The sequence below is a fragment of the Polypterus senegalus genome, chromosome 11 (assembly GCF_016835505.1).
Source record: "Polypterus senegalus isolate Bchr_013 chromosome 11, ASM1683550v1, whole genome shotgun sequence".
NCBI lineage: Eukaryota > Metazoa > Chordata > Cladistia > Polypteriformes > Polypteridae > Polypterus > Polypterus senegalus.
In genome coordinates this window covers 61,383,114-61,527,292 of record NC_053164.1, presented here as the reverse complement: position 1 = coordinate 61,527,292, position 144,179 = coordinate 61,383,114, and the positions used below count along the sequence as shown (strand labels likewise).

At 39.6% G+C, this 144,179-nt stretch overlaps 3 protein-coding genes and 1 long non-coding RNA gene across 7 annotated transcripts in view; 1 reads left to right on the top strand and 3 right to left on the bottom strand.

The window, feature by feature from the left end:
• The window catches only part of lypc (ly6 domain containing, pigment cell), an 18,940-nt gene extending 11,481 nt beyond the window's left edge, over positions 1-7,459 (bottom strand). Inside the window, exon 1 of the mRNA XM_039770159.1 lies at positions 7,333-7,459. Coding sequence (XP_039626093.1) covers positions 7,333-7,381 — 49 coding nt within the window. The 5' untranslated portion in view covers positions 7,382-7,459. The remainder of the gene's footprint in view (positions 1-7,332) is intronic.
• A 17,809-nt stretch (positions 7,460-25,268) lies between these two features.
• ddah2 (dimethylarginine dimethylaminohydrolase 2) lies at positions 25,269-92,104 on the top strand. 4 transcript variants are annotated; one of them, XM_039768784.1, is made up of 8 exons: positions 25,269-25,492; positions 43,027-43,118; positions 44,767-45,443; positions 72,772-72,871; positions 77,013-77,086; positions 80,900-81,019; positions 89,937-90,080; positions 90,405-92,104. In XM_039768784.1, exons 3-8 carry the CDS (start codon positions 45,147-45,149, stop codon positions 90,519-90,521), a joined length of 852 nt encoding a protein of 283 aa, XP_039624718.1. In that variant the 5' UTR covers positions 25,269-25,492; positions 43,027-43,118; positions 44,767-45,146; the 3' UTR covers positions 90,522-92,104. The 4 variants fall into 4 exon arrangements, with proteins under 4 accessions (XP_039624718.1, XP_039624716.1, XP_039624717.1 ...); XM_039768783.1 differs by lacking the exon at positions 25,269-25,492 and adding an exon at positions 28,766-28,985; XM_039768782.1 differs by lacking the exon at positions 43,027-43,118.
• LOC120539063 lies at positions 38,443-49,214 on the bottom strand. Its single transcript, XR_005635549.1, has 2 exons — positions 48,796-49,214; positions 38,443-38,637 (listed from the first exon to the last, which is right to left on the bottom strand). It is a non-coding gene; the product is annotated as an uncharacterized LOC120539063 (long non-coding RNA).
• A 19,866-nt stretch (positions 92,105-111,970) lies between the features above and the next one.
• LOC120539061 (TNF receptor-associated factor 3-like) lies at positions 111,971-117,523 on the bottom strand. The gene is made up of 7 exons (XM_039768779.1): positions 117,153-117,523; positions 115,162-115,216; positions 114,846-114,950; positions 113,881-114,054; positions 113,584-113,658; positions 113,216-113,290; positions 111,971-113,090 (listed from the first exon to the last, which is right to left on the bottom strand). Exons 1-7 carry the CDS (start codon positions 117,299-117,301, stop codon positions 112,224-112,226), a joined length of 1,500 nt encoding a protein of 499 aa, XP_039624713.1. The 5' UTR covers positions 117,302-117,523; the 3' UTR covers positions 111,971-112,223.
• Positions 117,524-144,179: the final 26,656 nt, after the last annotated feature.

Genomic DNA, 144,179 nt, shown 5'->3' with positions numbered 1-144,179 from the left:
TAGATCACCAGAAAAATCTACATTAAGTTTGAAAATAGACTTGTTCTTCTAGTAGACTTAATTAGACCAGTACACAATTGAAAATGATGACAAATTAAGACATTCGGACCAATTTTAATCTAAAACGTCATAAAAGAACTTGATTCAATAACTCACAAAAGATGTTTCTGTTTATAAAAGTCGGCTTATTGCATTAAAATCACAAGGCATTTGATATCCTAAATTAAAGACCATCAGTGTATCTCATGGCTAAATCTCATACCAGTAAAGACAGAGCCAAAATATATATTCATGTATATATTCTTTAAGAAGCCAAGTTGTCCTTTTAAAGTTTAGCACTGCTGCCTCACAACTCCTGGGTTCAATCCCCACCTCTATTATGGTATGTAGGGTGTTTGAACCTTCTTCCTCTGCCCCTGTAGGTTTCCTCCCACATTATAAAGACATTCATGCCAGGCTGGCCGGTAACCTTAGATTAGCCCTGTGTGCAAAAGTGAGCCTTATAATGGACTGACATGCCATCCAGGGCTTGTGTGCGATGCTAATAGGATAGGCTCCAACTGTCATAGTGACTTTGACATGATCATATAAAAATATTCTCATCAGATGGCCTTTTGCCTCTTTGGGTATCTCCGATTAATAGCACTGCTGCCTCATGTTTTAAGGAAACCTGAGTTCAATTTCTTGATCAGTCATTATTCTCTGGCCAGCTGACAGTATCACACCTACTAGTACTGTCCCTGTAGAGGTTACAGGATCTGTCCTTCTTCCAGGTTTATTGGTTTACTCCCATATCAAAATTGCTGTATGTGTTGCTATCTGCTGCCTTTGTATTTGCTCCTGTGGTAGAAATCGACATCTTAAAGAAAGAAACGTATCCTCAAACAGGACAAATCTGATAAAACCTTTTAGTCAGTACTCAGGCAGGAGAAAAGCTTGTCCAACTGTGTCATTTATTACATGTGCAGCACCAAGCTGAGGAGATAACATCTCTCACAGAAGTCCGCTACAGGCAAGATGAGAAAGGTCCCAAAAACAACAGTTTTATAAACTATTGAATTTGCATGAATTGTCAATCAATGCATACATTTTATGCTCTGAATGGTTAAAAGACATGAGTTGTTTAGCACAGAGCACAACCAGACTAAATAAAAGCCTTTCTCCATTATATTCCTTGCTCTTCAGTATCTCTTAATTTAGATGTTACCCTTGAAATTTCAGTGTATGTGACAAGTGTCCAGTTTTATTGTTTCTAGGATATCTTCTGATTTCTTAATCAGATTTCTTAATTGTTATTACATCAACCTGCTCCTGGTACATTCTTGTCTCTGTTGTTCACTTGACCTTTATCTGGTTTCCTAATTAGACTGAACAGGTTTCTGACATTTATTAGTCCTCTTATACTTCTAAGATGGATGTTATATTTTAATATGGAAAGCATATCAAAACACTCTATCCTAAATGACTATGTGACCCCTAAGTCTAATTCTTGTTTCACACTCCATATTAGACTCTGTATGTGAATGTATCTTGTAATAAACTGTGAGTTTTTCTCTGTGTTAGCCTGGTGGATCTGGGTGTGCATGTTTCCTGCCACCACAGCCACTGTTCTGCCAGGATAGACTCCAGCACCCTGTGGTCGTGATGTGGATTAAGTAGGCTTAACTGGGCAGTAAATGCTTTATTTATGTAAAATACATCTTACTCAGATATTGAAATTATTTATTCATCCCTCCATATTTGTCAATATCATTTTTTTCAGGTTTGTAAACTCTACAGCAGGGGCTGCAGGTTTTTACTTTAACTAAATTTTTTATTAGAATCCATTTATTTACTACTAAAGCAGTATTATTTTTTTGGTTAACTTGTTTGTTACAATTCAAAACCTTTAATTACCCATTTCACTTTTAAACTGCTGCATTAAGGTTTTAATTCAGTGGTGAGCAACATTAGTCCTGGAAGGCTGCAGTGGCTGCAGGTTTTTGTTTCAGCTCAACTGCTTAATGAAAAGTCATTTACAGTTTTGCTGATGAAGCCCTTATTCTTCAAGTGACATTTTTCTGCTTCATTTTAGTTGTGTCACTTGTTAAGATTTTGAACCCTTAATTGCTTATTTTAGTCTTAAACAGCCACATTCAATGTCATTTTTAAGTAATTATTCCTTATTGGAATTAATAAGCAGAAGTGAAGAAGACCTGCAGTTCTCCATCTAGCTCATGGGTGTCAAACTTCAGGCCTGGAGGGCCACAGCGGGTGCAGGTTTTCTTTCTAACCCTTTTCCTAATCAGTGTCCAGTTTTCACAGCTAATTAACTTCTTTTCCCTCTATTTTAATAGCCCTGTTTTTAATGATTAAGTCTTCTGAATTGATTCTTTTCTTTATTAAATTACAGCTTAACAGAAATGAGACATGAAATGAGCCAACAGATGACCAGCTAAATTAGGGCTTCAAACTCCAACCAGTTCTTTAATGAGGAGCTGATTCTTGCTGCTTAATTAAACGCGTTATTCAATTTCATGGCTTGTTGCTGCTCTCATTCTGCCACAGAAGACATTTCGAAAACTGTTGATATTCTGTTTTTTTCTAAGAACTCCTAAAATGTTTTGGTAACCTGATGATCAACCTTACTGAGATCTTCATCTTTATTTTCAGATATTGTTTGATGGGTACAGGTGAGCTGGTCATGTCCTGCTTGTTTTATGTCTCATTACTGTCCGGCTGCTAAATAAGGAAAAAACAACTAAGGGGCCTGAGTCAAGCTAATTAAAGAAGTTAATTGGCATCAAAAACTGGTCACTAATTAAGAAGATGGTTAGAATTAAAACCTGCGGCCCTCCAGGACTGGAGTTCGACACCCCTGATCTAGCTTGTTTCCATTTCCACCTGTGTCTATTAAAAGGAAACCGAAAAGAGAAACATAAAGGACAGAACTTTATTTATCTATTTTAGGCTTCAATCATTTGGATGATAACCTCAGACAGGAAAAAAAATCTAATCTAATAAGAATGACTTGGCATTAGAGAGTTAAAACACTAACAAGGCATGAAATTAAAACATATCTGTTATTAGTAAGAATTGGTTTCTAATCTGTAACACTTTGGCCCTCCAGGACAGATGTTGCTCCCCACTGTTTTAATTGTTGCCTGTTTCCTAAACCAGCCGTCAGCTAATAATGAGATGCAAACGACAAAGGATCCACAAGCTCTTCGACCTACGTACTTCCATTTAAACCTTTGTACATGCAGTATCTGTGTTAATGCAATCTTTAGAAATGAGAGAGGAGGGGAAGACCAAGAGGTACAAATCTGTCCTGGACGACAAAACATATAGATAACGTTCTTAGAAAACATAAAATCAACAATGTCATAAAGATTTGTCTTGGAAGAATGAAAGCACTTAAAAGCCAAATAATTAAATATCCAGTCTCATGACCTGCTAAGCCTGGTTGAAATGAAAACTTGCACCCACTGTGAACCTCCAGGACCAGAATTGAGTACCCCTGCTCTAGAGGATCACCATATTGCTTGTCAATGAGTTTTTATTTTCAAAAAGGATTTCTCACTACTTTGTAAAGTGACATGAAAGTTGTTATTCACAAAACACAAACACCTAAGAATTAAGCTGATTCTTTCATGCATGTTCTTCTGTCCATAATGCACTTCAAATAAAGTTTTTCACACCATGTAACAGACTGGCAGCCCATCTAGGGTATTGTTCCTGTCTTGTACCCTTATGCTTGCTTGGATAGACTTTTGTTTCTCCGCAAAGTGGGCTTAGAAAATGGTACAGTATGGTAGGTCTTTCTTCACTAACTCCAGCTTAAGATAATGACAGTGGTGCTAGTGTCTTTAAATTGTATAACCAGCATTATAACTTGATGTTATTTGTTCCATATTCATCCACAAATAATATGAAAATAATCAGATTGGAGTTTTGCTCTTTCCTTTGAGCCATCTCCCATCATAACCTATCGTCTATGGGGGAGGAGTGAAAGCTTTAGATTCATCAAATGTTTCTCAGATCTGGAAATTTAGGGTCCCCTGATACTGAAAACATTGATATCTTCATGTGTCTGTCTGTCTGTGTGTGTCTGTGGGTCACAGTTTCTTGATGATGGTCTAGAGCAAAAATGGCTGGACGGACCAAACTTAAACCTGTAATGAGAAGACGATATGCTGCTTAGGTTTTGAGCCAAATTGTTCAAGAGAAAGAGGCAGTCTGGAGCAGGGATCTCAAACTCCAGTCCTGGAGGCCTGTAGGGTTTCATCCTTTTCTTAATTAGTGACATTTTTTTTTCTTCTAATTAACTTCTTTTAAATTAATTTTAATTGACTTGCTCTCGAAGACTCAGATCCAATAATTGTTTCTTTGTCCTTAATTAGCAGCCAAACAATAATGAGATACAAAATGTACCAAAACATGACCAGCAAACTGTGACCATCATACAATATCTGAAAATAAAAATGGTGGAGGTCACAGGAATGTTGATTTGCTCAGGTCCTCAAAACATTTTAACAGTGCTCTTAGAAAAGTAAAGAAAAAATCAGCTATTTTGAAAATGCATGCTACAGCACAATGAGAGCAGCGAAAAGCCATGGATTTAAAGGAAAAGAATTAATTAACAATAAGACCCGGCGTCCAATTAAGCATTTGGTTGGAGTGAAATTGGTTGGAGTTTGAGGCCCTGACTTAGTTGGTCTTCTGTTGGCTTACTCACTTCACATTTCATTACTGTTTAAGGAAAGAAATGAAGCAATTCAGAGGAACGATGAAGAAATTCCAGGGAACAAATCTTAAAAACCAAGTGAATTAAAATGAATTCAAAACAAGTTAATTAGCAGCAAAAACGGGTCACTAATTAAGAAAAGGGTACAAAACATCCACGTATCAAAAGAGCGACCCTACTAAGGCCAAACGCAGAATGTGGCATGACTCTACCTAACTTTCAATTTTACTACTGAGCAGCAAACATACAAGCTATAAAAACCTGGACATGAACACAAATACATGTATACAGGCTTGGTCTGCAATAGAAATAAAATCCTGCAGTTCCTCTTTATATTCCTTTCTCTGCGCCCCAATAAATGCAAATTATCGCCAATAGACTAATAACCCAATTGTGCTTCACTCACTCAGAATATGAAACCAGTGTAGGAAGCATTTTAAGATAGAGAATCTTTTATCGGAGACACCTCTGCACGAGAACCACGTTTTTCAACCCTTGCAAACATATGCAGCTTTTAACGTCTGGAAAACATTGGTGAATAATTAATCACTTAAAGACCTGTACATAGACAACGTCTTTAAATTCTACGAACAATTACATTCTAAATTTAACTTTCCAGCAACACATTTCTTTCACTACCTTCAAATTAGAAACCTTGTTAAACAGAACCTGCCTGATTTTCCTCACCTCCCACCTACCTCTATGCTGGAAAAAATATTGCTCAGTTTCAAGGACTTAGACAGCATTTCTGCAATTTATAAAAAATATTTTACAGTCCCTCCCTTTCAAAGATCCAAGAGGTCAATGGGAAAAGGATCTCTCCCTCAACACATCAGAAAAGGAGTGGAAGGTAGCAATGCAGAAAATTCACTCGAGCTCCATATGCACAAAGCATACAATTATACAACTCAAAATTATATATCGAGCACATCTGTCTCGCTTAAAAATTTCCAAAATGTTTCCAGGGCAGGATCCAACCTGCGAACACTGCGGTCAAGTTCCAGCCTCACTGGGTCACATGTTTTGGGCCTGCAGCAAATTAACATCATTCTGGACCAAAATCGTTAAATACCTTTCAGACAGTGTTGGTGTCACAATCTCTCCTAATCCACTAACAGCTGTGTTTGGTGAACTTCCAGATGGGCTTAAAGTGGAGAAGGACAAACAAACCGCAATTGCTTTTACTACAATATTGTCACGTAGACTTATCTTGCTCAACTGGAAGAATCCTAACTCTCCCATTTTAATTCAGCGGGTAACTGATGTTTTATATTATTTGAAACTGGAAAAAATCAAATTCTTACTTAGAGGATCTGTGCAGAAAATTTTCAAAACCTGGCAGGATCTATTCAATAACATTTTAGATTAAGCTTTTAAAGCAATGAGGAAGAAGATTTTCTCCCTATTCTTTTTCTTTCTTTCTTTCTTTCTTTTTCTTCTCCATTCATATACAGTATATTCACTTATTAATTTATCTATTTACTTATTTTTACTAGGTTTAAGTTTTATTCTGCTGCCCATGCTCTCTGAATCAGGGGTGGAGGTTGATTTGTTTTCAATTCTATTCATGTAAAATTGATCTATTTGTATGGAATGTTGTGTGATTTCAATAAAATCAATAAAATTAAAAAGAAAAAAAAAAGGTTACAATGAAAACCTGTCCCTGTGTCTGCGTGGGTTTCCTCCCACAGTCCAAAGACATGTAGGTTAGGTGCATTGGCGATTCTAAATTGTCCCTAGTGTGTGCTTGGTGTGTGGGTGCGTGTGTGTATGTGCGCGCCCTGCGGTTGGCTGGCGCCCTGCCCAGGGTTTGTTTCCTGCCTTGCGCCTTGTGTTGGCTAGGATTGGCTCCAGCAGACCCCCATGACCCTGTACTTAGGATATAGCGGGTTGGATAATGGATGGATGGATGAAAACCTGCATTCACTACGGCCTTCCAGGACTGGAGTTTGAGATCCCTGCTCTAGAGGAACCCTCATATTCTGTAATGCTGCAATTAGTTATGAACTCTTCTCATTAACTGCTATCATAATCACCTATTTTATGATCAGAAAGATCAGCATCAGAGTGGTAAATAATTACTGAGATGTTATAGAATAGTCCGGGCAACTTGGTTCCTAGGGTGCAAAGACTACTGACACTCACGTCCGAATTTTCTCATTTAATGCAGTAATAAGGTTATTGAAGAATACCCTGACCTGATTCTTATGTTGAAACTAAATATACAATTATCTAGAGTATAATGACAAGAAAAACAGAACAATCCTTTGCGGATAATCTGGTAAACCTTTTTAAGTAAATGCATTTTTTCAGAAAAGACAAATCAAACACCAAAACCAATCACAGCACTTTATAGTCTTACATTCCATTATTATCTTTTTCTGTATTTGCATCTTAACACCTTACCTATCCTGGTATCAAAGACATAATGCAGAAATTGCTTTCTAGTGTTTCTAATATATAATACTGAAATCCAACATCATTTTTATTATTAATACACAATAGTAAGTTGCACATCAAAGCCTAGTCTTTAGTCTTCACAACAGGCTGCCATTTCCCTTCATGAAGGCAAGATATGACATACATGAAGAAGTGAAGAAACCTACCTGAAATTGCAAAGAGGCTGACCAATACTAGAGTCCAAATTCCTGGCATGAAGACTCAGATGGTCTGCTGGTTTGCTTTCCTGCCTGCCTTCTTTATAACAGATAAGCAATACAGACCAACTGTCAGATGAGCTGCGTTACACTGAACCCTTAAATAGAGTATAGGCACACACACACACACACACACACATTCATAATGTGTAATTTTATTAGATGCGCTACACAAGTTGTATCGAGTACAGCAGGCTGCTAACTTTGAGGAGGATGTTGCCAATTAAATGAGATGAGAGCATTCAGAACTAAATCGAGGTTAAACTCCACATGCTACAGCTTATAAATTTGACTTTTTGCTTCTCAACAACAGTATGACACTCATTAACCCATTTAATCCGTTTTAGGATTTATGGTGACCACAGCCTATCCAAGCAGAGTGAGACACAAGGCGTGGACCAGCCCTGACAGGGTGCCAGTCTATCACAGGACAATCTCATGTGCAGAGTCACACAAGTCAAATATGAAACCTAACATAAATGTCTTTAGAAATGTGGGAGAAAAGCCCATACAGACACAGGGAGAACATGCAAACCTCATGCACACAATGTTCGAGAATTCAAACCCAGGGTACTGAATCAAAAAGGCAGCAACAGAATGTCATTCTCTTTTTTTTTTTTTACTTTTTACCTGTTATGTGACCAGAATTAGCTAGGATTTCTTCTTCCACTGTAAGCTTTTTTTTTAGTATTTTTATAGTTCTGTTTTCTGTAATTACTTGTGCACCAGATGACCCTCACTATAGTGTTCTATAGGTATCTGTCTAGAATCATTCTACCTTAATGGTTAAGTATTTCCATTTGTTTCCAATCCATTAAATGGAAAGCAGCTATGCATTTCCATTAAGAAGTTCATCAAAACCTAACATGGAGTATCTGTCAGTACTGCTGCCTAACAGTTCTGGCAGACTAGGTTCAAATGCTGGTCTGGGCTCTGGCTGTTTTGATTTTCTCCTCTTCAGTTTGTCTCCCACATCACATACATGTTTGGAGCAGGGTGTTTCATATTAGGGCAGCACGGTGGCGCAGTGGGTAGCGCTGCAGCCTCGCAGGTAGGAAACCCGGGTTTGCTTTCTGGGTTCTCCCTGTGTGGAGTTTGCATGTTCTCCCCGTGTCTGCATAGGTTTCCTCTGGGTACTCCTGTTTCCTCCCACAGTCCAAAGACATGCAGGTGAGGTGGATTGGCGATCCTAAATTGTGTTTGGTGTGTGTGTGCACCATACGGTGGGCTGGCACCCTGCCCAGGGTTTGTTTCCTGCCTTGCACCCTGTGTTGGCTGGGATTAGCTCCAGCAGACCCCCGTGACCCTGTAGTTAGGACATAGCAGGTTGAATAATGGATGGATGGATGATTTATATTAGATTTAGACTGAGTGAGCCGTTAGTGTCCTCTGTGGTGAACTGGCTGATTCCTACTTTATGTTCAGTACTGCCATAATTGTAACCCAGAATAGTCTTCTATTTCTGTAGCCCATCTGCTTCCAGCTGACCACAACCCTTCTTTAGATTGAAGGCCATGTCACATTCCATGACTTTTGCAGTGATTTTCAGTCACAGACTTCACTTACATATTGTAATCTTAGAGAATCTGAGACCATTGTGGCACGCTTCCATGACTTTTGGCTGTGTAATCTGACATACCCAGTAACTCAGTCCAACTAGTCCACAACTCATCCCAACAAATTTAACAGGTTTGTCTTTGTCTTCAGTTGCAAGGAGAGGCTCTGGGTGCGTGAGAGCTGACAATCAATGAGCGCCCACTCGGCAGTACAATGTACATAATGTAGCTATGAGGAATAAGGAAGGAAGGAAAAAGTGGTTGTTTTGGACCTTCCAAACAGAAGACTGGCTCATCTGTCTGATGTCTCATTTTTTATGTGCCATAACAGAATGAGCCAAGATTGTGGCTAAACTCACTGTACTTGTGAAACCTTCACATGGAACACCAGCTCTGTCAGTCAGAAAAAAGAGTGAGATCACAATACTTTGGAGATGTGAGACTTTGCTGGAAGATTTTTACGCAATCTTCTAATTTAACATACCTTGCGATTTCTAGTCATGTTATATGACACTACGTGCGCTACCCATCTAAGACTGGTTAAATAATCTAAATAATCAGTATAGACTACAGTGTTAATGTTTGTGATGCGCCATATATTGGAATGACAGAGACATAACAACTGGACAGACACCCAGACAGAGACAAGGACATTTAACCTTTTATTAAGGTGGATGGATACTCAAGCGAGATCTGCAACAGCAGTTGTCACGTTTGATATCCCCTTCAACGAGAAATCATGTAATGTGACATTGGCTTAAGCAGGTTTGGAAAAGGGATTGATGGATTTGCATTTATTGCTGCTTTTAAACCAATGTATTTTCCTTAACTCCTTCTTTGGTGGAGCATGTGGTATATCTCGTCTATTCATTTGGTTAGATAATTGTACAGTTTACAAATATCCTGCATTTTTTCAGTTTCTATGAGGTGTGTTTTTGAAGAAGTTCTAAATTAAATGGTTCAGTCTTTTCACTTTGTAGGATATTATCATTTAATGGTGCAGTGGTGAGTATTGCTGTCTTGCAGCTTTAGAGTGCTGGGTTTGAATCCCAACCTGTGCGGAGTTTGTATAGTCTTGTGGTGTTTGTATGGTTTTCTCTGGATACTCTGGTGAATTAGTGACTCTGAACTGATCCTGTGTTTAAATGTGGTCTGCAGCCACATTTTGTGTCCATTTTTGCTGCCATAGACTCTGCCTCCCTGGTTGTGTCGTGAAGATGAATAGGAGTGGTGAGCTTTTTTTGGGAAGAATGGCTTATCTTTTTTTGCCCAGCAGCTTTTTCCAATCATAACCACATTACTGGTGACAGAAGAAAAAATCTAAATTTGATCACTTAGTCATGCCAAAGGAACCTTTGACAAGTCAAGACTACTTGCTTGTTTGTTTGTTCAGATCAATACAGATGAATGGCAGCTTACAACTCCCTGCAGTGATAATTGTTGAGCTAAATGTATGGGATTATATGATCAATAATTACTTCCTGACAAAACTCGTCATAACAGGCCTAAAATAGAGCAGCACCATCTCATAAGTGAATACTGCATCTCCGGTGAACTGTGAACAAACACCTGTTTCAGTCCTCCATTAAGAGACACCATGAGTAACTAGCACTGATCTTGTGCTGTGAAGCTTACAAAAACATGTGTTGTAGCCAAATGTTTTCAGTAAATGAGCAGAAACAAGCTGAATTAGCTTGATAAGACCATAAATTAAGGCACAGAGTATCTGAATGACATAAATGTCCATGGTGATGCTGCATGCCACCTCAATAAACTTATTATTCTGTCACTGAAAGCAATCTTTAACAAAAAATCTTAAGCACTTATGTGTGCGTGTAACAGAAACTAGGTTGGGGAAACAGTTTTAAAGCTGAGGAGTGACTCAAACAGAAGTAAATGTTTATGGAATGCCTAATTTGAACACTCATGACATTCAGGGTGAAAAACAGAATGAAACTTGAGAGTCCTGATGAGGTAAATGCAACTAAAGTCAGAAGGCCCTTCTCCTGTCACTGATCAGCTTGTCACTGAGATGGCAGAGAGGTCCCCATACTGTACATCGTCTCAGTCTGCCGATTTTGAGAGTTCTATGTATAATACTAGGGGGCTCTGCCCACAGCTCGCTTTGCTCGCCAACCCCCATGCGGGCGCTACGCACTAGCCACTTCACGGCTCTTCCACTCGCATATGGGGATGCAGACGTACAATTTAAACAAATTGTTATTTTCATGGGAATTGTTACATACGAATAATAGAACTAACTATTTTACATTACCGCAAGTAATTAACCATAATAAAAAACAGTGAAATGTAATAAAGTGAAAGAAAATTTTGTTTCATGTTGTGTTTGAAGGTATTCGTTGCGTTACATGTTTTCTTTCTGTTTGGCTTTGAAATTAACACGCAGATACTTTTTAAACTTACACTTTTTCTGTAACACTTCAGTAAAAGCAATATTTGGAATTAACTTTTCATCTAATATCTCTTTGAATTTTGATTCCATGTTTGGAGTTACTTCGTGACAATGCAACGTATAATTGCCCGTGAGTGAATATCGTTTCTTTCTCTCTAATTAATAAACAAACTTTTTTGAATGTTTGTTCCTGTGATTTGTTAATTGTCATAGCAAAAGCAATGCTAACAGGAAACTGTAAATGCTTTAATACGAATGGCATATCAAGATCTCCTTTGGTGTCTAATGTTTTCTGCGGAAGGTGTACTACATTACCTGTCTTGTCGCCTGTTAAAGTTTTACATGTCAGAATTGCTTGACCAATTTTGAATACAACTAATCTTGTTCTATTGCATAGCCCATCACTATACATAAATTGCGCACTAACATTATGATACACTGCGGTGGGCTGGCACCCTGTCCGGGGTTTGTTCCTGCCTTGTGCCCTGTGCTGGCTGGGATTGGCTCCAGCAGATCCCCGCGACCCTGTGTTAGGATATTGCGGGTTGGAAAATGACTGACCGACATTATGATACATCCTTCTTTCAACTGTAATTCAGTCGGTGGACCAGATGGTGTTAACAGTTGTAGATATTTTTCTTGATATTGTAAGTTGATGTTTTCGTCTTCCGCACAATCACCACCCACTGTTTCTGCATAATCTATTGATACTCATTTAACCAATTTGCTGTGTAACTGATCGACAATTTTCACCTTAATTTGTTTGACTTCATCATTTCTCGGTGCTAGGATTGCCGGTGTACTAATCTCTTTTGAGCTGAGAGCACAGGAACTGTGTCTGACAAAAGCATTAACACGAATGAGAGATGAGAGGACCGTGTGCGTGGGCTGTTAACTGTAAATGGTTGAGACAAGGGCGGGATTTGAAAAAATCTCTTGCCAATAGTCTTGTCTCATCTGAAGATTTTCCTTTATAATAGAGAGATATACTGTACATTTACCTAAACCCTCTTCATAGTGTTCTTACATACTTAGCCTTTTTTTTACTTAGAATACATTCATAATCTTCCTTAGAGTCTATTTGGCCTTGATTTTTTGTTTATATCTTTACTTACATAACAAACACCTGCTTAATCTAATTCAGGGTCATTATGGGCTGGAACCTATCATGCTCAATTTCAAAATTATTGCCACTTATGCAGAGTACTTGCACATATAACAAACATGCAACGCATTGTCACTCACTAGTGCCATGATCAGTAAGTCAAACATGAAGATTAGCTTAGACCCCTGAACTTTTACTTTGCCAAAGAGCATATTAAAAAGTTAACACAGGTGTCTAAAAAAATTCTAATTTTAAAGGTGCATTTAAACAATATATAGTGGATTCAAAAAGTAGTCAGACCACTTGTCATTTTTCGTATTTTGTTATGGTGTAGCCATGTGCTAAAATTATTAAAATTAATTTTATCCCTTATCAACCAACACTCAATAGCCCTGAGTATCAAAACAAAACCAGGAGTATATCATTTTTTGCATATTTATTAAAAATGAAAAACTGAAATATCACATAAATGCAAACATTCAAACCCTTTACTCGGTACTTAGTTGAAGCACCTTTGGCAGCCCAACCTGGAGACTTCTTAGGTATGATATGACAAACTTTGCATACCTGTATTTGGACCTTTTCTGCCATTCTTTTGTGCAGATCTTCTCAAGCTCAGTCAGGGTGTATGGAGACCATTGGTGGACTGCAATTTTAGGTCTCTGTAGAGATGTTTGATTGGGTTCAAGTCTGGGCTCTGGGTGCGCCACTCAAGAACATTCACAGAGTTGACTCTAAGCTAACTCTGTTGTCTTTGCTTTAAACTTAGGGTAATTTTCCTGCTGAAAGGTGAGCCTTCAGCTCAGTCAGAGAGCCAGTGTGCTCTGGAGTAGGCTTTCATTAACGATATCTCTGTACTTTGCTCTATTCAGCTTTACCTCAGCCCTGTCTAGTCACTCAGTCCCTGCTGCCAATAAATAACAACACAACATGAAGCTGTCCCCACCATGTTTCACCTTTGGCATTGGTATGGAATGGTATTGTGCAGGTGATGATCTGTGCCTAGTTTCCTCCAGACATGATACTAATCAGAGAATCTTGTCTCTCACAGTCTGAGAGTACTTTAGGTGCCTTTATGCAAACTCTGAACAGGCTTCCATATACCTTCTACTGAGGAGAGGATTCTGCCTGGCCATTCTGTCATAAAGCCCAGATAGGGTTGATGAAGCTTCTTCCATCTCCACACAGGTTGGCCAGAATGACCATGGGGTTCATAGTAACTTGTTTAATCATGGCCCCTTTCCCACAGTTTGTTCAGTTTAACCAGGTGAACAGTTCCAGGATTAATCATGGTTGTCCTAAACTTCTTCTTTTGTAGCATTCCAGTGATCTGTGTCATGCCAAAATCCTGTCTCTAAACTCTATGGGCAATTTTGTCAAATGTTGGACCCTCCATAGACAGATGTGTGCCTTTCCTAATCATGTCCAATCAATTGAATTGAGTACAGGTAGACAAACAAGGTGTAAAAGCATTTCAATGATGATCAATAGGATGAGATACTGATGAAGTATGTTTCAAGTGTTACAGCAAAGGGTCTGAATACTTGCGTCAATGTAATATTTCAATTTTTGATTTTTAATAAATTCACAAAACAATTCCCAAACAAGTTTTCCCTTCAGCATTCTGGCATAATAAGTGTTGCTTGAAGTTGAAAAAAAAAATAGTTTCAATGATTTTAGCACAAGGCTACAATATAACAAAGTGTAAAAAAACTGAATGGGTATGAATACTTTCTGAATGCACTGTATAATACATTTTAAATTTGTTTTAAATTGTTGTAAGACTGGTAACTTCTGCATTGAGACTGGTAACATAAGGCACACATCGGGAAACAAGCCTTAATAGTGTGACAATCCATTACAGCAAACGCATGCACACACACACACGCATACACACACAAAGATTAGATTAGATTAGATACATTTTGCTAATCCCATAGGGAAATACATCAGCAGAAACATGAAAAAAATAAGAATACAGAATCACATGACAAATAATAAAGCCAATCAATCAATCAATAAATAAAAAATAAACATATATTGTGCAGATATTTCAATATGAACTTAACAAGTACATCAGGATGAAGTATTGAATTGCCTGATAACAGTGGGCAGAACAAAACCTCAGAAGTGCTTCTTGGCACACAGTGGGGGAATTAGCCTGTGGCTACAAATGCTCCAAGACTCACCCCCTGGACGGGACGGAGGAAATTTTCCATGATGACATTCAACTTTGACACAATTCTCTTTTTCACAACAGCTTCCACTGTGTCCAAGGTTCACTCTGAGATGAAGCAGGCTTTCATGATAATTTTCTTCAGGCATTGTGCGTTTTTTGAGGTCAAGTTGGTTGCACAGGAGACTGCAGCATAGAACACCACATTTGCTACTATGGACTGATGAAACATTTCCAGCAGCTTGCTGCATACATCAAAAGACCTGAGTCTTATCAAAAAGTATAGTCTGTTGTGGCCTTTCTTGTGTAGCACCATTGTGTTGTCAGATTACTCCAGTTTCTTGCTTATGTGAACCCCCAGGTACTTGTAGCTCTGCAACACTTCCATGTCCTCCCTGTGAATGGTGACTGATCTCAGAAGCTTTCTGGCATGCTGGAAGTCTTCCACCAGCTCTCTTGTCTTGCTGATGTTGAGTTGCAGGTTGTTGTCCCTGCACCTCAAGATAGAGTCCTCCATAACCTTCCTGGATTCTGACTTGTCTCCATTAGTGTATGATGGACAAGTTCTCTGAAAATTTCTATAGATGGTAAGTGCTGGTATTGTGTCTGTTGTGTGGAGGGTAAACAGGAAGAAAGACTGGACAGTTCCCTGAGGTACTCTAGTAATACACATCACCATTTCTGGCACATAGTCCCTAAGCCTCACAACCTGCTATCTGCTGGTTAGGTAGTCCATGATCCAGGAGATTGTGGGGGCATCAAGATTCAAAGCTACAGCGCTAAATTAGAATTGTCTTTGAAGATGAAAAATGGGCTACAAAGAGAAAAACCTACACATACAGAACATGAGCAGAACTTCTCAACACATGCAGTGATTGGAAACACAAGTCAAACCCAGGATGCTGAATCTGTGAGGTGGCAGCTTTGCTGGCTGCACCACCACTAGTGCATAGATGATTCATTTCAATTTTAGATATGATATTATGTTTTTATTCTGTTCAGAATGCTCACATTTATTAGTGTGAGCGGCTACAAAGTTAAATGGATTCTGTGGTAAAAGTTTATGTAACTACTCAGTAATTTAGTTAACTCTGTTCTCCAGTTTAGGCAAAGCCAATAATTAATTACACTTTTGGGAGGGCTCTGACTTTCCCATACCTTTCTCTGTGGTTCAGGATTCAAGCATATTCCCCTGACACTTATTCCAAAAAAGAGAATGATCGTAGAAATAGGAAAACTAATTGTGTTTAAATGTGAAAGACCAAATAACAAGCTGGCTGTTCTATATGTGTGTGCAGATGGTTTAGTTTCCCAGATTTACCAAATTGTTTACAATTCATAGCTGATTTCACAAAGGTTTAAAATAGCATGGGGTAAGATCTTGAGTTCAGGTGTCTTGCCCGCATCTGTGATATGTCACAGGCAAATAACTTCCTTTAATTCTTCTTCTTGTAGAACACAATTTCAGGGCAGTAAGGGAGTAAATATTATAGCAAGAGAAAGAATCTCCCGATTTTTACCTTTAATGTTTGCACTGAATAAGTCAGAGTTTTGCTTAACACAGTTTTTACAGTTTAATAACCTTAAATAATCCAATGCAAGCACTGCAATTAACAATACCTAAGTTTCTGAAACAATATTTGATGTTTTGTGGACAGAAGCTATTGCCTTTGATCCTGGTCTCAGTATAGACTTTGTGGACAGTGTACTCATATTTCAACACAAAGGCTTGTTTTTGGCTTTTTTTCCTTCACATAAAATATGTATTCAAGATGGTGTGGAGAGTCTGATTCCTCAGCTTGCCTTATTTATTGTGTTCTTCGCCTTCTTTGGAAAAACAGGCCTCGTCCTACAGCACCCAGTTAATTTCAGATATACAGTAATTGTCCTGCAGATTATTAATCTTTTGAATTTTCTCTCATTCTCTTTTTCGGTTGCATCTCCGAAAAGAGCCAAAACCTGACAACGAGAATGAAGTGTGCACACATATATGTTGGCGTGCACCAATTTTTAAAGGAAACTGACAATTTTTGCTGATTGGATTAAAGTCCATCTAGGAGCTTTGTTCAGAGCTCATAAGTATGTGCTTAGTTCTACCCATCAGATTTGACTAGAGGTCAGTGGTGATGTTGGCAGTGTTTAAGGGGTGGCCAGGAGGCCGGTGTCCCCCAACAGATGCACTATATTAGTAAAATAAGTTTGCTTCCTAATTTTTTTAAAGCCATAACTTTTGTAAACATTATTATTATTTAATTAGCAGACAGTCTTAATGTAAGGAGATTTAGACAGTAAGTTGTAATGTGTGCAAGAATGTTAAGAAGATGCAAGCACCAAAAATAACAGAACAAATCAATATCATTTTAATAATCAAGGAATATGTGGCATGGTGAGGCTGTGTTAGCACTACTGACTTGCAGTTTGCATATGGGCCAGAATGAATTAACTTTGGTTTCTTCCTAAAGACATGCAGGTTAAGTGAACTGGTGATGCTAAATTGGCCCAAGTGTGTGTTTATCTTGCGATGGGCAGGCACCCATTGTTGGCTGGGATGCCTTTAGCTGCCCTGTGAACCTGCTCTGGATAAGCAGGTTTAGAACATGGATGGAGGTATGAATGAATACTATAATCCATTCTGTTGAAAGCAACTCTATCTTTCATGCCGCCTGTCCTTAGAACAGACAGAGACTCATTGTGAACAATTTAAATTATGGATAAGTTTACTGTTTCAGATTTAGCTCGATAGAGGTCCATTCAACTTATATATTTTGTATTGAATTTTTTTCTCTGTTACACATTCAATAGACTTTTCTGTTGGCAAAAGAGATCTTCAGTAGTCGACATGAGTCACCAATTAAAATGGTACATCTTCTCTCCGCATTGCAATGCCTGGGCAAACATGCACAGTTGTCACATGTTACACACACCCATGTCCATGTCAATGGTTAAGAGCACATGCTGATACAGCACATTTCCACATCCACCACATGACAAACCACATCAGGATCCCAGATTGGGGCCCGAGTTTAGCCATGCAATGGGTGACACTTCAGCACCACACTAGTTCAGATGGAGTGGAACAGTGTGAGGTTTTTTGTGGTGGCTGGAGTGCCAATTCTGCCACCAACCCTCAAGTTTTCCCTGCAGGTTGGAGGGCCTACTTGCAGGGCTGAATGCAGGTTAACATCATACCCTGGACGGAGCAATTGCAGGTTAAGGATCTTGCTTAAGGGCCCAACGAAGTAGAGTCACTTTTGGCATTTACGGGATTCCACTCTGACAAAATATTTAAAAAACAAAAATGTGATATTGCTTTTTGATTACGCATATAAATAGTTGAAAAAAGCCCCAACTATTAACCAGTTAACTAAGTCTCAGAACCCATTGGAACTCATTTTGCTACAACTACAATAAGTAGACAAACAAACTTAAACAAGGCAAAATTTTCTGCTATTTAAATATCTTTAATGGTATTTGTGTACTTTTAAATAATTTGGACATTTTAAATGTGTTAATGTAAGTGAGACTACATATTGTAACTTTACATTACAAACAATTTACCATATTTGACATGGGATATGTTGTTAATATGTAGTAGTACGGTTGTAACTCTAAACAAAATTATTTTTTATGGCTTATCTTGGCCCCTCAACCCTAATTCTCAAATTATAAACAACAACAAAACAGACACATAAGAGAAAGTCCATGCTTTGCCAAGTTACGTTCAGATGAGGGAACACTTCACTTAATTTAAATATAAAATACATTTCACCACTCCTCTCTCTCAACTTCCCATGTGCCATTTTCTTCCAGAGACCCCTAAATTGCTTTGTGCTGATGCTCCTTAAGCTTTTTCTCTGCTCAACAGGGGATTTTTTTTTACCTTTCAGCAAATGAAAATGGGAATATGCCGAGCCTTCACATTAGCTTCAGGGTTTCCAAAACCAGGCAACTCTCCCCTCACAGCTGCCCTTGGGACATGACGCAGGACATGCTACAAAATATCCCATTAGCGTGCAAATTGACATGAAATTGTGGGTAAAAGGTAAAAAATCTGAGATGAGAGCATTGTGCTCTGCTCAGAGGATCACATGTATTTGTCTAAAGGCTAATTATATTAGGTCTTAATGGAAGTCATTGATTTTGCTCCTAATAGATAGCATGTGATTAATTCCTGTGACTATAAGGCAGAAGAGAAAAGAACTCAGACCAACCAAATATACTAGTATGGAGAACATTGAGGATGCCTGTTAAAAATATAATATTAGATTTAAGCACCATAACAGAATCTATTAAATGTGGAAAACAATGTTAGTACTGTACCTTGTTCATCCATCCTTTTTCTTAACCTGATTATCTAAGTTTGTGGTTATGGGGAGCCTGAGTGCAAGGCTGAAACTAGCTGTGGTTGGGATGGGTAGTGCTTTGTCTTTACTTTAACTCATGTAACTTGTCCTTGAGAGTGACAGCAAATTGTGTTGAATGAAGCTAGGTCACGGTCACATCCCTCAATTTCTGTTTTAAATCATCTCAATCACAAGAGTACAGCTGTCCTTGGCTAATGTAGGTACAGCTTGAGACAATTTATCATATCCCTGCTATCCCACAGCAGACTGTTTATTCCCCGCGGTGGTCTTATCTTCTGTCTTCTGCTATTGTTTGTGTCTGTTTTTGGCTCCAGTTACCTGCCTATTAAGACAGTTTAACAGAGCTAGCTGTGATTTTACCGATAAACACTTTAGCTCAAAATCGTCATTTGATTTGCTCTCCAGAATACTACTGTGGATTTCCTTAAAAATGGCATTGTACATAAGGTATTTGTCTCTGTCACATGCAAACTGCTTCAGGAATCTAAGCTGTAAGCCTGCCATTCCTGTGAGAACTCACTTTATTAAATAATCACAACATGAAAGTTAAACTTCCTTTATCAAAAACTGACTTTGAAAAGCCTGTCTAGATTTAATATTATGTAACAGTCAGTTTTGAAGTGTTTTGCAGAGAATACACACTTAAACTAAAAAAGTTCAATCTAATTTTATTAAGGCAAAAGGACAAACTGAAAGGAACATGTAATTACAAGATGATTAAGAAGCAGGCCAACCATTTTAATGGTACATTACATACAACAAGTTCATCCTGAAATTTACAAGCATTTAAAAATGTTAAAGATACGCAAAGTGGATAAATAAGCAGCTAAGGAAAATATTGCAAAAAAGAAACAGCAGATGTTTAATTTATATAAGACAAATAACTCAGACATTATACATAAGCCATGAAAGAAACCTTTAAAACATATATTTGAAATGCCACACAGTAGTTGGGTGGCACCGTGGCACACTGATGCCTTTGCCGTAAAGAGAGCTGGGATTGTGCCTCAGGTCTTATCGCTGCGTGGAGTTTGTATGTTCTCCCCGTGTCTGCATAGGTTTCCTTCAGCTGCCCTGGTTTCCTCCCACTGGGCTAAAAGACATGCAGGTTAGGTGAACTGGCAATGTTAAATTGGGGCCCTAGTGTGTGTTGGGTGTGTCTGTTTGCCCTGTCACGCACTGATGCCCTGTCTGGGGTTTGTTTGTGTCTTGTGCCCCATTCTAGCTAGGATAGGCTGCAGCACCTCTCCTCACCCTGGTCTAATTACTACCAGTAAGGGTAGAAAATAAAATGACAAAATAGTTATCAATATTGGAGAAAATTCTAGTGTAGGCCCAGTGAGGTTCTTTCCATTTTTTAAGAGTAACAGAACATTAATGTGAAATGAAATGTAAGGAAAAGAAACAGCAAATGGTCTCACTTCATACTTTCTTAACATATAAAGAAGTTAATAACTTACTAGTAGCTGTTTAGGAGGTGCTCAGAAATTTGGAGATAACAAAAAGAGAAATGCTACCAGGATTCAAAAGACTAAAATCGAATAAAGCACTAGGGCTACATAACATTTATCTGTGAGTGCTTACAAAATGATCAATTACATATTGAAAGCATTAATGTTTATTTGTTAGAAGTTTCAGAACCCTGGACAAAATCCACAAAGACGGAAAGTGAGCAAACATGGTCCAATTATTTACAAAAAAGGAGATCAGGCTCACTGAAAAACTGTAGGCCAACAAGCTGAGCATGTTTCATGGGTAAATTAATAGAAGTAATTATCAGACAAAAGATCAAGCAGCATATCAAGTACAGGTGTATTAGTGAAGAGTCGAGATGGATTTGTGTTTCACTTTTATGCTTGAATTACTGTATATATGAAAGCAACATAAGCATACAAGCAGTGGGGCGCATAAGATATATCTTGGTTTTTCAAAAAGATTTTGATAAGGAACCACATGAGAGCCTAGTGATCAAACTCAAAGAAGAGGGAATTAATTTATATAAATGAGCACAATAAAACTATATATACCAAGTTATGTCACTAAACTGGGTTGACTGGCAGATATCATAGAATCAGTAAAAGCATTATAGAAGGACATGGATTAAATTCACACTTTGGAAGATATGTGGAAGATAAAGTTTAGCGTAAATAAATGTAAAGTAAAACATGTAGGCAGTGAAAATGTGAGATATGATTACACAACAAGGCATCTGAAACTTCAAAGTTCACCTTATCAGAAAGCTGTAGTGGACTGTCCTCAACCAGACAGAACACAGATGTGACTAAGAAGGCTAATGGAATGATTTGTTCCTTATACGATGCTTGGGATATCATGTGCAGTTTTGTTCTACATCTTACAAAGAAGATTTAACAACACCAGAGAAAGTCCATAGAAGACAGTAAGCTGATTGCAAGTCTGAGAGGGATGAATTAAGAGGAACAATTTCCGGACACAAATCTTCTCCATAAAGAAAACAGAAATTAGCAGGAAACACTGCAGAAGTGTTCAACATTATGAAGAGAACTGATATGAGGGATGCTAACTGTTACTTTAAAATGATCTTGACATCTAAAACACAGGGCACAGATGAAAAGTGGTTAAGGATAAAGTTCATGCTAACCTTACAAGGTTTTTCACTACACAGAGAACTGCATACACATTAAGTTAGTTATTAACCAGTGTAATAGGCAGATGTATTTTGTGGATCGTCAAATTTTGACTCAATTATATTTTTCAAAAGTTAGGTTATGTTAGATTACCACATTTAATTTGTGATGAGGATTGAACCCTCCTGCACAGCGCAGAGATTCAGCAACAAGATAGTATCAGAGCAGAGGCGAGTGTGACGCAGTGGATTTGCCTAAACATCTTCTTTCACCATCTTTGTTGCTGTGTTTCCGGCATTTGCCAGATTTACATTTCAGCACGTATTATCTTCACATGAAGGGAATCTACCTGTGCAAACTAACCTACAGCTTGTTTTGTTTGATACTGTATGTTTTACATTTTCTGTAAGGAGTGTTTTCTTCACACTGACTTTATTTGTGACTCTGAAGATAAAACACAAGTTAAACTGACCATGAACAATTTTTTAATAGGAAGGTGTTCGCCAATAGGTAACCCAGGAGTGCAGCTGCTTTAATTTATAGAAAGTACATACGGCATTTAAAAACTTAATGAAAGGGCTTTTGGAGTGAACTTAGTTTCTTTAAAATTACCATTTTGAAACCTAATTTTTGGAATTGTGATCAACTGCTATATGTACCATTATACTTTTAATTTTATTAAACATGACTACCCTACCAGTATATCAATTATTAACTAATAAGGCAACCCCAGGAAATGTGTTTAATGTTCAAGTGCAAAAGCACTTCACTTACTCAAACTATGTAAGTTGGAATACATCCAGACAGGCTTGTACTCCCTCATGGACCTGAATGAAATAAATGAAAAATTAAAAAAGACATGTTATTGCTTTTTAAAGCCAGCTAAGACTATATCTATCTATCTATCTATCTATCTATCTATCTATCTATCTATCTATCTATCTATCTATCTATCTATCTATCTATCTATCTATCTATCTATCTATCTAACAGTGCCTTTCATAGCTATCTACTGCAAAATAAAACCAAAGAAACATGAAAAGGACTAGGGTCTGTGATGGGAAAGCCCCATTTCATTTACAGGATTTGCTGAAAATGCTTGTAGAGTGACTAGACTGTCAAAATTTACTATTGTACAATGGTTGTAGAAAGATGTTGCTTCTTGTCAAAGATAGTGAATTACTGGGCACTGACCACATATACTGGTAGAGAGAATATTTGTGGAAATATGTGTGGAAAGAGCAACCCCATATATTACACTTCTGGGATTTGTCAGTGTGCCTATTCTGGTTTCCTTTAATTTAATAACCACTAACACTGGAGCATCTATCTATCTATCTATCTATCTATCTATCTATCTATCTATCTATCTATCTATCTATCTATCTATCTATCTATCTATCTATCTATCTATCTATCTTGCTCTTCTCATCTACTGTATGCTGGTAGCCCATGCAGGACAGCAATAACATGTAAAAAGCTTACCACTATCTAGCAGCACCCACCTTCTTACACTGGTAACTACTCAAAGCACTTTACATAAGGAATGGGGAGTAACTTCAATCACCACCAATGTGTAACATCCACGTGGATGAATGCAACAGCAGCCATTCTTACATCAGTATGCTCACCACACATTAGCCATTAGGTTGTGAAGGGGTGAGATAGTTAGCCAGTTAGAGACATTAGATGATTTGGGGCCAGAATGACCCCCTGTGGTGGACAGTTTAGCCAGGACATTGGGGTATACCCACCTCCTTTTGAAAGATGTCCAGGGATCTTTAAAGACCTCAGACAGTCAGGACTTCACTTTTACTTCTCATCAGTTGGATGGCACCATTTTTTTCAGCACAGTGTGTCCATCACTGCACTAAGGAATTGGGATCTATACACAGACCACAGGCTAAGCACCCACTGATGACCTCATCAACACCTCTTCCAATAGCAACCCAACCTTTCCTGGTTGGTCTCCCACCTAAGTGCTGGCTGGACCTGAACATCCTCTGCTTCAAGTAGATTACCTGTTCTGGTGCAGGTGGTTTGGTTGAGAAAATTAATAGAGGGATGGTTACATATAGAAAATAAAACATTAACCTGAAAGAAATGATGCTTGGAGAAATTAACTCAGCATTAAGATAAAAGTTTATTAAGAAAGCATCAGTTTAAGAAGTGGCTGAGCTGCAAGATCTAGCAGAGGATGCCAAGTGAGGCCGGCAGGTGGCTTTTGTTTTCTTCATTCTCCTTTTGTGACTCTCGCCTGGTTGTAATATAAGCCCATTCTTTTGTGCTCTTTGATCTGAAGATGTCTGTTCAGGATACTGAGCAACAACAAAGAGTAGCACCTTAACAGTTAAAAAATGAAAGGCAGACAGAAGGGCTATTTATTCCTTTGTTTCTTTATTTGTCAGGAAAGCTGTGTGACATTGACCGGGTCGCATAGTGATCCAGGGTGGAATGTGTAGTCCTCAAATCAAACATCCATGTGTCAAACAGAGGTACGTAGGAAGAGAGCCCATGAAAGTATGTCAGTGTGTGCTGGACGTCTCTGTGTATTTATAGGTGTAATTTGAAATCATACAAGCTGACATGAAGTCAGAATGAAAAAACTGACATCCAAGCAGCATAAGTGATACCTCTACATTCTTGTAGGCAAATTACTTCTGACAGTGGATTGTGCCTGGTAGTAGGCTGTCAGGCATTGTAGGTCTGAGATAGGGACTATTATCTTGCTTTGTTGTTTATGGAAATAACTAGCATGCTTTTTACTCTGTGAAAAACTGGCCAGGATAAAAAGGGGGGCAAGGGGGAGAGGGGGGAGAAGAACAGATGGTCATAACCTAATCCTCTGGCTTTGAAAAATAACGTTCATTTTATCTTTCCGGCATTTCTTGGCAATATAACATGGAGTCCTGGAATGACCCATAGTTTGCTCCAATTGAAGCTGTCAGCCTACAAAACAAGTGGTGGAAATAAAGACGCATTAGATCTGTCGCTAGGCTTGATACCATGAGGATTTTCCCCCATTGCATTTTCCATATAGATTATTCAGGCTTAACAATGGCTGGAGTTGCATTCAAGGCGTTTTTTTTTTTGGGAGTTTGAAATGCTGATGGCTTTTGCATTGATTGTTCACTTTGGCTTTTAAAGATTGGCTTTGCTCAACGACATCTCTTAGCATTATCATTGTGCATAAATGCTGGTCATAATACAGTAATCCTTCATGATTGAAACTATGTATAATGGCTTCCTATAAGTCATGCATGAGTTACTTACTGCTACATAACACAAAGTCTTTGTTAAAGTCTTGTTACTTAGCAGTTACGGACTAATAGATACAGTATACTGTTATATAATGTTGCCATTGGCGTTTTGGAAATTTTAGTGAGACTCAAAAAGTGTTTTAAGTTACAGCAGCTGTTACAACATAATAGATGTATCTTGTTAGCCCCATGTTACAATTCTAGATGGTTAAAGATTTAAAAAACAATATAACTGGCAAACATATTAAGACAATTTCTCTCTGAATATGAATATTTAGTAAGCCTAATTCTACGTTTTCGTTCCTCATTAAATATTAATCAGGCACGGCGGTTAGAAGACATTTCCAACAAATTGTAATTTACCTCTATCAACACCAGGGGGCGCCTCTGTGATTCTTTTTTGGTGAAGCGTCAGAGATTTACTTTGTTTGAAGAAGAGCGCTTCATGCTTTCAAAGAGCCCAAAAGGGCAGACAAATAAAGGACAAAGAGGAAAAAAAATCATAACGCGGCGAAAAATTACAACTCACTCCAGCTTATCAAACTTCAAGGAAGATTTACAAAAGTCGCGCGAAATAAAAAGAAAAGCAGAGAGAGAGAGGGAAAAATAGTGGAGCCTGTCTGCGAAAGGTAAGACGCACAAAAGAAGAAAAGAACGGGGAGGCGACGTTGAGAGGCTGATGTGAGCCTGGCTGGGCGAGGTTTCCTGTCCATCGGTTTTAAACACTGACACCAAATGCAGGTTACGCTGTATGCATTCATACATTTTAGATATTTTGAGGTATTTACGTTGAGAACTTCCTAAACCAGGTAAATAGTAACAATGATGATGAGGAGGAGGAAGATGCATGATCGTATCCTTTATCTGATTCCGCTTTCCTCAAGTTCAGGGTCGCTATTCCTTTTTAAACAAGAGCCCTTGTCACCTTACCATTACAGGGTATTTTTAAATTATTATGATTGCAAAAAATGTTAATGAGAAAACAAACAATTTTACGTGCAGTGGAACTAACGGTTGCTCATTTTTAAAGACTGCAAATAAAAAAATATTATATACCTTTAACATATGGGCAAGAACTGTGGAATGTGTCAAAAGTTATTCTTTCTGAGCATTTCAAGTATTATCCTTCAGCTGCATTTTGAAATACGATACGCTCGTGTATTCGGCCGTCCTTCAGCTGTCAGATGTGCTTATTCAGTTCAGATACGGGGCCAAAGTGGCAGCATAAAGTTTTGATCAATAATTTATTTTGCTATGGTTGCTACAGTTGGTAGTCATAATATAACATAACATTTGCAAAGCCGCCTAATCTAATTGATAGTCGCTGGCCGAAACCTATCTCAGCAGCACAGGGCACAAGGCAGGCAACAGGCCGGGACAGACAGTCATATCACAGGACTCTCTTAGGCAAGGGATCAGCGCCGACAGTCGTATGGTTGATGGTTCGCAGCCCGTAAATGCCATAAATGATTCCACTCTATTGGGCTCTTGAGCAAAGCCCTAAACCTGCAGTTGCTCTGTCCTGGGTATGACGTTAACCTGCATCCCTCCCTGGTCCTCAGACGTGCATTGGAAAACTCGGGGTTTGGTGGAATGATTGGCACTCCACCCATCGTAAAAAAAAAAAAAACAAACTCACATTGTGCGACTCCTTTCTAATTAGTGTGGTGCTTAGGTGTTACCCGTTACACGGCTGCTTTCCGTTCTTAATTTGGGATCCTGAGATGGTTTGATGTGTGGTGGATATTAGTGCATGTTCTCAACTTCTCTCTCTCTTTCGTACTAGAGTATTGTACCGTGTTAGCCATTATGAATGTGGAGAAAAGCCAAGCAAAATGACACCTTTTATTGGCTAACTAAAAAGATTACAATATGCAAGCTTTCGATCTTGCCTGAAGAAGGGGCCTGAGTTTCCTCGAAAGCTTGCATATTGTAATCTTTTTAGTTAGCCAATAAAAGGTGTCATTTTGCTTGGCTTTTCTGTCTCTTTCTTTCTAATACTCACAAAATCAGGTCTTTCTGGTTAATATCGACTAGGAAAATACGTGCGGTTGGGCTCTTGAAGGCACTGCAAATGAAGAAAATGCAGCTCGATTTAGTGGACTTTATTCTTCACATTCAAAATGCCCAGAGCGTCGGTGGAACGTCAGACATTTTGTCATGTTAAAGTATGTATACCAACGCACACACACTTTGCAGTCTTTTTTGAAATCACTAATTAAACGAACCAGTGGGTTTTTGGGGAAGATGGTGTACAGAATAGACTGCAATTTCTTGCAGAAGCATTACGATCGAGCGCGGGACTGAACTCTAAAACGACTCCAGCGTAATAGATTGGCCAAGCTTAATTTTGGGTTACGATTTAAACACGATCGATATCGCGTCCCTATCTTAACGGAATAAACAAATCCACCCCTCATGTGAATCTGGCCTGCTGATAGCAGAATGTATGTGACGTATGCAGCCTTATCAATTGTTTAATTTTTAAATCTTAATGTCGCCTAATGGAGTTTGCACGCCGGTTCGATTTCATCTTGCTTGGACTTTGAGTTATTTATTCCTGTAATCAATGTGCTAGAATTTAAACTGGCGACCACCCCAGTTAAGACAAGCTCTGTCCAAAGGTTACGTTAATATGTAACCTCGACCCCTCCTACTGCCACAGCCACAGGAACGATCTAACCCAATTTTTATTTGTGTGCTTTGTTTTGTAAACCCATCAACCCAGTTCTGAAAGTTCCGTTTTCCATTAATTGGATGCGGAGTTCCACAGCCCATCCTGGCAGAGCCATCGAGTGTCCCGTAGCGGTGCTGGACTTGGCACAACCCCACCGCAAGCCACACCTGCACTCACTCACTTACTCACTCACTCGCAATTCTTAGTTTTCACAAATTACGATGAACACAGAGGCACAAGCAACACGTTGTTCTAGCAATAAAAAGTGTCGTAGAAAATAAGTTAACTATTATCTAACAGTTTGAAAGGATGAAAACAAAACCATAATGCTTTTAACCCTCTTGGGAAACAGTTTTGTTTTTCTGCAAAGAATCATCTGTTTGCTTAGTGAGATGACGAAACAATCTGAAGTTAACGGTTCAGGCATCCTAAAAAGAGGCGGAAGGGAGGCACAGAGGGGACATGACAACGTCTGTTTTTTTTGTAAATAAGACGAATAAATAAGTGTCGGCGATCTGGTGGTAGATTTTACGCAGATCTTGTGCAGTCGGTGTAATTACAGGTCCCTGTCACGGTTTGATCCCAGAACCGAGCTGCACAGATTGTGACGTCATTTGCAGACGCCTCTTTACGAGAACGCCCTGCCAGTTGCCCAGTGACGTTCGCGCATCTGTCGTCTACAATTCGGATGGAAAAATAAAGTACGCATTGCGAAAGCTCCCTGGCTCCGGATGTGAGATGTGTGGCGATTTGCAGTCCTCAGTTCATTCATAAACGCAGCCTGTTTAGTAAAGCGTGGAGTTGCCTAAGATACGATTTCCGTGTCTAAATGTTGATAGATTAATCAATCCAGTATTCTTAAACTGTCGTATGAATTATCATGTTTAAACTCGAATAAGATAAACACGCCTTTGTGCCCAGTGCCACGCCTTTCTTTGGTACTGATTTCTTTCAGTTTGCTGCTTCTTCATTAATTAAAGTTTCCACGGCGATTTTAATGAATGGGAGTAAATGAGAGTCAAAAGTCAGGCCGGCTGTGTTGCGATCGGTTTTAATGTAGAGAGCGGGGATGCAAAATACTTGGGCTTTTGAGTTGCGAAATACAACAATCAATAAGTTTATTTTTTGGGGCTCAGTACAGACAGAGGAGGAGACGTGAAGAGGGTGTGCGTTTAGAAAAGTGCAGCGGGGAGAGGGAGAGCGAGAGAGGTTGGACGGGGAGTGCATGTGTGTGTGTGGAGGGGGAGTGTTGGTGGCTACTGGGTGGAGAAAAGAGGGAACACGAGGGAGAAAAGAGAACTGGGAGAGGTTGACTGGAGAACAGAAGGAGAGAAAAGAAAGGAAATACAGTGTGCCAGAAGCGGGGGCACGGCCGGATAGGCTCTAAGAAGTAAGAGACAAGAAAAAGAAAGGTGGCAGGCGAAAGGATCTCTCTTCGTAGCAAGGTAACAAAGGTTTTTCATTGTCTTCTTTAACCCATGGATGCACGAAGGCGCTGGTGCCTGCGGTGCACAAGCTCGTCTTCCTTTGCGCTCACCGTGTACTTTGCTGATCTCGGTCAGCGGACTGTGGTGTATGTGGGCGTTTCTCCTAGTAAAAGAACACAAAACCGATCTTATTAACCTCGGAAACACAAGACCTCGGTCTCATTCGTAACGTTGTCTTCATGCTTGCCATTCTTCTCGGGATCGATATTTCTCATTAATATACGTTTGGTGTTAGTGCTGGTAGTTGAGGGGCGGAGGTTAAAAATAAAATCTATCTATCTATCTATCTATCTATCTATCTATCTATCTATCTATCTATCTATCTATCTATCTATCTATCTATCTATCTATCTATCTATCCGTTACTTTCTGACCTTTCAGTGATCTTATTGCTCTGCTTCATCACTTTAACCAGCTGATCAAACGATCATTTAAGTAAAGACATCACCTACTTAGGCATCTCTTTCGATCTTTTTAAAATATATATTTTCTGCACTATCGTTTTGATAAAAACAGCCCGGATGATGTGTACCTGCTGTTAAACTGGGCTGTTTGCAGGCGAGTTGTTGTGGACCCTGCATATTTGTCTGTACAGAATGTTCAGCCCACCACTCCGTCTTGCTTTGACTGGGACTCTTGCGACTTCGGCTTTTTCTTTCCAGGCGGGATCTCCGCCAGAGATGAGTCCCCACCTTTAATGGAGCTCCTCATTGCATCATACGGCGGTGTGCGCAGCATATTCTGATTTTCTACAGAAGTGTGCACGCAAGGGGCTTTACCTTCTTCTTTCCTCCTCTTTTTATTTATTTGCTCTCCTTATTTAGTTCTACTGAAGAGCTCATGGTGGGAATGGCAGAGCAGCGGCTGTCTCTTTCTTGTTGCACTTTCCTTCCATTCTAAAAGGCTTTTCAGAGATTTTATTACACAACATTTCTGTTTTCAATATAAATGCATATAGTGCCACGTGATGGACTGGTGTCCAGATCAGACTTGTGCCAGTTGCCACTGTGATAGACTCTGGTCCCCTGCGACCCTGAGTGCTGTTAAGCTGGTTAGAGGATGAGATGAGATTAATGCATAATCAAGGAAAGTAATCGATGGCAGTGGTTAGCATTACCATGCGTGCCATTTCTTCTATCTGCGTTACAGGTTCATTTTCTTACTTGGGCAAGGTCCATTTTGGAATTTTTATATTTTGCTTTCCATGGGACACTTACAGGTATTTTGGTTTATTTCCTTAACCCTATGATATATGCAGGTTAAGTGACTACCTGGAGGGAATGATTAACCCTGTGATGGACTGACCCAGAGCCGTGTTAATGTATTGTCACAATGGTCACTGGCCCTGAAGCATAGGGTCCCACGATGTTTCTGATGCCTCTGTATGTTTCTGTTTTCGTGTCAAAACAGGGACCCATCACACTTATTTGCCCAGGAGCTTATGATGCTGTTAAGACAGCCCATTCATAGTCGGTCCTTTGCACCTGATGTTAGACTAATTGACAAATGAACTGGCCTTGCATAAATAAATATGAACAGACTAATGGGTTTATGTGACCTGTGATGGACTGGCATCTCACCAAGGGTTAGTTCCTGCCTTGCAACAGATATTAGATTAACAGTTAAATATAAATCAGCCAGTTATGAGTAAGTGTGTACATTAGATCCTGCTTAGGGCTTAATCTGATATCAGCTAGTTACTGTAAAATGGACCAGTTTAAATGACTATAGACTGGTGTTTTACCCATGCTTGTCTCATGCCTTGTTCCCATTGCTGCCAGGATAAACTCTAGCTCCTTCAACTCTGAAATGGAAAAGCAGGGTCAGAATTTGATAAGTGAACCCATAGTAGAATGTAATTCTGCCCCCTTACAATTACAGTACAGTTCAAGATCCTCAATCTCTAGGTGACATGGCCTTCTTTTTCCACAAAATTGACTTTGTGCATTTACCTCCTACATTTTGTGCTTTAAAATGTATAGAAAGGCTGCAGAAATTTAAAGCATACATATAAAAGTGCATTCATTTGCTTTAATGAAATGCAGAAGCAGGAAGCCTGCAGTTCTTAAGTAACCAAATCATTCAAAGAGATTGAAACCCTGATTAAGAACTTGTTTGGAATAAAAAGCAAGATGTACAAGAGTGTAGCTGTGAGTGCACTTTAATGGGTCTGTTTATGAATCTTTTATGAGTTAGTACCATGAAATTCAAAATAAGGTCTCTTAATCAAAAGTCCTGATTTATAAGATATGAACATAAAGGAGGGATAATCAAGGGGAGAAAACAAAGTAACAAACAGTATCTGGTCAGTGAGTGTACTTGTCCAAAGCCCACAGTCATTGTGGTTCAGTGGTTAAAGCTTTGGACCTCAAACCATGTGGTTGTGGGTTCAAATCTCCCAACTAATACTATGTGACCCAGAGCAAGTCACTTCATCTGTATGGGCACCAGATAAAAAAACAAAAGAAATGCAACCAGTTGTATCTCAAATATAGTAAGTCACTTTGGATAAAAGTGTCAGCCAAATGAATAAATGTAATGTAATTTTGGTAAACAATGAGCCCTTCCTCCCAAACTATCTTTCTTTTTCTCCTTCCTCTGACAGCACTACCTTCCCTGCCAGTTTGAACCCTAATCTAACTTGCCTCCCAATGCTAAGTTCTGAAGGCCTACAGCCACATTGAGGTTGTGCTGCTTCCAAGGCCAACTTGTAGGGCCAACAATGCCCTGGAAAGTCATGTGACCTTCTTCACAGAATTTCTTCAGGTGACCCCAGATTGTCTTGCATCCCAGAGCCCCCAGTGCACGTTAAAGAGCCAGACAGCCTTAGTCCTCCTGGCAATGACCATTCACCAAGATGCTGTTCCTGTTCCATAAAGGCACTCTGTGCTGCCATTGGGTAGTGTGGTGAAATCTCCTGGCTGTCATAATTAAGAATGTTCATGTGGATATTTAACTTTTGGATGTTTTCCCTTCATTAGAAATTGTTCTTATATTTTTGTTTATTTTTTTACCATTATGAGGGTAGTATCATGTGCTTCCATTTCATACTGTTTTTAACTTGTGGCTACCGTCATTTTGTATTATGTTAATAAGATGACTATTTCTTATTAGGCTAGGTGGGCTGAGCCACTTGAAGGGCATCAGGGTGCTCCTCCGTTAGAGAAAGCGATTGTATTTAAAGAGATGATATTTAGAAGAGTATGCGTGGCGTGGGACGAAGACTAGTTTGGTCGTTAGTTATTATAAAGAGAAAATCAGTTACTTGAGTATTTCACTGCAACTGTCTATTTTAAATACCAAAGAATAATAAAACGCATTAAAAAGTAAAAGTAAAAAAGTAAAAGTAGAAGGGAAAAAGTAAAACATAATAAAAAGTAAATATCCTTTTTTCATGAAAAATTTCCCACCCCCCAAAATGGCAGTGGCTGCTTTATTTCAGAGTGGCAGATGTGGCTCTTCTGCCCAACCCTCTCTGCAGCACTATGAGCAGCCCCATTTGCTTGTTGGCATGGTGTTTTAGGACACACTGCCTTGGTGGTAATTTCTTTTCTAGACTGTTACAATATTCTACTCTAACTTACATTCTACACAAAATGCTTTTTTTCTCATTTCTGTTTGCATATTCTTCAGGATATTTTTCTCTTTTACGTTTATTGGACAATTATCTTTTTCTTGATTATTATTATATGCAGCTGTTTTTTTGTCAATTTTCTTTTATTTTGAATTTCATTATCAGCTCTTGCCACTTTTTTTCTATTGTGATCTAAAATTCTATGTTCTTGAATAGATAATTTGCTTTTCTGCCTTGCCATTATAACCAACTACGTTCAAGGGTTAGTTAGCATTGAGAGTGTCAAAGGGTGGTATGGAGAGAGGATGTAGGAGTAATTATAGGGTTAGTGGTGTGGAGGGGAGTGGTCACGTCTGAATAACGCGGACACAACAGAAAACGTTTTTAATATAATAAAGAGGAACAACAGCATTGCTACTGTATTACCAGTATATTTGCTGTGTGTGATATTATGGTCTCGCCTTATTTAGGATGGCAGTTCAATGAGCTTGTTATCACAACTTTGGAATAAATCACTACTTTTGTGTTTGCTTTTTAAGAGATTTTGTTATGGCCCATTTGACTTGTTTGTTTTTTGAGCAATTCTATGTTTTTCTTGACCTCTACTATGAATTTGTGTAGAAAACATAGCAAAAGTCTGTTAAGCCTCAAAAAACACCCATAAACCAGGCAGGGCCTTCCCTAGTTTCACCCCAGACAGCCTGATACCAGTCCTCTCTACTCTGTATACCTCAAAAATGCGGAAAAGACTTTTAAAGTTTAAGAATACCTTAAATGTGTAAAATATGTCAAAATGCCTCCCAATGGTATGGAACTTGTCCAATTCAATATCTCTACAAATTAAGTTAAGTTTATTTTAAAAGATCAAAAAGAGCAACAATTACAAAAAAAGGCAAAAAGGCAAAAATTAGCCCAAAAAGTGTTTGAAAGGCAAACAAATTTCAATATGATTCCAAAGCCACGAATCACAGACAGAAGCAAACAAATCAGAAAATCAGATACACAGTACTCATAAAGAGCAGAACTCTCCAAATGACAATCAATGAACCACTGAAGGGTCTGCTACTCTCCCTTGCAATATAGAAACTGAGGGCAGTACTTCGCCTGTGAGGCTAGGGTGGCCCTGCCTCCTGGGGTTTCTCCCACAAAACACAAGGAACATAGGATAAGTAATATATAGATAGTTAATAATAATTAAATAGAATGATGGTTACAAAAACATATAAATATAATAACGACATGAAAAATAATACTTTAAAATAAAGAAAATAAAGGAAAGGAATATAAGCATAAGACTGATATAACAACTTTGATCCAGTCCCTTCTGTTTTATTTCTTCATTTCCCAGTCACATCATTCAAAAGAGGAGACATGTTGAATATTGATTAGCGCACAAAAGTAAAAATTTCACTGTACTATGTACATGTGACATTTAAGACCCTATAGCCTATAAAAAGTGCAGTTAGAAGAAAATCACAGAACTTGCCTTCCCTCATCACCCCTAACCAATGCTGGATTAAAACCAGGGTGACTTAGCGCCTTAACAGAGAGCTAATCATATTTTAAACAATGCAGTGCACAGACACCAATTTCTCACTCTTGATTTTGACACTAGACATGATTGCTTCATTGAATTCCTGTCTTTTATTTTCACCCAAAAATCCTTTCATTAAGAGGGAGGGGTACCCCTTGTTCATTTCGACTCTCAGGTACTTGATCATATCATCGGGTGGAAGAAGGGGGGTTATAAGGCACCTAGAATGCCCTGATGGTGTATAGTATCTGGCCCTGCCCATAACCCTTCTATTAAATAACTCCCCAAGAAGTAATTACCTTTGGGGTATGCTGTAAATGGCTGTGGCATGCAACCATCTAGCAGTTGCCTGCATACATACATTATCAATTCTTTTTCCTGCAGTATTTAGAGTGAAGGCTGCCAAGTTGAATTACTATACACACGGGTCTTTAATTTTATACTTTTATGAGGTATGGTGCCCCTTGTTGACTGTTTGCTTGAATTGTTCATACAGTTGGAGCCTCTCTACATGAAATAGGATTATATATGGCATTATTATTGTCACTTGTACAGTATGCATCAATTATTCTTAAAGGATGAGTATGTTGTCTTTTCATGCTAACATTTTCTTGCTGCCTTACCTGGTTGAGGGTTATGGTAGCAACACACAGAGCTGAGCTGACTTCCACATTTTCAGTATATTCTACACACCATACTGAGTCCACCTCCTATTTTCTGCCCGTCTTCTGCCCCTTTTATCTCTGGCACTGCCTTGCCAGCCTGCATGCTGTCCCTTGGTATAAACACTGTGTGCATGCTAGCTTGCATATAGTTAGTTTTTATCATGTTAATTAGAATTCCATTTCCTTCTAAAAGGAAAATGTATAATTGCACACCCACCACTAATGAAAAATTAATCTGCCAAAATGATGAAAATGTAGCCGTACTGACTTAATGTTAAACTCTCAGTACTCATCAATTGCTTAGACATCACACCACCTCTTAGTTTGCCTAGATTCATCATCAAGGTACCTGCTTTTTAGTTTATTTATCAGAAGCAACTTTCATATTACTTGCTTGGAATTGTTCCCAGAGTTGTAAATTTGGTTCACTGTAGGCTAAGTACTGTATGTGTTTGGGGGATTGAACTTTGTATTACAGTCCACTACCGTAGCCAAAGGCCATGATATTAGCAATTGATTCAGCTGTTTACTTGTCTTCTCCAAAGAGTGACTTACAAATCCCCAGCACTTGGCTCACTGCTCTCCATATGGTAGGAGTTAAACCTGAAACCTTAAAGTGCACAGCATTATCCGCTACACCCTAGTGAATACCCCCTTAAATATTTAAAGTCTGAACTATTAGAGTGTTCTCTTTCCCTTGTTGTTAATCGTTATGGACAGACACCTCCTAATAAGTATTTTTTCATTTAAAAAAATGTAGTATTCAATGTTCTGCTTTAGCTTTGCCTGAATCTGTGTTGCCTGGTTTTCATGTTAATGTATATTTGAGTCACTTCTTTTTATTTTCTTATATTAACTCAAATAGTGTTGTACTATTATGAACATTGCTAAATTAAAAGAGGTGAATTAACTGATAGTTGCTTTTTCTTTTTCTTCCCCACAGTTTTCTTCTTGACTTTCTAATTCCAAGCATTTGCGTTTTATCATTTTTATGCCTTTCATGGTTATTCTTTTATGTTATCTTAATATAACCCTTTAGCCACAATTGCACTTTGTGTGGTGAATTTGTCTGGGTCTTATGATGTTGAGCCTCTTGCAGATATTGATTGACCGGCTTTACAATCGATTCCCACTTGTCACCATCCATTTGTCTGACTTTTTTAGCCACTTGATCCTGGTAAACCACCGCACCAGTGTGGCCACAAATGCAAGTGTGTACTAAAGACATCAGATTTAGAAGAGTTGTTGACCAGTATGGAGTCCAGGGTTGATTCCTGCTTTGCTAATAATTCTACCAGGATTATCACCAGCTCACCACAATCTTGAACTGGATAATCCATCCATCCATTTTCCAACCCGCTATATCCTAACTACAGGGTCACGGGGGTCTGCTGGAGCCAATCCCAGCCAACACAGGGCACAAGGCAGGAACCAATCCCAGGCAGGGTGCCAACCCACCGCAGTGAACTGGATAATTGGGTTAGAAAATGTATGGATAAAACTGTAATTTGATCTATATTTACAAAACAATGTTACAATAGTATGAATTACTTTATCTTCTAACTTACATTTTCTAAACAATGCTTTTTTTAGCATTTCTGTTTGCATATTCTTCAGGATATTTTTCTCTTTTTCACTTATTGGACGATTCTCTTTTCCTTGACTTTTATTTTATGCAGCTCTTTTTTGTTCATTTTCTTTTCTTGAAGTTCATTATCAACTCTTGTTACTCTTTTTCCATTGCGATCTAAAATTCAACGTTCTTGAATAGATAATTAGCTTTTCTGCCTTGCCATTATAACCGACTCTATTCAAGGGCGAGTTAGCTTTGAGAGTGTCATAGGGTGGTATGGAGAGAGGATGCAGGAGTAATGATTGGGTGAGTGGAGTGGAGGGGCGTGGTCACATCTGAATAACGCAGATACAACAGAAAACATTTTTAATACAGTAAAGCGAAACAACAGCATTACTACTGTATGACCAGTATAATTGCTGTTTGTCACATTATGGTGTCGCCTTATTTAGGATGGCAGTTCAATGTTTTTGTTATCACAACTTTGCAATAAATCACTACTTTTGTGTTTGCTTTTGTAAGTGATTTTGTTGCGGCCCATTTGACTTTTGTTTTTTGAGCAGTTTTATGTTTTTCTCGACCTCTACTGTTTTACAATTCTAATGCTCCTCATAATGTGTCTGTTTTTATTTATTTTTAAGAGTGCCATCATTTTTGGCATTTTCTTCTCATAACAGTGAGACTCAATGCTTTCCTCCAAATTTTGGATTCAAATTTTGTCTTGGGTGTCACTGTCTCCAGCTGATCCTCTGGCACTTGATGGCTTGGCTCCTGCTCTGCTGTCACAGTTTTGCTCTGAAGCTGTCATCTCTGTTTAAAGATAACTGCATGGGCTGCTGTGACAGCTTGAGTCTGAATCCATTTTCTCTGTCAACATATGTCTGTTGCTCTTAACAGTTTAACTCTGCCTTTATCATATGTATTCTTGAGTGATTGATGCCTCGTTGTTTGCTACCTTTCATTAGCTAGCTAGTTGAATCTTTCCATCTTTACATTCTGGTGTTCACTTTTACGTTAAGGACATGCCTGCCTCATGGCTCTTGGATTTGAAGTGTGATCCTACACTTGGTTGTCTTGGTTCTATTTCTACGATCTCTCCTGCCACCTTTTTAATCTGAGCACTAATCTACTTAATTCACATCCTATTTCACACATACAGAATTTGCTACAATAAGAATGAATGGCATAGATGGCAGTTAGATAAACTGAAATAAAGTGGTGCTGTCAGCCCTTGGAGACACCAGTTTTGTGTTGATAAGAATTACTGATAATTGCTTTGAAATCACTTTAATTTTTTTTTCTCCCAGTGTGAGACAACCTCCACATATGATATGCCGTTTGATGCATCATGATGTCTACTTATGCATGACCGTGAGCTTCTTTTCTCAATTTTTGTACTTCTAGACCCGGAAACCCCTAATTTTTAGGCCATTTTTGGAACATATTTTGTGCTGGAAATTGCATCCTTAAGATAAACAGTAAACCAAGAGGTGACTTCAGCAAAAATAATCAGAAGGACTTGAAGTTGTGCATGCCATGTCAGTCAGCTCCAAGGGACCACCCCCTAGTGAGATATGAGGGGTCAAAAATACTCTTTTTCACAAAAATTTAAAAAAATGGGGATTGGTAATATAGGCAAGTGGAGTGTTGTTTTATGCTGTATTGAGGTTGCAGATCACAAATATGATAATATTTTTGATATTTAATTATTTACTGGTGGTCCTTACTTTTTACCCTCATGGAGCCACTTCCAGAAGGATATATAATGACAAATTTCAAACATAAGCATATGGGGTATTGTTTTAGGCTATTCTAAGTTCAGTGATTACAAATATGATTTTTTTTTTCATTTTTGATGCTTAATTGGAACATAACCCTCAATGGACCTCACTTAGAAGGTGAAGAAATGACAAATTTTGATTATAATCGAAAATATTGAGTCTTGTGTTCATCTGATCTAATAACATGTTGATAACTATGATAAATGTTGGGGTGCTAACCCTACTGTCCCAGTTTACCTCCACAACAAAATAAAATTACCCTTGATGTCATAATTACAAGCAGAAATGTTGCCCTCTGGTGTTGTAACAGTTTATTGCAGCCTATCATGACTTCTAGTAAGACTTCTTATTAAGGCTTTAAGGAAATCCGACCCTTCTTCTCTCTTGTCAACATGCGATGCCTCATTCTGAGCCGCTGAGCTTTTACGGTCCTGGGGCTGGAAGGGGTGCAGTCAGTTGTCCTCACTTGACCAATTTCCGATACTGTGGAGGCAAAGGAAGATGGCACAGTTAGCAGCAGCACACCCTCTCGGCTCAGGGTGGTATTACATACCTGGGAGGAACCTGAATGGTGACCCTCTGATGGGCATGCATTTAAACATCATGAAGTAAATCATTACATTTCTGAAGAACACCCTGAATTTTTGTGGCTTATGCTAATTCAGACATTTTTTATTGCACATTTTTTTAATTGCAGACGATAAAAACACGAGTTGACAAAAACCCCTACATTAAACACAATAAAAGCAAAATGAATACAACAAAGCAAATTCAAGATCAAAATGTGAAGACTGAAGTTTACTTGAAAAGGATTGATGAGCTCTTTTGTGCTGAATTGTCAATATTTTTTCTAATGTACTATTAAAAAAGAAAAACAAAATCACAGCATTAATTCAACAAATGCACAGAAGTATTATGGCATTTGGTTAGTTTTTGACAAAATTTCAGAAGGCAACAAGGGTATTGTTGTGTTTATATGATGGTGGGTCTTCAGTTTGGTCACCATATCAAAGCAACCATCCTTGCCTTCTGGGTACCTGGTGGTGGCAATCTGACCACAATAAGTAGGGCATATCATCAGTGCGTGACAAACAAATGATTGTGCAAGAAAACAAAACTTTCAGATAAGTGCACTGCGCTTATTGTGTGTCATGCAAGATCCTGATGAAAGTTTCTCAAATAAACTTACTTCAGATTTTAAAATGGACATTGCCTGACTGCCATGAAAATGTTTCCATATTCTCCTGTGAATTTTAACTTTATCAATTGGTTAAATTATAGCTTAATTAATTTTATCTGCATTAACTATAACCTAAAACCTTAAGGCTGCTACTTTATAATTTCATCATGAGTTGCTATGTTGCCGTCCAGAATAAAAGTAGTGTCATCAGATTTGCTGATGATACCACAGCCATTGGACTGATTGCTGGTAGAGATTAGACAGCCTACAGGAGTGAGGTGATAATGTGGTAATGTGGTGCCAGGACAACAATTTCTCCTTAAATGTTAGTAAAACAAAGGAGAGGATTGTAGAACTATGGAAAAGAACGGAGCAACACAAACATTGGTGAAGCAGAGGAGAAGAGTGGAAAAACTTAAACATTTCTCAATGTTTATATTTGTGAAGATCCTACCTGGTCCTACAACACTATTGAATTGCTAAAAAAACTCAACAGTGTTGGTATATCATTAGAAGGCTAAAGAAATTTGCCATGACTGCCAGAATCCTTAGTTGCTTTTATAGTGGTAATAATACTATTGAGAGCATTCTTATCAATGCCATCAGAGTAGTGTTTGGTAGATGATCTACACAGAACACAAGGCCCTATAGCAGGTGGTCAGAACTGTCCAAACCATTTCAGGAACATCTTCTGAAGAACATTTACCATGAGTCATTAGCAGAGCCCACAGCTGTATAAAGGACAGATCTCACCCCAAAAATAGTCAATTTCACACTCCTGCCATCAGGCAGAAATTATCTTATCCACAGGCAATTAGTCTTGTGAATGCTTCCCATCCACCATCCATTACCTCTCCCCCTCAAAATACCTGGCTTTGCTGGCACATACTATAGGTCCAGCTAGTAATGTATATGCTCTACTCATGTTTTGAATTGTGATATTGTATTATGAAAATCTTTTTTGGATTATATGTTTCAATTTGATAAAATGATATATTTGTTTACGTAATGCTCACAGTATGGATTACATCCTGGCTGAACAAGGAGCCTGAGTTGCCTTGAAAACTTGCATATTGTAATCTTTTTACTTAGCCAATAACAAGTGTAATTTTGCTTGACTTCTCACTACATTAATAAGGGCTAACATGGCACAATACCCTAGTACTACACGCACTGTATACTGTATGCTTACATTGCACTGCTGTATGTAATGTGGAAGTCCATTTTTCTTATGTATTGTTTATTGACTATCTGCACAATAATTAAATTAAAGTGGCTGGAAGAGCATACAGAGTAAGATTTTCATTGTACTGTCACGCTGTGAGTGACCGTTTACTGTGCACATGACAATATATTTTCAACTTAACTAAGCACAACATGAACAACATACAAGTGTAGTTAAGACTTTCATGCTAGACACAGACTGTGGGTTACAGAATTTCTTCTGTGTAAGCTCACTACTCTACTGTTATTTGCACAACTTGCTAAGTGAATGAACTCCTCTCAATACTACTCTGATCTCGAACGAGCATTGCACTGCTCCAGGAGCTTTTCTGTGTAACAAGTACGGCCTATAAAAAGATGCTCGATTGTGCTTTAAATTTTTTATGAGCAGAAAGGAATCACAAAGGAATTTTTACCAAATATCTAATTGCCTTCAAACCAAGAGGTCATAGAAATCATTAAGGTAATTTCTCTACAGGATTTAACAGGTAGTCGGCAGTCTGGCCAGCAATACATTTTATTCATCTGCCATTTTTTTCCCTTTTATGTAGAATTTAACCTTAGTTTTGTTTTTAAAACTATTTTTTAGGTGGAGTAACAGATAAAACCACACAGTATGGTCATTTTTGATGAACATACTGTGTACATTCAAGGAATAAAGGCTGAGGTGTGTCCATGAACTGCCAAGTTTGTGTCCAATGTAATAGGTATAAAAGAACTGCCTTTTAATCCAAAAGTTCAGTTTATATCACATTTGTTGCACATTTACTGTCTTGTGAATGTTTCTAGGTATAAATTAACTTTAAGGTTCAATTTATATAGTTTAGCTACTGAGACAACAAAACATTTGACAAATACTAAGGTCTTATTTATTGACAAGTTTTGTAATGGACACATAAGATGTAATGTTTAACTTGAAAATCTGATAACCATGACGTCTTTATATGGTAGATTTCATGCATCACAAAGAAAGATGCTTCTTGTTTGTCTCTCTTGTTACTTAGCACATAGTGTTTTATGTTTTCTCTCTCCCTGGTTATCAGATATTAGTTCTGCTTTATGGGCAACAGTCTTTTAAAGATGCCTTAGACGGTGACGGCTATGATTGCTCTGTTTCTAAAGTGGGCAGTTTTCACTCTTGTTGTTGTCAGAACAAACAACTCTGTAATTTTATTGTTAGAGACTTCTCTCATTGCATTATTTCCTTATAAATCTGCTTTACCAGGGTGAACATATGATCATAGTCATGGCAGGATCATAATTGATAATGACACACACGTGTGAAAGTTGGTTCTACTGTACTGTATATTAACTGGTAATCTGAATTTCCTTTTGATAAAGCCTACTGTTGAATAAAAATGTATGCTGTAAAGTTAACACAAAGGCTTGCCTGCATTCCAAAGATACACACTTTGGTATAATGATATGATTAGATGTGATGCCCTTTGTCAATTTATGTTACGCATGTTTCTAGATGTTAATTTAGTATTTTTTTTTCCTCCATGCTATGGTTTATGTGATTTACACTCCTGTAACCATTCAGCTAATTAAACACTTACTGAAACAAGATGTGCTCACCGTCCTTACTCTTCCTTGACTTTCATGGTGTCTTAAGATCAAGATTCTAACTTTTTATATGCGGTTGTGTTCATTTCTTATACTAATCTTTGTCACTAAATGAAAATGATTTGCCTTTGTGCTTAATACTGAGTTTGTCTTTTTATTTAATCAAGTGTTGCCTTTAGTAACAACTTTTTCAGCAGTTTCTGAGTTGTTAATGTTCTTTACGTTTATGTATTGCAAATGTGTGAACAAAAAGACAAGAATCGTCATAATGTGCTGGAGTACCACCCTGATTAACCCCACATACTAGAATTAAAGCTAATGTTGTGGAAAACACATAGCAGATAAAGAATGAGTCTTGAGCCGTCAATATAAATGACCTTCAAAACAGACGTTCTTTATTTACACCAATTGGTGGAGACCTTGTGTTTTAACGCAACATGGCAGACCAAGAAAATCAAACAAAATGGCTTCCTTTAACCAGCTAGGTTCATTTACATGTAAGGAAGTATTACAGTTCTATCAATCAGCATACAGATAAATGGTATATTCCAGAAGCACCCCTCTCTTAATAAGTATTATGTAAAGTTCTAAAATAGTTAATTATTAAGAGTCATGGTATAGATCTGGTTAATTGAAATAAGACTTCTTATCAGAGAAGAAAATAAATAAAGTTAAAATGTTATACTGTATGATCTAATTTTCTAATTTCAATGTGCTGGTACAAATGATGTCAGGATGTCCTAGTTAAACAGGCAGGCAGTTTCAAGCGTGTTTTCTTTTCCTTTACACTAACATGTAACTTACAGAACTTTTAAGATATAAACAGATAGTAAGACAGTCCTCGACTCAAATAGTTCATTTTGTGCTGTCTGGTCAGCTAATAATCATTCCTATTGGTTTAGATCTTTGTGGGCGGAGATGGAGGGCCAGAGGCGAAGTCTGGGACATTCTTCCAGGTCCTGCTGTTCCAGAGTATGAGCAGGAAAGAGAAATGGTTAGTTATTTGTTCAACCACAAGATTCTCTACTGGTGTACCCTTAAATTCATCCATGAAAGAGGCAAACCCACACAAGTGACAGCATATAAACCTACACTCCTGTTCAAATTGTACATACGCAATTTAATCAAAATCCTTCAACTTGTGCAATGCTAGGGGCCTAAACAATAATATCTGCTGAGTACTTTAGGCAGAAATCTGTGATTCCAGAAGTGGACAAAATTCAGTTAGAAAGTTTATCACTAAACAAGTTTTTATTTCTATATCATGAAGACTCCAAAAAGATCAAAAAAAGTGAAAAGCGGAAATTGTTTAAAAAAAGTTGGTGGTAGCATCTCACACACAGCAATTCTTGTGTACTAAAGCCTCACAGAGTACACATACATACTCTTAGGATTTATTGATTTTCGTTCTTGTTTTTACTGACCTTGTTTGTATTGTTTGTTTTTATTGACCTTTTATTTTTAGAACAACAATAAACACATTCCTGTTGTTGTTTTTTGAATTTGGTTTTGTTCTCACTAATTGATTTCTTTCATGCCATTATTTTGTTTTAGTGTTCTGTCATTTTGTTTTCCGTGGATGCCACCATTTTGTCGTTTGGTATTGTTGGCAATGCTGCCAGTTTGCAATCTGATCACTTTTAGGAGTGACGTCATGTGACATCATGAGGATGCTGATGTTTAAGCTGGCAGTGCACTGCTGTTCAAGTTTGTCAATAAAACTAACCCAAATTTCATGGTGCTAGTTAGAGTTTTTCTTTGGTATTTTGACTATAGCAACTTCTGGACAACAATTTTTATTTTTGTATATTATGGTTATGTTTTGGTCAGTTAGTTCTTTTTGTATTTGAATTTAGCCCATCTCAGACTCCATTTTTGTCATCTTCTAGTCCATTTCCTTTCAAAATCAATCTGGTAATCAAGCTTTTGGCTGTATAATATGTCAGCATGTGGATGTCATGGTTGTATTCCCAAATTAAAACAACAAAACCAAAAGAAAACTTGACATAAAATGTAAGGCAAAATTAAAGAAATTAAAAATCAAACTTGATGTGAAATAATGTATTTTGTGGACCCTGCAACCTCACAGTTTGGATTTTTCTGCTAGTGTCCTTTTGTGTTCTTCTCAATGCTACTCAAACTGCTGCTACTTTAAGATGGGGGTAGGTTTATATCTTGCGATGTATTTTATTATGAAATTCTAATTTTCCTTGAAGACTTGCACATTTCCAGAATGCTGTGTCTTACTATTAAGTAGTTCATGTAATCAGTGCTCACCGACAGCTGTTCAGGTAATCATATTAAGATTTAGGGAAACTGTGTACAATGGACCTTTGCTCAAATCTGATGTTCTTTTGTTCCCATCGTCTCCCTTTTATTCTTGAATTCTTTTGCTTTGCATGTTTTTTCACCTTTACACTTATTTCAAGAACTGTGGCTTGCTTTTGCCATTCACTGTTAGTTCCTGTCTTGCCATGATCAGATTTCCTAATGCATTGTCTTGTCAGCTTTCTTTGGGGTTGTTTAACTGCTTCACCAGAATGCTGCAATTGTAACCTTCATTATTTACTGTTTAACTCAGAGTTGCCAATCACACATTGAACATTTGTGGCTGAGCCGATTTTTTTATCTCTCTTTTTCAGGTCTGTTTTTGGGAAACTGTTATAAAGAATAGAAAAGACAGCAATCCAAAGAGAGGAAACAAGAGACTGGACCTTAATTTAACCAACTCAGGGATTCATTGCTGAGTCAACAATCAGATTTTTTAACAGGTTATTTAATTTGCTAGACATTTCAATAACTGCCTCAAGTGGAAATAATTATTGCACCAATTCTAAAACATCATACTCTTCTTTTTAATGCCTATGCAATTCTTTGACTGGTAACAAATTCCTCAATGCTTTAAACATTACCCTCTACACTGCAGGTTTAATGAGGATTCAGTCAACACAAGTAGTCAAATTGGAAGTAAAAAGTCAACTGTGCTCTTTTTAAGAATACTTCAAAATTGAAACATTGCAAAATGGCTACAACGTTTGCATTTGGGAAGTATACTCATGCAGTGGTGCGAGCCATCCCTGATACCTTTGGCAAAAAGGATGGTGACAAGAATGAGCAGGGAGCCGAACTTGACTTGGCCAAAGCCCAGCGCCAGTATGGCGTCTACACCGGAATCCTACGGCAGAAGCTGGGGCTACAGCTGATTGAAATACCGGCAGATAGTGGGCTACCTGATAGTTGGCGTGTGGAAGACATTGCTATAGTCCAGGGAGACACGGCGCTCATCACAAGGCCTTGGAGTGCTAGTCGACGTAAAGAGGTATGTTTTACATTGTTCAATGACCCTTTTTCACTTGTGACTGTCATGTTCTTGTGTTGTGAATATGAATTGTGAACACCCCTGAGCTTTTTCATTCTACTTGTTGAATTTTTATGTTTATTTTTTGCATTTTTATATATCATATTGTTATCCTGGTAATGCCATTTTGTGTTTTTTTTATATGGTAATGTCTGCTTTGCATCTATCATTGCATGGCTACATCCATGTTGTTTATAGCAACTATCCCATTTACTGGTCACATGAAGAAATCACATGATGTGATGTGTCAGCTGTTCTGTCTTAAATACATTTGGGGAAACGTTTTTTGTAAAGGACTAGTAGAAAGCCATAAATGAGTGGCACTCAAGGATCATAAATCAGGAAACCAACTGATCTTTCATCAGGAAAGGGGTAAAACAAGAATCAAATCAAAATTAGTGATAAACTAAAAAAGCACAAATAAAATGATCACTTTTTTGTGTGTGCATGTGTTAACTGTGTTCCGTTTCCATTTTTCTTTCGTCACTAGGGGGCTTCGTCCCCTGCTCACTTTGCTCGCCAACCCCCTATCCTGCACTATGCGCTAGCCACTTTGCGTCTCTGCCACTCGCATATGTGGATTTCACTTTCACCAAACAACAAATCTTTTAATTCTTGTGGATATGCCTCTTCAGTGAGAAGAAACACTACTTTTCCCTGATGGCCACATGAATTAGGCAATCTACAAGTCTCCGACTTAAAGTTCAAATCCGAACAATATATTCAATCTCTTTTCGCTGTTCCGTTATTTTTCTGTTTGTTTGCGCTAATGCGATCTTTACTATAATTTTTTTGAGACTTTCAAATTTTAGTAATTTCATTATCTTTAACCTGCTCTGCATGTATATCCCGCAAAGTTTTTGAACCTCTTTATGACGTTCTACTTTGTCATGTACTCTTTGTCATTTATTTCCGGTCCTGGGTGTGGTTAAATCTCTTGGCACAAAGTCTCGTCTCGTGGGACTTAAAGTATCTCTCTGAAAAAGTCATGTCTCATCCCAGGCTAAAAAGTCTCATTTTGTCACGGGATTTTTTTATATAATAGAGAGATGTAACTTTGTGCACACAGAGAATCCTGTTTTTGTGAAGGGCTGTGCTTCCGAGTGTCACATTTGTTAGAAGGCTGCAGTTTCCAACTGTGCATAAGACATACACATGTCATATTTTGCAGATGCACTGTGAACAAAAAAATAAAAATACTAAGAAATATAAAATAGTATAAATTTATAGGCAGCATCCAGAATATTTAGCCTAAATATATTTGAATACATACTTACTTTTAATTTGAGTATTTGAATCTTAATTTTTGACTAATTTGACAGATTTGTTTGTTCTATACTGAAAATTGAAAGTGAAAATTAAAAACAAATTAGAGCTTTACTTTTGCAACACCACCAAAACCACCATATGACACTGCCATAATTAGGCCTTTGCTTTTCAGCCTTTATAATTTCTCACTGGCCTCAAAAATTAAACTTCTTATTTTAGAAGTTTTAGAGGTCAAGGAATCTCATAGTCACCCTATGATGGACTGGCACCCTGTCCAGGGATTGTTACTCCTTTGCTCCCTATGCTTACTGGTATAGGCTCCAGCTTCCCCTACTCAGGATATACCGGGTTTAGAAAATGAATGAATGGAATCTTATGAACAAAATTGTTTTTGTATTTGTTAAGTTTTAAACAATATGGAAAAGAAGTAACGATCTTCCACGAAGCTATGTTGATAGGTAAAATCAGCTGTAACTGTGAGGCACGTAACATCATTGGATTAAATCTGTAGGCAGGCAGTGTGGTGTAGTGGTTAAGGCTTTGGACTGCAAACCCTGTGATTATGGGATCAAATCCAGCTACTGACACTGTGTAACTGTGAGGAAGTCACTTGACCTGCCTGTGCTCCATTTGGAAAACCAAAAGAAACGTAACCAATTGTATCATAAATGTTGTAAGTTAACTTAGAATAAGGTCTGGCCAAAAATGTAAAGGTTCTTGGTTCTGCAAAAATTTCTCTAAAGACTGTTGCATTTTTTTTAAATACTGTTTATAAATAGTTTTGCCGTACTTAATGGTTACTATTTACAACTTAACTCTGGTAATGTGTTCCTTTTTATTTTTGCTTATCAAACTTTACCATATTGTTTCGTGACTATGATTCTCCTCATCATTGTTTTCTTAACAATTAGACTTTTTTTTTGGTTCTAAAACTTGAACAGAAATTTTTGACTTAGCTACATCTCCTGATTCCAATTCCATGTCATGCAGTCAGTACAAGCACTCAACTTGAAAATTTCTGCCCTAGCCTGTTCCTTTTGGGAATTTCACTGCCTGATCACATTTCCTCAACTTAGACATTAAAAGAGATCTTTCTGAGATGTTAACTCTTTGCCTTTTTTCTCCTCTGTGTGCCGTTGCCTTACTGAAGTAATTTCTTGCTGGCCTGTCTTCTTGGCCTTGTACAGTGAGTGTTCAGTGTTATTCCTGTTTGTGGATAATTGAACTGACAGCAGCTTTTCTTTTTAGGATTTAGTAAATGTTCTTCCCTCTATTGCTTTGATCAGTAATCAGCAAGTAATGTGTGTCTAAGAGTCTTACTGGCTGTGCCCAATAGCGACTGCTCAAACTTTCATCTTATACTGTAAACAAGCAGAGACCTTAGACGGTGCTTACTGCCAAAGAATGCCTAATTTTTAATAGTACTTCCATTTGAAACTGAAGTCAAAAATGGATGACATGTTTGAAATGTTTTTCTGCATTTCCACTCAGATTAATAATTTCTTTATCAATTCAGTGTGTACCTACATTTTTTGGTTCCTGTTATGGGGGCCCCTTCACAACCACTAATGAGGTGTGGGTAACCACAGTTATTTTCTTCAGTGGGGTCGCTGCAGGACAGATCACCACATTTTTTTTTTAAATTAAACCACTACATCTCAATTTATGATTAAACATAATATGTGGTCATAGCCTGCCTTCAGTTCACAATACAATAGGCTTAAGCTAATCTAATATATTTTACCTTTATTAGTTACCTTACTTTTCTAAATATAACATTTATTTTTGAGTGAAGGTAATTAAAATATTGTGTCCTATATGAACACTTTATTGATAAAAAATTCGTGTCTCTATTGCTAGCATGATTTTTTTTACAATACGTCAATTACTAATTGTATCAACTAAAGAAGATATTTTTATTACCTTTTAATTTTTACACTAATTTAATTGAATACAGGTAAAATTGTAATTATTTATTGTAATTGTATTAAACAAGGTCTGACAATTAAGTTCGCAAACTAATCCTTGAAAAAGCGCTACATACCTCATTGCTGAATATCACTACCTTCAAAGTACTCCCTGTGGGAAGCTATGCACTGATGCCAGTGCCCAGTCCAGCCTTCAAAGCAATTTTGGGACTCTTTTTCTGGAATGGTCATCACAGCTGTCATCGTATTACGCTTGATGTCCTAAATGTCATCAAAATGTCTTCCTTTCAGTATTTCCTTTATCTTCAGGTAAAGAAAAAACTCATTGGGGGCCAGAGAAGGTGAGTAGGGAGAGTGTTCCAATACAAGTATTTGTTTACTGGCTAAAAGCTCCCTCAAAGAGAGTGCCGTGTGAGCTGGGGTTTGTCAGTTGCTCTAATGCAAGCTCTGACATTCTCGCAATGGCACACAAGAACATGCCACAACAATAATGAATGCCACTGAGTAAGACACCGCCACATGTCGACACGAACACAGCAGTCAGTGAGACACTGATACACCAAGGTTATGAAACCTTATCGAGCTGTTTGTACAGTGCTGCCAGCGTAAGCGCATTGGGGGCAAGTTCGTGGAACTAATTGTCAGACCTCATATGTTTAGTATATTTTAAAGTTTTATAAAATTATTTGTGTAAATAAAAAGTTACTGAAATGTTGTCCTTTATAATGACCACAGCAACAAAATATGCTTCCATTTTTCTCGATTATGAGATATTAAGATAAATAATTTTGATATGAATTGTAATTTCTCTCATAAACTGTTTAAATTGTTTTTTATTAAAATACTTAGAATGAAACATTCTTAATTTTAATGTTTTTACATTTGTGACCTACTTGATAATTTTATACTCTTTTAATTTTTATTTGAACTATTATTTTGTATTGCAATACACTATATGACTAATATTAATATTTTTTAAAAACCCTGTCTCATACAGTAGATAACCAAAATTTTTAAGCAATGGGAACTAAAGTTGCTTCTGGATCTCCTCTGGGATTAGGTGCCCTGCGTCTTAAGCTTCAATTAGTTTCATTGAAGAGCCTCCCCTGCATCCATTGGTAATTTTACTTCAAACAAGTGAAAAGAGAATCAATATTTGTGTCTACACATGTAGAAAAAATATCATAATTATAGTTTCAAACAGCTCTAAAAGTATCTATCCACACAAAAAAGCACCTCCACTAGAGTGGGTATTTAAAACACTTGATGATCCAGCCCTCCAAAAAAATATGAAAGAGAGATACATGTGGGTGAAGATAAAACACAAATACAGGACTAACACATGTGAAATAAAATAAAATTAAAAAAATAAATAAAATAAGAGGAAAATTGCCCAGAAGGTATGTTGACACCTTGATGTTGCGTGTGGCGTTGAGTCTGAGTCTGAGCTCAAATCAGCTCAGTTCAGTTGCTGTTGTTGCCCCCTCTGCCCTGTCATTGCACTACCTAGAGACACGGATCAGCGTGTGATTGGCACTGTCATATTTGTGAAGTTTTCTGCTGTTGTCTTTGTGAATTGTTACACATCTCTTACCAACCTCACCTCCTAATGTAATCCAAGAGCAGGCTTTATCTGATCTTGTCAAAACATAAATCTGAATGAAATCTGCTGATATAAAGCGCTGTTCAATGGCTAAGTGCATACTGCTTACACATATGAGATTATTTATTACATATTTGGCTTCTGGGACAACCCAAAAACTTGAATATCTACTCAATGTACATCTATGGTGATTTTTCTGGACAAGCTGAACCCTGTTAACCCTCTGTGTTTTGCAAATGACACATGGTCTCTTCAAATATGTCATGTGCTTCTCTTTGGTCATTACAGAGCTATTTGTTAGCACAGCCTTGAACGCTGCAGACTGACTTGCTAATGGTTCAGTTTTAAGGTTGAGGTAGTAGCACTTCTGATCATTAATTAATCAAATGCATTTGATTAGCCACAACAGGCTGCAATTACCTTAATCAATATGGAGGATGTAATTAAGCCAACTGATGAAGCACACAAAGTGTAAAATTCACTGATCCTTTGTAGCATCACTCACAATAGATTTCTGATTTGCTCCTGGAAGCAACATCAGCACAAGAAATGTTCATTGTGAGATTCATGAAATGGGCTTCCTTGACCAAGCAGCTACATACAAGGCTATGATCACTATGTGCAATGCCAAGAGTTTGGCTGGAGTCATGTAATGCACCATTGGACTATGCAGCCTTAAAAAATGTGCTCTCTGGAATGTTAAATCACACTTCACTATCCAGCAATCTGATGGATGAACCTTAGTTTTGCAGATGCCAGAAGACTACTACCTTCTGGACTGCATAGTGCCTACTGTAAAGTTTGGAGGAGGAGAGATAATGACCTGGAGCTGTTTGTTAGGGTTTGGGTTGGGCACCTTGTTTCCAGTGAAGGTTACTTTTAATGTTACAGCAGTCCAAGCCATGGTAGATAATTGTGTGCTTTTTCCCTCTTCTGTTCCAACATGACTGAACCCCTGAGCTCAAAGCCAAAACCACAAAGGCATGCAGGAACTCCAGTGGCCTGCACAGAACCTTGACCTCAACCCTATTGAAATCAATTCAGTACAATACAATGCATTTTATTTTTGTATAGGCCAAAATCACACAAGAAGTGCCACAATGAGCTTTAACAGGCCCTGCCACTTGACAGCCTCCCAGTCTTGACTCTCTAAGAAGAAAAGGAAAAACTCCCCAAAAAAAACCCTTGTAGGGAAAAAAAATGGAAGAAACCTTGGGAAAGGCAGTTCAAAGAGAGACCCCTTTCCAGGTAGGCTGGACGTGCAGTGGGTGTTAAAAAAAGGGGGTAAATATAATACAATACAAAGAAAACAGCACAATCACTCCTCAATACAATATAATAGTGCAATAGTAGTATGACAAGTACGGAGCAGAATTTAACAGTAGATGATATCTCATAGTATGATTTGGATTTGTTTAGATTCCTGGAGACCTCAGCCATCAAGCTGCCTCCCCCTATTGGCCATTCCACAGCTGAGTCAATGCTGGGCCAGCCAATCCGATGAAAGAACCCCTCTACCCAATGATGCCTGCGATTCTCCGTCAGAGATGACTTTACCTTAGGCAGGCAAAACAACTTTGTAGGTGGGCAGTGGTACCAAGTGCCACATTTGAGTATTGAGAAGAGAAACGGAATAGGTGAGGGTCAGTAACAAATTATATAGATGGACGAAACATGATTTAGACAACTTTGTAATGTGTGCTTTAAATTAAATGCCATATTCAAAGATAACTCCTAGATTATGGGCTGATTCAATAAAATTAATGGTGATTCCAACTTACATGATGACAAAATATTGTTGCAATCAAAATAATTCCCTCCAAAAATGAAAATCTCTGTTTTAACGGTGTTTAAAGACAAGTAGTTCTCATTCATCCACTCCTTTTATTCACTAACATGACTAATTAAAGACAACATCAGAGAAACTTCATTTGGTCTAAAAGAAAGGTATAACTGGGTGTCATCAACGCACGAATGAAAATTAACATTATATTTTCTAATGATGATGAAAACCTTTGGGGTGAACTGGAATGCCGAATGTAAGCCAGGTCTTCTTGTTCAACATCAGTACCTGACCTCATGAATGCTCTTTTGATTGAACGGGCACAAATTCTCACAGACATACTCTAACAAGTTGTGAAAAGCCTTTCTCAGAATAGTGGAGATTTGTATAGCTTCAGTGGTGGAGGGTGGCAACGCCATATTAATGTCCATGGTTTTGGAATGGGTTGTCAAACAAGCTCATATAGATGTGATGGTCAGGTGTCCACAAACCTTTGTCCATATAGTGGATATGAGGTCGGTGGCATGGTGCTACAGCTGCTATCACTTCTGCTTCATGCATACAGCATCCAGCGTTGTTTTCCATTTAGACGTTGCACAATTTCCCTTAGTCTGTGTTGGTTTTCCTCCCACATCTACAAAGATTATGGTGGAGCATGTCTGGGTTCATGATGGATCAGTGCATGTGCAGGATATTGTTTAAAATAGTATATCACAGACATCATTAGTATATGTATGTGTGGATTAAGGGTGTAGCTGCGGAGAATTTAATGGGGGAATGACCTACAAATGCAAGAGTACAATCAGCTCATCCATCCCTCATCAAAAGTTCATGGATTGTTGAGGAGGCACCTACGCTCACAAAAGTATAAATAGTTTGAGGAAGTCAGAATAAAGTAGGTGACGACAAAGAGACTGTGCAGATTTGAGCATTTGATCAAGTGCTGAGGAAAGGAGTGGAGGTGAGACGTTTGGGATTCCCTACAGAATAACACTCAAGGGGCAGATTGCCTCTTTTAAACTGAGGAACGGGAGCGACCATGGGCTCGTAAAGACCTTCAGATTATGAACGAGGCAGCAGGACGGTAAACTCAAGCTCTGGGTGTCCCAGCGGGTATTGACGTACATGGCTGGAATGAGAGCCAGAAGGTTGGCTGCATTTGCTGGCATCTCAACCCTGCTGAACATGCCTGTTGGATGAGTGGAGGGGAAGAGTAAGAAAGAGAGGACCGTGGGAATGAAAAGCAGAAGAAAACCCTGACATTGATTTTATTCCTGGTGTACACTATTTAATGGAACTATTTATTTATTGGTTTTATCATCGCATCACTATTTTATGGATTGTTTATTGAAAAACTGGAACTGTACTGCACTTTTCAAACTGTTTGCTTTGCTTTTAAAAAATACATTAAGCACTTATGTACCAGACTTGTTGTCTGTCCTTATTCGTCCTAGTCCATCTTGGATATGACTGTTGAAACAGAAGGAGCTCAAGGCTGTAGGCACCTGGGGCATCACAGGCATCACTAAATTGGTCCTTGTGTGAGTATATGCATGAGTGGTCCCTGCCATAAGGCACCTTATGCAGGGGTGTTTCCTGCTTTGCTCATAGAACTGTTGGGATAGCCTCTGTCCCTGATGACCCTGAACTGGATTAAGTTATGTTATGACAATGGGTGCAATGTTATCTATTTACAAAGTGAAGTCTTGTTTAAAAGAGAAAAGAAGGTACAGTACGTGCCCTTTGTGTTGCTGTCTGCTGCTCATACTGTATGTTATAGTCATGTATGGCTACTAAACAGCCCTAACCCTTTTCCTTAGCAAAGCCTTCTGGTGTTATAGTGTAGTAGCATGTGACTGATGGATTGGTTGGTCACTCCAGTTCTTAAGTGTTACTGCATTCTCTCTCTGCTCTCCCTGTTTGTCTCTTCCCTAATGTCTCTGTCACTCACCCCTACACCGTTAGGTCTGACAAAATATTTACACCAATCTCTGCCCAATGATAATTTATTGCCTTTCATGGTTGTGGAATGAAAAACACATACATCATCCTTTAGTAGTTATTATCATCTATCCCAAAAGAACTTATCTTCAATTTGCTTTTTAAAGTGTGCGTAATTTACTATTTTTAAGAATGCATATCTAGTTAGAATTTTATTCTCATTAAAATAACAAAGTCAGGGGGCCTAGCGAGTCCCAGCTCAGAGAGTAGTAATGTGATTTGGACATCCTGGCTTCCCTCCAGAACCCCTGGGTCATGGTCTGCCCCTCCCCTCCCCCTTCCTGTTGTATTCCAGGAGTAAATTGAGCGCACGGAATCAGCTGTAAATGCAAGCAGTGTGGCTCTGGAATTGTGCCAGAGAGAGAGAGAGAGCGAGAGAAGAGAAAATGAGCGATGGCAGCGTCACTGTGTTTAAGCTGTAAAAAAAGACAGTCAGTATTGCCCAGACAAAGTCTCTTTGAGCGCGTCAGCGACATGCAAATGCACAAAAGGCCCCGAAGGCAGGGCTTCTCTTTTACCACAGCGTGGGTGACATGTTGAGAAAAGGCCTGTTGATCGGCAGTCGATGGGTGTTGTCCTGGCTCGATTTGTCTTTAAAGAATACAAATAACTCCGAGCTGTGACACAGTGGAGGGAATTTTTTTTTTCCCTTTTCAAGCATGGAGTTGCCTGTTATAGAAAGTGCTTTGTATGGGCAGGAATGAAATCTCTAGAGCACATGAGCTACAAACAGTGGCGGCAGCAGTTTGTCATGAGAGGCTCCTCTCCTTCTTCTCATGTCCTTTGCCCCAGAGACAAACATCTGCTCGGATGTGAGCAGTTTACACTCCAGGCTGAATTCCTGTGACACCGAGTAGCACTTAAGTTTGCACGTGGCCGCCACCTTGACAGCTTCTTGGGTCATCTCTGCCAAAAGAAGTCAAAAACTTCCCCATGAATCATTCTTTCTGATTACTGCAATTCATTTGATCTTGAGACCCCCTGATTGTTTAATGGAGCATTAGGGGGCTTCCTAAAAAATGTGAGAGGTCATTATCTTTCACTGATTGATTTTTTGTTCTCTTTTCTTAAAGTTCAAAATGCCTCTTTTATGAAGCACCTTCCACCACCTACACCACATCATAATCATAGAAAGACATATTGTAGCAATTTTAGGCGTTTGTAATTTGAACAACTTGATCACGCAATGAGTCAGGAATGGGAGTTTCGTTTTTTGAATTGTAGTCATGCCTGAAGCCTCAGCCTGGGAAATGAATAGTTTGAAGAGGAGCCACAGGGCTTCGGATTTTAAATACTACCTCCTTGACACGTATCTCTCATGCATTCAAAAAGCACAAGAGAGTCTGTGTCTCCATTATGGATAATGCACAGCTATAATAATTAATTAATCATTAATTAATTACATTTGTTTTGCACTTTTACAGCTACTCAGACTGTTTTACATAGTCAGTGGGGAACCACTTCAAACACTACCAATATTTAGCCTCCACCTGCATTATGTGATGGCAGCCTTTCTTGTGCCAATGTGCTCACCACACATTAGCTATTAAGCACTAAAGGAGTGAGAGATAGTTAGCCAATAAAAAGACATGAATTGATTAGGAGGCCAGAATGGATGATGCTGTGGAGGGCAATTTAGCCAGGACATTAGGGAACATCCCACTCTTTTCAAAAGATGCCGAGAGATATTTTATGACCACAGAGAGTCACAACATCAATTTCACATCTCATCTGAAGGACAGCACCAATTTTTACAGCAGTGTTTCAGCCATTGCACTGGTGCATTGGGATCCATACACAGACCACAGGTTAAGTGCACCCTGCTTAAAATAAGAAGAAACTAATGGAAAAATTAAGTTTTTTATTGAATGTGGGAGTGGATGGTGTCTTAGGTCAGAGAGAAAAAGAGTGTAGAGCTGAGGGCAAAGGCTTCCTGTCATGCGGAAACGAAGCCATGGTCATGTAAGGGAGGTGAGAGGTATGAAGGGAGAGTGTTTTTAGTTGTACCAGGGATGGAAGTGGAAAAGCCACTTCACCAGACAGAAGACAGCCCTGTGGACAGCAGAACGTCTGTGTGATTGAGTCCTTTGGTTCCTAGAGACCTTGGTTTGTGCATCTCTCTCTCTCTCCTTCTCTCATATATTTGGGTGTTGTGGGTAATACTGAATTCCAAGGAGTTCAGAGCGTGAGAAAAGGTGTTTTATTTGCAGACTTAACACATAAGGAAGATGAATAACACATGGGGGATAAATATCAAAGCAAAACCGGTTAGAAGCTACTTCTGAGTCAAACCTGAGAGCGATTCCTGGAGTTTGGACAGGATTTTGGAACCCCTGGGGTCATCTTCAAAAATCTCCACCAGATATCTCTGTAGCCTTCCCTCGGTGAGCCATGGAAACCACTGATTACCTATCCATTGTAGTGAGTGGCACAGAGCTACGTGAAACACAATGGGCCTCCATTCTAATACTTTTTGTGCTGGGAGACTCCTTTTGTATTACCCAGTGTTTCCAAAGTCCTTCTGTCATAGAATTACTTTGAGATTGTCTAACTCCAAACCTTCTAAAATGAACAAGGAGCATTGTCTCTCCTTTTGCTAACAGCTTAGTAACACTGACATGAGTTGGACATTATATGGTTTGAGTTCTGTTACATATCAACCATTTGTAGTCCTGGCCTCAACTTCTTTGGAGGTGAATACTAAAAACATTTCAAAGAGACAGAAACCCATTCTTATTATTATTCTGTATGTGAAGAATTCTGGTTTTAAAAAGTATTTTCATTTTATTTTACTGTATTTGGCAATCCAATATAAAATGCAGATTATAGTATAAACATGAGTTTTAATTGTACCTGCTACTGATTTAATGTCTTTTTGCCCACTAAGTGAATATCAGGCTGATTTATTTCTACTGCTCTTTTTCTCCCAGTCACCCTCTCAATCAGAATTACTCTCACTAGGCCTTCTCTGAGATGTCCTGACTGCATCTCCTGGCAGAAATTTAGAAAGAACAAGCAGACTCACAAAAATCACATCAGCTGGAAGCTGAACAGGCAAAATATAAGATGCCCAACAGACCACCCTCTTCTTTACCACTACTCCTTATTGTAATGTGTAACTAAATATGTCTTTGTTTGTCTGTCTGGTATCCACATTTTGTACAGATTTCTCATTTATACTGGTAAAGACCACAGGCTGTGTTTCATTTAAAATTTTGACGAAACCTGGTCAAAAGGTACGCAAAGGTGCTCTACATAATAGGTTTATTCCAGCCTGGAAAGTGCTGGGTACCCCTGCTATTCTGATGTAAAGCTGTTGAGAATGCATTATCTGAATATACGGTGTGTACAAAAAAGTATTAACAGAATCATTTTTGGACATTTTTTATTAAGTCACTCTACAGCCACTCTTTATTGTATTGAACACCTTTCAACATGAAGCGCATCCCAAATCACAACACACTTTTCTGCCATAGACAAAGCTGAAGCAAAAGCTGATTAGGTGGTATACTCGGGTTGACCAAGGAGACCAACAGCAGGATTTGAATCTGCAAGCATGTGGTTGCCAGTCCGGATCCTTAGAACTCTTATCCACAGTCAAAGTGGGATAGAAGGTTGACCTTTGTTTGAGGTCTTTTCACATCACCTTAGACTCTTTATATGCTAATTAAAGGCATTTTTCAATGTAAGCACACAAAGTGTATTTTATCCAGACTCATTATTTCATTTATTCAGCTACTCAATAATTCATTCGCTTCTTTTTTGGAGCAGAAAAAGATCCACGTGAGCTTCATTGTCTCTAGTTTTGGTTGAATGTGCGCACAATCTTTTGTTGGTTAATATAATATAATATAATATAATATAATATAATATAATATAATATAATATAATATAATATAATATAATGTGGTGGGCTGTCGCCCAGCCCAGGGTTTGATTCCTACAAAAAAGCACAATTTTAGAGAGCACAGGTATATACAGCATCTCCTTCTCAATTAACATGGATAACAGTTTCATTTTCTCACTGAATTACAGCATTTTGTTTAAGAGTAAGTAATTGTATCTCACTGTAATTTGTGTTTAGCCGTGTTGAATTTCTAACACCTGGTACTTATATATAATATAATATAATATAATATAATATAATATAATATAATATAATATAATATAATATAATATAATATAATATAATATACTTTGTATATAACTGACTAAGTCACCTGACCATGGGATACGCACGACAGAGCCACGCCCGCCAACTCACAGAGCCCTGCCTACCAACTATAAGACCATGGGATACGCATGACAGAGCCCCGAACGCCAACTCTAACCCTCCTCACGCGTCATGGGATATGCACGACAGAGCCCTGCCCGCCAACTCTAGCTCTCCTTCCGCGTCCACCCTCGCTCTCAAGGCATGCGCACTGCCTGCTCATGTGCCCGCACGCAACACCTCACCATACACAGCCTCAGTCGCTTTTGTCTCTGCTACAATCCGTATGCACCTCTGAGCCACATTGACTTTTCATTGTTCTTTTCGGTTCCGGCTGCTTTTCTATATATATAATCGACCAAGTCGCCTGACCATGGGGTACGAACGACAGAGTCCCGCCCACCAACTCTAACCCTCCTCCCACGTCCACTCTCGCTCTCGAGGCATGTGCACTGCCTGCTCATGTGCCTGCCCCCAACACCTCACCAAACACATGTTTACATGCTGCATACAGCAATTCCCATCCGCAACAAACATGCTTCTTCTTAGATGGTCCTGCAGGAACAGGGAAAACTTTTGTCTTCAAAACCCTGATTCATACCATCAGAGCTAGGAAACTAGGACCATCGTCCTGCTTCCGCCTCAAAATCGTCCCACCCACACGCAGCTGACACGGCATTTAAGTATGTCAGTATGCTTACAAAATAAAACAAACTCTACATGCAGCGAAAATTTACTTCTCCAGCTAGATTCCATGCTCAGAACCATCAAACCCTTTGCTAAATCATGCAAACACATGCATGAAATCGCTCAGTCCAATCCAAAAGCATCTGTATGAATGCTTTTCGAGGAAAACCCTAGGCAGGATTTACGGCGATACAATGCCCCGACATGTCACACCAAAGATGCAGCAATTTTCGTCGGAGAAGATGGCGAACCGCCTGCCGGAAGGGACATTTGCATCTGTCCCATATGCAACTTCTGTAAACAGATTTTGACGCTCAATATGCATTGCGATCCTATGGTTTACCCACTTTTATTCCCTTACGGAGACATTGGCTGGCACAAAGATTTACAACATGTTCCCGGTAAAAGAACCGCCAAGCGAAGAAGGCTTACTCAATGCCAATTTTACACGTACAGATTAGCAATGAGGAATATATTTAGTATTTTGCCCTCCAGCGGCGTACGTCGTAGATGCGTATGTTAAAACAGAGGGCGCACGTCTCAACTATCTCAGATTAGATCAACAAGATTTGCGCGTGGAACTGTCAAAGGACTGTCAGACGCACTGCAAGCAAACACTGAAAATAACAACGTACGTTTAGGCAAAATGATCATATTACCGTCCACATTTCCAAACAATACCTTTTTCAGGTTGTTATTGATTATATTTATGTAGTCGAATTTCAGAAGCGTTCCTCATACCCACATGCTGTTTATTCTTCACAATAATTCTAACAACCAGTCTTCAGCCACAGTCAGTTGTATGTGGCTTTTTCTAGGGTTAGATCTTTCGACTTATTATCTGTCGTCACCACCTGAACACCTATTCACACCTGTGTTTTTTAAGAAGTATTTATTTCTTCTTGATTTCTGAATTCCTTTCTCACTGTTTTCCGTTCCTATTCTTACACCGCCGTATGCCACGGTGGGCTTTGCCTAGTAAAATATAATATGATATAATATATAACTAGCCATGCTACCTGTCAAAGACAGATAAAAGAGAAATTTAAAAATATTTCCCTACATGCACTTTCAGCTACTTTCTTTGATATCTGTGCATATGTAAATGTCTCTTAACTGATGCTCCTACTCTCAAGCGCGTTCCTGTAAAGCCTGCTTTTCAGACTCATTATTTTCAGTCGACTTTCTCTCATTCTGTCTTATTTACACTTGCCATGATTAAAGGTGACTCTTTGCATGCCGTGCATGCCAGTTCTCCTCCTCCTGTTTCTCACACATGCACTTGCTCTTTTGTTGCATCACCAAAGCCAAACTGGCCAATCAAACCAAAGCCAAAGTGACCAATGAGATTGCTCAGAGGGACTGAACATATAGACTTTAGTGTTTTATTATGTAATGGATGTATTCATGGATTTGCCGTCCTAGGTTTACATCCTGCACGTAGTTGTTGTCTTTGAGGGGTATGTTCTCCCTCTATCTTTCAAGTTTATATTCCCCAAAAATATGTTGATTAGCACATGCGAGTAAGAATTTCACTGTACTTTGTCCATATGACATTAATATCCCTGTAACCCCTGTAGACATGTGAGAGTGTATGGATTTGTGTATATGGGCCCAAAAATATCTTTACAATGATAAGCTCTAGCACCCTGAATTGGACTGAGTTGATTTGAGAATGTTATGTTATACCATAATATAATCTAAAACAACCAAAGTGTCAGGATTGTACACTGATTAGCGCTACTGCTTTACAGATCCATTGTCATAGGTTCTGCTCCTGTGAGTTGTTAGTGACATGGTTGTTGTCCATGTGGAGTTTGCATGTTGTCCCTGTGTCTGTGTGGGTTTCCTTCAGGTCCTCTAAATCCCCATCCAGAATCCCCAAAGATGTCTGTATTAAGTTACTTAGTGACTCTGAATGTGTTTGCAAGTGTGACTATGAGTGGGCCCTGTAATGGCTCTGCCCATGCTGGGTCCTGACTTGCTCACAGTGCTGCTGGGATAGGCTCTGGCCTGGCATGACCATAAATTCCATTAGGTGGGTTTAAGAATGCTGGGTTATAATATCATTCACCCCCTCAACAAATTACAGTAACTAATCACACATTGTTATATAGCATACTTCACAGTCAACAAATAAAATGATATGAAAATTATAAGAAAAAGTAATACAATTTTTAAAAATTATTTGTCAGATGAAAAATGAACTTACATATATATATATATGAACTCTTGGAAAAATTGTTTATTGGCCATAGAGTTGCATTGATGCCATTGGCAGATGGCCATAATACATGAGAGAAAGTAAAGACCTCAGGGTGTGAAATATAAGTGGAGGTTGGGCAGACAGCCCATGTGAGACTTTTCATGCCTCATCAGAGTGAATGGCTATCTGCATTGTTTCGTCTTGGCAGGCATTGTGGTCATGGTGAGGGGTCTAGACTTATAACTAAGGCTGTGACTTTAAATCTCACCCCAGACTCGCTGTTTAAACTGACTGTGTCCCCATACCTTCAATTAGTTGAGGCAGGTGTAAGAAGATTGTGTCACATTATGTTCATGAGAAGCATTTTGGTCTGCTGTTAGGTGCACCCCTGCGTCCTGCCCAGGAACTGGAACAAAATGGCACCAGACCGACTTATTCCAAACACTGAATATATTTTATTTTAGAGATATAGAAGGAGTAGAAAGGTATATAATGAAGGCCTAGCTGACTCATTATCCGGACCAGGGACACCAGTTTACTTTTCCTAGTGAGTTATCCCTGTCACTCCCCTTCCATCAGTGAGGTGTCATCATCTACACTCACTTCCCAGCTAACTGGAATTTTTTTTAGCTTTCCACATGTACTGATGTCTGGGGCCACATGCACCTGGCAGTTAAACTCATGTAAGGGTCAAGGTGCCATGCACATCTTTACACAGGAGTGTCCTTCTGATGATACCTCTGACTTAATAAATAAATCATCCAAGCAAACATAGCCATCCATGTAATAAAATCGCTTTTGTCATTAGAGAGTCATTTATGGTGGCTCTTCACAAATATTAGCTTGTGGCAGAAACCAACCCTGAGTGGTATGGCAGCCCAATACTAGGCATACTTACTAATAATTTGAACAATTTAGCAATATCAGTTACCCTAATGTGCGTGTTTGTGGGATGAAACTGGAATACCCAAAGATTTACCTTAAGCCTATGTCACATTAGGTGATTTTTCAGTAATTTTCAGTCATTTACATTATCTTAGTGAGTCAGAGGTAGTCGGCAGCATACTCCCATAAAGCCTGTCACGGAATGTGACAAAGGCAGCAACTGCGACCTGCTAGTCTGTGATTTTCCAAGATAATATATATATATATGACATCTAATTCTATTCTTATGGATTTCAAGTTACATTGGCAATAATATTAATAATAATAATAATCATCATCATCATCATCATTATTATTATTGTCAAACAGCACATCTAAATTGGCTAGATGTATGGGTGTGAATGTAAAATGACTAATGGTGTCCAGTCCAGGTCTGGATCCTCCCTTGACTCCCTTGATCCTGCACAATCAAGATTTATTTTGTTCTATTTAATTCTGAGATGGTGTTTGTGCTGAGGGGCACAGTAGCACAGAAACTTGTCAAATTTAACCACTCTGGTTTTGGTGTAAATCTCTGCTGCTCATTTAAAAAAATCATCCCAAGTCCCTTTACAAAACCCCAGAAAAAAACTGACACGCTTGTGACTTTTGACCTTTGCTTCAGCGACTGAGAGGAGTAACAAAGCTGCTTTCATAAACTTGCAGTTTCAAAAGTCACTCAGAACTCTCAGGAACAGCAATTCCAGAGCCATGCTGCGCTGTTGGGTGTGTACGTGCATGTGTGTGTGCGTGTGTGTGTGCGTGTGTGTGTGTGTGTGTGTGTGTGTGTGTGTGTGTGTGTGTGTGTGTGTGTGTGTGTGTGTGTGCCAAGAACGAAACAAATGAAGAGATGTGCTGACATTCAGCTCTTGGCTGGCTAGTCCTCTGTATATGCTGCGTGGATGTGAAGCACCATAGGGTGTAGAGGAGAGGCTGTGCAATCTGAGCGCGGGAGACCTGGGAAATGGTGATTGTGACAGATGGAAGATTGATTAGCAGTACAGAGAAACTGAGGCATATAAATACGGATGGACTAGCTGGTAAGCGTTAAACAAATGGCAGTTTTTAGCACAGCCATATCTAAATAAATATTTGTGCTGCCATCTCGAAGATATAACATCTTGGGATTAAATGCTGCACCAGGTTCTTTTCTGTGCAAAGTTTGCAGGTCTCTTTGTGTCTTCATGGATTTTTTTCTTGGTATGTCTATTTTTCTCCTATCTTCCCACGTTAGTTTAATTGAATATTCTAAAGTGGTTCAGGAGTGGACCCTGTGATGGACTGGTGCTATGTCCAAAGCTGATTTCTGCTTTGCATCTGATGCTTTCAGGGTCAGGGTTGGGATTAGGCAAGTTTGAGGACATTATGTTACAAATTAACCATTCATCCATTTTATTAGCTGCTTAATGTCATTTATGGGAAGCCAAGGTCCATGAATTCCTAACTGGGTGTGGGGCAGTAACCAACTCAAAATTTGGTTCTAGTCTTGAACAGTGTCCATGTGGAAGTTTAAAACAAGTCTATAAATAATCAGAATAAAATGAGGTTAAAAACAAAGGCAGGAAATTGTCCTTTATGATTCTGAGCCCTGGTGCCTTCCTTTGTAAAATTGACATCTCTCCATCTTACCGTGATTGGGCATCACAGCATGGAGAGACTTCGATCAACACATGCAGACAACCTTTTGTTCCAGCCCATGTCCCCACCACCAATTCTACGGCGTTCCACGGGGAGCCACTGAGCCCTGCTCTGCTCGCAGTACTACTGATACCTGGGTCCTCCCAGAGAGAGCAAGCTGTACTCCCACCATTACTAACTGTTGGCTCCCCCCAGCGAGAGCACACCCTGAGCACAATGGTTGTTCCTGCTACATGGTTGCTCAACAGTAGCGATCCCACAGCCTCCTCCTAAGTGCCAGTCACATGCTCCTTCCTGGGGCTCATCTTCCCATCTGCCTGCTTCCTACCGTCTTGCACCACAGAAAGCCGATGAAATAATTGAGACAGACCTCTCCATCACATGCAGGAGTGTCTTGCCCCAAAAACGGGCTCCTGATTGTTAAGCCGTGGACCTTCCATTCCACACAGATATGGGAAGGAAGCCCACACACACAAGAAAAACCTGAAACTAAGCAGCAGTAGTGACTAGTCCAGATTTAGCAACATCGTGCTGTCCAAGTTATATAATCTACACAATAAAGGTGGGGTGGAGTTGTTGTAGAATTCCAATTTAGACACCCATCATATAAAAAGACTTGCTTCCAGGATAATTGGAGACTTCAACATGATTGAGTGTGGCTGTTTCTGAAAAGCATCCAATCCAGGGATGGACCTTGCCTTTGGCTTCCAAAATGAGGACGATAAAGGAATAATAAACTAATGGATGATTAAAGACAACATGTTCACTTTGTTCCTGCTTTACTTTTGGTATCTGACTGATCTAGAGCACTGATTCTGTGATTCAGTTCTTGAAACCGTTTGTTGCTGCGGGATTTCATTATGAGCAACTTCTTCTTTTAACTGAACTACTGTGTTAACAAGGCAAGCTGTTATTTGCTGGCTTTTATGTTTTGATATCAATTAAGAAATTTCAAAACAGGTTTTGCTAATTTATTATTGAAATGCAGAAAACATTAATGCGTGTTACATGGGGATAAGGTAGTGCTTTGTTAGTTTTTAAGATTTTCATCGTCATCATCAGAACAGTTTTGACAAAAACAGACCATTCAGTGCACCGATGCGATCCCCCTGATTTCTCTAAAACAACATTGTGTTGAGTTTTTAAAGTCCCCAAAGTGCTACTGTCTCCCACTCAACATGGTAACTTACTCCAATTATCCATGGTTCTTTGTGAGAAGAAAAACTTTACTAATGTTTGTGCATAGTTTAACCTTAACAAATTTCCAATGTGTCCCCATTGCTATGATGACACCTGTTATAATTTTTTTTAATCTCCTGCCGAAGATAAAATTCATTTTGATTTATTTTTAGAACTTCTCAGATACAGTGAATTCAATAATGCAACTTATTTTGCTGTTGGCGGCTTATTTGAAAAATGAATGTGTAATTACTTAATGCCATTTTCACTGCCACTTTGGGGAGTGTTGCTTGGTCATTGCCGAGACAATCTTTCCCATGATGCACAGAGACTACGTAACAAGTTGTGACTGTATAAAGATCTCTATTTGAATCCCCAGCTCATGTCAGATTAATTTAATTAGTGATTCTGCGATTTTTATTTTTTTCTGGCTCCTGGCACTAGGAACTATCTACAATGGATCCTTGGATTGCAAGTAACTTGGTCTGCGAGTGTTTTGCAAGACGAGCTAAAATTTTAATAAATTTTGATTTGATAAAGGAGCAAGGTCTTGCAATACGAATAGTACGTATACGCTTTGTCTGCGGAGCGTCACGTAATCACAACTGACCTGATGGTTCTTCTCTCTCTCTCTCTCACTGCGGGATTGTGGGTAATTGTCTCTCATTCTTGGGCTCAGTCACCGTGCCTCACTCATATAGTCAACATCCGTACAAGCGTATACTGTTTACTATAGCATTGTGACCAAGTGTGTGTGTTGTAACGTGTGAGTCCCTGTCTTGCACCCCAAAACACAAAGCTGAGTCTCAGTACTTTAGCAACACCAGCTTTATTCAGCTTGACACAGGAACAGCACGGTTATTTATTGTAGCGGGATCTACCACTCTCCTATACACAGACACAGCAGTCAGGCAGGGTCGGGGCCAGGTTAGTGGCAAAGTAATACTATGCCCTGCATTTATAATTTTCCTTGTATCACCCATCAACGGTAGGCGCTTATGGCATGTCTGCAATCTTTTTTTTGGATTCGCTTTTGCGAACAGCTACAGCACTGGGAGCCTGCGGTTGCTCAAGTACGCTCTTCCATGTGTTGTCCCATTGGGTGGAATCCCAAAAGAGTTTAGAAACTCACTCAGACCAGCCATGATTCTTTTCAAAGGTAAAGTGCAGGTTAATTTGTTGTATGTATTTTTACTTTATATTTTGTATTAATCATTTTTATATGAATAGTTTTGGGTTGTGGAACGAATCATCTGAGTTTCCATTATTTCTTATGGGAAAATTCGCTTTGATATACGAGTGCTTTGGATTACAAGCACGTTTCCGGAGCGAATTATGCTCGCAATCCAAGGTTCCACTGTACATACTTTTGACTTTGATTGTTGATTAGTGATTTGGCTTTGCAGACTTTCCTTCTGACTTCCGATGTTGATCTTTGCCTGTTATTGACCACGTCCTTTTCTCCTGGTCATCACTTTTTACTTACTACCTTTTCAATCAGTACACCCGTGTTCTTGTTGAAGAGCTTATTTTAAAGTAAGATCACTGTGATTTTCATTCCATTTTCCATGTGTTTTATACTGTTATTAAGCTCGCTAGCTGGTCTGAGGCTGAAGTTGCTGCAGACTTTTCAGCATTCAGTGTTATTTGCCTGGGTGTTTACTCTGCTCATTGTTAATTGTCATTATTAATGTGCAAACGCCACAGAAAAATGACAAAAGAGAGATAAGTTTTTAAAGCTGTAGCAAAAATACAAATATTTCTAAATTTATCTACTGTGCCTTTTAACTTTTAGCATAAGAATATTAAACAAAATAGGTCAACTGATCAATCAATGACATCAGTTGGAGGTAAATTGATCCATTGATTGTGAAACTAGTTGGAGTAAAGGCCAGCAGCCACAGAGGTCTCCAAAGCTGAACTTGAGAAGCTTTGATATAAAGAGTCCAAAGCTTGACTAGAAGTGATTAATGGTTAGCTACACTTTTATTTGTTCTTTAATTATGATGTAGAGAGGAAAGTTTTAGGACTTTCCCTTTGCTGGATCTGTCTTACTGCTGCCCAGTGCTGTTAATCCACACATTAAGACATTTAGAGATGTGCATAGCGAACTTTACAGTGTGGCAGAAAGTTAGACCATTGGTGTCAAACTGTGTAACCCTAATGTATTCTTTCTAACAGTGTGGTCTGACAATGAGCCAACGCTCTCACAGCTTCTTTCCATTCTTCAGAGTCAAGCTAAATGTATTCAATTCTTTCTCCCTTTCTTAGCTCCCTGTTGTCAAGGAAACAAGAAGTTGATTGACAGGAAGAGGGAGAGGGGTGATGTGCAGCTTACCAAATAAAAAATAGTAGAAACAGCTGGAGCATCATTCTCATTGGTTAGTCAACCTTAACCCATAATCCCCTGGTGGATTAAAGCCAGAGAAAAGGGAAGGGGGAGGGACTTGCAGGCTGAAAGCCGACAGCAGCTGGTGAAGTCTCTGTAGGCCTGGCCAGCACCTCCTGCTGCTGCAAAGCATAGATTATACGAGATGGAAGATGACCCTTTCCTCACCCTCTGTCCACTCTCCATAAAGCCAATAACAGTGTGCAGCACCTCCAGCTGACGACATAAGGCACGCAGCTTGAATCTGACACATTTTTTTTCTAAAGTTCCAGCATTTGCATATCAGTGATGAAAGAAAATCATATGTTATTGTAAACGTAAGTGAAATGTTAATGCCAAAAAGTTCATTCACATTCAGTTAATTAATTCTGTTTGCTTTACTGGGTATTTTGAAAATGCAAATTTAAGGGTTTTGTTTTTACCCTTTAGCCTTGGGAGAAAATGAAATGCCCTTGAGGGAACTGAGAGGGAGGGTCTACCAGTGTATTCAGCAGATGAGACAAGCCAATGAGAGGCCAACATTTGTCAAGAAGGCAGGTGTGGAGAAGCACAGCAGCAAGCTCAATCCTCCTGGGTGGCAGTTCTCAGGGAGAATGGAGGATGAGACTAATTGAAGGTCTGGGAGGTAACCTCCTGTAGGCCTGCAAGTGCTGGCCCTCATTTTAGCTCTGTTCAGCTTGTTATTATATAGCCTACTTGATAACATTTCTGATGCTTTGATGAAGGCTACTTTCAATCTTACTAACACAAAGCAGCAGTAAAGTTGTTATTTATCTCAGTGCAATGTGGCCTACAAAAATAACTTCACTTTGGAATGGTATAAAGTGGCTTAAGTGGGACATAATAAGTAATAATAATAAGAAGAAGTTATAAGTAATAAGGCTTGTGAATCCATAAATAATGCTGAATAAGACCAAATGTAACTTTACCAGTAAATTATAAGCTCTTAATATACCATACTGCACAGAGACAAATAACCAGTTTGTAAGTGTGATTAATACCAAAAGAAGTCTTTGTAATAGTACGTGACTAATAGATGCATTACAGGAAAGCCAACCAGATTCTCCCTGAAAGAATACGGGATGTTCTGTCTGGGTAAATGGGGGGCTGAGCTTAGACAGGGGGCTATCATGGTTGTACAATGTTGTATACAAACACATTACTGGTCATACACACAAAAAAAACCTGAAGAATAAAGAAGAACAAATACAGCCTGCAAATCACTCCTATAATAAGGTACTTTATTACTTGTGCACTTCATACAAAAACCTTATATCATTACTGGTAGGGATTTGCTATGTAACAATGCTTTTGTGCAACCACTTGTCACTGCTCAGACATAAATCATTTCTAATTCCTACATTTCTAATTCACATACAAACTCTTGTGAAATAGAAAGCCCTAAACAGCAACTCAAATTGTATTTTATTTATGTTGATAAATAATATGCAGACAGCTCTATGGTGGATAAATTGTGAGTACTTCAAGTCTTGGCGTACCTGGCATGCTTACTCTTTTTGGCATCTTGAAGTTTTTTGGTATTGATATGCTGTGTAACATCTCTGTGTCCTTCATGAAAAATAGAACCTCTATCTTCACATGTTAGGTATATCAGTTTGTTGTTATCGGAAACAAATACATCTTTATTCAAGTTTTTCCTCCATGCCCCATTCCTTCCATTATAAAGCTCATGGGCGCCGGCAGGGGGGTGCAAGTAGGTGCACGTGCACCCCCCTAGCTTTTGAAAAAAAAGGAAATGGAGAAAAAAAATAAATCTTTCAATAATAAGGAAAACGCTAAAAATAGTTTTTATTTTAAATTTTTAAATTACAATTAGACGTTTACATTTTACAACTATACATAAACAATCATTCACTTTGTTTCTAAAAGAGCATCTCAAGCCTTCTTTTTTGTTGTCCAAACTTGTCTACAACTTTGTCGATAAATTTTGGACAATTATTTATTCTTTTTTTGTGTACACTAAGCATACATAATCCACTTAATCTATCGTCACTCATTGTAGATCGGTTCCAAGTTTTGACGCGCCGTAATGTGCTAAAAGATCTTTCAATACTGCAGGTTGTTGCAGGAAGTGTCATGCCATTGAGATCTTTTTACGCCGGTGTATAGTTCGATTTATGGGAGAACAGTGCGCTTTAGAGAAAATATTTATCATAAAAGTTGTAGAACTTATCAATGTCTACAATTTTTATTTGAAATATTTTCTCTAAAGTGTACTGTTCTCCCAGAAATCGGAACTATTAACCGGCGTAAAAAGAGGTCTAGCTGTATGTAAGTGCTTATAAAATTACATTAAAAACTTAAGGAAAAAAGCACTACCTATGCCACTGAATACATCGATAACATTTTTAACTATATTCCAGTGATCATATGATAACAAAAAAAAGTCGATGATTTTTTGTCAGAAAATTAAAAATTAGGTCATGCCTTAAGTGGTTAATCTATCTATGCAAAAACTGACTGCTCTGTACTGTTCAGAGATAGCGACTGTATTGGCAGGGATTTAATGGGCACATAAATATACAAAAAATTTTTGTTTGGGGAGCGTAGAAAGAAAAAATCTCTTTATGCACCCCCCTGAATTAAATCCTGGCGGCGGTAATGATAAAGCTCCAGAATTTATAAAAAGTTCTGAATTTTAGAACACCATTTCGGGTGTCAAATGTGTATATACTATGTTTGTGAAGAAATAATTTCGACTTGAAAAATACCAAACCTATCTTTTAAGCATCTGGCTAAATTAAGCCATCTCATAACTAAGCGTTGTGATATCAAACTAGCAAAATTTCTTAATTTCTAAGCTTCACTTCGTAAATGTAAATATCTGATTAGTCTTAAATTGCTGGGCAAGAAAAATGTAAATTCCCTAGAAAACACAGGGCATCTGGTAACCCTAATTATACGTATAAAAGGCAAAGCCCTCACTCACTCACTCACACACTCATCACTTATTCTCCAACTTCCCGTGTAGGTGGAAGGCTGAAATTTGGCAGGCTCATTCCTTACAGCTTACTGTACTTACAAAAGTTAGGCAGGTTTCATTTCGAAATTCTACACGTAACGGTCATAACGGTCGACAACGTCCGCCATGTTGAACTTTCTTATTTATGGCCCCATCTTCACAAAATTTGGTAGACGGCTTCCCTACGCTAACCAAAACCGATGTACGTACTTATTTCGGTGGTATGCCACTGTCAGCCGCCATATTGAACTTTCCAACGTCACTAATTCTCCAACTTCCCGTGTAGGTAGAAGGCTGAAATTTGGTACTTATTTCGGTGGTATGATGCCACTGTCAGCCGCCATATTGAACTTTTCAACGGTCTTTGTTACTTATGGGCCCATCTTCAAGAAATTTGGTACGCGGGATCCCAACGCTAACTGAATCCTACTTACGATACATATATACGTCCATAGCCTGCAGCTCGGGCACTGTGTGAGGTGGCGTTGGGTCCCCCATCCCAACGCCTCCTACGTTGTTGGCTGCCTGCCTATATAAGGCCGTCCGTCGCTCCAGTCTCTACATTCCCTTCCTTGCTACGCCACGGGATTCACATCTTCCTGCTGATACCTACATCCTTTTTATTTAATCCACGGCTTCTCCGCTGTTTTATTGTTCATTTATTATGATTATAGTTATTGTGTAGGTATTTTAGACTTACTTTACATTGTTCAGGTACCCATTTCCTTTATCATTCCAACCGTACCCGCATTAACATGTCTACCGAGGTGATCACCATCGATCAAAGAACTGTCACTTACCGAGTGGTTTCCATGCCCGGAGATGCCGCCTGCCTTTTCCATTCTCTTTGTTACATATTGCACGGCCATATCAGGCTCACTCTTGATATCCGGAGGAACATTGTGTCTTATGTATTGAATGACTGGGACAGGTTCAAGGTGTGGACTGATGACGGTACAGGAGATAATTATACTACACAGGAGCACTAGAAGAGTGAAATGCTTAAGCCCTTCACCTATGCATCTGCATGTGAGTTGATGGCTGCCGGTGAATTGTTCGGTTGTCGCTTTCAAGTGTACCGAAATGGCCAAATATTTTACACCTTTTGACAACCGCCAATGCCTCTTAAACATCTTAGATTGACAGGTGACAATTTCAGTAGTGGACACTTTGATGTTTATGAATGTTTAAACTCTCAGAAGCTGGATGTAAAGTTATCGATGAAACCAGTTGTATACTTACAACGCTTGACAGATGCCGAATGTCTCTTCAACACAAGTCCTACAAATACTGTCGTAATTGAAACAAACCATGAAACTCAAATCGATTATGACAGCAGCAATCCAAGCTGTGAGATTTGAAACAAGATTACTGATCACATGGCCAACTGTACGTTGCATGCTCAAGAGTAAGCTCAGCGCACAGCTTGGTCATGTTACAACCGGAGGGCCGAACTGACAACATGGTATACAAAGAGATCCTTAACAAATAATTACTGGTATATTTTCCCTCAGATTAAAAAGGTTTAATTTTCTTCTTGATAAAAATTTTAAGGCAGTACTTCGCCGCTGCGAAGTGCGGGTATTTTGCTAGGATATATATATATTGTGGAAGACTGCCGGCTTCCGAGGCCGGTCCGCACCCCCAGGCCGACAGGAGGAGCTCTCCAGACAGCGGGATCGTGCTCCGAGGTCCAGCAGGGCCTTATGGACTCTGTGGTGTTTATACACAGCCCTGCTGGATACCTTGGGCGCCACCAGGAGTCGCTGTGGGGGGACTTATGGGCTCTGTTGTGCCTTATGACCCGGGAGTACGTCACGGTCACGTGACAGGAAGGTATGGCGTGCTCCCGGTTGAACTAATGGACTGATTGCCCTGACCCGGAAGGAATAAGGAACTGTGGACTGCTGGGACAGGAACACCTCCGGGTCAGGGGCTATAAAAGGACGCTGCCTCAGTCCAGACACTGAGCTGTGCTGGGTGGGAGAGGAGCAAAGTGTCTGGGCGAGGAGGAGAGGTTATTGTGTTTATTGGAGTGTGTTTATTTGTGAAGAGTGTGGAAGGTGCTTGGTGCACTGTGGAAAGAAAATAAAAGAGTCTTGGACTGTTACCTGGTCTCGGGAGTCGTACCTGAGGGTTCGAGGGTGCACTACTGCCCCCTATTGCCACAATATATATATATATATATATATAAATAGGAAACAAAGACTAGAAATCTATAAACATAAGTAAGAATGGATTCCAAGTCTGTCAGAGGCAGAGGTGTCCAGTGCCTCACTCTTCATCTATTCTCCCTGTAATACTAGCTCAAGAGTCTAACTACAGTGTTTTATCCCAAGTAAGTTGTGCTCCAATTGTAAAAAAAAGAAATACATGTAATCATTTGTTATGTATATCTATAATAATGAAGCACCTTCTTGTAGTTTCTCACTAAAGAAAAACAATATATCACATAAAGTTTGTTTGTTTCTTTCGTTTTTTGACAGGTGGATGCAGTCAAGAAGGTCCTGGAGGAGTTGAAATTGAGAATAGTGGAGGTGACGGACCAAGAAGCTACTCTGGATGGAAGTGATGTGTTGTTCACAGGTAGATTTAATTACAATGTGGTGATTTAGCAACTCGATGTATGAAGTCCTTCTTGTCAGTAAATTGCATTCTTTGCAAAATTTGCTTCTTTTACTTTAGCATTTAAAGCTGAGGTGCCAAACTCAGATCCTGGAGGGTTGCAGTGGCTATAGGTTTTAATTTCAGCCACTGTGTTAGCTACTAGCCAATTACTATGCATAATCAAAAACACTTCTTACCTTAATTTTAATTGACTTGTTTTTTAAGACCCAGTACCCTTAATTATTTTTTCCTTAATAAATAGTCAAATAATAATGATATGCAAATTGAGCCAACACACCAAACTAACCTGATCTGATTTGAACCTGCTTTACAATCAGGTGAATGTCTGAGAAATTTTTATCTGTTTTGGTCCACAAAACATTTTGATTGTGTCCTCAGGAAAAAGAAAATCAACAGTTTTGAAAAATGTCTAGTATGGCAAAATGTGAGCACCAACAAGACATGGAATTAAAATAACTTGTTTCAGTTACAAAAAGAATTAGTTTCTATTTAAGAAATTGGTTGTATTTTGATTTTCTCATCTTAGGTGGACATATGTTCGCTGGCATAGTATCTCATTTTTGCATAGCTTTCAATTAATAAAAAAAAAAGAAACAATATAGAGGTGTGGACAATTGGAAGGACGCTCATCACATCTAGAAAGTATTGGGGTGCCAGCCTGGTCACCCCTTTTAATCTAAATGTAAGTAAAGACAAACAAAAAGAATGCTTGATGGCCTATATAACAGCAAGAAAACAATATACACTAAAAGAGGTCTGTAATAAGAAGTAAAAGTTTAATATGTCACTTTGCTCAGTGCAAATATATTTTAGAAATCTGCCTTTTCCTACTTACATGCCCAGTTGACACAGATCCAGATTTAGCACAGGGGCTCATCATATAGAACTGCAAGACAAGCATCATAAGACAAGACAGATGGAGACAACTGGGAAACGGGCAATCAGATTGAGGACTGTTGTATACTGTTATTTGTCTGTCAAAGTCAGCATAAAACTGTATCCTCTTTTGCCTTGTTTGGAATTGCATGTTTCACCTAAGTGGGGGTCTGCAAATGAAGAAAGAGTATAAAGCCTTGGAACATTGCCAGGCATTTTTTTGAAGCTGACGGGTGGATGGCAGATAACGTCGTCCGATCCTGAAAATCCTTCCATTGCAACGGTGAAAGTGGCAGACTCTATATATCGGGCCCCCACTCCCAAACGGGGTTTTTCCATTAGCATCCTTCATCTGTTATGCAGTGTAAGCCGACAATAAACAAAGCTAAGTTATTTCTCTTACATGATTTCTTACTGCCGTATCACTGAGGTGGGGTATCGCCTTTTATCTTACATCTATATACATTCAGATTATAATCACGAAAGAATTCATTCCCAGGGAGCTAGCGCTCTCTGCTGGATTCAAGGTCTTCTTCTTCTATTATCAGTCTTCCAAATTTCCTAAAAAATGTGGTCCAGTTTTTGGGAGAGATGTGACTTCAGCTTCTATCTGGTGACTCTTTGTGATTCTGGAGGTCAGACATATTTCCACTTTAGTTTAATCGTTCTTGTCATACTGTTAGTCCATTAACCAATCAATCAAATAATATTCTTAAAATGTAATTCTGGGTCTTCAAATGCAAGCATTGCACGTTTGTGTTCATTTTGTTGACATTATATTATTGTAAACTTTTATTGAGGGACATGCAAATGAAAGTTATTTTTACATGCTATGTATGCATGACAACAAATTAGAATGTGAACTTGAACGCAAGACAGGGTACCAGTTCAGAATCCTGGGTCCAAAATCTATCATAGAGCCACTGGAGCACAATCACAGGAAATCTAGAGAAACCCCCCATAAAGATGTTTAGACTACACACAGGTTTAATTAAACTCAGAAAAGCAGATCTGTGACATTGCATCCTAACTACTTCCGCATCAATCCATTAATCGCTCAATCACTCAATCAATCTAAACATTGTATAGCACCTTTTATCATGATCAATGTATTTTAGCAACTTACTGAGTTCTAGTGCACTTTTCCATTAATACTGCCTCAAAATTCTCTGCCACCCCAAAGTCCTGCAGTGTAGCAGTCTTTTATGTAAAAAAAACTGATGCGCTTAGATTGGTAGATACAATGAAAAATTATAAAGACAGATATAGGTCAGAATAATGCAAAAGTGGAAAATGTAAAACAGCCCATTGTCTTAAATTCCACAAAGAGTTTTCCCAGAGAGTAATAAAGTAAAGCTTTGGATCAGCAAGAAGGCTGGCTTCAGAGAGTCTCAGCTTTCAGGCAGACTGATGTGATGGGCTTTTCCAGGGGCTTTAGTTTCAGAGGCCTGTATTTCATTCTTGAAGATGATGTTGACATGACGTTAGTGTATTCTTGTTGGCAGGGAAGATATTAAGTAATGGCATTTTATACTTTCTGGACATTAGCAGCAGCTCGCCATGCCAGTCATAATCTGTTAATACGTCTTACTTTGAGTGAGATTTGCAGTAATCCATCTTGGATGCAATGAAGGCATGACAGTCAACACTGAAGCCTGGAATGAAGAGATAACGCTAATCTCTGAAAATGTTAAGTGGGTGATATAAAAAAGTATTAAGAGCACATGATGTTTAGATCACAAAGGTGGCTGCACAACTGATTTATAGAAGGGGATGAAAATAGCCGTCATGTTTCAAGATCAAAGCTGGATTTTCTTAAGTTATACTTTCATCTGCTCTTCATTAAGAAGTGTGACAATTTCCCATTTTATGGCCTATAGTAAATATTATAGGTCTGGTGAAATCAGGACTGCTCAGGATAGCCATACTTACAGTAACATGACATTTCATGTCAAGATTAACACCCGATAAGGCAAATGATAGCCCAGTGTTGAACCAAGGAAGTAGGCTACATGGCAACATAAAGACCAGTTAGGTCTTAATGGGGTTACTGTTATCCAGTATAAGTGAACATCCCTGGAGATGTACAGAGCACCCTGGACCTGGTTAGTGATCTGAGAATTAACCTTAAAACAAATTAAAGATGTAATTTTTAAAGGCTGCTGCATCTGTGAGGAGTGTAAAGATGCTGTGGTGGGAGAAAAAGTCCAGGAGTTGAGAGTGTAAGGTGATGAGATGAAGTGAAGTGCTGGGAGTTGGGAAAGTGAGTAGGCAAGGCGAGAATCTGTACAAGACATAGAAAGGAGAAGTGATGGTTAATGTATATGAACTTCCATCCATGATGTAAATAGATGTGGACTTAATAAGTAAAGTGTTTGAAAATAAAGTTTGATACTCAAGCATTGGTTCTCGACAATAGCTGGCTGAGATATGCAATTTTTAAAAGACGTTTCCCTAAAACTGATTGAGAAAGAAATGAGTAAATGACTGGTATAACACTGAGTACTGCTGATATCCCTTGTCTAGAGTAGTGAGGAATTATAGCATAGTAAAATGGACACATGTACTCTCTGATTACTGTCAAGATAAAATGAAGTGTCTAGGCCGTGCTCAGTATTTTGACTCCAGCCTTGTTACACAACAATTCATTTTATAGTATTCACTATGTTCAGATTTTTCTTTGATTGCCCACTTTATCCCATTGATGCCCAAAGACTACTGAAGACATTCACTGCAACACTGAGCACAAAACGTAAATGCCACTCCTCCTGCCTTCACCGCTTCCAACAAGAAAATTTAAGTGCAGAAACGTTTTGAACGTCCCTCGTATTTGATTGTGGTGGGGTGAGTCGTAAACTGTTTGAATTGAGACTATTGGTATGTCAGACTACACGACTGCTGGTCATGGCACCATGAGAGTCTCAGATGAAGTCTGTGACTGAAAATTGCTGAAAAAGTCACGTAGTATGACATGGCCTTTAAAGTTGTTGGAAAAAACAATTCCCTAAAATATAAGTTCACGCTGTAGTCTTGTTTGCTTTGTTAACTGCCTTACAGAGATTTTTAATGTGTAAATGACTATATTAAAGAATGATGAAATCACTATGACAGATAATAACGGATGGACTCCCTAGTTATAGATCAACTTAGAGCACTTCCCTCATTTGCCTCTTATAAAATGTCTGCCCTAATATTCTATATCCTTTTTGTTTTTGATAAATAGGAAGGGAGTTCTTTGTGGGACTGTCATCGCGGACCAACCACAAAGGAGCGGAGGCTGTAGCTGATACATTCCGGGTAAGTGAAGTTTAGAGTTTTACTTTCATTTTGGACTTTCAATAATAATAAAATGATTCGTCATTCATGTTTATTTGATACAGCTCCGTACCAGACAAACTAACAGTAATATTCTGTTTTGGTATCTCTAGCTCTTGTGCACTTCTTTTTACTACATAGGCGCTGCATACCCTGACTTACATCATTTTGAGTAAAGAAGGGTGATTTCATGAAGGTGTTTGACATCACATTATTAGAACAAATGCCTCTCTATTCCACCTCTCCATCTCATCCCAATTTTTACATCATAGGGTGTAACAACTGTAGGGAGCATGCCAGCCACCCAACCCGACACAGACACACGCTAGAGGCACACTGATAAAAAACAAAGATTTTTTTTTTATTTTTCTTGACCACATGGGAAGCGCCTTCCCCATTTCCCACAGGCACAACTCAGTCCCACCAACACAAAACCACACAATACAATAAATTCTCTTCTCTTTCTCCTCAACTACTCCTCGGCAAACTTCATCCACCTTCCACCCGACACTGGCTCACCGAGTGCCGTCCACAGGTCCTTATATAAGGAACCCGGAACTGCCCATACTTGCTCAGAACAGCTGCAGCCCCCCTGGCAGCATCCCCAGATCCCAACAGGGCTGTATCGGACTCCATCTCTCACGAAGCTCTGCAGGAGTCTGAGATACGGTTGCCACCCAGGGGGGCTGCCATCTAATGTTTCAGGGGAGGTAGTGTTCTGTCTACACTGGCTCCCCTTGTCCTTCCATAGCAGAGGTGTCCTGGCTGGGTAAGGGCCTTAGCCATCTATGACAAGGGTTAAAGAGAGATTGGTCCTATCCTAGCATCACTGAGCACCAGGCAGGAAGCAACCCTGGATGAATCACTAGTCATCACCAGCCACTGTCTTACACATACTGTATTTACACACTTTCAGTCCCACTCACTCACTTGCTGTTAAGCCCAGCCTGCACATCTGTGGGATTTCAATGAAGACGAGAGTACTTGAGGACATAAAAACAGGTGTAAACTCCATAAAGATAGTGAATGACTTGGGAATCAAACCAGAGGTTTTTTTTTAAATCACCAGAAATTGTACTTAGGACTGAATCCAGGAAGCACATTGGGAATCTGGAACAAACTACTAAGACATGAAGTTGGAGTAGAAACCTTGATATCCTTTAAGAAGATGAGATATTAGGACAGTTTAACTATTAGCTAAGCAATCAATCTTATTGGACTGAATGGTCTCCTGTCGTTTCCAATTTTATTTATGTTCTAATGTTCTAAACCATGATTCTTGAGCTCTGTCCTTGTGATTTTAACATGGCACAGTGAAAAATAATGTTTTCTCCTCCTATTATGTCTGCATTAAAGACACATACTGGTAAGTGGAAACTTTTAATGCAGGCCAGCTTTTCAGCCAATTATTGGGATCAGAACATTTATTCTCGTGTTGCCTTTTTTAGAGTATAAAATGGAGCTGCCTTAACACAGAGGTTTTGATAAGGCTCACAGATGTTGTGCCAAATTAATGGGTAGCTGTCATCTAAGTCAGGGCTAGCTGAACGTTATAAATAGAGCGCTCTCTGCTTATACTGCAGCAAGCAACATTAAATATCGGCTCCACTCAAATTCCTTTTATCTATTGCTAACAAAATTATTCCAATTGTATTCTGCTCATTAAATAATTCTTCCCCTATATAATTTTATAATTATAACTATAATTTATTTTGAAAAAGTTACATTTTAATCATCTGCCTAGTGCTATTGCACACATGCTCATTGCAAACAGAATAATCATAATCTTATGTGATGCAATGTGGGAATACAATTAGAAGTCTTTACAGCTGTACACCCATCTGGACAATTTTATACAAAATATTCCATTACAGATTAACCAGTTTTTCTGGTGAGCAGAATAAATCCCAGCAGTGAGCAAGACAGGACCCACCCAAGGCTTATACACTCCCACCCTAACTCACACTGCTCCAAATTAGAGCCAGCAGTCAACCTAAGATGGTGTGTTGAAACTTGAGGGAATTGGAACTGCCTGAAGAAGGCCAGATGAACACAGAATAACATCCAAAGTTCTCTCACTAGCCAAAAAACTAAATGGGTGTGTAAGTGGAAGTCACACAGTGACACTTCACAAACTGAGGCTATTGATAAGTAATGTTTGTAGTAAAGCAGTGTGTTCTTTATCTGTAGGTCTCAATAAAGTGCACTCCATTGAGTCATTGGAAAGACTTGCACAATGTTGATTTATCCATTTGCTAACTTTCACAATGGTCTTTTGTTCACTCTTTGATTATTCATAGCAGGTATAAATATGGTCAGATGGAAAAGCTTAATCATTCAGTTTAATATCATCTATCGACTGATTTTCAGCTTTAAGGTCACAAACTCTATGCCATGGAGTACTGAGTGGAAGGCATGACCTAAAACTGGACCACCAGGCACACTCGCACGTGCAGCCACACTTGTTCATTTGAGGTAAATTCAGAGTAACCATTACCCTAAAACACAGCTTTGAAATGTGAGGAGGTCTGAGCTGTCGGTGTAACACTAAAACAGACACGGGGGAAATATTCAGACACTTCTCTGACCCTCTTAGATTTTAACCCAATCTCCTGGAACTGTGAACCAACCATACGAACCACCGCACAACCATGCCGCCTATAATTTGATATCATGCTAAGAAATGAGAACGATAAACGATTTTTTTAAATTATCCTTTGTGATTCATTCCTTTCTCATTCTTTGAGGACTTTGTATATGGATTATATGGACTTGCCCTTTCCTGTTTGGGAATAATAATAAAAAAAAAGAATATCTGTGGACAAGACAGCTGGCTGTTAAAAACAAACAAAAAAGTCGGCCATGCTTGCACTTTACCTCCCTCGTTTGACAGAATTTGGTATTGTTTTATGAACCAATTCAATTTTAAATTTTCAGACAAGAGATAGATAGATAGATAGATAGATAGATAGATAGATAGATAGATAGATAGATAGATAGATAGATAGATAGATAGATAGATAGATCTTTATTTGTTCCCAGGGGAAACATGGCTTTGGGGGAATATTTTGGACAAAATTAAAAAAATAAATACACAAGTAAATAAATATTGGAAAACTTCTCAATAAATAAATAATAATTTGAATTGTGAGTATAAATAGTTAAATGTGCAACAGAATATATTTTATTATTTTTAGCCACATTTACAGCAGACTACTAATCAAGAATTTGGAATTTCTTGATTTTAAGTAGGTGCTTTGTATTGTAGTGGGCAACATTTTCTTGCACTCATATCTAATGAGCACCATCACAACTTTGAGCATGCACATGATCGACAGGACTCTCAGTGTCAAGCAAAGCACACTATGCCCTCTCTGCAGATTATTTGCCCATAAAAAAATGAGTACTCACTGGAACCTGCCCTCTCATCTTTGATGAGCGAAAGTGACATTTGACTGTGTATTTCATGTTACTTTGGTGTCACTGAAATAAACAAATGAAGAAATAATTAAATAAATGCATAAATAAGCAATACAAAATTACAAAGTATTTATACTCACAGTTCATGTTATTATTTATTTATTATCACATTTCAAAGTACTTTTGTTTATTTGTGTATTTATTTAATTTTGTCCAAAATATTCCTCCATATCAAGGGACCTTACAGGTTCATAATATTAGAAAAATTCAGAACAGGAGGAACATTTTTCTTTATTCAATTGACAACACAACCTATAAGCTCTCCTATTGGTCCATCACACCAGAGACTAACTCTTCTATTTATTGATCTCTTAGGATTTTGCTGTCTCAACTGTATCAGTTCATGGCTCCGCACACCTCAAGAACTTTTGCAGCATGGCAGGCTCGGACACCATTGTTATTGGCAGCAGTGATGGGGCCAAAAAAGCTTTGAAGGTGAGTGTCTGTCTTTCATATGGAAGTTGTTTTGTAGAATCATTCTTAAAACAGAGAGTTGACAAGAATAGCTGAAAGCATCCTGACAGTGAATGCCTTTGATTTGAACAGAAATTGAATTTGAAAGTTAGATTTTTTTCCTAGGCCTGAATAACCAATCCAGTGAAAACTGTAATAGTACTTTTAAATTACTTCATGTGATTGCCCTTCCATATGCGGAAGAAATGGATGTAGCATTAGTCACTGAGCATATGAGAATTAATTTTGTGCACATATACACATAGTGAGATTAATCTGAATCTTGAGCGAGGTTGACTGCATTCTTTTCTTTTGAGAAAATTAGAACAATTTAAATATAAATATGCTCATAAAAGCTAAGATTGTGTTTCTAATGATGTTGTTTGTCTAAACACACCAAATCACAAACAAGCACACATACACACACACACACACACACACGCACACACATATATATATATATAGACAGTCATATGATAAAGTTTGGGAACCCCTCTTAATTCTTTGTATTTTTGTTTATCATTGGCTGAGCTTTCAAAGTAGCAACTTCCTTTTAATATATGACATGCCTTATGGAAACAGTAGTATTTCAGCAGTGACATTAAATTTATTGGATTAACAGAAAATATGCAATATGCATCATAACAAAATTAGACAGGTGCATAAATTTGGGCACCCCAACAGAGATATTACATCAATACTTAGTTGAGCCTCCTTTTGCAAATATAACAGCCTCTAGACGCCTCCTATAGCCTTTGATGAGTGTCTGGATTCTGGATGGAGGTATTTTTGACCATTCTTCCAAACAAAATCTCTCCAGTTCAGTTATATTTGATAGCTGCCGAGCATGGACAGACTGCTTCAAATCATCCCATTGATTTTCGATGATATTCAAGTCAGGGAACTGTGACGGCCATTCCAGAATATTGTACTTCTCCCTCTGCATGATTGCCTTTGTAGATTTCGAACTGTGTTTTGGGTCATTGTCTTGTTGGAATATCCAACCCCTGTGTAACTTCAACTTTGTGACTGATGCTTGAACATTATCCTGAAGAATTTGTTGATACTGGGTTGAATTCATCCGACCCTCGACTTTAACAAGGGCCCAGTCCCTGAACTAGCCACACAGCTCCACAGCATGATGGAACCTCCACCAAATTTGACAGTAGGTAGCAGGTGTTTTTCTTGGAATGCGGTGTTCTTCTTCCGTCATGCAAAGCACTTTTCTTTATGACCAAATAACTAAATATTTGTCTCATCAGTCCAAAGCGCTTTATTCCAAAATGAATCTGGCTTGTCTAAATAAGCTTTTGCATACAACAAGCGACTCTGTTTGTGGTGTGAGTGCAGAAAGGGCTTCTTTCTCATCACCCTGCCATACAGATGTTCTTTGTGCAAATTGCGCTGAATTGTAGAACATTGTACAGATACACCATCTGCAGCAAGATGTTCTTGCAAGTCTTTGGAGGTGATTTGCGGGTTGTCTGTAACCATTCTCACAATCCTGCGCATGTGCCGCTCCTGTATTTTTCTTGGCCTGCCAGACCTGTGTTTAATAGCAACTGTGTCTGTGGCCTTCCATTTCCTGATTACATTCCTTACGGTTGAAATTGACAGTTTAAACCTCTGAGATAGCTTTTTGTAGCCTTCCCCTAAACCATGATACTCAACAATCTTTGTTTTCAGATCTTTTAAGAGTTGCTTTGAGGATCCCATGCTGTCACTCTTCAGAGGAGAGTCAAAGGGAAGCACAACTTGCAATTGACCACCTTAAATACCTTTTCTCATGATTGGACACACCTGTCTATGAAGTTCAAGGCTTAATGAGCTAATCCAACCAATTTGGTGTTGCAAGTAATCAGTACTGAGCAGTTACATGCATTCAAATCAGCAAAATTACAAGGGGACCCAAATTTTGCACAGCCAGTTTTTCACATTTGATTTAATTTCATACAACAAAATACTGCTTCACTAAAAATCTTTGTTCAGAAAACAGTTCAGTTCTCAGATGTTCCTTGGAAATGAAAAACATACCACTGTTATCTTTTTTGTTGAAAGTAGAGTATATTATTATGCAGACTAAGAGGGGTTCCCAAACTTTTTCATATGACTGTATATACTATATATATATATATAACAAATACAAGGTACAATACACAGAAAACATAAATTATCTATAAGTAGATTAACAAGTAAATATTTACTAAGTGCAAAGTGATTGGTATTTAACAAACTTGTAATGTAAATTATAATTTTTACAGTACAGGATGTCAGTCATTGGCACAATATATTGCAAGTGTCGTTATTGTCTGTTAAGATGTGTGTTAGACCAGCTCTGTACCATTTAGCACACAGGGAACAAGACCTGCTAGGCTGATGAGTGACTCATTATGAAGTCTGATGGCTGAAGGTGGAATTGACTTTAAACAGTGCTCCTTGGAGCAGTGCAGATTTCTCAGTCTGTTACTGAAGATACTCCTCTGTTTAGCCAAAATGTCATTGTCCAAGGGAACTAAGCAGCTTCCTGAATGACCTCTGTTGTACTGTACCACTTCCTCCAGTAAGTCCAGCCCTACTCTTAAAATTGAATTAGTTTAGTCTATTGGCATATGCTGGTCACACCAGACTGATAAAAGAACATGTAAGAGTAGCCTTCATACACCAATTGACTTCAGCAAATAGAGGCGACTCTGACCCTTCCTGTTTACAGCCTCTTTTTTTTGGTGCTCCCCTCAGCTCCTTCATTCAGATGCACCATGAGGTATTTGCAAAGTTTGACTGACCTCCTGATGCTTATGATAATCTACTTTGTCATACTGATGTTAAGCTACACTTGGTTCATTTTGTACCATTCAACAAAGTCCTCCATAAGTGTCCTGTTTTCATTCTCCTGCCCACTGGTGGAATACACAACTATCTCTGTATCATTAGAAAATTTCTGTAGATGACATAGAATTGATTCGCTGTTGTATCTAAAGTCTGAGGTGTACAGGGTAAACAGGAAAAGAGTCAGTAAATGTACTTCTCTGCTACTCTTGACCATGTCAGGTACACAGTTCTTAAGTAGACCACAGCAGTCCATTATCCAGGACACATTAGTAGCATCATCAGTTTGGGCAGTATGGTGTTGAATGCACTGGAAAGTCCACAGACAGTATCTTCACCATGCTACCCTGTTTGCTCAGCGGAGAGTAAGTGCCATTCATCAGACAGATGACAATGTCATCCATCCCTTTGTAGTCCTTATAAGCAAAGTGCAGTGCTGTTCCAACCAGGGATTTCAAATGAGACAATATTAGCTTTCCCAAGGTCTTCGTAATGTGTCAGGTCAGAGCCTTTCAATAGTTCTTTAAGACATTTTAGCTGCACTATCTTGGACACTGGTACCCCACAAGATGTTTTCCATACAGCTGGAACCCTCTGGAGGATCAGACTGAAGATACACGAAAAACTGCATACAGCTGCCAGTGCACTCCATCAGTATCTTAGGATTAATACCATCAGGTCTAGCAGTTTTGTATTGACTGATTGAATCGCATTGTGTAGTTTCATGACATTCTACAGGACTAAAACAGTATAAAGTAAAAGAATAGCACATTTTATGTAAGACAATTATGTAGCATTGTGTATTTAGTAACAATGGTTAGTGGTAACCAGACATTTCTGGACTGAAATTCCATTCTGTAGCACAATATCACAAAAGAACATGAAATTATGAATTTGTATGTCTTCTTAAAAGATAATGTGTCCTTCATCCCTTGTCTCTAAATGGTTTATTAATGTTCCCACCTGTGCTCAGTCCTTTTCTGCATCTATACTCTTTGCTCACCATTCACACATTGGCAAAAATTAAATCAGACTTCAGCTCTTAAGGGCAGGGGTAGAAGGTAGTAGGTACAACATTCTAGTGCCTGGTGTAGCCTCTTTTTGCATCTAAAACAGGTTGAATTCTTCTTATGTGTGGATTCAGGAAATTGGTGGAAGCATTCTTTGTGTTTATAGGTCTGCACTGGCTTTATGGCATCATCTAGTTCCTTCACATTTTTGGCCGCACATTCGTTTTGCAAACTTTCTTCCTCACCTTGCACAACACAAATTCTATTGGATTGAAATTTGGGTACTGTGCTGGTCAATGGAGTAAACTGAAGTCACCTTCATGTCTTTACAACCAGCTTGAGCTAACACTGGGAAATATGCTGTTAGAGGGATCAGTATGGAAAAGGGTAGATGCTAAAGAGATGCACATGGTTGCCAAACACGGTTAGTTAAATTATGACATTCAAATAATGCCCAGGCATTGTGATGTACCAAGAGAACAATCCCCATACCATTACACTATTTCCCATAGCCTGTACAAAATGCAGGAATGATCTAAGGAGTTGTGCTGTTTACCCCAAATGTTGACTCTACTATCTGTATGTCATAACAGAAATCGTTATTCATCTGACCAAGTGACAATTTTCTCATCTTCTGTGGTCTGGTTTTGGTGATCACACTCTCTGTAGCCTCATTTTCTTATTCATAGCACAAAGAACTATTTTGCTACTGTAGCCCTTCCACAAAGTCTGACACATTGTGTGTGAGGAACTGCCCTTCTGCACACCACCACTGTAAAGAGCTGTTATCTGTGGTTGTCATAGCGCATTCAGTGTCACTTAAGTCATATGTCTTGACTAGGCTAACATTTGGTTGAACAGTGACTAAACCTGTTGACCTGCATGTCTGCATGCTGCATGTATGTTGAGTTAAGTCCACATGATTGATCCATTTGGAGGAGCAAGCAATAAATGAAGTGTCCACTGAGTGTATAAAGTTCTTTTTACATGATGGTAAAGGTGTTCTGGATGATTGCTCCTAAATTATTATTTTTTAAGCATGAGGTACAACACATCACACTGTCCAATAAAAAATATACCATGTTTAATATATTCTAAAAACAGTCCATAAAGCACAACATTCAACCCCCACCTGACACCCTGTCTAAAGTGGTTCTTCACGTCCAATTAGAAACAAATAAAAATATTCAGCTCAGGCTAGGCATGCTTATTTCACAATTATCATAATACATTTTTACCAATTTCTGAATTAGAATGTGATTTTGTTTTTAATTTTTTGAGATAATACAAAAAAATCCCTTCTATGTGAACATCTTTAGAGAAGAAGATACGCCATGTCAGCCTGCAGCAAAGCATGAGTGGGAATACTCCATCCATCCATCCATCCATTTTCTAGCCCGCTGAATCCGAATACAGGGTCACGGGGGTCTGCTGGAGCCAATCCCAGCCAACACAGGGCACAAGGCAGGAACCAATCCTGGGCAGGGTGCTAACCCACCGCAGGACACACACAAACACACCCACACACCAAGCACGCGCTAGGGCCAATTTAGAATCGCCAATCCACCTAACCTGCATGTCTTTGGATTGTGGGAGGAAACCGGAGTGCCCGGAGGAAACCCACGCAGACACGGGGAGAACATGCAAACTCCACGCAGGGAGGACCCGGGAAGCGAACCCGGGTCTACGAACTGCGAGGCACTCTGAAGTGTCTATTAAGTTGCTGACATTATTCATATGTTCAGACAGTCTTCTATAATACGCACAGTGCAAATTTTGAGCTAATACTAACCCATATGATATCTCGATAGACCAAAGTAACATCAAAAAGGTGCGTTTATTAACTAAAGAAGGAGTAATAACTGAAGGAAACACTATTGTGTAAGAACAATAAAACTTACACCTTCATGGTCCTACTAAAAATTAATAAATGGTCTATACCCTGTGGGATTGACTAGTCCTCTTATCCCGTCATATACACCTCTCCACTTTCCTCCATTAATAACTGCTCTGTTTTTCTCTAATCTGGAACTCTATCCTCCTGTCATTTGAGCCCTTGTCATCAATTACCTCTCAATTCCATGCTTCATTTTCTGTGGATTAAGAGAGGCCTTTAAGTCCTGGCCCATTATTTCTTCCAGATACATTGTGGATATTACTTGTTGGGTCTCAGGTAATATAAGAAAGCCCTGGAGTCTTGCATAAGAAATTACTCTTAACACCCCATGGTTCTCTTACACTTACAAGTTTGGGCTAGCATAGACAATCTACATTGAGCCCCAGAGGCATTTTCGTGGTGAGGCCCAGCCATAGGTGTTGTGGCTCCACACTGTCATTTAGCAACTATTTAATTCAAGGCTTCGTAAAGAACCATGCTTGTCCAGTAGTGCTCACTATTGTGCACACATAGGGTTACTCTGTGAGTTTCTTTTATAGCATTTAAATGTGGGGTTGTGCTTCTGCCTTACACGTAGTTAAAATGACTCACACATAATTTATTCTTGAATGTGCTTGATGCTTCCATGCACTTTCTCTTAAATGACACTGTTTCTGTTTGAGTACATTATTTACTACTTCTTCCCAACTATACTGATGCCCTTACTCACACAAGTACTTACTGCCACTTGCAATGTTCAGGGCTGAAAATACAACAAATAATCCAAGCCACGTGGCCAATTCATCTTCAAGCAGCTACCTTTGTGATGGAAACCATACCACATGCACTTCAGAAGAGGTTATCTTCCTAAGGCTAAGCATGTTCTGGCCTGGCCAGTACTTGGATGGGAAGCCATCTAGGGAAACGTTGGGTTGCTGCTGGAAGAGATGTTGGTGAGGTCAGCAGGGGTACTTATCCTGTGGTCTGAATTTGAATCCAAATTCCCCAGTGCAGTGACGGGGACACTGTGCTGTAAAATGGAAGAGGCATAAAACTGAGGTCCTGACTCTCTGTGGTTATAGAAGATCCCTGGGCATCCTTTGTAAAGAGCAGATGTCCAGATGTCCAGGCTAAATTGCCCTCCATGGCCTAATCACTCTGCCCCTCCTAATCATCCCCTGTCTCTAACTGGCTATCTCTCTCACCACTTCACCACCTTATAGCTCATGTCTGGTGAGTATACTGGCTCAAAAATGGCTGCCGTCGCATCATTGAAGTGAATGCTACACATTAGTGGTGGTTGAAGTGGCTCCCCACTCTCTATGAAAAGTGCTTTGAGTAGTGAGAAAAGCACTTGACACTTTGTCTGTTCAGACAGCTGTACTATTAAGAAGTGAAGCCATTCTTATGCAGCAGTACTTCTTTTTCTGAACTTCTCTGATCTGCTCAAATGTATAAAATGCCCTCTGATCTACAGCAAGTCCAGTTCTTGCACTCCTGTCAGGCTTCTTCAGGTTGATAAATGAAGAAGCAGTTATATCACATTCTAGATTGGATGCATCTATGAATATAAACTGGCTGGTCAAAGGTTCATAAAGTAAACCTGATGCTATTGTGTTTGACTGATTAGAGCCTACTTTAGACTGGCATTGATTAGAAACTGGCAAATTTTTGCCATGTTCCTTAGAGTTCAGGTCAGGTAGATAAGGTGCACTAATTAGCTGTGCACCATGACTGTATTTTTTGTTTTTTTTTTGTTACAACTCAGATTTTTCCCGATATGATATATGTGATTTTCTTTTAATTTCATATCTAATAAACCTTTAATTTTGGAATTTACACTTTTGCTTTTAAAATTTGACTTAATTGGTTAATATAATATATGGCTGAAGATTGAGGACACCTGGTCTATGACGGTTATATGAGCTTGTAGAACGCCCCATTCCAAAACCATATGCATTAGTAAGGAGTTAGCCACCCGTTTCCATCTAAAACAACCACAACTCTTCTCGGTAGACTCTCCACAAGATTTTGGGGTATGTCTGTATGAATGTGTGCTTGTTCAGTCAAAAAAGTATTTGTGAGATCAGGTGTTGGTGTTGGATAAGAAGACCTGGCTCACAATTGGCATTCATGTTAATGTGTAATGTGTTCTGCTGAGGGCAGAGCTATGTGGAGGTTACACAAGTTCCTCCATGTTTTTTTGGACCTGGCTTTGAACACTGGACATAGTCCCGTTGGAACAGAAGGGAGCCTTCTCTGAACCGTTATAACAAAGTTGGAAGTGTAGAATTGTCTAAAATGTTTTTGTATGCTGTAGTATTAACAATACTCTCACCTGGAACCTGGGGCCTTGCCCAAACCCTGAAAAACAACTGTTGACCATTATGGTTCCTCCACCAAACTTCACAGTAGGCACTATGACGTCTAGAAGGTAACATTCACCTGGCATCCAACAAACCTAGATTCATCCATCAGACTGCCTGGTAGTGAAGCATTATTCATCACTCCAGGGATCATATTTCCACTGCTTCAGTCCAATGGCTGAATGCTTTACACCACTCCAGTCACTTGACATTGCACAGTTCTTTTGGTAGTGTTGCCTCCAGAGCCAGTTTGGAACTCTGTTATGAGTGATATAATAGAGGGTAGGTGATTTTTTGCATGATATGCCCTTCTGCACTCAGTGGTCATGCTCTGTGAATTTGCATGGTCTACCACTTTGAGGCTGAACTGTTGTTGCTCTTTGATATTTCCACTTCATAATAATAGTCTTTACAGTTGACCAGGGCAGACCTAGCATTTCATATACTGACTTGAGGCAAAGGTAGCATCTCTTGAGAGTGCCACATTTAAATTCAGTGAGCTTTTCAGTATGACCCATTCTACCTCCAGTGTTTGTCAATGGGGACTGCATGGCTATGTGCTTGATTTTATGCTCCAGTTAACAATGAGTACAGCTGAAACACCTAAACGTAATAATTTGGTGGACCATTATAGTCATGTCATGTTATTTTGTAACCCGTTTAATGCAGATTGTTGGGGGGTGGTGGAAGCTATCCCAGCCAGCATAAGGCAGGAACATATCCTGGACAAGGCACCAGTCCATTGCAGGGTCACATAATGGCTAAATAAAAAACCTCTAGCAGCAAACGTTGAATAGTTTTGCTTTTCTTTTTATAACCAGATGATGGAACAACTCACGGACCATCACTATGAAATCCTAACAGTTCCAGATGATGCCGCAGCCAACTGCATCTACGTCAAAGTGGGATCAAACAGCAACTACCTGTTGCACAGAAGTGCCGATGAGTGTCCAGAGAGTGCAGCTGTAAGTCCGGAGACATTCACAGGCGATGAGGGGGTCTTGTTTTTTGAATCATCTCAAATATTAAGTTGGACTACAAAAAAATTGTTTTGTTGTATTATGGGGTATCAATACAGGAGCTGTCAATGTAAGTTAAAGAATGTTAGGATTAGCTGATGCTAATGGGGAGACAGAAATGACATTTATTTGGAAACATTTTTCAAAGCTGCTGTCTCAGTGCTCAGCACTCTTAAACTCTTAAAGATTTCAGATACAGCACGTTCATGCTTTATTTGTGCTTACTTAATGAAAATGTAATACTTAACATACTCTCTTCCTCTTTTGCAGGCTTTCCAAAAGCTGCCTGACTACACCCTGGTGCCCACAGCCTGCAGTGAGGTCTCAAAGCTAGGAGGGACTTTGTCTTCCTGCTCTTTGCTTATCAATCGGAAGCTGGAACTGTAGTCAACGCCATCAAACTTGTTTTGAAAATTTTGTATTCAGTGGAAGGATGAAAAAGTCTCAGCCTTGTACTCCAATAATAAGGGGGGACAGGGATGTCCTAGGGGGTGGTGGTTAGAGGCATGACAATAGGTGCCAGTAGCCAAACCTGTGAAGTGTAAATTTTAACCCTGCCTCACACTTCCAACATACCAGACTAAATACAATAGCGTCCACTTTCCAAGTGAGTCTGTCTACTTCCTTCCCAGTGAGCCATTCCCCCAAATTCACCTCATAACTTTAATTTTTAGCAAGATGTGGCCTTTAAGTGGTTACTTTCTGGACAAACAACTCATTCAGTGTGGATGTCAGGGTACTTTTGGTGGTCACTGGTGTCCCTGTTCCCCAGTTTCTTATACTCATTTAATGGTCTACTTGTGGCCTTCCTGCCCTTGAAGTTAGAGATCCCCTTCCTTATTATCACTAAGCAGGTTGGGCAAATTCAAGTTGTGTTCTTCTATTTCCCTCATGACAGCTCATTCAAATGCCCTTGGCAATCAGGATTTGGAGTGGCCTTTACATTTATGGATGCTGCCACTTCCTGACATCTTTCCACGATAGCTAATGTGTATCATTTTTTTAGTATCTGTCAGATCTTTCACTCATTTTGTTCCAACTTTGTGCCCCTTCTGACTCTAGCAACCTCTTGTCAGCCAGGCCATCTGCTACACTTCATACATATATATTTATAAATATATGCTCTTAGCTACTGGACTACACTCCTGCTCCCAGACCTGCATATGAAATGACAGATACATTCAGTAGATACTGCACTCATCTGAAAATAATGTAAGTGTGAAATATGGTGTATGAGGTTAGCAACTCCAGTAGATCCTAGCCTAGTATAGTCTGCTGAAAGAAGTTCCCAGTGCAGTATATTTATGTGAAATGATTAACCCGACACTTTCTAACATTCTTCTTTTTTAATCTTAGGCTATTTTCATTGAAATGATTGTAGGGTAGGATGGAGTGAGAATTGGAGGGAGTTGGGTGCCTTAAGTGGGTAATGGAGTCCCAGCATCTCTTTTCTGCTTCCAATAAACAATGCTGCTTGATGTGCACAGCAAAGGCCTGGCATTACTAAGTGCATCAGACTGGTCCATGATGGTGGCCATTGTCACCAAGGTTTAATAGTGGATTGTTAACTTGGGTCTTGACTGAGGTCACCATTTTGATTCCTATGAGGTGTGAATGAGTTCAAACAAAAAATGATATTCATATTTTTGAAGTAGAGTTAAATTCTTTTCTAGAAACTACTGATATCTGAAAGGTATAACTGAACCAATTTACCAAAAATGAAAATGCCAACTGAACCTTTTTTTTTTATTTCATGGTTTCAGTTCCCATCTTCAGTGATGCCTCTTCTTTGCTGGACTTATTTTTCCTTTTTTTTAAAACACGAATTAATATTGTTATAAAGAAATTATGAATTTTTTAAACATAAATAACTTCAATGTCTTTCTTTACTAATCGCACTGCAGTTATGAATTTGTTATTGAAAAAAAGCATATTAAAACTAAGCTGTGAATGAAAAAATGTATTCCATATTTGTGCGTGTTTTTCATTTGTGCTTGTGTTCACACTTCATTCTTGCCATATTTTTATCCTTCAAAGGGTTGCATTCAAGATGAGAAAGGCCACATTCATCTATAAATGTAAAAGTATTAAAAAACTGACAAGATTGATATATAATAGACATATGCAGACCCATATTTTCAGGGTTGCAGGGCACTAGTGTAGCACTGGACACAATGCAGGAAACAACCCTGGCAGACCGCTAGTGCCACACAGAACCTGTCCAAATGTATAATTCTGTAATATTCAGTATAGAATTCACAAGGCAGACAGGACCCATACATTATGATCTGGTGGCCATAAAAGAATACATGTCATAGTTTTTTTCAGTGTTCAGTTTAACTTTAATAGGGGAAATTTTGAGATGTGGCAATGCCACCCATAAGAGGAAGAGGGCAAAGTACACTAAGCTGGTTGCTGAGTGCAGGGAGGCTGGGTAGAGATCCATCATCTGTTGAGGTCAGATGCCGTGGATTTGTCAGCATGTGAATGTGATGCCTGTTCAAAGTCATGGGAGCTACTGGAGTTAAGCAACAGAGAGCAGGAACAGAGCTGTCAGAAGAGACAGAGAAGGGTAGCTTTTGGTTGTGGCTCAGGACAAGACCAGGCTGTGGTAGCCTGCTGATGACTACATAGCTGAACAAAAGGCACTGTTGGAGGTGCGTCAGGCAGAGATGCAAAACAGGTGATGACATCTACTGGTAACTGATATAAACTTTAATAGGAGAAATTAAGATGTGCCAAAGTCTATAAACAGAAAAATGGGACAAACTTCTAAATGTAGGGAAAGTCAAGGAGCAGCAGAACAGGTTTAAGAACACTTTACATGCAATGCAGGACAGGTTCACCCCAAATTTTACAAGCATTAAAAAATTGAGAGAACTATACGGTGGAGATAAATAACGAGTTAAAAAAAAGATGCAGAGGGAAAGACAGCTATATAATGCATATAAAGCCCTGCCCAGACTAGTATGTTTTCATTTAAAAATGCAGATATTTGTCTCTATTTTTGCCATTCCTCCACAGTTTTCAACTGAATAAGGCAAATATTTCTGAAAAAGCTGTGCTCTGATTGGTCTGTGCTTATTATGTGATTCTTCTATGATTGGATCCTTTTTATTACAGCATCTCCTTCACTGATTGGTCACTCTTTACGAAAGAAAAACATATTCCAACATAGCGGACATAGAAAAGTTGCTTTTCATGGTGCCTGTTGTGTTACTTACCTGTATACATCTAAACTGTATTTTGTGGAATTTGTCGAAATCGTTGTCAAGCAAGTACTCACGCTGCATGGTAGAGTTGCCATATATGTGCTGAAACTGCAAAAGCATGTTGAGCCTGATTGACACACTACAACGTAGTTGCTTAGACTATACATGTATGATGCACACTCACTCTGGCAACATCAAAAATTGGCTTTTAAGACTGCTCACACTACAAGAAGGCTGACTTAAATTCTTCCAGTCATGCAACAGCCCAGTTGTGAGAGGCAATCAGATATCATAGCCACTCTCATACTGCACACAAAATAATGGCTGATGAAGGTGAAACTTAAGCCAGCCTAGAAAGTCAGTCAGGCTTAGAATTTTGCTAAAATTGCACAGCCTTTGCTTGGTTAAGATGTCTATGCTGCACGCATGCCCAGTGTAGGCAGACAATTACATCATATGCATTATTGGTCATTTCGGAATGGATGAAAAAACATTCATAGACTGTGAAAATGTTATCGTACATGGAGATCATTTTCATTTACAAATTACATTTTTGTGATCCCAGCCGCACACCTTGAAGTCTGAGGTCATGTTCCCCTCTCAGAAAAAAGAATGACTGACCCCATTAGCAACATCTCCAAATTGAGGCATTCAAGAACCTCAGGGTCTTTTTCATGAAAGATGGTAGAGGTGACCAAATGACCACTACAACAGTCAAAGTGCTCAAATTTATCATAAAGTTTATTGTCACATATACATGGCACAGTGAAATCCCTTCTGATTTTGTACCGAAGAGTAGTGATGAATAGAGTGCAAAGTCCTCAGGCAATGCTCCTGATTTCCTGATAAGTTTACTTCCCATTCTCACCTTTTTCATGAGGTTTTTGTATTGCCCAAAAGAATAGGGTTCAAGGTAGATGCAAATGGCTACATTGTGGTTCCTGTACAGAGTTCATGAGCTTACTCTCTTTGGAAATCTGTGGAGCTGTTCAGAATTGATCCAAAAGTACTCTAAAATAATAGTATGGATGCCACTTGGTGTCTCCCTTGGTAAATAGCCCACTGGGTTTATGACTGAGTTCCAGAGAATTCCTCAAAATAAACAGATTATTCAACTTTGTCTTGAGCACATTATTCCATAGTCTTCTACACTAAGATGACCTCTAGCAAGATGCATTTGTTCTTTATGAGTTTCTTCTATTTTTAGGATATTTGTTCTGTTCTGACCTTCCAGAAAGATCACATTTGAGCAATCTCTTAATGAAAGTGTACTCATAGATACAGTCTACTCATATATCACCACCCACTTACTGTCTCTGACAGTGGCAGCTGCACAAAGAAAGCTTGCTAGGTGTTCTGTTGTGTATTCCTCCTGGCTGCCGCCAGCAGCTGCTTGCTGACACTCTGTTAAATAGTAAACCAATGGCAAACTACGACAGCTGGTCTTTGGAAACTCCTACTTAGAGAGTATTCAATGGGAAACAAGCACCCTCTTAACTTTTCCTTTATAGCTCAGCTGCATGCTTACCTTGTAATGTGCTTGTTGCACGATGTTTAGAACAGTTAAAACTGAGTTCTCACTTGCTCTTTTGGGTCTCTCCTCTGCTCTCTTCTCTGGACAGTGTCTGCCCAGCCAGTGCTTCTCAGCCACTGAATCCTCAGGAGGAAGAAGGCTTTGTGTCCTGTTAATCAGAAGAAAGGAGTTAAAGCAGGATGATTGCCTTTGACGATGCTCGTATGTTGTGTGTTTGTGTGCTGACATTAAAGCTCCTATTTTGAAGAAAGCCTTAAGCCTGTTCCTGTCTGTTCAACAATAAAGCTATTTTTCCTTGGAAGACAGGTCTCACCTTCCTGTCTCTTATGCAACTCACAAGTTGCACAGGAGGGTAGAAAAGGGACAGAATCTTTATTGCTGAACTGTCAGGTACAAACACAAGAAAGGGTTTGTCAACAGCATAAAAGCACGGGTAGCAGCTGTCAAACACAATGCTTCAGCTCCCGTCTCCAGCTCAAAATGTCAATGTCAGTGTCATCTTTATTTATAAAGCACATTTAAAGCAACAGGAATGCTGTGGCCAAAGTTCTTTACAATAAAACAAGGAAAAACATACAATTAGCATAAAAAACATAAATAGAAATAAAATAAATGAACATAAATAAAATAAATAATAAATAGAAGTAAATGTTACATAATCACAATGAGGAAAACATCAGTATTACTGAAGGTCACGGAAAGCAAGTATCGTTAGCTTCAAGCCACAGCACATCTTGGAGCCACTTTTCAGAAAAAGAACACAAAGTTCTCCTCATCAAGTGGGTACAATGGCTCGGAAGCAGCGAATGGAGCTGAGGCAGTCTGAGGGAGGCAGGACAGAAGAGTAAGCTGTTAGGTTGGCCAGGGCTCTGTCTTTTAAATGTTCCAAACCTCATGTGAGAAGCATGCTGAGCAGTAAGCCTGCAAGCCTGTAGCTGATCCCATAAAGAGCATGGGTAAGAGTGTGTTAGTTTCTCATTGAAATACTGTTTAAGAGGGAGTTTCTGAAGGGCAGCTGTGTTTCTTCCCAAAGTTTTACTGTTAAAACAGAGAGTCAAAACGGTCACAAAATATTTACAGGTGTATATATATATTTAGTGTGTTAAAGAAGTAATGAGAAAGAAAAGGAAACATTTTAATAATAATGTAACATGATTGACAATGTAATTGTTTTGTCATTGTTATGAGTGTTGCTGGCATATATATATATATATATATATATATATATATATATATATATATATATATATATATATATATATATATATATATATATATATATATATATATATATATATATATATCAAAATACCCACGCTTCATACACACATACCTGTATATATACACACACACACACACAAATTATACATATGTGTATATATATGTATGTGTCTATATGTGTGTATATAGCTGTGGTGACTGAGTGCAAGTGAAAAAAAAATGTAGTCGATAAGTTTAAAGAAGTAAAGATACATTGAGCAGTACTGGAGTGGTTTCGGGTAAACTACATTTTAAAGATGGTATAATACAACAGGTAAGTTGTACCAACAGCAGCTAAAATGTATATGGATCATCTCTTGGTAGTAGATCCCTTTTGAAAGGCGCAACACGACGGCTGTGGTATAGAAATCACATTTTCTATGTGAACGTCCAAATTTCTGCCTCTGGTAATGTGCCTTACCGGCATCACCAACAATTTAAAGAAAATTACTTTTGTGTCCTCTGCAGTGTTAAGCGTATACGTGCAATGCCGGCTGCTTGACTTTAACAGTATTTTTCCAGGGCAGGAGACGCCACTGTTTGCAGACACGTTCACGTGATCAAAAGTCTCCGCGCTGTTTGGAGGTTATTCATATATATATTGTAATGGATGGCCCCCAGGCTGCCAGGAGGAGCTCTCCCGAGAGCATGTACGGACCCCGAATTCCAGCATGGCCACATGGACTATTTAGTTTTTATGCACAGCCCTGCTGGATACCTTGGGGGCCTCTGGGAGTCGCTGTTGGGAGGCCAGTGGACTCGCTTGCGCACTATGACCCGGAAGTTCGTCACAGGAAGAGTGACGGGCTTCCAGGGTGAGGAAAAGCATTGTTTACCCTGACCCGGAAGGAATAAGGACTTGTGGACTGTTGGATTGGGAACACTTCTGGGTCGGGGAATATTAAAGGACTAAGGGAGGTCCCAGACGGCGAGCTGAGCTGGATGGTAGGAGGGCAACGCGTCTGGGAGCTGGAGGATTGGTTTATTGAGCATTTGTAATTGTTTAATGAGTAGTTTGGAGTGGAGGGTGCTTAGTGCACATTATTGTAATAAAAATAATAATTATTGCACTTTTACCTGGTGTTTGGCGTGGTACCTGAGGGTTCAAGGGAGCGATAGAGCCTCCTACTGCGACTATATATATATATATATATATATATATATATATATATATATATATATATATATATATACTGCTCAAAAGAATTAAAGGAACACTTTTATTCAGAGTATAGCATAAAGTCAATGAAACTTATGGGATATTAATCTGGTCAGTTAAGTAGCAGAGGGGGTTGTTTATCAGTTTCAGCTGCTGTGGTGTTAATGAAATGAACAACAGATGCACTAGAGGGGCAACAATGAGATGACCCCCAAAACAGGAATGGTTTAACAGGTGGAGGCCACTGACATCTTTCCCTCCTCATCTTTTCTGACTGTTTCTTCACTAGTTTTGCATTTGGCTACAGTCAGTGTCACTACTGGTAGCATGAGGCGAAACCTGGACCCTACAGAGGTTGCACAGGTAGTCCAGCTTCTCCAGGATGGCACATCAATACGTGTCATTGCCAGAAGGTTTGCTGTGTCTCCTTGCACAGTCTCAAGGGCATGGAGGAGATTCTAGGAGACAAGCAGTTACTCTAGGAGAGCTGGAGAGGGCCATAGAAGGTCCTTAACCCATCAGCAGGACCAGTATCTGCTCCTTTGGGCAAGAAGGAACAGGATGAGCACTGCCAGAGCCCTACAAAATGACCTCCAGCAGGCTACTGGTGTGAATGTCTCTGACCAAACAACCAGAAAGACTTCATGAGGGTGACCCAAGGGCCCCATGTCCTCTAATGGGCCCTGAGCTCACTGCCCAGCAGCATGCAGCTCGATTGGCATTCGCCATAGAATACCAGAATTGGCAGATGCACCACTGGTGTCCTGTGCTTTTTACAGATGAGAGCAGGTTCACCCTGAGCATGTGACAGAAGTGAAAGGGTCTGGAGAAGCCATGGAGAACATTATGCTGCCTGTAACATCATTCAGGTGGGTTAATGATTGTCTGGGGAGGCATATCCATGGACGGTCACACAGACCGCTACAGGCTTGACAAAGGCACCTTGGCTGCCATTAGGTATCAGGATGAAATCCTTAGACCCATTGTCAGACCCTATATATATATATATTGTGATGGATGGCCGGCTACTTTTGGACACTGCCTCCCCCAAGATGCCAGATGGCAGCTCCCCTGGAGTATAGCAGTACTCCAGATTCCCACAGGGCATCCTGGAACTTGAAGTTTGCTATCTCACCTCTGTTGGGTGCTTGAGTGCCGCCAGGGGGTGCTATGGATGGACAAAGGGAGTTGTGCTTCTATTATAGCCCGGAAGTACTGTTGAGTCATGAGGATGGAAATATAGAAGTACCTCTGGGCTAAAAAAAGAAACCTGAGTTTTCCATCTGTCCCAGAAGTGTGGATGAGTCATGTGATCGGAAGGGCAGAAGCACTTCCGGGTCAAAGACTATTTAAAGGACTGTTGGAAACCCAGCAGGCAAGCTGGAGTTGGAAGGCAGAAGACAGAGCAGAGAATTCCTTGTGATTATTGTTATTATATTTAATTGTATTAGTGGCGGCTGTTGTGCTTAGGGCACTGTTTATAAGAGGAAGAATAAATATCTTCTTGGTGCTTTTACTCTGTGTCCGGAACATTTGTCTGTTGGGGTTAAAGGCGTGGCAACGACCCCTAACGTCCACACATTTAGTATATTATTATATTATAAAAATATATATTATATATATATATATATATATATATATGTAAATATATTATATATAATATATATATTATAAAAAAAATCCTGTGGGAGGGAACGACTAGGAGACGATACATGATCTTCACGTTAAAATCATGGAAGACAAATAAAAGACCCGCAAGATGACAGAGGATGGCCATGGAGCGTCTCAAAGGAATATTGAACATGAGATTCTTGCAAGACATGCCCTTCTTACAAGCAATATCAGAGCACGGCCAGAAAAAAAATCAGTAGTGTAAAGGCTCACAGCACACACAGATACAGGGGTCTCAGTGCATGTAAAGCGTATAAAGAACAATACGTTATAAATGAAACGTCGCCGACTAAAAGATCACATTAGAGCAAACAAAAGGAAATTAATCATCAGGACCAGGTGTAATTGAAAAAATAGCAGGACAAAGCGAAGTCAGAAATAAAAGGCAAAGAGCAGAAAACAAGTCTTTTCGCAGTCGCATCATTCAATGCACAAAACGTAGATTTACACAACAATTGAACATATAATATGAGAATCTGTGGTCCCGCAACAGTCTAAGCAATGACAAGTTAATTTCAAAGAAAACACAATTTGGTCAGGTGTATATTTATGATCAATAAGAAGTGATCACAACGCAAGCAGCAGAGACACGAAGTGGCAAAAAGGACAGCGGCTGTACAGGCTTTAAAATGATTGAAGGGCAGTGCGACTGCAGCTAGCTAGAATCCCCCCCCCACCCACATAACACACTCAGCATTATACGTACTGCAAGAAAGAGATTTAACCACACCCGGGGCCGGAAATAAAGGACAATTATTGTTTTTACAACGTCATGCGAGACAAGGCAGTGAGCCATCATTTAAAACATGTCCACGGACATCTAAACTAGCAGTTGTAGGATTGATTTTGGCAGACAAGCATCATGTGCTCCCAGCTTTTAAAACAACGACATGTGACAAGCAGAACAGGCAGCTTGCAAGCAGCAAAAAGACAGCAAATGATCCAAAGGCATATCTTTAGCGTGCGTTCAGCCGCCCCCCCCTTCAAAACATGAGCAGCATTATACATCTGGCGAGAAAGAGATGTAACCATACATGGGGCTGGAAATAAAGGACAAGTATTGTTTTTACAAAAGTTTTTAAAGTAAAAGTGAAAATAATGCATATGTAACAATTCCCATGAAAATAACAGTCTCTTTAAATTGTATATTGCCTGCCTAAGATAAAGTCATCCCTGATGGAGGATCGCAGGAATTTTGGGAAAGAGGGGTCCTTTCATTGGATTAGCGCTATTTCAGCTGTGGAATGGCCAAATGGGGGAGGCAGCTTGATGAATGAGGTCTCCAGGACTTAAAACAAATCCAAATCATATTATGTGATATCATCTACTGTTAAATTCTACTCCGTACGTCTAAAAGTTGTATTTTTATACTGTATTGAGGATTTGTTCTGTTCTATGTATTGTACTGTATTGTATTAACCCCTTTCTTTTTGACACCCACTGCACGCCCAACCTACCTGGAAAGGGGTCTGCCTTTCCCAAGGTTTCTTCCATTTTTTCTCTACAAGGGTTTTTTTAGGGAGTTTTTTCTTGTCTTCTTAGAGAGTCAAGGCTGGGGGACTGTCAAGAGGCAGGGCCTGTTAAAGTCTATTGCGGCACTTCTTGTGTGATTTTGGGCTATACAAAAAATAAATTGTATTGTATTGCATATCCTGTAAACCAAACACGGGGGTGGGTGAGCGAAGTGAGCAGGGGGCAGAGCCCCCTAGTATTATAATAAAAATATCTTGGGTCGAGACGTGATCATCTCGGAAAGACATTTTGATGTCACACGAGACTAGACATTACAACCTTAGTAAGCAAGACCCATACATTGTCTCGTGGTGAGACAAAAAGACAGCTGTTGTACAGGCTTTTAAATGATCGACAAGCAGAACACACAGCTCGGCAGCAAGCCAGCAGCTGATCCATCCACATCTCCTTAGCGTGTGTTCAGCCCCCCTCCTTCACAAGTGGCAGAGACGTGAAGTCGCTGGTGTGTAGCGTGCCCTGGGGGGAAGGGGTAGGCGAATGAAGTGAGGACAGCTGCTGTACAGGCTTTTAAACAAACAACATGCAGCGCGACAAGCAGAACATGCAGCTCAGCAGCAGGAGCAGCAAGGCAGCAGCTGATCTGTCTGCATCTCCTTAGCGTACGTTCAGCACCCCCACTTAACCACGCGAGCGGCAGAGATGCGAAGTGGCTGCCCCGGTGGGGAGAGGGGGTGGGTAAGCAAAGCGAGCAGGGTGCAAAGCCCCCTAGTATATATATATATATATATATATATATATAATTATTTTTCCAATTGTTTGCTGGCCTATATAGAAATTGTAATGCATGGGTATCACAGGATCCCTGTGAGGCTGAGAAAATACTCCACCCGACACCTCAAATGTCAGCATCTCAGGTGCACCTGAACTTACTAGAGGATGGAGCTCTATGTTTTAGACCCTCTTTTACAAGCCTATAGCTTTTGAAGCGAAGGTTACCCTATGTGTTTGTCCTACCAAAATAATTAAAACTGGTGGCCCAGCAGGCACCCCAACACTTCTCTGGACTCCCTCTACAGTTCTTCCACCCATCCACAATATATCTAAGCCATTGCTTTTTCTTTTACTTTCAGAACACCTTTGTTGTATTTCAACCCTTGTATTCCGAAGTGATTGTAAGCCACGCAATGTGTGTTTTCCTAGCTCCTGACATTACAGCCAGATTAACCATAAAGAAAACAGAGTGAATGACCAAGGGCATCAGGACCTGGGCAGTTATGGGTACCATAAACCTAAGCACACAACACTGGACTTATGTTTCACACGATTCAAAAGCATATTGATGGTGTGAACGCTGGCCCCGGCACAGACAGACGGACAGCATATTTTTTCCCACACACCGTTTATTTACATACACTATATACAAGGTCTTTGCTCACGTGCACCCCCAGTGCCTTCTCGCACCGAATTCCCCAAAAGTCCAGGCCCACAGTCCTCTGTGCCTTCCTGGCCGCCTCCTGTCCTCGCTCTCCAGCTCAGTCTGCTTCCTCCCGACTTCCACCAATGACTGGAGGGAGGCGGCCCCTTAAATAAGGCTCCCGGATGAGCCCCAGGTGTTCCGTCCTTAGCCACGCCCCAGCGTGGCGGAAGTATCGGCTGTCTTCCTGGCAGCTCTCCGGGTGCCACACAAAGTCTTCCCCCCGGCACTTCCTGGTGTGGCGGAAGTGCCGGGCTCCCGGGATAATTAGGCACCGGGGAGCCGCCTGGCGGTGGCCACGGGTCCCTACAGGGCTGGGCTTCAAAGCCCTGTACCCGAGGCCCCCTGCCTAACCAGGACGGACGCCCCCACTCTGTCTGGAGGAGGCACTGCGCCCTCCTCCGGTCCTCCAAGCGTCCGGCCGGGCTCCAGCCCGACCGGCAACCGCGACGGGATAAACCGGCATCAGGGCGCCGCCTGGCGGTGACCACGGGCCCCTACAGGGAAGGGCTTCCATGCCCTCAACCCGTGGCCCCCAACAGAACCAGGACGGACGCCCCCTCGCGGTCTGGAGGAGGCACAAGCCCTCCTCGGCCACAATGGCTGCATTAGTACAAACACATTCTGTTAAGTTCATTCTAGAATGTACTTTCTGTGTCAACTGTGGTTCAGAAACCAGAAGGCACGTTGGGCCCTTTACATGTGGCTTAAAAACAGGAAAGGACAAAAATGAATCAAACAAGGACCTAACTGGAGAATAGAGAATCTATCCAAAAACTAGTTTGGTACAGTGGTGGTCCAGGGTGGACTGGAAAGATATATACATGGGCACTCATTTAGGAGGCATAACTGGTATCTGGAAGCTTCTAAATTGGCAGACAGGAAGCATTTTTATGTTATTTTGATTACGGAGAAAGGCAAAGAACCTTTCATTTTGTGTGCTATAATAGATGTTATATACAAGAAATCTTGACTGACTGAAGATAGCTTATTTTTTTCTGGGAATAGTTTTGTGAGCAAATTTCTTTGAGAGAAAAACAGCAGAGACTATTATTGGCTGAACACTGAAATCTTAGTTTGGTGCTATGGAATATACAATAAATGAGAAATGGTAAATGTTATTGGTTTTAAGTAAATGCATATCTTCAGTTGAAACGTCACTTTTATACACAAATCTGCAAACTAAAACCACACCACCTTGTAGCTGTGACCAGAATCACACTGAACACAAATGTAGTTGGACACCATGTGCAATACTAAAATGGCTATTTTGTCATGTGGATTAAGGTAATTGTGCACCAAGAACCATCTTGCCACTCTCCCACAGACCAGCTCTATCTAATAAGAGCTCAAAATGAAGGAGCATGTCGAAAAATAAAGGAGTGCTCAATTGCAACACTGTTGGTATCATGGTACAGTATAATTATGATTCTGAACATTTGTTTTATATTTTCTTGAATATAATATGACTTAGGTTTTTTGTTGCAGTTGTGGACTATGTAGAGTCTAAATTCACTCTTTTATACTTTTGAATGATTTAATTAGCTTTATCATTTTGTTTTATGGTTGCCACTATTTTGAATATTATTATTGTGATCACACTCATTGTTAGCTCTAATGTCATCGTACCTTCCTGTATAAAAATGATAGCAATTCATTTATTTGGTATAGATACAGTTTTGCTTGAGATCCTGTTATCAATTAGTAATTAAAAAAAAACTCTGAAGGTTAATATCAGATGTTATTTTTTGGTTTTGTGTCTTATCTCCTTGTTAGCCCTAAAGGCATTTATGCTTCAGTGTTATTATGACTTTGCCCGCCTTGACCTCTGCACTCCTCTGATTATTATTCTGCTTAGCCCATTCTTTTAATTATCACCCAATCTATCCTTCTTACTCACGATAATTCTGAGATTTCATTTTTGCTCATAACATTCTAGTAACTAGCGTCACAATTTCCAGCATCACTGAGCCCCAGGACAATCACAAACAGCTCTTGTCTTTATTTTTTTTGAAAGTCTCTGCTCTTTTTCTACAATTCCATCTTGGCTTCTTAAAAGGACACGCCTGCTTTACTGCCTGATGTGCTGCTGCCACTCAAAGAGTTAGCCCCGCCCAGTCTGTGCACAGATTGCAGCTTTCTAGTCCTGCCAGGTAAGAACTGTTCAGAGTTCCCTCAGCAGATTAACGCAAAAAGATTTACAAAGGCCCTCTCCCTTCTAGTACCATTTGAATTTAAAACCAAAAAGTTTGCTGGAATGAATGTTGCCAAGTATAAAGGTAGCATAGGAATAACTCAAGTCTGCAAAATTAAATAAATAAAAAATGTTTTAATTGTCTTGATGTGGAAAATCTTCAGTTTTTGAATTGTAGACTGTTTATATTAAATTTTAATCATTTTGCTCAAATGAACCAGGATAACTGAATTTACAGGATTGGCATTGCAAGCATCCTTTCTTTACATTCTCCTGCATTGCACCAGTGATTTATGCATTTGTTCCGTTCAGTTTCTTTTCAGATAGTTTATGACCTGAGAATGGAATATAAGTAGATGCCACAGAACCTGCTTTAATTATTTTATAACTGGAGAACAGGTGGACATCATAGGACTAGGAATTACAGAATTAATTTACAGCCTCAGAAGGGATAGAGTGCAGAGGTACTTAAAATATCAAACACTCAGGACAAGGCAGCCAATGAAATGTGTGCCATATCACAAGTCTCCAAACACCATTTGAACAAACATGTGGCTTGATGAAAGGACCAAAAATAAAAAAGAAAGTTGACAGAAGGGCAACAGAGATAGCAATGTAAGAGATCAAGACACATGTAACCATTTTATCTAACACTGGAGAAAGCTGCTCAGGTTAACATTTTTAATTTTCAGTAAGCTTTTCTAAGACTGTTTATATCCAGACTTTGATATCTATTTTATTTCCTATTATATTTTCTTTGATTTGGCATTGTTATAAGTTAACAAATACCACATTGCTGTTATGTTTTCTATACTTTATCGTTTATCTAGAGTGACTGATATATCAGGAGAGTGCCAAGTGTAGGCAGAATTGGCACTTTTTTGCCCATAGAGTTTATCAAGACTATTTTAGTCATTCCTTAATAATTAGAATAACTGTAACACAAACAAACATGGTTTGGTTAGTAGCAAATAGAATTGCACTTTTATGAGTGTTGCGATGATACCTGCATGTGTGTTAGTACTTGTGATAGTGAGTGCCTATACAGAGAATCCAATGTGAAATATTGAGGAGTGACTAGCAACTGGCACCACTCGAGACTTTGTCTGGCTTGGATCTAAATATGTATGTGTGTGTCCTACATGGAATACTGCAGAGTGCCTGGCAACTGGCACCGCCCGAGAGTTTGTCTGGATACGATCTCTGTGTATGTGTGTGTATCTGAGTGTCTGTTAATCGTCAAGGGCAGGAGTAGATGAATCCAATACATGTTCTTGGTTGAATCTCACAAACCCCAGGAATTGTAAATAGTTATTTTTGCATTCATGAACATAATAAAAAATTATCATTAGAATGGTTTCATCACATCACATTTAAATACAAATAAAAAAAAAATTAACAAATTGCACAATTTATTCATGTATACAATATTGTTCTGAACCAATTTAACATGAAAACATTCAGTCAATTTAATAGCTTTAAACATATATGTAAAGAAAACAAGAAGAAATGTTCATTGACTTATATGCAATTTCAGTGGTTTTGGTCACTTTTTTGTTCGTTTTTCATTTTGGTGACCCATGATTTGTCCACTTTTTCTGGTGCGTCCCTATGAATCATCCAGTAGTAGTCCGACAACTCTCCAGGTATTTTCTTTTGAATCTTGTTGATATTGTAATGAAATCTTTCACTCTGCTGTTCTTTCACTGCTCCAGGATTTCCAAGGAAAAATTCCTAATATGAATCCAAAAGGTTAAGTTTGAAACTCATGATGCATCCCTATTTCTTAAATTTTACCAATTTATTTTTTACAATATCTTCATAACTTAGATTTTTTTTTTTGATACCTAAAAACTTCTTAGAACAGTTCCTAAGCTTTTCATTCTAGGCCGTTCATTGCACCATCAAATTCTACATCAGAAATCAGTTTTCTAATATCAATTCCCTCTTTTAATTTTGCCAGAGACAAACCTGGAAACTTTCAGCATATTGTCACACACGAGCACACGAGGGACAGTTTACTGACTCAAATAGTGTTATTCGTCAGCCAGATGAGAAGATGGTGCCCCCACCTGATCCTCTCTCCTCTTGTTCCTTGGCAATTCAACCAAAGACCTTGCCTCTCAATGACATCACTTCCAGCATACCCTGATAACATCATTTCCGGTACCCAGAATCCCCCTTGCTTCCACATCAGTTCCTCTTCTGGCTGCCCTGATTCCACCTCTTCCTCCTACCCACCATATTTATAGAGCAGTTTCAACCTGTTAGTCAGTTCAGTTGTGAACTCCGTTTATGTAAAGACGTGTTTTTTTTTCTTTCTGCGTATTTTTCAATATACAGGGTGACATCCCCAAACCTTTTTCTGTCTGCTGTCTAATTTTATATCGCAATATATACATAAAGCAGGATCTGAACAAACTGCTTCATTAAGTCAAGCTTTAAGTAAAGTGTTGGAATCAACACTTTACATGGATCCACCAAGCTAGGTCTGAAAATGATTTTGGCACCAAGTTGTAGCTTTTCTTTTCCAAATGTCCATTCTCAATGAATGAAAAGTACCTTTTGGGGGGAAGAACAGGTCCTGAGATGTCTCAACCATCTTGAAATGTTCCTACCCACGTTAAATTACAACTGTATTCTGAACATATTATTGAATAAATGTTTCAATTTAAACAACCGCCCATCTAACTACAGGGTCACGGGGGTCTGCTGAAGCCAAACCCAGCCAACAAGGCAGGGCCCGCACACAGACACACCAGGACTGTGGGAAGAAACTGGAGTACCCTGAGGAAACCCACAGGGAGAACATGCAAACTCCACACAGGGAGGACCCAGGAAGTGAACCCGGGTCTCCTGACTGCGAGGCAGCAGCACTGCCCACTGCACCACCATACCACCCTACTTTAAACATTAGATTTTAATATTACAAAATATTACATTTGAACAAATTACAATTAAAATAAATATTGTAAAACTAATTATAGTGCATAAACAATAAACATATATAATTGACAGCTAAAATGTGACAAAATGTTAAACGATGGTGAAAAATGCTGTTCATTTTTGAATTCTGCACCCAAACATAAATAAAAATAACATTAAACAAAAAAAAAAAACATTATTTCAATGTACATCTGTGTAAAATATTTTTTCTAAATTAACGTGTGCTATCATCACCCCTTTGCACTTTTGAAAATATTCCAGAGCCCTTTTCTTTAGTGTACAATTAATGCAGACGTTATTAGACATACTGGTCCTTTACACTGAATTAGAAGCAGCTTCTAGCTTAAAGCAGGTCTCCAGATGCCAGAGAATCTGCTGTATGTTTGTGTGAGCACCATCTCTAGTGCTAGAAGGCTTCCTGTGTCTACGTGATTTTTTTTTTAGTTTGTTTCCACAACCCAAAGACTTTTGTTAACTAAAAACTGGTTGCAACTAGCGGAGATCATATTTTTCTTCAGCATGCCATGTCATAGACCGTTCTTCAGTCTAGGTCTGGATCTTACTTTTCACCTAACTGGGGCCCTAGGCCCATGTTGACATGGACCCACCATGACATTCCTATTACAATAATACAAATCCCACCCCTCTCTGCCTTACCTCAAGGTAGTGACCTAGAGCAAGTATGAAACTCAAATCACTGTGAGGCACAGATGCACAGAGTATTGTTTTTAATATACCAATACAATGAAACAAACACACACAACATATCATAGGCCATAGAAATGTACTCCAGACAGGCATTTAGACTTCCAATTAGAAATCAACAACAGTGACAGAAGAAATAAGTAATGTGAATCGGTTATAAACTCCATAGTATGAGCAAAAAAATCCGTTTCTACTGGTCTACCCAGTGGCCAATTGCTGTATGGCCATTCATCCAGTGTGATGGATGGCCGGCCGTTTATCCCGGCCAATACCCCCAAGCCGCCAGGTGGAGCCCTCCTTGCAGTATGGAGGTCCCCAGAAGACCAGCAGGGCATCATGGGCAATGTAGTTTTTATGCGCAGCCCTGCTGGATGCCATGGGGGCCACTAGGACACTGCAGGGAGGAATAACGGCTATTTTCCCTACACCCCGGAAGCACACGTGGACAAGAGGGATGCCGTGCTTCTGGGGTGAAGAAAACAACTTATACCTGACCCGGAAGTGATTGAGAATCACATGGACTGGGGATTAGGAACACTTCCGGGTCAGGAGATATAAAAGGACTATGGGAGCTGGAGGATTGTTTGTATTATTGGTTGGTGTAATTTATGAGTATAGTGGTGGAGAGTGTGCTTTGTACACTGTGGCATTTAAATAAAGTCGAATCTTGGACTTTTACCTGGTGTCTGGAGTCGTGGACAGGGGTTCAAGGGAGCGAGAGCGCCCCCTATCTACCACACCAGCAACATCCACAAAACTATATGCTTACACAGCACAAAATAGCTATATAACAAGATATGAAGTCATACATTTAACAGCTTCTTCTCCTGGCTTTCTTTGAATTGGAATAATCCAGGAATCCTGTGAAGCCCTACAGTAATTTCATACGACCTTCAAGAGAGATTGAATTTAAACTGTTGAGTCTCTCTTGTTGCATTGCAGATACTTAGTCTGTTTATAATCATAGACCCACTTTGTAAAAGAGCACTCTGCACTGGCTTTACTAGATGGAAATAAGGGATGGGTTGGAATCAAAAACTGACCCTGGACAATCGACCAGACACAAGTTATCTTTGCACTTCTCTTTAGTCCATCAGCACATAACATCCCCTATTGATTTATAAGCAAAGTTATACAGTATATGACATTAAAGCACCAGCTGTGCAGATGCTGACCTGGCTCTCCCTAACACTCCTGCTTCTCAGCAGCTGTGCTCTGCTACTGTGGAAGAACATTAGGAATTTGTTGACAGTCTACTACATGTACAAAGTATGTTAACTTTATTCTACACATCTTTGAATGATGGTTTCCTTGTAAAATAAAGCATGAAACAGTTTACATCACTGGAGGTAATAAAAATAAAAAGAAGTCCTCAAACTATGAAGTTGCATTGTTCAATACCAGACATTAATCTTGTGCTCCAAAATGTTCAACTGTTTGTTACTTCAGTCATTGCTTAATAAATTATCTTAAAGTTTTGGTCATTAGAATTTTCTGATGAAATGTCCTGGCTTCAAAAACAGTCAACAGGCTGCTGAGGTGAGGACTTCTATACTTTGACCCCAGTGCAGTCCCTCACTCAAAAATCACTAGTCATTTGTGCCATATGTTGGATTGTTTAAAAGTTTTCCTTTATTTTTCCAAACCACCCCAATCCCTTCATTTAGGCATTTTTTTTAGTATGCTGAAGGACAGCCTGGTGTGTAGTGAGAGATGACTTGATTGCTCCTGGGCAACTAAGAACATCATTTGCCACTTACGTGACGTGTCTTTCTCACTCACTCACTCACTCAGTCCATCTCAGTTTGTGGCTCAACAGCACAGCCCACAGAGGAAGTAGTCCATCAGAAATTGTTTCTTTAGTCCTGATGACAGGCCATCTTTTCTGGTAATCTAAGATATATTTGTAAAACTATATCCACATTGGGGAATACTGAATTAAATTTCCTTTTCCTGATTAGTTGTTGAACTGCCATTGCGGAAATGAACCTAATGCCCTTCTTTGAGTTTGGAGCCCTGATGTCAGTCAAGCTGTTGCCAACAGCCTAGGGCAGTTTATGAATTAATCTGCTCCTTCACATGGTGTTTCTAGCATACTAACAATTCTGAAACTTACAGAAGATATAAATCAAAGAGAAAATGTTATATGGGCAAAAGGATAACACACAATCCTCTCAAAGACAATGGCTAGGATGAAATGTAAACCCAGGTCTCTGTACCTCTGAGCCACCATACCCAAAGCCCCAGACACCAGATGAGACTATAAAGGCAAATATAGTTTCAATTTATAATTAAATATTTATTTTGTAATTCACATTGAATTTAAAATATCTTTAAATAAAAAATGAGGTATGTTGTTAAAATAGATATGTGCAAATAACATCAATAACTTTTAAAACAAGTCAACACCCAAAGCACATTGTATCATGAAACAAAAACATTAACAAAAACCTGAATAATTAGCCCCCCCAAAAAATGTTTCCTTCAGGCTCAATTCACATCACTTTTGGAATCTGAAGTTAACAATCAATCCGAGCAACAAAATATTGACAGAGGAATTGACGTAACCTTATAGTGTCTTGGATAGCCAAACCTCCACTTACACACACACAACAGTTTAATTTTTAGCAAATCACAGATGTGGTACTCCTCACTTTGCCCAAATACTGACCCTTACAACTTGCATCGTCACCTACAGGTTTTCTATAGCAGCACATCATCATCATTGTAACATTGGTGAATCACGTACACTAATAAGACATTAAAACAAATTTACTAAAGATGGTGGTTGATATCCAAGCACTCCATTCTACAATCCTGTGCAGGAATTTTGTTTCCCGAGTAAGACATTTGAATGGGTGCCTCAGTACAATAAACGTACTCAAATATAAATAAAAAGTATCTTAAGCCACATGCAATGAACAAAGCAGCTCAAATTAAAACACACAAATGCAGAAGAAAGAAAACAAATTCACATTTTAAATAAATGGGGAGTTTTTTGTTTTGCATTAATTCTTATGGCCATCTTATCATTCCTGGGCGTGATTTGTACAATTTTTTGGTCTCGAAATATATAGACGGCTTATATAATTACATTAAACACTGCATCACATTGTCTTTAGTACTTCATGTTCTATACACAAATGGGTTTCTTAATTTGATTTAGCATTTTAGTTCTTTGCATCCCTTTGGATTCCACAGAAATTGACTGGTTAACTAAGATTTTTATTACACAGTAAACAGACCCATTCATGCTCTCCCTTTAAATTATTTTAAAATTTTTAGAGTGGCAAAAATGGTCAAATGCCATAAGGCCAGGGTGTCACGTAAAAACGTGCCCTGGGAAACACAAACTCCCTAAAGCATCTCACAGTTTTTAAAGCCAATTTTAATCTTGTATCAAAACTGAAGAACACAATATCATTTCTGATAACCTTTTAGATTGTAGTGTTTCTCAGGTATGTTTACACATGATAAGCAGAAGACGAACATTTACTTTCAACTGTATTTATGAAACAGTTTCTGAAAAGAGCTTTGGTCGTCTTCTCTTCAGTTTCCAGTAGCTTTCCAATTAGATTTTAGTGTGAATGAGCTCACCTCACAGCTAAAGGCTGCTGAGAATTTTTTTCAAAGGCTTTTTAGTTATAGTTATTCCACTGGAGTTAATGGTAAACAAATAGCTAAAAAAACATCTTAAACACAATGAACAGGCAGCATAAAAATTCTAGCATAAGTGGTGAAAGTTTTAAATATGAACATCAGGTATTTTTTGCATTATTAGCAAATAGCATATGAGCTTATTTTTAAGCCATCAAGTGATTGTATACAATTTTAAGTGAAAATATATGAAATACAATGCTTTATGCTTTGTGTAATAATAATAATATATATAAATTTTGAATTCTAAACAATTGTCAGCTGTAAGATGCAAAAATCCCTTAAACATAAATGGGGTCGAGTCAGATTCTTAGAATAAACAAATTATAAATATGAAATCTGCTAGTATAGCATGTCAGTCATGACAGAGCTCCAGGACTCTTCACTCGCTTTATTCTCTCTAATGCAGTGTACGACTTAACTGGGAAAGGAATAACAGACTGAGAAAATGGAAACAGACAAAGATTTCTTCAGATTGCTGTCTTGGAACTCAGGTGAATTGAATATTTTCCTGATGTTGTCCTTTATTTTTTCCCTTTCGTAGATTTCAAATATTATTGATAAGCTGTCTTTGAAGATGTATTCTCTTTTTTATAAATAGCAGCATATTTCTAATTTCCAGTCTGTAAAGTGCAATTGCTTCATGATGATTTCCTGTGGCTGCCCGACGTCACCTAGTGGCGGCACTAAAGCTGGCTCCAGGCCTCGTTAAGTGCTTACAGGAGCAGTGCGACTTCCAGCCTGGCTGCTTTGGCATGGTGAAAATCATAAACTTTTCATCACTTGAATCAAAGTCTCAGATGTCTACAGCATAATTCCACTTTTATCGATTATGGCTTTCAGGTACAGAACGTCATTTTTGAGGTATTGACTCTGTGGATTGAACAGCACTGAATGCTTGATGAACTGTGGACATCCACTTGCCACATTTATTGAGGTTTTTGGCTTTTGGAATGATCCACTTAGAGGGTCTGGTATGAATGTCTCTTTCACATGTTGACCAGCACCTGACTGATCCAACAGTATGAAAGTGACCTTCTGCTTGAATGGCCAAGGCAGGATGTCATCAAACTCTCCTTTCATAACTGAGAGGAAAAGTGACACATGGGTGCCTTTACCCATGCCATCACCACCAGGGTAGAGTCTGCAACACAGCTTGTAGCCAAATGAGTGGGAAAGGAAAGCAGGGGAATAGAGAGAATAAGGAGTGCTCCTACTCTGGGACAAAGAGGTCTTAACACATGCCGAAAATCCCTCAATTTTCCAAATCAGAATACCATTATCTGAGGCAAGGTGGCTTGAGGAATGTTGAGTACGACTTTGAAGTTCAATAATGGTCTTCTCATAGGCCAGACACCTCTTCTGGAGTTCTTCCACTGCTCGACTACAGGTAGAAAGGTCTTCACTCAACACAGAGATGAGCTTCTTCAGTGTCTGGTTTTCCTCATGGTGCTGGTCTGTATACTTTGGTATATTTTCCTCCCCATCCAGTTCCTTATGAGATGTAATCAGGCTGTTAACAGACACCAGCTTGCCCATGACTAATTTTTTGAAACCAGTGTTGATTTCTTCGCCTCGGTTCAAGCGGCATTCCAAGTTGGAGATTGCAGAGAGGACTTGCAAGAGGTGGTCAGGATAGCTGGTGAGCAAATGATCAACCATAGATTTGGGCTAAAAAAAAAAACAAATTATAAAAATTATAATCTGAAACATTCAGCATTCAAATGTCCAGCCACCTTGTTGAGATTTTAAATATTAAAAACAATTTAGATACTAAATGTTAAAAAGATGCCTACCTTTTCAGAACATCCAACTTTTTCAAAAGGACAGCATCCTTTATCTTTGTCACAAATTTCACTCTTCGGGTTTACCTAAAAGTACAAGAATCACATTCATTATTCGAGGATAAAGTTTACATAAAAGCCTGTTCAAATAGTTACAGTAGTAATTATATATATATATACGTATATTTTTAATTATGATTCTCATTTGATAACTGCCTGTCTTTAGAACACCAGAGTGTGCAGTTTCCACGCAAATGTGACCCACATCATTATAGATGTCCTACAGTCTCCAATGTGTTTGCTATATTACCATTTCCTTATTTTGCTCAAGAAATTGTTACCACATGGACAGAAAGTGAAAAATTTATAGACCTGCTTACCTCTGAGGCTGTACTCCGAGGTTTTAGCATTTCAACAAACAATGCCTTGTTTTGTGGGCAGTTTAGGATGTGTTCCTGTAAATGAGACAACATGACATTAGCACATATGGAATGTCAAATTTTAAGCTAAACAATGACAGAGCTGGGATCTGCATGGCTTGTGAACTTAGAACCAGTGTGATAAAGAGGTTTTGTGCCATTTGACTCTAGGGGTGTTAAAGACCAACACCCAACTCAAACTGAAGCCATCAGACTATTGTGGGCATTGAAGAGATGGATACTCCAAAGAGGACTTACCTGCAGAAGGCTGTAGGCCACTAAAGTGCTGCACAGGTGGCAGTAAACCATCCTCCAGGCACAATGCTGACTCTCATGCTGCACAAGTTCCTTTTGGGTGCCAGTAAACTCACAGCCAAAATTGGCATTTGAGCAGGGCTCTAGGCCATACTTGCATTCTTTTTCATGAGAGGTCTGCAAAATGATAAAGAACAAATAACAATGAGAGTTTCTGTAGTCATTGTTCACAGGAAAGATGATAAAGGGTGATGGGATTATTATGGAATGCACACAATACCCATACATGTTGCTGTCATAACCATACATATTTTGTGTTGTGCACCTTAGATAAAAATGATCACACTTAAAACTATTATGTAGAAATAGCTGGGAAATCTGAACCTGGGTGTGTGCAGATCACCAACATGGTCTTAAAAATGGGTTGGCAAGTACATGTGTTTGGCACGAGTCTTCTTACTTATTACTCCATACTTCCAATAAATATAAACCAAGGTAAGGTGATATAAAGGAACATTCTGAAATCATTCCATTTCAAGGCTGTTTAGGACACAATCTGTCTTGACAGCATCAGGCATAAGGCAAGTAGCATCCCTGTACTAGACAGCAGCCACTGCAAATGACCATAACATGGAACTGATTTTGCACTGCCAATTCACCCGGCATTCACATTTTGGGATTATTAAATGGAAACCCCAAAGAAAAACCCCAAGCAGACATTAGATATGGGATTTGAACACAGGATGAGTAAGACCCCAGAGCGAACTACTCAGCCACTCAATGCAACGTTGGGACTACAATTTAAAAACCATTCTGAATGCATAATGGTGAATAAGATCAAATTTGAGATGTTTCAAATGTAGTGGAATACTTCTGGCTCAAAGTCAGTTACAATCATGAGATTTCTAAAGGTGTTTAGTGACTAAATGACTCCTCAAGTACAAATAAAGAAAATATGGATTGCTCACCAGGTAGGCTTTTAACTTCCCCTTCCAGCTGCAGCCATGTGAACTATTAGGGCACATAATGTCTGTTTTGGAGATGTCATTCTCAGCTGCTTTATCAAAGAACACCTGAAATATAAAATACACATTTATTGTCATCTTTCTGCCTTACTTGCTGGTTCCTTACAAAGAACTTGCAATCGTAAAGCAGGCCAATTTATTGTATTTCCAGATACGGTAGAGTTTTGATGTCGTATGTGTTGTGTGGCAAATGGCTGATCATGCGATTATGAATCAGATAAACAAACAGCACAATAAAATAGGTAGCTGCTATTCTAACCTGTGATTTCAGGATCTTCTCTTGACACACACGACATTTGCCAGTTTCTGATTCTCTGTAAAAAAAACAAAGAAATATTGTATAAATATAAAAGAGAAGGACATCCTTTAAAACACAGAAAGAAAACAACAAAAAAAAACCCCCACAGCTTTGCATTAGCTGCTCCCATCCATCCATCCATCATCCAACTCACTATATCCTAACTACAGGGTCACTTTGGTCTGCTGGAGCCAATCCCAGCCAACATTTGCTCCCTTTAATCAGAAATGATCACCTACACTGTGATGAACAGTGGGCACAGTCGCTCACACCAGCACACTGACTCAATTTATACTTTACATGTTAATGAGGAGTCGGAGGAAAGCAGAGTATGCATGAGAGTTGAGAAATAAATTCCGATTACAGAGCTCTTGATGCCATCAGTCGACCGTGTAGTGTATACTTAGATTATTTTTCTTACTATACTTACATATATACGTTATTTGTCCCCATGGGGAAAGTAACATTTTCTGTACGTCTATAATTTTTTTATTTTGTTTCATTTAACTTCTAATGCTGTTGCTGTGTACACTTGGCCTGTTCTCGCCATTTGAATGCAGGTTCCACTTCCCTAACATACTTTTTATGCATATTTGGTTGCTTGATTCTGAACTGCCTCTCTATACGTGTTGATATAATGCACTGACATCCTGTTTTGGCTCGATTCCCGCCTTGTGTTGTATACTACTGAGCCTTTCCATCAAACCATAATCAATTAACAGATTTGGAAAAAGGACTCTGGTCCTCCAGTTCTGACAGCCTTCAAACAGACAGTTCGATACATGCATGGTGAGCAGTTATCCTGTACAAAATGAATCTTATTTTTAAATAAAAGGGGTTTCATAAAAATGACACAAAATACAAAAATGAGCATTTTCAAACCTATTCAAAAGTGATCCGATTACTACTGGTTTAAGGGTAACTATTAATCCTTTCTAAGTTATGGAAGAAGACTTATAATTTTTAAAGGCACACAGTATCCTCCTGAAGGCTGTTAAAAAACAGGGACCACCTCAGAGTGGCTGACTCAATGAGAGAACATGTCTTTTCTACCTTTTTACCTCAAAGGCATTATTACATAAAATAAACATTCATTTACTGATGACATCAGTATTACTAAACGTACTAAACATATGATTACACTATAGTGCGTAACAACTGCAAAATCCCCTTTTCCCAAATAGATGTACACGGAATGACAAATAACTTGGGAATGTTAAGGGAAACAATCTGGGGGGTTGTGATGTAATTAATTACATTAATTACGCATTGAGGTCAAAACTTACTATATACAAAATTCCTTTCAACTTTTATTTAAGGGGATGGCTTTAAGGAAGTAAAAAAACACACCCAAATTATACTAAGGTCTGTTAAGAACTTTCCAATTCCGATAAACACTCCTTGTTTCTCTTTTGGATTTGGTCGGGGGGTTTTGGAGAAGGCTAAACTTCAAGGGGAAGTCTGGTGTGGGTTTCTAAAGCGCCTATTGTGCAGATGAGGGCTATGGAAAGCACCCGTTTCCTGCCAAGTGTTCTCAAAACAGAAATAGGTGATCATATTAGTTTAAAATGATCACAGTATAATCGTTATTGTTCACATCTTCGTTAGGCAATTTGATTAAAAGATGCAGAAATGCATTTTCATTGTTTTTATTATAACCGTGAATATTTATCATTTTTATAATAATAAAAATCCACGATTAACATTCCACATGCTGCTTCAACTAGTAATTATAACCAATGTATGGCTTAAATATAATGTCGTTTTTATTGTTAGAAAATAGTGTAGTTTTCTTTTATAGTGCTCTCCATTGTTAATTCCTTGCAATCAGACAGTTGATAAAAAGAGACAAAGCAGTATGGCAATTTTTGAAGTTTAAACATGATAACAATAATAACGATAATAATAACGATAATAATAATAATAATAATAATAATAATAATAACACTCACAGAAATAACGATGCCGCACATGACTCGCAGTATCGGTGTCCACAAACTGTCTGTTTTGGCCGAATTAGAAGGAAGCCACACGAGCAGCACAGCAAACCCGATGAAGAAGATAGATCCACAGGTAATAATCCAGTGACCAGAGCAACCATAGTAAACTTTTAAGGGAAAATCCTCCACAACTGCAAACAAAGTCCTGTTTCGTGACTAAAAAATATAAAGCCTGACTCTCTTTAGCAGGCCTTAATCGAACAAAAGCTAATTAAAATTATCAAAAAGATCAAACACGAACAACTAAAAATAATAAAATAAATACATAAATGAAACGAGTTAACACAAAACTGAGCGCGACGAACGCGTCCGTCCAGCAGATGCAAGCCTCTTTAGTGAAGTGCAGTGTATTTAAAGAAGTCGCGACTTGGAATTCCCCTGCTGTGCTAATCCACGGACTTTAGCTGAGTCATATCTTATCAGCTGTCAAATGCTCTGCGCTGGGACTTTACATACGCTGTCACAGGAGAAGACCATGCTGTTTTCCTTTTGTTCTCCTGTTTTACTAACCCTTCAGGGTTTTCACGTTCACAAAGGCTTCTCAGGGACTACAGAAGTGACCACAGTGTACCTTCCTAATTCGATAAGCGTTCAGGCGGTGACCCCTGCACTCCTTTCATCTCCCTCGTTTCCGTACTACAAAAAGGGGATAACTTTATAGGGTTATTAATGTCACATGTACAGAGGAGCACGGGATTCTGGTATTAATCGATATCATTATATATTAAAAATTCTCCTCCGAAGGTGGCGCAGTGATTAGCGCTGTTGCCTCGCAGTTAGGAGACCCGGGTGCTCCCTGCGTGGAGTTTGCATGTTCTCCCCGTGTCTGCATGGGTTTCCTCCGGGTGCTCCGGTTTCCTCTCACAGTCCAAAGACATGCAGGTTAGGTGCATTGACAATCCTAAATTGTCCCTAGTGTGTGCTTGGTGTGTGTGTGCGCCCTGCCCGGGTTTGTTTCCTGCCCTACGCCCTGTGTTGGCTGGGATTGGCTCCAGCAGATCCCCGTGACCCTGTAGTTAGGATATAGGTTGGATAATGGGTTTCTCCTCCAAAGGAATTGCCAGCACATTCTGTTGAACATCCGTTCCTCTGTGTTTGTGTGCACAGCAAAAGACTGGCGTACCTTCCAATCATATGCCCACTCATATGCGATGCGACCCTGATGTAAATATGTTGCAGCAATGGATGGATTAATCGATAAATACAACTGGGGTGTCATTTCTGTTAACCTTTAATTTATAATTCAACATGTGCACCACAATAACACACATTGCTACACTGTCACCTGTCATATTATTTAGTAATAGTTATCATAAGTCAGGATCCACCTCTAGACGTCATGTAAGACTTTTACTGGACAACCTCCCTCATAAGACAATAATGTGCACCTAAAAATACATCCAAAATTCAAAATTTCAGGATGTGAAGTCATAAAACGTCCTCATCCAGACAGAATTGAACATGAGCACAGGAAGAACATGCAAACTTCACACACTAAATGGGGACTCCAGATCATTCGCCCAAGCAGTGAGGTTAAGCACTTCACCACCATCCTTCCTGTTGGAAAAATTACGGACATTAAACCATATTTAATTTAATAAATCTGAAACTTGCTCAAAGGATTTATATGTCAGTTTTGTTACATCCAAAATTCTAAGACTAAAGAAATCATGCTTAGCCCTCGTTGGGGTTCACCAATCACTTCCAAGGTAGCAAGTCCATATGGCCCCCAAACAAAAGCTTATTAAAAGAATATTGAATATTTTTTACATTTAAATCTTGAGTCAGCCAGGGCAGAACGTTTCTTTCTTTTTAATTTTCTTGGTTTGTAGTCATTATGGCGTGCACAGACCAAAGTATGAGTGTATATTTATTTGTTTACTTACTTATACCTATTTATGCATTTATTTATTTGTTAAAGGACAAATAAAGCTCTATCTATCTATCTATCTATCTATCTATCTATCTATCTATCTATCTATCTATCTATCTATCTATCTATCTATCTATCTATCATTTTATAGTGTCTTTTATAATCTATCTATCTATCTATCTATCTATCTATCTATCTATCTATCTATCTATCTATCTATCTATCTATCTATCTATCTATCTATTTCAAAAATTAATTTAACTTGCCACACATTTTATTTCAATAAAATGTCACTCAATTTGGCTCCTGCAAATTCAAATGCTGTGTAGGTAAATGCGTTGGCGTTGCTTCATTAGATGCTCGGTTAAAATGTGGCATAGTAGTTCAGGCTTTAGACCCCGCGAGATTGTGGGTTTGAATCCCACTACTGATACTGAGCGACTATGATCAAGTCACTTCACTTGGCTCCAACTAGAAAAACAAAAGACATGTAGCCAATCGTACCGTGAACGTTGTAAGGTGCCTTGGATAAAGGTGTCAGCCAAATAAATAAATGTGAGTTACGTAATAAATCTTTATTTTAAATGATTGCTTCAAACTTAGGTGCAAGCTATCTAGACCAGGGTTCCAAACTCAGTCCTCGGGGATTCCCGAACTGTTCGGTTTTGATGGCTCTCGGCACACCTATACCAGGCAATCAGTACCGATATGGACCCCATATGATGCTTGGGTGCACAATTTGTTGGGTCGTATTATTTGGTCCGTATGGGCTTGTTATTTTCGGATCTTTTTTTCATCTCACAGCCTCTGAGGGGGGAACCCATCATGAAGCGACCAACTAAGCTAAAAAAAAAAGTACATCCCGACCAGTAGTTATTTGAATGTGCCTGCGGAGGATGTGTCACCCCATCACCAAAGCGTGAATTAGTTATTGAAAGTCCATGAGACATGGTTAGTAGGTGGAAAGCATCCCTCGCCACACTTCGTTGAAGATCACTGATCAAGAAATGATTGAATGGGGAGCTGCTATACTGTAGGCGATCGTGGGCACTCTTTAGCGTGCATGCGAAAGGGTTAAAAACGTCAGTATGCTGATTAAAGGTTACGCTGAAGACATTCAAAGACAAGCGGCGGGGGCGCAATGGCACTTTCTCGTGAATGTTTTTGTCACAAAAGGGTTATTTAGGCTGAGCTGTCTTTGCGTAGGTATTATGCCAATGGAGGGGCTTTTGGTCATTTTTTTCTTTTTTCTTCTTCTTCTTCTAGTTACAGACAGCTTTAATGCCTGAAGAATCTGGGTATTTTTGGCACTTTCTAGTAGTGAGTCCCAAAACGCACTCCCACCCCACCCCCGATTTATTCCAAATGACTGTACGATTTACGGTAAATCACACCTGTGTGAAGAAGCCCATTTCTAGACCATTTACTTGATTTGAATTAATCGATTACTATATGTATATATTTAGCCTGTCGTTATTGATGCGATTGTTAAAAATCCTTAAAATAATTTCAATGTGTTCGCTCGTCTAGATGTACTGTAACCGACAAATCCTGAATCAGCTAGGGAAACCCACTTTTGCGGACAGTTTCTATGATTCATTCTTAAGAAACCACCAAACGTGTCTGATCCATCCTCTGAAGCCTCTGATCGAAATAGCCGGCGTCGAAAACTACCTTGAAGTAGCAGGAGACAGCAAGCAGCACAGTCCCTTCAACTCGGTGATTTCACAGAGGAAGTTCATGCAGATGAGTCACTTGCGAGCGACTTCAAACTACTAGTTGTGAGAATGAGATTTAGCGACATACATTCAGGAGTAAGAATGAATCCATCCATTATGAAACGAGCTAATGAAGCTCACTCTCGTGGGAAGGAGTGATGCACTAAGGTTTGAAGCTTGGCAAGCTAATGCACACACTCAGAAATATAAAAAGTATCAATCTATATTTATTCATTTAATTATTGATTTACCAAATAAACTATAATTAAAAACGGGTAAACAGGTTAGTGGGACAAGTACTGTGGTTTTCTGGTTAAGGCTTTGGACTTCATACCCTGAGGTTGTGAGTTCAAATCCTGCTACTGACACTGTGTGACCACAAGCAAGACACTTCACTTGCCTGTGCACCAATGGGAAAAACAGAAGAAATGTTCTAAGACACCTTCAGCATAATACTAATAACAAAACACCACTGAGCAGTAGTTAGAGCATTACAAAACTTGTAAACAGGCTATTCCCTCTGTCAAGCTTGTCCATGATGTTCACTTAGATTGTCTAAATATCATCAAGATGAAGAAGTTCTGCTCTCCGCCATACCACTTCAGTAATTTATTCTGTGAATCTATGGATCATTTGCATGAAGAAAGCTTTCTAACATTTGTGTGAGGCCTGTCATTAACAAATTTCTATCTGTTGCCATGTTCTTGCTGCAGATTTTATTTTAAAGTAACAATGGGGATCTACTGTACTAATTCATACTGTACTAAGATATGATATATGATATGTGAACATAGTATATATATATATATATTAATATATATATTAATTAAAGGAACACTTTATAATCAGCATATAACATCAAGTCATCTGGGCTATTGATCTGGTCAGTTAAGTAGCCGAGGGGGTTGTTAATTAGTTTCATCTGCTTTGGTGTTAATGAAATTAATAACAGGTGCACTAGAAGGTCAACAATGAGACGGCCCCCAAAACAGGAACGGTTTAACAGGTGGAGGCCACTGACATTTTTCACTGCTCATGTTTTCTGACTGTTTTTTCACTAGTTTTGCATTCCTCACTAGTTTTGCATTTGGCTATGGTCAGTGTCACTACTGGTAGAATGAGGCAATACGTGGACCCTACAGAGGTTGCACAGGTAGTCCAGCTTCTCAAGGATAGCAGCACATGAGTCATTGCCAGAACAACAACAACATTTATTTATATAGCACATTTTCATACAAAAAATATAGCTCAAAGTGCTTCATATTAAGAAAAGAAAAATAAAAGACACAGTAAGAAATTTAAAATAAGTCAGCATTAATTAACATAGAATAAGAGTAAGGTCCGATAGCCAGGGAGGACAGAAAACACACAAAAAAAAAAAACTCCAGACGGCTGGAGAAAAAAATAAAATCTGCAGGGATTCCAGACCATGAGACCGCCCAGTCCCCTCTGGGCATTCTACCTCCATCCATCCATTCATCCATACTCTTCTGCTTATCCAAAGTCGGGTCGCGGGGGCAGCAGCTTGAGCAGAGAGGCCCAGACTTCCCTCTCCCCCGCCACTTCTTCTAGCTCTTCCGGGAGAATCCCAAGGCGTGTCCTGGGTCATCCCCAGGGCCTCCTCCAGGGAGGCGTTCAGGAGGCATCCTGATCAGATGCCCGAGCCACCTCTTCTGACTCCTCTCGATGCGGAGGAGCAGTGGCTCTACTCTGAGCCCCTCCCGGATGACTGAGGTTCTCACCCTATCTTTAAGGGAAAGCCCAGACACCCTGCGGAGGAAACTCATTTCAGCCGCTTGTATTCCCCTCCTCGAACCGCCACCTTATTGTGGTGGAGGGGTTTGCATGTCCCAATGACCCTAGGAGCTCTGTTGTCTGGGGCTTTATGCCGTTGATAGGGCCACTCAAGGCAAACTGGTCCTAGGTGAAGGATAAGACAAAGAGCTGTCCAATAGACCTTCTATGATGAATAATAAATTTGAATGTCATTTTCCCTCGCCCAGACGCGGGTCACTGAGGCCCTCCTCTGGAGCCAGGCCTGGAGGTGGGGCTTGATGGCGAACGCCTGGTGGCCGGGCCTACACCCATGGGGCTCGGCCAGGCACAGCCCGAAGAGGCAACACGGGTCCCCCTTCCCATGGGCTCACCACCTATGGGGGGCCAAGGAGGTCGGGTGGTCCGATCCTCAGCTACAGAAGCTGGCTCTTGGGATGTGGAATGTCACCTCTCTGAAGGTGGAAGGAGCATTCTACCTGACATAAATGAAACAGTCCTCATTGTATTTAGGTTTATCACGGAAGGACTTGATGGTCATGCAGACTTCTGGCTTTTAGTCCATCAATGTTGGAGCATCATGATGCAGGCCACCACAACAAAGAAACCGGAAAATGAAGCAGAAGAGAGAGTAGGGGTTAGTACAGATTTTAGAGCCACCATGAATAGTTATTATAATGAATTGAACATACAGAGTATCAGGATTAAGGTTTGCTGTGTCTCCCAGCACAGTCTCAAGGGCATGGAGGAGATTCCAGGAGACAGGTAGTTACTCTAGGAGAGCTGGAAAGTGCCGTAGAAGGTCCTTAACACATCAGCAGGATAGGTATCTGCTCCTTTGGGCATGGAGGAACAGGATGAGCACTGCCAGAGCCCTACAAAATGACCTTCAGCAGGCCACTGGTGTGAATGTCTCTAACCAAACTATAAGAAACAGACTTCATAAGGGTGATCTGAGGCCCTGACGTCCTCTAGTGGGCCCTGTGCTCACTGCCCAGCACCGGGGAGCTTGATTGGCATTTGCCATAGAATATCAGAATTGGTCCACCACTGGCACTCTGTGCTTTTTACAGATGAGAAAAGTTTCACCCTAACCACAAGTGACAGATGTGAAAGGGTCTGGAGAAGCCATGGAGAACGTTATGCTGCCTGTAACATTGTTCAGCATGACCTGTTTGGTGGTGGGTCAGTGATGGTCTGGGAAGGCATATCCATGGAGGGACGCACAGACCTCTACAGGCTAGACAACGGCACCTTGACTGCCTTTAGGTATCGGGTTGAAATCTTTGGGCCCATTGTCAGACCCTATGCTGGTGCAGTAGGTCCAGGGTTCTTCCTGGTGTACGACAAAGCCTAGCCTCAGATAGTGAGAGCATGCAGGCAGTTCCTGGAGGATGAAGGAATTGATACCATTGACTGACCCCCATGCTCGCCTGACCTAAATCCAATTGAACACCTCTGAGACATTATGTTTCGGTCCATCCAACACCACCAGGTTGCACCTCAGACTGCCCAGGAGCTCAGTGATGCTCTGGTCCAGATCTGGGAGGAGATGTATACTGTACTATCCAAGTTCCTCTGTAACATTTAATCTGATTCTAGATTATTTGTCCTTCCACCTAGTTTCTTATCATCTGCAAACATAACAGGTTTACTGATTATATTCATGCCCAGATTATTTATGTTAAATAAAAAGAGCAGCAGCCCAGGCACTGATCTCTAAGGGACACCACTTTCAACATCATCTAATTCTGAAAAAGGTTCCCCTCATTGTAACTCGTTGTTTCCTGTGTTCGAGCCAATTTTGTACCAATTTACAAACTACACCCTGAAATCCCATGTTTTTTAGTTTGATCACTAACCTCTCATTTGTTACCTTATCAAAAGCCTCCTGAAAATCAAGATAAATAATATCATATGCACCTCTCTAATCATATCCTTTTGTTGCTTTGTCATAGAATTCCAGCATATTAGAGAAATATGGCCTTCCTGGTCTGAACTCATGTTGATTTTTTTGCTAATGTTCCTGTTCTAGACAGTCTTTTCCTTAATAATTCCTTCCATTAGTTTACCATTAATTAACATTAAGCTTAATCGTCTTTAGTTATTTGGATCAGCCTGATCGCCCTTTTAACACAACGGAATAATATTTGCTAACCTCAAGTCTTTATAGATTTTTTCAGTGTGCAGGGATTCTCAAAAAATATGTGCCAAGAATTTATAAATGTACTCACTAACTTCCTAAAACACTCAAAGATAAATGTTGTCTAGTCCTGGCGAATTGTTTGATTTAAGCTTATTTAATTTGAGCAAAACCTCTTCCTCTACAATTTCCAAATTATTCCAAACCTCTTTAGTAATCAAGGTTATTGGTCTCTTCACACATATAAACTTCACAACGTCTTCATGAGTCCAGCATCCTGAGTTGTAATCTCATGGTCGCATGGCATCTGCACATTTTTTGCATGTGTTACATTTCAGTTTTCTTCTCATATCCCTAAAAACTAATAGATTAGGCTGATTGAAAACATCTTCCTCTGTCAATGAATGTGGGTGTTGGCCTGCAGCAGACTGGCACCTTGGCTGTTCTCTGCCTTGTGTCTTGTGCATTAAACAATGCCTTGTTAAAAGCTTCATATTAATTGTGATAACATAAATTTGTAAGTGTTATATAAACTTGACTCCCTTGATATTATTGATATCCTAGAAATCCATAAAAAACAACTGTAGCGAATTAATGCAAGTCATCAGCAATACAGCCATGCTGGAGGCAGGCTGATGGCCACTAGGCCCAGTATGCTGTGCAGCAGTCAGAGCCTGAATGCCAGACGATGATCCCTCAGCGAGTGCTCAAGTTTGCCAAGGATGATTCTGACAGCTCAAAAGATGTGAACTGGGATTGACTGGCATCCCATTGAGAAATCACTTGTGCCTTCAGCTGGGAATCTTCGAGGATGGATACAAAACAAAATCACAGCATTTATCCCACTTCTGTATTTGTATCAGAACTTCCTGTCACTGTAACAATGCAAGAAGTAACTGGATAATACATATTATTCCATCACATACTTAAATGGTGTTAAATGTGTTTGCTGAGTCTAAAGTTGATGATTTATCTGAAGTTGTAATCATTAAAAACATAGTCATTGAAAAGGCGTGGAAGCAAGGCCAGATGAAAGCCCCCCACAGGCCCTAGGCTGTCAGAACTTAAAAGGTCCTCTCTCCTCATCTCTATGAACATCGCATATGTCAATATTAAATCAGATATAGGAATTAAAGCAGCAATAATCCAAAAGTTTACAATGGGTCAACTTCACATCTTGCACTTTCTTTTTTTGTTGGCTTCCTGGCCCTCCCCATAATGCATTAACTATTTTGCACAACTTCTTAATCAGGCTGGTGTGACTTGGACTTTTAAGTGCAGTGTTATTCACATATTATATCATTTGGAGGCCTTTGGAGTTTCAAATGCGCTTATATTCATGTAATGCTAACTTTCAACCCATTTGGTCTTATTCCAAACGATGCTGCTGAGGCATTAGACATTATTTTCAATCCAAGGTTATCCAGGAGACACACAAATGTTACTGCTCAAAATTTTTTAAGTATAAGATGTTCCCAAAACCTGATCTAACAATGCAGTGATTCTTAGCAGGTCATTTACAATACATTGGACTGAGAAGATGTTGGGAATCAAGCGTGTTAGATATTTTACTTGCTCATTCTTCTTTTCATATAATACAAGTAAATGAAAAAAGAAGAATAAAAGAGCAAAGTTAAATTTGTGTCTTGTCCAGGCTGGGCTGTTGTGCCTTACACTCAATACTTCTGGCTTTTCGTCACCTTGAAGTGGTTTAAGCTGGTTTGCTAATGAATGAGTGAAATGAACAGCTTAGGTAAAGGCTTAGATTTATTTGGAGATTTGGTATTCAAGCTTACTTGAAATGAAGACTAATTCTGAGTGATCACAAGTTACAAATAGCTTTTTAAGTAGTTCTTAATCTAAATAAATACAGGAGAACAAAAAGTCAAGAATGGGAAATTTCAATAAATATGTTCAAACAGGACAGAAAAATCTCTATAAAAATTCATAAGTACATATGGTTTGAAATGCCCTAGGATAGAATTTAGAACTGTGATAGAATTAAGCAGATGATCAGATACACGTAGGCTGTGGCACCCTGTCACTCTTTATAAGAAAAAAAAATGAATGAATGTACATGTACTAGATGTAAAGTGCTTTGAGTAGTTACCAGTGTGAGAAGGTGAGTGCTACTAGAGAGTGGTAAGCTTTTTTTACATGTTATAGTTGTCCTGCATGGGCTACCAGCATAGAAGAGAAGGGCAAGATAGATAGATAGATAGATAGATAGATAGATAGATAGATAGATAGATAGATAGATAGATAGATAGATAGATAGATAGATAGATAGATAGATAGATAGATAGATAGATAGATAGATAGATAGATAGATAGATAGATAGATAGATAGATAGATAGATAGATAGATCATGAAGTTTATGACCATCTGTCTCACAAAAATTATTTACCGCAAAGAAAGATGAACAGCTGAATATTTGAATAGCTCTGTTACAGCACTGACATTTCTTCTTTTCTGGTCTAAAGTTCATTTTCAAAGATTTTCTGTCATATGCTTGTCAAGACTCTGTACTGAGATGTACAATTTTAATTTGTTATATACTTCAAAATCCTATAGATAGATAGATAGATAGATAGATAGATAGATAGATAGATAGATAGATAGATTTATTTTAGTGTCAGAAAGTAATTAATTAAATTACATAAATGACATATTAAAAGTGTAGCTCACACATTTGAATTAAGCACCTGATGACATTTACCATTAGCTTTTATTTTAATCTCCTTGAAAAATATACGAGACAGCAAAGATGAGTAGTATACCTTTAAAATCCGTAATAGAATAAAAAGAAATCACTGAGTTGGGGACATGCTGTTTGACATCTGTACATTTTGAAAATCAATTACTGGCAAGAATGATCAATTATGCAATGTTTTGCCCCTTAATATTTTACTCAGCACATTCTACCGATAATTCTTAAGTTCAAAAGTTTCTGTTTTTTCCTTTTAATCTCAGCTACTCATTTAGGGAAGTTGGTGACACTGAGAAATATTTACTGTCTTTTTCGATTTCCGCTTCTCACAGAGCACACAGACACACACACACACAATTTCATACTTTCTGTAATACAGTTTAAAAAAACTTTGTTGTGCAATCGTCTATCATAGTTGACATCATAAAGACATCACTAGTTTGGTTGCTGGTCCAAGAGACTTTTAGGTCAGCTGATAATGAATACTAAAAGGTTTTATTCTTTTCAAATATAAGCCAGGTCTCCCTAGAGTTTTTGTTTCTTCTGTTAAGTATACCTACCAGAGAAGGTCCCTCTGTCAATCCTAACAGTTGGTTTCATCAGGGTTTGAAATCAAGTTCAGGTTAATTCACAAAGGTTGGCACTGGCATGCTGGCCCATATCTCAACTCCAGTTTATCCCATAAATCTCTGCTCATGAATCCACTCTGTGGCACTGTGCCAAGAACTGCCTGCAGTTTGCAAACCTGGGGCCCTCAGATTACTATTCAGACATCTCATCCAGTTAAACCAAAGATTAGCACACCTTGACTTAGTAGTAAGATGACTTCTGCCTTGTGAGGTGCTGCTTCTAAGTGTTCAATGGTAAGTATTCTACCTTATCCTCCTTCCAGATGTGCTTCTTGACCATTACATCATAGTTGTTTTGTGATTAGTTGGCAATAGGTAGCACATACCATCTTATTCAACAGTGCTAAAATTGTTTGAGAGCTAGTGATTTGAGAGCCTACTGTATTAAATTCAGTTCACTGTCATGTTCCTGGAATCATTGTGGCACTTCCAAGTGTAACAAAAGGCACAAAATTTACCATGAAGAGTTTGGGTTCCAATACAAAAAAACCTCATTTATTTGCTATAAGAGCTAGTAATGAGATATCAAGCAAAATGATGCCATTTATTGGCTAACTGAACAGGTTACAGATTACTCTTCTACGTGGTGGTGAGGTGGGGTGGCAGCATAAAGATGAAAGACGCCTCACGCCTGGACAAACTTGTTAAGAAGGCAGGCTCTATTGTAGGAGTTAAGTTGGACAGTTTAACATCTGTGGCAGAGCGACGGGCACTAAGCAAACTCCTGTCAATCGTGAAGAATCCACTGCATCCACTGAACAGTGTCATCTCCAGACAGAGGAGCAGCTTCAGTGACAGACTGAGGAGATCGTTCCTCCCCCACACTATGTGACTCTTCAATTCCACCCGGGGGAGTAAATGCTAACATTACTCAGTTATTGTCTGCTTTTTTTATTTTTATTTTTTCATTTTTATTACTATTTAATTTAATATTGTTTCTTTTTATCAGTATACTTCTGCTGGATTATGTGAATTTCCCCTTGGGATTAATGAAGTATCTATCTATCTATCTATCTATCTATCTATCTATCTATCTATCTATCTATCTATCTATCTATCTATCTATCTATCTATCTATCTATCTATCTATCTATCTATTACAATAAGCAAGTTTTTGAGGCAATGCAGGCTCCTTCTTCAGGCAAGATTTAATCACCCTACTACTACCATAAAGACTAGGAAAGCAGTACGGATTGTCCCAGATAAGGGGGGTATAACTGACACCTGGTGTTATGGTTGTCTATCTTCCTCAATGGTCAAGTTATGATTGATACCACACTTAATGTGGCAAATAGGTTGACTTTTGCTGAGGTGGAAAGGGTGGAATGGAAGAAGACATTGACCTGAGGTTATGCCTCAATGTCTGGGCCATCAGCTTCTTGACTGAAAACTGAAGATGTGCTTTGGTCAAGTGTGTTCCCCATGTTCTCCCTTAAAATATGTCTCATTAATGCTGTGACACAGTCACATGCATGATACTAGGATTGTGGAGCACACCATGACTCTGAAGAAAAAGATTATATATATATGTGTGCTGTTATTAAAAAGATTCTTCTGAAAGGCAAAGGTGTTCATATATTCCATGTAGGGTTGCCAGACATTCCTTATTTCCATGTCCCAAGTATTAGGTCCAATGTGGATATCCTGAATAACATAACGTAACATAAAATAATGTAATGTTACATTATATAATAAAGAGTAACATAACACAACATACTGTAAGTGAAGCAAGGCTGGAAAACAGACCTGGGTAGGGTGCAAGTCCATTTTTATGCTCACGCACACCCTCACTTGCTCTCACCAATGGGTCCAATTTAGAGTCTCTAATGCGCATAATCTGTAGGCCTTTGGGATGTGGGAGGAAAGCCAGAATTTCTTAAAAATCTTTGTCACATATTTTAGACATTGTTATCTTCGTCTTGCAGCCATTTCACTTTGCACATTTTTGCATAGAGTGCATTGTTATCTGTACTGATCACAACAGTTCTATGCAAATGGACAAGTATTCAGAGCTGCTGTGAATTTCTGCAGAACACTAATAGCGCAGCCAATGTAAATGATGAGTTGAATAGCTATGTTTTCCCTCTTTCTTGGTCTGTTGATTTGCATTTTTAAGTTTGTTTGCATTATTACCCTAAATAATGCAAGGTATGGAGCTGGGAATTTCCACACAGGACATTTTAATGAGGGTAAAGCATAAAGAAAAGAAAAGGACAAGTTTGACAGTAAATGGATGAGAGTAACTTGTAGTTATTGTTGGTTGCTGTTACTCTAGCTGTCTTCTGTGAAAAAGAGAAGAGGAGAAGAAACGAATAAAGAAACTAATCCTATAGTAAACCAACTTCATATTGTTACAGAAAAACACGTTACATATGTGTGAGCAGGTCTTAACATAGATGAACAGATACGGATTTGTGTTGCAATACTGGCATTACAGCAGAGAAGAATGTAAGAAAGTATGACAGAAATGTAATTACACCTTAAGACTCATTTTCATTGTTTTACTCATCTGGTGAAACATGAGGGAGAGCCCACAAGGCAGTGGCTTCTGGCATTAAGTGTTCACCCGGATATGACTTGTTCTGGGGACGAGGGTAGGTGGAGATTTTGACTGTATATGCAGGTGTCCTAAACTGAGCTCGGGGAGAGGAAGAAACTTTCAGTGGAGCTGAGGGGTGAAAGTTTGCTTAATCTTGATTTTAAATGTGAATGTAAGACATCTCAGGCTGTCTGGATGTTAGGGTTTTAAAGCAGGAGGTATCAGAGGGATACGTGCCTGGCAGCACATCACTATCACTATGTCATTGAATTGACCAAGCACTGGATTATTCACTCATTTATAGGACACATGTGCTGAGTTTCAGGTGAGATGATCTTCTGATGAAATACTCTTGTATTAGCAATCTTGCTCACTATGAGAATAACTTGAAGATCACACCTTGACCCAACCAAGCACCCCCATTTTCATTCTGCCTATCCTTCCTTCTTAAATCTGTGTCTCATGTTAAGACCAGGAAAAACTGCCCATCCTAATTCAATGTCATAAAAGTTTTATCTACTTCTACCAGGTGATCCAACATGTCCAAGAACACCCCCACCCCCACAACATTACAGCACCTTCATCAGTCTATATTGTTGACTCTTGGCAGGATGATTTAATGAATTTGTAGAGTTTTACAAAATCCATATTGTTGGAAGTGGCTGGAACAGCACTTCCACATTTTGCTGTTTGGAGAAATGGAGTATCCTCATGCGCACCAGCAGTGTTTGAAGTCAGCCAGTACATACTTGCAGTTCTCACAGCCTCTTAGTACTATTATTCTTTCAACCGACTGATATGTCCTGGTAATCATAGTGAGTGTCTTCAAACATAAAATGTGTCCAAAAGTAAACTTTTAGCTGAAGAAGCCAGAACACCTGGAGTACTGCCTCTTCTACTTTTCCACTTCAAGAACTGAACATCCAGGTCCTCTGATTAGTGTGACTCAGCAAGAATTGGAATTCATTAGATCACGTGACGCCTTTCCAATGACCATTGACTAATGTTTACTCCTTAGGACACTTCTTTTCCATTGTTAGTGGAATCATCTCTAATCCTCCATCTGTGATGTTTTTGGACAGCTGGTTCCTCAAGTGATTATCTCATCCTCACCTGTGATCATAAATTATAAATAGTGTTTGGAAAGATTAACAACTAAAATTTTAAGATGTAGATGCAGTTTTCTTCTATTAACTGAGTGTTGGTGGGGATTTTGTGAGGGAGTAAAATGTTTCAAGGTCTAAAAAGACATTTTTTTTCAAAATATATTATTGCATTTCATTTCCACTTTTGCCTTTTACATTCTTCCCATAATTACAGCCTGTTTTTTGAACCCCTTTTCTATTAGGATCAGTTGAATCATGAACGGACCACCACTCATTTATATTGGTCCAGTTTTAAAAAGTCTTTACTGTACACTAACCTTCATTTCTTGAAAATGTGTAAGGAAAGTGGGTGAATGTCCAGGTTCCAAGCCTAGGAATTAATCCATGTTTTTTTTTATTTTTATTTAATTTTAAAACTAATTTCTTCACATGGTAGAACAACTGGAAGTGGAATTGAGTTAGAGTCAAAGCAGACAGAGCTGGAAATATGAAATGAACCAAAGCTAAGTTAGATTTTTTTATAAAGGCTCACACAAACATGGGAATGCATGAGGGTCTTAGATTCATAGTCATCAGATTTGTTTATACTGTGGGAGAAAAACCATGAAAATGCACCCAGCTTGGAGCAGAGTCCATGCCCTAGGCCACTGCATTTCTATGCCACACTTTATTATTATTATTATTATTATTTTAAAAGCCTGACTAGCCTTACTACAAGGTTTTGATTTTAACACTTTATGTTACATCTTATCCCTATCTGTCTTCTGTACTATGGCCACTGCTTTTGGGTTAGGTTCTAGTTACTTTCAACCCTGAATCAGACTGAGTGAATTTAAGTATGAGATGAGATTAGGCATTATGTCCCATACTGTACAACTATGCGTGTTTCTGACCATATTTCCTATGAGCAATATCTACTGGTAAAGCTTGTTGGGCAATTGTCTGTAAAAACTGAATCTCTAAGGGATTGTGTCACACAGATTTGGTAAATGTCACATTCTTTTTCATGCAAAACTGTATGGTTGCTTTACTTAGTCATAATGATTATTTCATAACGTTTGGTTTAACGTATCAATACAGCGTATTCTTGAAGTTTTTGTTTCACACATGATTTTGGTTTAGCCCCAATTGTGTTTTTTCCTTCGCCCCCATAGGTGACTTTATAATGATTGTATCTTGGATAAGGTCTATAAAAACCAGGACCCATTTGCCTGCATGTTTTTAAAAATGCATAAGTCAAAGTGATTTGATTTAATTTGTCACTCATGGGGCGATTATATCCAAATAAATATACAGGAATGAAACAGATTGGCCTGCAGGAAATTCTTAAAGATTTGTTAATGTTGCTGAGTCCTGGGTTTAAATCCCTGATTAGGTACTTCCTGTGTAGCTATGATATTTCTATTAGTGTCTGTATGGGTATTCTTCCCCTTTCCCAAAGGTGAACATATGATTTTAATGGGTATACAGTATCTAAACTGGCTGTCATCAGCAAGAAATCACTCAGGGTCTTAACCCACTCCTTTCCATGTCTGCACACAGGAAGGCTAGCCATGAACCTGTGATCTTTGAATCAGAAGCTGGAGCTTGTCCAGTTGAGCAACAGGAGACCACCAATGAGTGAGCGGGCTTCTGACTTTCTACATGCAACTGGGAGGGTATCATATTGCTCAGTGGTAGCAGGCTATCTCTGTCTTAGCTTTGCTGCGCTCTCAATCTCTCATTACACTTGCCCCTCTCTTAAGCGATCAGATGGTGCTTATATAATTTACCTTGAACTTTCAGAAGACTTTTGATAAGATACCACGTGAGAAGCTAGCAATCAAATTAAAAGAAGTGGAAATTGAAGGTGTGGTTTGTTAGTGAATATAAAGCTGTCTTAAACACCAAGAAGAAAGGGTCATAGTGAGAAGAACCTTTTTAGAATTAGGTAATGTTAAACCTGATGTCCATCAGTGCTGAAGCCAAAGCTGTATTTAATTTACATAAACATTAATGTGGTTAAGAACATAAACTAAAGTTGGACAAGTCTGAAAATGATACCAAACTAGCTCTAACAGCAAATAATATAGAAGTGGATAAATTGTTACACAGGGACATAGAGTGCATATAGGCCAGGGCAGATTTGGGGCAGATAAGATTTAATGTAAGTAAATGTAAAGTATTACATGTAGGGCGTGGAAATGTTAGATTTGAATGCAGAATAGGGGGCCTGAAACTTGAAAGTACATGATATGGGAATCATAGTATCTACAATAAGACAGTGTACAGTGTCACAAACCGAGACAAAGACAGAAAAAGGTTTGGGGCAGCCACCCATGTAATTAGGTATCCTGGCTGCAAAGTCGTTTTCTTTTCAAATACCAGCACTGAAGTGCTTACAACAGAGTCCAAAACAAGACTGACACAGAAGGGAAAAGGGAAGGCTTTTAAAGGGGGAGACAGGAAGTGAGGTCATAAGGATCGGGCACGTGTTCATCTTTCATTGGTTTAGTCCCGGATGTGACATCAGGGGGGCGGAGCTGGCAAGGTCTGTCTCCATTGGCTCGGTCCCAGAAGTGACGTCCAGAGAGACAGGGGGAACCTCCCGGGTTAGGTCTACAGGGAAGTGAGAAAGAGAGTTAGTGCGCTCTGCCACATCCCGGCATGGCTCAGAACTGCCTTCACTCGAGCCCTTTAGCTGCCTCCCATGCGGCGTGTGTGACAAGGCCCCCTCAGCCCAGACCCGTCGGGTCGGGCGACCTAACCGAGAGGTCGTGAACCCGAGAGAGCATCAGCGTTGGCATGGAGAGCACCCGGCGATGAGCGGCGAAAACTTATGCGGCTGCAGGTCAAGAAACCACCGGGTGACCCGCGGATTCGACTCCTTGTGCAGGGCCATCCACTGTAGAGGTGCATGGTCCGTGACAAGGGTGAACTCACGGCCCAACAGGTAGTACCTCAGCTGAGTGATCGCCCATTTAATCGCCAGAGCCTCCCTCTCCACCGCCGCATACCTGGTCTCCCGGTCCAACAGTTTCCGGCTCAGGAACATGGCGGGGTGTTGACACCATCGACACTTTGGCTCAGCACGGCTCCCAGGCCTGTGTCCGGCGTCCGTCTGGAGGATGAAAGGCAAAGAAAAGTTAGGTGCCATCAAAATAGGTGCGGGCGTAAGGGCCTTCTTCAAGTCACCAAATGCAGTGTCTGTTTTGCAGTCCATACCACAATGTTGGGGCCCTCTTCTTTGTTAAATCAGTCAGGCGCGCTTTCTCCGAAAACCGGGTACAAACCGGCGGTAGTACCCGCTAACCGAAAGGCGTGGACCTGCCGCTTGGTTGCGGACGGGGCCATTTCAGAATGGCATCAATTTTGGAGCACTGTGGCCTTACGGTACCCCGACCCACCAGGTAGCCTAAATATTTGGCCTCGCTTAATCCAAAGAAACATTTCTTGGGATTAATCCGAGCCCGCCTCACCAAGTGTCCGTAATACCGCTTGGACATGCTGTAGGTGTTCCTTCCATGTGCTGGAATAGATGACCACGTCATCTAGGTAGGCAGCACTGTATGAGTTATGAGGCGAAGCACTTTGTCCACCAGGCGCTGAAAGGTTGCTGGAGCCCGTGTAACCCAAATGGAAGGACACGATACTGCCAGTGTCCGCTAGGGGTACTAAGCGCGTTTTTCCTTCGGAGTCCGTTAAAGGAACCTGCCAGTACCCTTTGTCATGTCAAGTGTGGTCAGGTATTGAGCCTGTCCAAGCCTCTCGAGGAGGTCGTCCACGCGTGGCATTGGATAGGCATCAAATTGGGAGACTTGGTTAAGCCGGCGGAAGTACATTGCAGAACCTCCAACTCCGTCAGGCTTACCGGCGAGCACAATGGGGCTGGACCAGGGACTATAACTCTCCTCAATTACACCTAGTTCCAGCATGCGCTTGATCTCAAGCTCCACTTCAGCCTTTTTGCCTCGGGAAGGCAGTGCAGGCGTTCTCGGACAACAACCCGGGCTCTGTCACAATGTTGTGCTCAATCAGAGAGGTCCTTCCGGGTGTTCACTGACTACCTCTCGAGCGGTCCGGATAACTGTTTCCAGCTCCTGCCGTTGCCTGGGTCTCAAGTCTGCGCCAAAGTTAAGGTCGTGTGTGTGGCGAAGAGTGGCGGGGCTGGCGGAGGAGGGATCGGGTCCCTGTCCTTCCACGGTTTCAGCAGGTTCACATGATATACCGCTCCTTTGGCCGGCGATTGGGTTGACTCACCAAATAGTCGACCAGTCCCTTCCTCTCCTTAACCGTAGGGGCCCTGCCAGTGGGCAAGCAACTTAGAGTGGGAGGTAGGCACTAGGACCATGACCCGATCTCCGGGTGGAACTCCCGAAGAGGCGTGCAGCGGTTGTAGTAGCGAACCTGTGCTGCTTGAGCCTCCTCCATGGTGACTTTTAAGGACAGGCCGAATCTTTCCAAATCTATCGCGTAACTGCGCGATATACTCCAGTATGTTAGTGGTGGGAAGAGCCTCTTCTTCCCAGCCTTCTTTCAAAATATCCAATATGCCCGAGGTTGTCGCCCATACAGTAGTTCAAAGGGGAGAACCCGTGGAGGCTTGTGGGACTTCCGATAGGCAAAAGGACGAGGGGAGGAGCTGATCCCAGTTCCTTCCATCCTCGCTGACCACCTTACGTAGCATTTGCTTGAGAGTTTGATTAAACCTCTCTACTAATCCGTCGGCTTGAGGATGATACACGAGGTTTTAAATGCTTTATTTTCAGTAATCTGGCAGTCTCCTTGAACGTCTCCGAGGTGAAGGGGTCCCCTGGTCTGTCAAGACTTCTTTGGGGATCCCCAGCGCGAATACCCTAGTAATTCCCGTGCGATGGCTTTAGAGGTAGCTGGCGCAGCGGAACAGCTTCGGGTATCGTGTAGCATAATCCACGAGGACTAAAATGTACTTGTGTCCTCGGGCTGAGGGCTCTAGAGGTCCCACCAGGTCGACCCGATTCTGTGGAAGGAGCGTCAATCAAGGGAATAGGAACAAGAGGAGCACGGTCCCTCCTAGGAATCTGTCGCAGTTGACACTCCGGGCAGGAAGCGCCAAAGCGGCGAACCTCCTCATTAATTCCTGGCCAGTAAAACCGGGCTTGATCCGCTCCAGAGTTTTTGGTGCCCAGGTGGCCACCTAGGAGGTGGGCGTGTGCTAGCTTCGCAGACCTGCCGCGGAAGGTGCAGCGGACTAGCAACAGCCTCGTCTCCTGCCCGTCATGCATTGCTACACGGTAAAGGAGGTCATTATCTAACACAAAGTAGGGGCCCTGTGGCATCGACTGACTAGTGCGCTGGCCATTGACAAGGACCACTGCATTTTTTACAAACTTCAGGGAGTCGTCATTCCATTGCTCCCTTTTGAAAGAAGCCGGCGTCTTTTTAAATTGAAACCGCAACACGGAGAGAGGGTCAGCGCCGACCTCAATGGGCGTGGTTTCCTCCCGCTCCGCCGGCGTTGGTGGATGGCGTGTCAGCCTGCGGCGGCCGGGAGTTGCCACGTCAGCCAGGGCGGCTGCTTCACCTCTCTCTGCCGGCTGATTACGGCGTGGAGGCAGCAGGCGGTTCATCTCCGTCCATAACGAGGCCCAACTTAACCCCGGGAGTGGTATGTGTCTCACCGCTTTTAATGTCAGACCAGTCCCGCCCTAGTATCACCGGGTGTGGAGGATCAGGAAGGATTGCCACGGTTACTTTCTGGACTGATCCTCCGTAGCTAATGACACAGCGGCGGTGCTGTACCAGCGGGTTTCCCCGTGGACACAGGTTATACTGGTCTTGAATTTTAGCCATTGTCGCGGTAGCACAAAACGGCGGGCAACAATGGAAATGTTGCTGCGGAATCGAGCAGAGCGGAAGTTTTAAACCGTTAACGATCACCACGCGTCTGTATGCGGGACCGTCAGCGGGTTTGTCAGAGCACACCAAGCCCTCCTCCCCCTCCACCTGCATTCCTCCTCGCCTCCAAGCGGTTTGCGTGCCCGCGGCGCCGCGGACACCGATACAAGCTCCGGGTTATACAGGGAGGGGCTAGGTCTTGGGACATACCCCGGCTGAGTTTGGCAGAAGGGCGGTTCTGCTCTCCCAGAGTGTGAGGCCGCCCTCTGTGTTTCCAGAAGCTCTATGAGCCTGACATGTTCTAAACTGGCCCCAGACCGGCTGGGTGAAGCCCTGGGGAAGTGCTTTCAGGAGCAGATAGCAGCTACCTGCTCAATGACCTGGTAGGGCTTGTTTTCCAAGGGCCGTAGCCACTGCCATACTTTTGCCCATAAGGACCAGGCTTGTTTACTGGTCGGCCTCTCAGGGTCCAACCTCCACTTGTTATTTTACTCACCTGCCAGTCTGGGGCACCCCAAGGTGGTAAAAGGGGCTGTGGTTTCACTGGGGGGCAGGCACTCTCCCCCAAGAGAGCATACTGAGTCCCTCTTGTCTCCCCCCTCCAGGGCAGCCCAATTCGGTGAGCCCCACCCGCACACTCCCTGGCCTCTCTAGATGGCCTAGTTCTGCGTGCTGGGAGCGGAGCCCGCACCGGGTCTCGCCGAACCACGGGGCACCCTCCCCGCCTGAATACTCGGCCCGATGCGCTCCCACCTGGGTGTTTTGCAGGTCCTGTCCCCTTCTCTTCTGGGACTTCTCCATCCTGCCGACTACGCCACTGTCACAAAACGAGACAAAGACAGAAAAAGGTTTGGGGCAGCCACCCATGTAATTAGGTATCCTGGCTGCAAAGTCGTTTTCTTTTTTCCAAATACAGCACTGAAGTGCTTACAACAGAGTCCAAAACAAGACTGACACAGAAGGGAAAAGGGAAGGCTTTTAAAGGGGGAGACAGGAAGTGAGGTCATAAGGATCGGGCACGTGTTCATCTTTCATTGGTTTAGTCCCGGATGTGACATCAGGGGGGCCGGAGCTGGCAAGGTCTGTCTCCATTGGCTCGGTCCCAGAAGTGACGTCCAGAGAGACAGGTGGAACCTCCCGGGTTAGGTCTACAGGGAAGTGAGAAAGAGAGTTAGTGCGCTCTGCCACATCCCGGCATGGCTCAGAACTGCCTTCACTCGAGCCCTTTAGCTGCCTCCCATGCGCGCGTGTGTGACAACAGATACAATCAAGAAGGCAAATAGGATGTTAGGTTTAATATCTAAATGTGTAGAGTACAAGGGAAGTTATGACTAAACTATGAAGCTCACTAGTGTGGCCTCGTCTGGAGTATTGTGTAAGGTTTTGGTCTCTATATTAGAGAAAAGGCATTGCAATGTTAGAGAAAACCCAGAGAGAAACTAGGCTGAGCTGAAAGATGTGAGCTATAAGGTGATATTTAAAGAGTTTAACCTTTTCAATTTAGGTGAATGGAGATTAAGTGGTGACATGATTGAAGCTAGTAAGCACAGTGAAACCCCTAGTTACTTTAAAATAAATTATTGGACAATATGACACAGTTGTAACTTTTTGTTAAGAACAAATATCACATAAATTTTAGAAAGTTTTTCTTTACACCAAGAACCACAGACACAAGGAAACAAATATGAAGTGATGTGGTAGAAAGAAGGCGACCTAGAAATTGTGATTCAAAGTTATGTCGGAGAATATATTTAATTAGGACTGGTAAACTTGTTGCTGTTCTCATCAAAATTGTTCTAATGTTCTAATGAGTGTTCACTGCAGTGGGCTGGAAACTCTTCCATGGTTGTTTCTGCTTTCTGTCCATTGCTGAATGAGATGGCACAGGATCTATGACATGAACTGGATAGGAGAAGTGGAAAATGGATGAATAGATTAATAAGTACTACGACATAAAATAAAACACTCACAACTTCTAAAAAAGTAATCAAAAGATCAATATTTTTACACTGCTTTCCCTGGTGAGGTGTGCTGTGGCTGTAATTCAGTTCAGTCCATAAGGAGAGGACCACAAGAGCAAAATGGTCTGCAATGGTTAAAGTTTTGATTCAGTTCACCAGTGACAGTTTGTTTCCTAGGAGGAACAAAGTAAAAGTTCACCAAGAAAATTGGGAACTAAGGACAAAGAAAAGAAAGGTCAACTTTCTCTTCTCTACCTGTTTTAGCACTTGCACATGGAGATGTCATATCATATAGCTGTTAAGTAGTATGTAAGTCTAGATAATTGTGCAAATTATTAAAGTGTTGGATTTTCCAATGTTTTTTAAAGCCTTGTGGTATTCACTGATCTTGACTTTGCTGACGATGATGTGATCTTCACGGAGTCAATGGAGCTTCTGATCGGGCCATTCAAGAGACTGAGCGAGGAGTCTGAGTGTCTGGGCTTGCGAGTATCCTGGATAAAAACCAAGATCCAGGCCTTTAATGACCTCTTGGGCACAGCCGTCAGCAGTGTGGCTGTTTGCGGAGAGAGTGTTGACCTTCTCATGAGGTTTACTTACCTTGGCAGTGACATTCATGTCTCTGGTTACTATTCCTATGAAGTCAGTAGATGGATTGGGAGAACATGAGGGGTCATGAGGTTGCTGGAAAGGGGTGTGTGGCGCTCCCAATATCTATGCAAAAGGATGAAGGTCCAAGTCTTTAGAGTCCTGATGCTTCCTGTTTTTCTATATGGTTGCGAGACATGGATGCTATCCAGTGACCTGAGATGAAGACTGGACTCCTTTGGTACTGTGTCTCTCTGGAAAATCCTTGGGTACCACTGGTTTGATTTTGTATTGAATGAGCGGTTGCTCATGGAGTCCCGAATGAGGCACATTACCTGCATTGTGAGGGAGTGTCAGTTATGGCACTACGGCCATGTGGCGCATTTCCCTGAAGTTGATCTAACTCGTTGGATCCTCATTGTTGAGGACCCGAGTGGCTGGACCAGGCCAAGGGAACGCCCATATAACACCTGGCTGTGGCAGATATAGGGTCATTTCCGGAGGGTGAGACTGGACCGTGTGTATGCCTGGGGGGTTGCCAACCAGGATCCCGAGCGGTTTTGTCGTGTGGTGGGTGCGGCACCGCACCGTACCAGTGTATGCTCCCCAGCTTGACTTTACATGATATCTTTCATCCGGTCATGGTCAATAACCACTGGATCGAGACTTTTCAGTTCTAAGTTGGAGTCTAATATTTCAATTAATACTATATTACAAAAAGTGAGCATGGCCTCTGGTACAGAACATTAATAAATATTTTGAGTGCATTTACATGCTTGCTACAAAAATTCCTTCAGTTAAATTGATGAAGCCAATCTCAGAAACAACAGGTGCATGGCGAGCACCAACCCTGGGTGGGATGGCATTTATCTGAAGCCACTTACACCCACCCACAACTTAATCATTTTAACATGCACATCCATGAGATGAAGAAAAAACACAAAAACTGAAAGGAAACCCACACAAGTCTCCATGATTAGCCAATGCTTTATTTGTAGGTAATAATCAGCTCAAAATGTTTGCTTTGGAAAAAGGTGATAAAATAAAGCCTGAAACTACCTGTAGGCAGACACTAAAGATGTGGAAATGGAGAGATAAATATTCAGTAAAACCGAAAAGAAAAATAAATATTGCAAGATATTTGTGGTTGTAAGCATCTGCTAAGGAATGAACCAAACAGTTGTAATAGAATGGCTCCTGAAAACATTTGTAACAAAGACACCTGTTATTCTAGAAACTGACAGTCATCAAATTGAGAAACCTTTACTACAATGCTGAGAAAGGGCAGGGTAGCTTCTTTAAATTGAGGTGTGTCTGTTCAAAATATATGTTAGAGGAGGATTCCAAAAACCTAAGGTTGAAAACATGAAACAAAGGATACACTGAAATTCAACGACATCAGAATGAGCGCTGATGGACACAGCATCCATCCATCAGTCTTCAGACCCACTTAATCCAGTTCAAGGTTGTGGGGTTAGCATTGGATGGAAGGCAGGAGCCAACCCTGAATGGAGTACCATTCAACACAGCATGGGTCTAATGAGAGTAGAAGAAGGGAGAAGAGAGTAGATGAGACTTTACACAAGACACTCTAGAAATAAACAGCACAGCAGTGAGGCCTACATTTGTAATAGGCAAGAGATAATTATAACAAAATCAGGCAAAGAAAGAATTTTTAAAGAGCATAATATATATATAATAAATGTTCATTAACTCTGCTTTAGTCAGTACAGAGAAGTCTTATTCAGTCAATGTTTGTGAAACACCATTGACTCATGACCTAAGCATTTCAGCGCAGACACTCTTTGGTGTACTTTTTGGTTTGTCACACTGTCAAATGACAAAAATACTGTTATTACCGCTGGTTTATTTTACAGCAATGCTCCATTTATCAATCTTCTGATTCCACTTTTCCATTACTAGTAATTACTGTCATGTGTACAGAATACAGTGCAATCCTGACTTGCATGTGCTAGTCAAAATGCAACATGTTGACACTCTCAGGCACCATGATTAGTGACTCTAATTATCTTACCTCATAACTTCTGCCATTCTTACCTGAAAAGCAGAAAAGCAATGGTCATAAGACAGAAATTCACATGGGGCAGGACCCTTCACAAGTAGGCCTCTCAATCCAAAACCTACTGCTGGCGGGCAGTTCAGCGTCTAGTTTGCTGACCCTGCAAAGAGGAAGGCAAAGCAGAGATACGATACAAACACCTCAAAGACCAGAGTGAAAGCAGAAGTTCCTGGAGATGACACATAACGTGACCAACTTTGTGCCCCCACTTCTGAATTCTAGAAACTGGTAATATTAAGCTAAACATGTCTTATTCAATCAAAAAAGTATATCAATTTATTTGTTTACTTAGTAGAATCTCTCTTTGTTTCATAAACCTCCATTGCCAGCAAATCTCAATTCCTTATATTGTTCAAATGTAAAAAATCAGTGTCTTATTTGACATTTTTTGTCTAATTCTCTTCCTTATTACCAGCTTTCTATCTATTCTTTTATCTTTTAGGGTATTTTATTAGAAGTTATTAGCCTAACTATCGTTGTATTTTTGTCTTACTTTATACATTGTTAGATACTCTGAAATGTAAGCTTGAAAATGATTAAGATCTTTTAGCAAGAATGTTTTATTTTATTATTTTTTGCATTGTGCGATATAATGTAATCATTACTTTTTGTTTTCAGATTTGTTTTATATTTCTTAAATATTTATGCCATTAACAACACTGTTCATATAAAAGCATTGTTATTTTGTCAACTTATAATATATTATAAAAATAACGCAGAATATCTTATATACATAAAAAACAGAAAAGGTGGGCTAATAGTTTATATTGGATATGTGCACTGTACATAATTGAATATAGAGTATGTAGGTTGTACTTTATGCATTTTTTTATGTGAGTGTGCATTTTATTAGTATTGTATCATTATTACAATTCAGACTGGATATGTATGCATGACAATAACCTTTTGTATTTATTTCGAAATATTTAAAGTTGTCAGTTACACATACACATTACACAAGTTCTATTTCCTCACAGCTTCAGAGTCTTAGGTGTGAATTCCATTCTGGTTGCTGTCTGCAGATGGTTGCACACCACACATGTCTGCTGTGATTGTCTTTAAATGCTCCATTCACCGATCAGCCCTCCCACAGATATCCCAAAATCCTGTGTGTTAGGTTACTTGGTGATTTTTATTCAACCCAGTACACGTGGGTCTGGAGCTGGCCTTCCATTTTGGTTTGGTATCTGCCTAGCACCAAATGCTTCTAGAGTAGGCTCCTGTTCCTACAATTCTGAACTGAATTTGACTAGTTCAATAATTGATTGATTGAAAATAAGTATTAAACAAATCTAAAACTTTTTTAAAAAAATGTTTATGTATGATTTGACCATATATGCTTTAAGTGGTGGACATTGTTGGGTTAATACATCTACTCAATGTTGCATGGAAGATGGGTAAAGCATTCATGGAATGGCAGACTGGTGTGGTGGTCCCCATATTTTAGAAAGCCGTTCCAGCTATAGAGGGCTCACACTACTCAGCCTCCCATGTAAGATCTATGCAAGGGTGCTGGAGGGAATACACCGTCTAATGGTTGAGCCAAAGATACAGGAGGAACAATGTGGAATCCATCTTGGTCCTAGAACAGTAGCCAAGTATTTGTCCTTGGAGAGGTTGCTGGAGAGTGCATGGGAGTATGATATCTCAGTCTCCATGTGTTTTGTAGATTTGGAAAAAGCAAAAAACTGTGTCCTTCAGCATGTGTTGAGGGAGGTGCGCAGGAGTATGGGGTAACAGGGATGCTTTTGCATACTGTTAGCTTTCTATATAAATGCAGTGAGAGTTGTGTCCAAATACTTGGTGTTAAGTTAAATTTGTTAACTGTGGGTGTCTGGCTCCATCATGGCTGTTTATTTTCACCACTCATGTTTGTGGTTTTCATGGACAGCATAACAAGGTGCAGCAAAGGATGTTAGGGTGCCCGGATGGGAAGGGGGGTAGCATCATTGCTTTATGCCGATGATATTGTCCAGTTCTCTCTCCCGGAAAAGAGTGGATT

What these genes read in the sequence shown, in the direction of transcription:
- LOC120539061 (XM_039768779.1), bottom strand. Translation starts at nt 117,301, where the DNA reads ATGGTTGCTCTGGTCACTGGATTATTACCTGTGGATCTATCTTCTTCA. An exon ending in TGGCCTACAGCCTTCTGCAG is followed by an intron (nt 113,659 to 113,880) that starts GTAAGTCCTCTT and finishes TCTCATTTACAG; the next exon opens with GAACACATCCTAAACTGCCC. An exon ending in AAGTTGGATGTTCTGAAAAG is followed by an intron (nt 113,091 to 113,215) that starts GTAGGCATCTTT and finishes TTTTTTTTTTAG; the next exon opens with CCCAAATCTATGGTTGATCA.
- ddah2 (XM_039768782.1), top strand. Translation starts at nt 45,147, where the DNA reads ATGGCTACAACGTTTGCATTTGGGAAGTATACTCATGCAGTGGTGCGA. An exon ending in GTGCTAGTCGACGTAAAGAG is followed by an intron (nt 45,444 to 72,771) that starts GTATGTTTTACA and finishes GTTTTTTGACAG; the next exon opens with GTGGATGCAGTCAAGAAGGT. An exon ending in CTGTAGCTGATACATTCCGG is followed by an intron (nt 77,087 to 80,899) that starts GTAAGTGAAGTT and finishes TTGATCTCTTAG; the next exon opens with GATTTTGCTGTCTCAACTGT.